The following is a 132510-nucleotide window of genomic DNA, read 5'->3' as shown; positions in this document are numbered from 1 at the left end:
TTAGAATATCTTGCTAAATTCCAGATTTTATGAGCATAATGTTCCACTTCAGTGAGCATGAAAAAAGGGAATGAGCATTGCCTGGTACAAATTATTTAGTGATTTTGTGCTGATTCCAAGCGTTCTTTGCTGCCCCATGTTAGTCATGGTATTCTTGGGTGTTTTTGTGACATTGGCAGTGGCTCACTGATCTGTGAGGGGCAAAACCTCTATTTCCACCCCTTCCATTTGCTGTTACATCTATTCTCTAGGATTTTTCAGCGTTTGCTAACAATGTTCTTGCCACCGCACACCTCGGGTCATCAGGAGCAGCGGGTTTGCCTCATCGGGGCTGAGCCTCCTGCTCATTTAGAGGCCACCGCTCTGGCAGCCGCAGCACCGGTTGGGGACCTCAGGTCCCATTCAGCAGCATCTCCCTGACTCTCTGGAAAGCGCCTCATCTCTCTGGACAGAGCAGAGTCACAGCCTGGAGGCTGAGTGGTTCCGCTTGCTGTCACCTTAGCATCACCACCCTCTCTGAGCAGGAGACCTCTGTCTTCCTGTGGTTCTCCTTGCCTTGAGCGTAACAAAAATAGCCCTTTGTAGTTCTGCGCACTTTCTGCTGGGCTCAGCTCATTCCAGCCTTTGCCTTCCTGACGCTGGCGTCAGAAGCTGGAAGATTCTTCATGTGAGGATCGAGGCCTCTCCAAAGCCAGAGAGAAAGCTGCTACGCTGACAGTGACATTGGTGCATACCTTGGCCTCCACCTTCTATTCGGACCGCGAGCATCAATTTCTTTGACTACTTTGGGTATCAGAGGAGGATCCGTTCCTCTCTTTGTCTTGCCTTTTTTCCTCTCTCTGAGCTGAAACCAGCTTTAGCTGTCAAGGTCGGTGTAATGCACCGTGGAATCGGGTTTTCAAATGGCAGTGCCTCTGAACAAGGGGCAGCGCCCCTCACAGGCTGCTCGCAGCTCCTTGGAAACACCAGGGCCAGGGCCAGGGCCAGGGCCAGGGCCAGGGCCAGGGGAAGCCAGCTGTGTGGGAAACATGGTTTAGCAGAGCCCTGGAGCTTGTGGTGGAGAGCACTCAGAGCCAGACCCCTGCTGGTTCAAAGCCCAGCTTCCCTGCTCATCAGCTTTATGACCTTGGCCAAATTGTTACCTTGGGTGTTTGAATTTTCACTGAGGAGCTCCCACCTCTGAAGGCTGTTGCAGGAGGAATGACTTAATGCTTGTAACAAGTGTTCAGCATAGTATTTAGCACATAGTTAATGCTAAATTAAAGCTCTCTAATCACTACGATTATTATTTGCATACCCAGTCCCTCAAGGCTAAAAGGCCCCAGATAATTGAAACTAAGGGGCAGTCAGCTGGCAAGATCATCAATTCTGATGCCCGGGGAGGGACATGTGAAATCAATACCTGCTTTTCTGTTACGCCAATCAATGTATCATTGTCCAGGACGTGAGAGAGGGACGGAGCTGCAGAACTAGCTGGGCTGTTCTAGGAAGGACGCTTGGTTTTTGGTGGAGCCGCTCCCTGCTCCATCCCCGGCCTGCTGTACACACAGAGCATCATTTCAGCTCACGTGTAGCTATTCCCACTGCCCCCCAGCTCTTCCTCCGACGTGGAGTTACACTGTGGTTCACTTTTGTTTTGCCCTTTCCAAATGCCCCAGGACTGCAGGCAGGTGGGGGTTTTTACTTTGGTTCAAGCCCTGTTAACACTGTGAATCTCCAAGTTCAATCATCTGTGGACAGAAATGTGGTACCAGAGGAAAAAAAGGCAAGAAATACTTTGGTTTCGTTAGAAGTTGGCCTGAAGAGAGGGCCTTGTGTATTGGACAGAACCCATCACCACCTGAAAACAAATTCCACATTCCGCTCACTCCCTGACTGATGAGAGCTGATCATACTGAATACCCCCCCCCGGGGGGACAGCACTCCTCATGCTACAGCTGGCGTCTGTGGACCTCAGGACCTTTGCACGTGTTCCCTCTTTTAAAAGCTCTTCCTGCACGTGTCCCAGCTGGCCCTTTCTCCTCACGCAGGCTCCAGCTTAGCGCAGGACTTCCTGGCGACCTTGCTGAGTTATCCTCTCTCTCCTCTGTCTTCATCCCTCTTTCTCCTAGTGTCTTTGTCAACATCTGGATACTGACCCTGCAGATGGCTGCAGTCAGGGGTAGGCGGGCAGGGACCTCCCGTCCTGTGCACCGCTGTGTCCCGGTGCCTGCAGGCAGTGCCTAGCACACAGCTGGGGCTCAGGAATATTTGGTGAGTGAATGAATTTTAAAATTCAGGGGAAGCTACTCTAGAAGAGAAAAGCTTACATTCCTCGTTTGCCCTGGGTAGCAGATACCTGGGGTTCCTCGGGGCATAGCTCTCAGTCCCTCACAGCTGCAAGGGGCCGTTCTGAGCAAGTCCCGGGGTGAGTCTGGGGGGAGCTGAGGACTAGAGCAGGAGGCACCAGCGCGACGGGCCCACGCTCTGTCCCTGGTGTCGGCCGAGCGTCGTCACCTCCGACGCCGTGCTGTGCGGGCAGAGGCAGCCGGGGCCCGGGGTTCTTGCTTCGCTGGAAGCCTGGTGGGTAAATGCTTCCCCTCCTCTCCGTTGGTGGACAGTCTGTGAGCCCTTCTCTGCTTCCCTTGGGAGGCCCTGGTGGAGTGCCATGGCCCCTGCTGCCTGGCTCACGTCAGAGGCCTCGGTCAGGCCCTGGCGTCCTGGTCTCCGCCCTGGGCCCCGTTCGTGGTGGTCGCTTCATTCATTGTTGCCTGCCCGCCGTCAGCCTGCATGGGCACGTGCTACGCATTGGGAGACCCTTTGGAGCCTCTGTCTTTATTGATGGTTGCCTGCCTCTGTATTTTATCTTTTTCAGGATGACAGGGGTCCCTTTGCCCTTGGGCCTCTGACACCTGCTATCCTCAAGATCTTTGAAAGCCATGTCCCTTTTCTTACGGAGCCGTTGCTGGCCTCCCACACCTGCACTTCTCTCTTGCAGACACAATCCCGGACTTTGTCTTGCAATTGCTTCCCAGGCAATGAGCATTTACAGCCCTGGCCTCAGGTTGCGGGAACTTTCCGAGGTGCTTGCTTTGAAATAGGCTTCCTGAAGGACCTCTGTGGGGAAATTGAGGCCGTTTCTTCACGTGTGAGTTGGAATACATTACAAATAGTGGCTTCGAACATCAAACGGTGGTTTCTATGCAGGGAAAATTGTGTTTTTTCTTTAACCTTCCCCGAATGGTTCTGCAGCTATTTCTGGGGCCCCTGTGATTGGTTTGTGCCTTACACAGAAGCCGTCGCATCATCTGTCAGTTTTCTTTCCGCCGCCTGTGTCAGAGCCACAGAATTGATGGGCGAGAGGGGCAGAGGGAGGAGGTGGCTGTGACATTGCCCGCGAAGGCGACTGAGCGTGTGACTCCTTTAACTTCTTCTGTGCCGTAGTGGGCCCTGTAGGTGAAGCTAGTGGGTCCTGCCTCAGAAAAGTGCTTCAACACGCATAAAATGGGGTGTAGAGGGTGGCACAGGGAGCCAACTGTCCTGAGACGGGCGGTCAGAGCCTGAAGACGCTGGGCCCCGGAGGAGCTGGGCTCCTGCGCCAACGCAGGGAGCAGACCCAGGAGCTGAACTGGTCCCGGCGAGGCTGAGGAACCAGCAGCAAACTTCAGTGTGACGGAGACACCAGTGTTTCCAGTCCTGACCAGGTCACGGGGACTGCGGGGTGCCCTGTGGCTTGTCGCCGACATTTATAATCGAAGGAAATTATGAGTTTCCAATAGAGGGTGCTGAAAAGAAAGACGCCAGTGTTTTCTCGCCCCAGCGGCGGACTCCTGAGCGTGAGTGTCCCGGAGCCCGGGTTCGGAGCCCCTGTTCTCGGGGGGGTGGTGGCTTTCGGCAGGGCCCAGGTGTGCCAGGCGGGACCCTCTGCTCAGCACCCGCCTCAGGAGAGATGCTCGGCCAGTGTTGGCGGAAGGAAGCGCTGCCGGGCCCTGTGCCCGCGCTGTCACATGTCAGATAAATGTTAGCGGCGGGAGGGGCGATGCTGGGACATTTTTCCTCGGGACCCTGTCTCTGCTCTGTTTTGGTTCCTTTTATCTAGTATAAAAATGGCCATTGATTGGGAGAAGCAACGATGTCTGAAATTACTTATTAGATTGAAAATACTTTGGAAAGTGATTTTACGGACTTGGTTGGTCGGGTTCCTGAGTAGGGGCTGTTTGCCGATGACTACTTGGCATGATGTGTGGCATTAATAAGCCCGTTTTCTGTTTTGACATCAGGTATTTGGGTCCAGTATGGTTCTCATACCCATATGCAAAAATATGTGCACAGGAGGTAAAAATATTGGAAGGGTAAGCCCCAAAGTCGAGATTATAACTAGAGTTTGCCCACACAAAGTGAACGAAGCAGGCATTGGTCCGGAAAAGAGGCGGTGGGGGTGCAAGAGAGGGCGGGCGAATGCCTGTTCTGAGCTGCGGAGAGGCCGTTCGGGCAGTGCCAGGAGGCAGGCCTGGAGCCCGGTCCGTGCCCAGCTCTGCCACGTGGGCGAGTCGCATGACTCCCCTGCATCCCAGTTCCCCCTCTGTGAGTGGGGATGACCGTGGCAGCTGCCTCCAAGCCTGCAGGCAGGGTTAAATACGCGAGGCACAGAAAACTCTTGGAACACGCCAGACATGTGCATGGACTCTGGAGGTGGCGGCGAGGTGCCGCTGGAATCATAACGGCTCGTATTAGCACAGGTGCGTTTCCAGGGGCCTTCCTGGTACCTGCCTCGTCTGGATGTCACAGGAGCCCACGTCGCTGTCTTAGAGTCTGTTTTTGTGATGAAGAGCTTGGGTCAGAGAAGGCTGGCAGTTTCCCCACTGGGTCAGGTGAAGTGTGGGGACAGAAGAGGACCACGCTTTGGGACGACCTACCTGCGTTGCAGGCTGTTCCGCTGCATTAGTTCATCAGCAAAGTGAGCTTTTGCTTTTCACTTCAGATGTCACAGAGGGAGAGGGCTGATCTGCAGGCACTGTGCTGTCCAGCGGAGACTCTGGCCCTCATGGAGCTTCAAGTCCATGGGGAAGACCCACACGAGTGTAACAATGCAATTGTGAAAAGTCAAGAGAAAAAGACTAAAATTAAGAGATTTTAGTTAGTAATTAAGAGAGTTTCTTTGAGGAGCTGATGGTTGTCTTGAGATATGAAGATTGCACAGACGTTAATTAGGTGATTAGAAGAATGCATCTGCCTCTGAACAATAGGAGTGGCATGTGCAAAGGCCCTGTGGCAGGGAGGTTATAAAGGACTAGAAGAAAGAGTTGGATAGCACTGGAATTTCTTTGTTTCTGCTCCCTCTGGCCCCAGTTATCACAAGTACTTTGGAATTGACTATACGGTAGGGTCCCCTTATCCCTGCCCATGGTCTGGAAATATTAAATGGAAATTCCAGAAGTAATTCCTAAATTTTAAATTGCATGCTGTTCTGAGTAGTGTGATGAAATCTCGTGCAGTCCTGCTGCGCTCCACCCGGGACGCGAACCATTCCTCTGTCCAGCGTCTCCACGCTCTGTATGTTCCCCGCCAGCATTACTCACTTAGTGGCTGTCTTGGTTCTCAGATGGCTGTTGAGGTGTCACAGGGCTTGTGCTCAAGTCACCTTTATTTTACTTCATAACGGCCTCAAAGTGTAAGAGTGGTGATGCTGACAACTCGGATATGCTGGAGAGCGGTAGTGAAGTGCTTCCTCCAGGGAAAGGCACGCACCTGAAGGAAACGCACGGCATGTGCAGGGCCCAGGACTGTCCACGGTTTGGGCATCCTCTGGGGTCCGGGAACACGTACCCTGCAGTTAAGGGGAACGGCTGTGTTCACTGCTGTTTCCCCTGTAACAGCCTCAGCCCAGTTGTCTTGTTCATGCACGTTTCCTCGCCTGCCTGCCTCCCGCGCTAGGACGCGAGCCCCAGGACACCTGGGACCTCGCCCAGCCTCTGTGCAGCCCAGCACCCCACACGGGGCCGGGTGCAGAAGAGCTGATAAAGGTCACTTGTTGAGGGAGCCATGCGGTGGTGGCCAGTTGAACCCGGAGGCAGACGTGGGAGACGGTGCGCGGCTCTTCTGTGTGACTTCCCGTGTGGCGGAGCCCTTACCGGTGCCTCCCCCTCCCGCCTTCTCCGTGTGTGTGGTGGTTTCCTTCAGTGGCCCTTCCGCCTCCACCAAATCAAACTGGAACAAAACAGAGCCCCTCCCCCACATCAGCTCTTCCCCGTCGACAACAGACCACGAAACAAATGAACAAAAACAAAAGTAAAAAAAATCCCAAAGCTCCTCCACTCCTTTTACTCTTCTGAGTGTTGCCTCTTCTAGGAAGTTTTCCTGGGTTACAGTGGTCCGTGCTGATCTTACTCTCCTTGACATGATTAAAGGTCTTTGTTTTGTTTTTTTGTTTTTTTAAATATATCTTTATTGATTTCAGAGAGAGGAAGGGAGAGGGAGAGGGAGAGAGAGAGATAGAAACATCAATGATGAGAGAGTCATTGATCGGCTGCAGCCCGAAACAAGGGCATGTGCCCTGACCGGGAATCGAACCCCAATCGCCTGGATCCTAGGTCGACGCTCAACCGCTGAGCCACGCCTGGCTGGGCAAGGTCTTTGTTTTTATTATTGCAAAAGACAGTGCCAAATATTATTGACCTACTTTCTTTGTTGCTCCGTGCATGTTTGTCTTCTCCTATTAGATTGTCACTTCTGGACAGACAGAAATTGGTCTTACTGACTTCCCCCGCATGTCTTGGTATAAAGCCAGTACCCGAATGCTTTCAGTATGTACAGGCTGAGTATTTCCAGTATCTTTAAATTGCCTGGGGAGTGTTGATAGATTGTAGCATCGACTTGTGCTACAGAAGTAACAGGGAAAGCCAACAATAGGCAATCCCTTTATGTTCCTGTGTTTATTATGTGTAGTATTCATATAAATAATTACCATTTCATTTAGAAGCAACGCATCTATTTTAACTTTTTAAATCCCGTTTAGTGTGATATTGTTATTTAATTATATAGTATCTTATGTTTATTTAAGGATAGGTTGTATTCTGTTTATAAATATGGCTTTGTTAAAAAATTCAAACGTACTTATAATAAGAACATTATAATCAGTTAACATGTTAGTATTGTCAGAATACTCTTTTTTTGCCACAGGAGGGCACTGTTGTCAAACAAAAGATGATTTTAAGTTGAAAATTTAGTGAAGGTTCAAATTCAGCTTTTAGGAATCATTATCCCATTAATGGATTAAAATGGCCAGTGTTATCTGCAGTGGGCATGGTCTTGTTATTTAATCCGGCTACAGCTGAATTTACTGTGTGTGCGTGTCCGTGAGCTGTCCGTCATTAATAGCTGGGTCACACTGCGCTTTTCCTAAAATGCTCTGTGAGCTCCAGCTGGAAGGTGGGCGTCTAGTTGAACTGTGTTAGTTCACGGGTGAGGAGTTTGGGGGAGCACTGCAGTTAAATGGGAGTGAAACCAGAGGCTACATAACAGAACCTGTGTAACACCAGGATGTGCCGGGCATCATGTCAGAGATTACGGTCAGGAGAAATACGGCATCACTCCTCCCTCCAGGGGTGTGCTTGCGTCCTGGTTATTAGTGACCCCCATCCCCCCCTGTAATGATTAGAGCAGTAGATGTGCTGTTAATCCGTTTTTATGCACAACTTACTTTATTTTTTATGAATATTCTTTTTGTCTTTCAGTTTTATTTTGTATTAGTTTTAGGTGTACAGTTTAGTGGGAAGACAATTATATACTTTGCATAGTGTTCCCCTCGATATTTCCAGTATCCCAAAGCGGACTATACATAGTTATCACAATATTATTGACTATATTTCCTTTGCTGTACTTATACCCCCCTCACTTTTGAATATTCTTTATGTAGAAGTTAGGTCATCACATAAAAATTTTTTAGATAAATTTCAAGTGCTTGGCAACTTGTGGGAAGCCTCCAAAATATTATGTTGGCTATTTGTTATGTTAAATAAAATCCTTGAACACCGTGTTTTGATTATTCGACTAATGAGAAATGAGAGGAAAATTTCCAATTAAAACCTGGTCTAATTAAAAGAAATAAGCCTTCTGTAGTGAGGTTAATTGGGCCTTGAGAGACTTATGGCTAAATTGCCATTACCACCAGACCTGGGCAGTTTCCCTTGGACAGCAGTCTGTGGAGTCGTGCTGGATGTCCCTGAATTTGGTGAGTGCATTTTATTTTATGTGACTTGCTGTTTGCTTTCTCTCTTTTGTTTGTAGGCTCTCAATGAGCCATGAGCCATGATCATTCAGCAGTGGTTGCTCTTGTACTTTCCATGGTCAGTGGAAGGCTAGGGTTTTTCATTAACAAAATGCACCATTTGTCACACTTCCAATAGAAAGGAACGTGTCACTTAGATTACTGTAGTTTTAGGGGTCTCTCAGTTCTTAAAGTGACAGGGTGAACCTTATAGAAACACAGCCCGCCTATTCAATTACTCAGATCATTTCCGACTGGAAGAGCCATTTAAAAGCACTCTACCACTAATTCAGATGGGATAGTATTGGTAACACTTGAAATGCCATTTATAAAACTCCCTTAATATTAATAGACACAGTTATCTTCTTTAATGGCTCATTTATAACATGCATGCAGTAATAAATTCTTCATGGATGCTTTCAAGCAAGCAATAAAAGCCATTTATGATATGGATATACCATATTTTTGGCAGAGAAACTTGCCTGCTTTAAATATGATGGTGACCATGCTTTAAATGACAGAGCAATTCCATGAGTTAGGTGATGATTTTATGACAGATCAGCAAGGCACCAGCCGCATATCAGGGCTTGAGACACATCACGTATGCAGCACACTTTCAGGTATCAAAGGCTCCTTAGTTACGGTCTTATTTCAGGATAAGTTTGCTAAGAGAGGTTGTAGTGGGTTTTGCACACTTTCCTGGAAAAGCTGAAAATTTCCGGAAGACAATTCAATGTGGTCTGTGACTTCAGCAACTGGAAATGGACACATCTTTCCTCATTTCCGTCTGAAGAAATGATGAATTATTTTATGTAGCAACTTCCAGCTCAAGTTCCCATTGACTTTTGGATAACACATCACTTAGTGGGACCATCTCTTCTCCCCTTCGCACTCATAAAACTCTTTTCCACGCCCCGAATGCAGGTTGCTAACTTCTGAAACATTTCTCACTTCTAGCATCATTGTCTTGACTGAGTAGAAATTAGTGTGGAGAAATGATTTACCACAGTGTCTAAACTCTTACGGGCATCAGCGGCCACATCATTAGCTGTCAGAATTATTCCTACTTGCGCCCTGAAGTCACCGGGCATCCCAGTGGGTCCCTCCCCGGGAGGTCAGATGAAGTGATGGTGAGTCTGGAAATAGCTAACTATTGGGATGGGATGTGCCCCCCGGGGGTGATGCAAGCCTGGCCTGGCGCTGCGGGAGGCCAGGCCGCAGGAGCAGCCCGAGGCCTGCGTGCTTTGCCAGGAGGCCCGAGTCTGCCTGGTCGCTCTTACAAAAATGCTCCTGGACGAGTGTCAGGAAATGGGCCCGAGTGGGTGCGCGACCAGAGGCCTCCTCCTGTTTTGTTTCAATGCTGAATTCCTTCATTGAGCCCCGCTGCGTCCTGCTCCGCGGGTGGATTTTCACTGACGTCCCGCAGGACTCGGAAGCGCAGTCGCTCTCAGTCGGTGTGGAACCAGCAGCCTAAGCCCAAGGTCTCTAGAAGTCTTGTTGTTAATCCTTACATGAGGATACCTTTTCCATTGATTTTTTAGAGAGAGTGGAAGGGGGGGAGAGAGAAAGAGAGAGAGAGGGAGGGGAGAGAGGGAGAGAGATCGATTGGCTGCCTCCCGCACTCACCCTCACCGGAGCTGAGGATTAAACCTGCAACCCAGGTACGTGCCCTTGACCAGGAATCGAACCCGCGACCCTTCGGTGCCTGGGTGGATGCTCTACCACGGAGCCGCACCAGGTAGAGCTCTAAAATTCTTGCTTGCTTGGTCTTAGTTTGGAAAATGACGTAAGCCTTTCATGAAGCTGCAGCAAGTCAGAAACACTGTTCCCACCATCTTTCCAGAGACGGCCAAACTCGCTTCGGGGTTAATATAAACACCTCAGGGTCCAAGCCAGGATCTGCCAGCAGATCACTCCAGGTGCCTGTACACATTTGTCCACAGACAGAAGCTTCTCCTACACGATCAGCTCCTTGAATTCCTGAAGAAAGACTTGTTTCCAGTCCGCTTACTAAAGCATGGGAAGGGACTTGGGAAGCAATTTCACAGTTGAGGTAGTAGGTACCCTGGTGCTGGATGGCTTGGGTCTGAGTCCTCCTCAGGCACTTGCTACCTGAGTGACCTTGGGCAGGGGACTGCGCTAGGCCTTACTTTCCTCACCTGTATGTCAGGATATAAATAAATCCTACTTTTAAGTGAGTTAATATTTTAAGTGCTTAACACAGTGCTTGGCCCATAGTAGGCATGATCTACCTGCTTTTTAAATACAAACAAACCTTCTCTGGGGGCTTGGGTGAATGCTCGGAGAATGGAACTAACCAGGGCATTCCAACGACCAGCTCTCCTCGTTGCTGAGGATGGGTAATAAATGGTCATTTTAGAATATCTTAACGAACTGGAGACTTTTCAGCAAATATTTAATGTCTTATTGTGGTGTGATTTCCAACTTAATGAAAAGTTGAAAGAACAGAAAAATAACTCTCATATACCCTTAATCCAGATCCACCAGTTTCTTACATTTTGCTCATTTGTTTTCTCATTCATTCGTTCGTTCGTTCGTTTGTTCGTTCGTTCATTCATTTGTTCATTCATTTGTTCATTCATTCATTCATTCACTTCATTCATTCATTCATTATTCTCTTCCTCCCTTCCCTTCCCCTTTCCTTCTCTCTCTCTCTCTCTCTCTTTCTCAGAATTGTTTGAAAGCAAGTTGGAGACATTCAACCTTTTCTCTTACATATTTCAGGCAGCATCTTTAAATAAAAAGAGACATTTTCTTTCTTAACTACAGAATAATGATAAAAATCAGGAAACTTAATGTTGGCAAAAAACTAACCTACCATCTACATTTAGAAATTGTGAATTATCCCAATAATGCCCTTTACAGCTCTATCTGTGTGATTGTACGTGTTTATGTTTGAGTGAATGTATGTGTATGACTGTGCATGTTTGCATGTGTGCATGTGTGTGGTGTGCACAGTCCATTCCGAGAATAACTCTGTGTGTGTGTATTTATTTTTTGTCCAAGATCCAATGTAGGATCACAGTTGCATTTAGTTGTTATGTGTCTGTCCTTCCTTTGGGACAATTCCTCACGTGTGTGTGTGTGTGTGTGTGTACGTATGCATGTACATATACATGCATGCATTCTTCATGTACACACATATTTATCATGACCTTGACACTTTTTAACAATACGGAGCAATTCCTTTGCAGAATGCTCTCAAATCTGAATTAGTCTGATTTTAACTCATAATTAGATCCAGGTTTAAGGTGGTTGTGTCTTACAGTTTTAAAAGGAACTTGGATATTTCATCATTGGAGGATTTCAGAATGACCAAATGAGGAGAACTTGGTGCTGTACAGACTGACGCGTGGAGTGAGGTGCGTGCAGCAAGCTGACCTGAGGGGGTTCTGAGGGTGCTTATCGGGGTAAACGACTGTATTCCAAACGGGTGGCCCGCTGAGGGCCTCGCCCCGCTGCGAGTGCAGGCAGGCAGATCAAGGCGAAGGGCAGGCAAAGTCTCCGCGTTCGCCCGAGAAGAAGCCCAGGCTGGGCGGGATTTGCCCTCATGTGCGGCGGGAATAGATCACACACCCGGGGACTCGGCCGCTGCCCGGCATCTCAGGGCTGCTTGTGCCAGGAAACGTGAGCGGGCGCCCGCTCTTTTGTTGTAAAAGAGCGAGATCCCCCCACAATACCAGCAGCCGGCCCCCAAATGCTGAGTCCCTTTAGTTCCCCCGAGAAGCGCTGGGCACATTAACTAGTTTCTTCAGCCTGGATGTGGTCAGTGTCTCATCACTGAAAACATTAGATGCTTAAAAACAAATGGCTCCGGAAGCAGCCTGGTGGGAGGCGCGGTGCTGTTGCTGGGAGACAGCAGCGAGAAGCAATGCTTTTGGGTTCACGCACAGTCGGGTGGTTTGGGATGTGCTAGCATTTGGAAGTGACAAGAAAGAGAGAGTCCTTTTCTGTACGTGTCGAGGGTCCACTCTGGGAAAATCTGACTGAATGAGCTACTGCTCAGCCTAGAATTAAACTCCCGGTTTCTCGTCTGGCATATGAACTATTAAATCATTTCTTTCCACCGATGAATCCATTTTTAATAAAGTGAAAAAAGAACCCCAGTGGCTCCTTTTGTGTGAAGAGAACAAGATAAATATTAGCTAGGAAAGGTCAAATTGGTTTCCAATATGTGGGGAGTTCGTTAGGATACGTTTGGATAAACTATACTGCACATTTCTTTCCAATCAGAAGGTCACGCTGTGCCTGTGGGTGGACATCAGGACAAACATACTTAATAAAGTTGCAGGATCGGAGAGATGCACATTTTCCAGTCGCTTCGAATACCTTATTTATACAGTTTTTAAAAGCTGCTTTCCTCTGGTTGAGCTCATCACTCAAGGCCCACTCTCTCCTGTAGCCCCCAAATTACAAGTCTGTTACTGAAAGTGTTCTCTAAGCAAACATGTAATCATTTCCAGGGACATCTAAAGAACAGGAGAATCTCCCTTGTGCTTTGGGAGATTTGTAGTGGGTTCAGCAGGATTCTAAAGTAAGTAGATTTGTTGCAAGAATAATTTTTATATTGCACTTGCAACTTTAATATCTCCTGACACACACTATTATTTGCTTTGGTCTCCGTGGGAGGGGTGTATTTAACTTAGAAATGGTGTAGTACACATTCCATTTTTGTTGTTGAGAAATCTTTGGTTTAGAATCATCTGAGTTCTTTTTGTACGAAGGTTTTTGCCCAGTAGAAAAGTCCTTTTAGGTCTGTGTGCTAAAGGGGCGTGCCGAGTGTCAATTATGGTATTAATAATGTTCTTTGTATTTTTTTATGGTGCTTTCCATTGGAACCACTTTTACCCTCTGCCTCCCATCAACACTTTTCAAGGAGCATCCATCTTCCGGTTTATGTTGCATAAAGCTAGGGCTTCAGATCTTCCTGCTGGCCTTTCCACTGCTCTATGTGCCCGGGCAAGTTGCAGAGCTCTTGGGAATGGACCACCCCTATTCCATTTTCACCCCTTGGTTAAGGAAATGAGGGAGTGGAATTTTGCATCAAGAATGGCATGGGAGCCTATTTCAGATTTTGAATGTCTTTGCTGTTGAGGGAACTTCTACTTTAAAATTGTATTCTGCTAACTGATATGTGGCGAGTTAATTAGTGCAGAATTCTGTATCCACCCCCCTCCCTGCGTATTTTAGGACATTTCACAAATGTATGTGTGTTTGGCTGTCTCCCACTTGCCTGAAACTGCAAGCATCACTGTAAAAACCATTATTTTGTTACTGGAAATTTGTATCATTTAAATGTTAAAATGCTAATGGCTTCCTGCTTTATTTTTTTTAATAGGTCTTCCCAAGCTAAAGTAATTTTTGGAACTGCAGAGATGGTTGGTCCTGGCTACAAATGGGAACTTGCAGTCATTCTGAAATGTATCCTGGAATAGTTGTGTTTCTCTGGAACCAAATCTTATGAAGTCTCCAAGGTAAAGTAATTGTAGCACATATCGAGAGATGGTATCTTTATGAAGCGCTCAGAATGTGGCAAAACGGAGTATCCTAGAGCTGATGATTCTTTATAAAAGCCTTCTTTTACATTTAACTTTTGGGAACTTGAGGAATTATAGTTTTTAAAATTTTAGTTCTCACTAAAATTATTTCAGTTTGTAAAGCAGTGTTTGGCTGTTCAGTAGGGCGAAACGTGAGGTTTTAAGGTAAATCAACTTTGTTTTACATTTGGACAAGAATGTTCAGGGTGGAGGAAACTGAGGCTGAAGTACAGATGTGGCAGGTTGGAAGTCCTTTTTGGGAGTCTGGGTTATTGAATGATATAAAGAATTATTGCTGAGTAGAGGCCCTCGGCCCCAAGCGCTTCTCCAGGGAATCACAGCTTTCCTAAGTCAGTGCTGTTCTGGGCCTGGGACCTGCAGCTACTCCCCGGGAGAGTCTTCCACGCAAGAAGGTGCGTCAGGGACCGTCGCCCGAGACTGGAATGGCTGCCCCGAGCCTTTGGATTTGGAGCTTGTTAGGATCTCGCCGGGGAGAAAGAACTGTTCTGCTGATGTGGGACAGAGGGACCTGAACTCGGGACTGGAACCCACACTGCAGGAGAGTCAGAGGTCGGGCTGCAGACAGTGGGCAGCAGCCGGGAGCTGCTCGGCCTGGGGCTGGGGGAGCAAGGGGGGAAGGGTTTGCCAGCTCCTAGGGGAAGGGACCCTGAGAGCTGGCAGCATGGAGAGGGAACGGCCAGCTCCACAGGTCCTGCCCGAGGCAGAGAAGGTGCAGGTGGGGAGGGGCCCCCGCCTCTCCCTTCCACCCCCAGGGTGCAGCCAGCATCTCCTATGGGTTAAGCCCGGGGGAGCCTGCTGATCCAGGAGCCACGCGGGGGGAGCAGAGAGAATGGACCTGAGGGCAAAACAGGCCCCAGCTGGGATGGGGTTCAGATTTGAACTTCTTTCCACGACGCTGTAATGAGCCTGGCGCGGGCTTTTCATACCTCAGAGGATGGGTCATCTGTTTCTCATTCTGCTCCTCTTTTAAAATTTATTTTTCAAGTACAGTTGACGTACAATGTGTTTCAGGTGCACAGCAGAGTGATTAGACATTTATATACCTTAGGAAGTAGTCACACGTGCTTGGGTCTTCTCTTGAGGATGACCCCTCAGCTGCACAAAGTAAATTAGGTGCTTGCCATATGCCACAGAGCCTTCTACTTGCAGATGGCCAGCAGTGGACATTGGTGCTCAGCAGGGTCCCCTCAGGAATGAAGGGCTTATTCTCTCAACTGCTGGGAACCCTGCAGGAGATGGCCACCTTGCCTAAGATGACCCTTCTCTTTAGAGCAGCACATGTCCAGTCACTGACCAACATGGGATTGTAAAGGCCTGGCCCCTCTGCCCACTGTGGTCCATTGAGAAGCGGCTGCTCAGCTTTGGAGCCCTCCATAGGGTTATCTGAGGCCTTTCCTCCCTCTGTCCTGACTTCTTTCCTCCCTGTGCCTCTCCTGCCACAGCTGATGATCCCAGGAACACCCCTTAATAACCTCCTGCTCACCAATTTCCATCTCAGAGTAGGCTTCCCAGAGAACCCAACCTTTGGGACTCAGCAAATATACTCTTCAAATGTGGTAAAAAACCATCCAGACAAGGTGAGGTGATGCGGGGACTGATAAACAGATAGAAACTGAGTTTCACCCGTATGTCAGGTGGGAGCGATCACCTGAAAGCCCCAATCTGAACTTGGAGATTCTAAACTGGATTGGGGCAGGGGAGCCATCCCGGTAAGCAGGGGAGGGTTCAGCGACACTCAGGGAGGGTGAACGAGTTAAGCCAACAGGAGGCCTGGACATCTGAAAATTGGACTGAGAACAAGAGGTGACCTGCTCCCGGGGTTTTGTCTCTGTGAGCTGAGATGGGGAAGGTGGGACAGTGCTGGGAGAAACTGAGGATCCTGCAGGCCTTCGAGGCAGAGAGCAGGGTTCCCTGTTGGTTTAGGAGGCTCCGGATCGGCAAGGCAGGGCCCTTTTAGCACCTAGTTCTTCAAGGTGATCTTGTTGCATCTGGCTGCTTTAAAGGTAGACTGAGTCTCAAATCAGTGAGCAAATATGACAGCTTTCCAATAAGATCTATTTGACTAAATTATGAGAGGCAGAGCGAGAGAGAGAGAGAGAGAGAGACAGAGACAGACAGAGACAGAGACAGAACTGACGGTGGAGTGGGTTCCTGGAGGAGTGTGTCACTGGCTCGGTCCCGGAGGCTGTTCTCCCTCTGCAAGGAATCAGGGTTATGGTTGAGGTGCTGTGCACTGGCTGAGGTTTGTAGACCTGTCGTTCCTTCCAGGATGCCCTCAGGAACTTTGTCCCCAGTGTTACCTGAACACAAATCCAACCCCATGAGCCAGGTCTTGGTTGAGTTTATACATCTTGTATATGAAGAGTGAGTTTCTTGGGTCCACTAGCGGTGGAGCATGTGATCACAGACACCATGAGCCACGGGCCAGGCAGGACCTAATATTGCTAGAGTTACAAATGCCAAGCTCCCCGAATTTGCTTAAAAAAGTTAATTTAAAAAAAGAGCAGCCCGGCCAGGTGTGGCTCAGCAGTTGAGTGTCGACCCAGGATCCAGGCGATTGGGGTTCGATTCCTGGTCAGGGCACATACCCGGGTTGCAGGCTCGATCCCCAGGCGGGGGCATGCAGGAGGCAGCTGATCAGTGACTCTCATCATTAATGTTTCTATCTATCTCTCTCCCTCTCCTTTCCTCTCTCTGAAATCAGTAAAGATATATTAAAAAAAAAAAAAAAAAAAAAGAGCAAACAAAAAAGTTAATCAAGTTCTAATTTTCCTATAATATAAAAAAGGGCAGAAAATTAGGGGGGGTTGCATTTTTGATATTGTCTTTTTATTTACTTTTTTGAGTTTGTTTTAGAATAGACCATACAACCATGTTTGTGAATGGAATTGTCTTTGAACAACTGTTTTGATGAAGTTAATTAAGCTCACTTGTTTATTTTGCCAGGTTAATTGAGATAGATATATTTGTCACAGGGCATTGTGTATGTGTAAGGTGCACAGTGTGTTGACTTGATACCTATAAACTGCAAAATGATGGCCCCTGTGGCCTTAGCCCCTCCCCCACCTCTCCCATGGACCATTTTATTTTTTTGTGTGTGGTGAGAACACTGAAGATCTACTGTTTTAGCAACACTCATGCACATGACGCAGTGTCATCAGGTATAATTGTCATGCTGGATATGAAATCCCCGAACTTGTTCATTTCATAACTGGGACTTTAATCCCCACATCTCCCCATTTCCCCCACCTCCAGCCCTTGGTAACCACCCCTCTGCTCTCTATTTCTGGGGTTTGTCTTTTTGAGATTCCACATTTGTGTGATGTCTGGGGTATTTCTCGTTGCCTGACGCGTTCACTTAGCATAATGCCAACAAGGTCCTTCCAAATAGTTGCCCACGGCCGGCCTCCTCCCTCCTCGCGTTGAGCAGCACTCGCACATACGTATGTGCCCTGTCGTCTTGTCCGTCCATCCAAGGTGTCTGCGTGAAGTGTATTTACTTTTGCCTGCACTTGCCCATATTCCCACCAAACTTTGAGGTTCGTTTAATAAGCTATGAGGCCGGTCAGTCAAAGAAACCAGGAAAAGCTCTTGGGCTGGGTGTGAAATTTTTGTGGTTTCTTTCAGATGCCGACACCTGCATATTTATTTGAACTGGGCTCTCGGTATGTAGCTTCTAAATTCCGTGATGTAAAATAGTATAAACTGCCATGTTCTATCAGGGCGACTCGAGCTACACCATGGGGACTTCTCACTGAGGCCTGCTGCTAACTTGGAAAACTCTTAATTATAAACGGTGTTTATTGAAAATTGAGTTACTGCTCAGCGCAGATAAGGTTTGATGAACCCTCAGCCCGCCTTCCCTGGACTATTTGCCAAAGAGCCCTGCCTCACCGCCACCGCTCTGTCCTTTCTCCCAGGATGACAGTCCCTGCGAAGGCAGTGTTGCCGCTGCGCTGGCTCTTTCTGGCCACCTTGCTGACGGTCTGCTGTCAGCTGATGTCCGCCTCGAGCCCACCCCCGGGACACGCAGGTAGGCCCCTTTGAGCTCATTATGTGCCGATGAGATCAATTAGTAAAGCCCTTTCAAAGTCCGAGGCACAGTTTAGTCCCAGGTCATGGACAAGAGCCTGAGGTTGTGTAAATAACGAGAGGAAGCAGAAACACGGCGGATCAAGCAGTTTATTTTGTTCATTTTGTTCTTTTGTGTCCAAATATAAGTGAAACCATATGACATTTGTGTTTCTCTGTCTCACTTATTTCACTTAGCGTAATACCCACTAGGTTCATCCACACTGTCGCAAGTTCTTCGGTTATGGCCGAGTGACGTCCCGCGGTGTAGACGCGCCACAGCCTTTTCCCCGCACATCTGCCGCGGGCACTTGGGCGGCTTCCGCTTCTCGGCGGGCGGCCGCACTTCATCGGGTGTGTGTTCCTGCAGCTTGCTTTGGAGGCAGGGCATCTTTATTGATAAACCTAAGTTAATGTTTATAGGGCTATAGCGAAGGGAGCCTTCAGATAATTCACGACCCTTTGAAGATGTGTGGAGGAAAGGTGATGAATGGTTTTTAAAAAAAGGAGAGAAAGAAAGAGGAAAGAAAAAGGAGAGGGCTGCCTCTTTTGCATGGGGCCAAAAATGGGCTGTCTCAAATTTTAGAGACTCATTCAGCTAATCTCTAGGGAGACCCATGTCTATACTTTGCTTATTTCTTAAAAAAGATTAAGCTCATCAATGAAGCATCTGTGTGTGTGTGTGTGTGTGTGTGTGTGTGTAACTGTCTCCACCTCTTCTTGTTACATATATGTTTAAAGTGACAGAGGCTTGGAAATGCCCTTATGAACTGTACTTTACCGAATAATTGGTATTTATCAGCAGGCTCTTTGCCAGTTTACTGTCTCTGCTTTGGTATTTGAGGTGTGACAGTGCCAGGCATGTTTTGACTTCTTAGTGAAAGAGTGAAGCTTGAACCAAAAACCATATATGTGTCAAAACTGTAAAGTATTTCTCCAGAAGGTCTTGTGTATGGAGAAGTTTATTAGATATTCTTACCCTCAAACATACAGCTTTCTACTCAATTATTCTTTTTTTTAAGAAATATGTCTTCATTTTAGAGAGAGGAAGGGAGAGGGAGAGAGAGAGAAACATCAATGAGAGAGTCATTGATCAGCTGCCTCCTGCACACCCCTACTGGGGATCGGGCCCGCAACCCAGGCATGTGCCCTGACCGGGAATAAAACCGCGATCTCCTGGATCCTAGGTCAATGCTCAACTGCTGAGCCACGCCAGCCGAGCTCTATTCAGTTATTCTTATATTTTAAGTTAAGACATAATTTAGGCTAAAGATGATTTTTGAAATCTCTTATGACTCAATTTTTACTCATTAAGCTATAGTTTCAAGAAGACAAAAATAATGATTGAAATGTTAATGAATCAGTGTAAAACATACCATTGGGCTACTGTGAATTTTTGATGAGCTTCTTCAGGGCAGAGTGCTTGAAGTCGTTAGTCTTGTCTGTTTAATACACATCTTTTCCTGGGTGCTGCTTGAGGGTCAGGCTGGTAAACAGGCAAGCGCTTCAGTGGGCAGGTTAGCAGCAGCAGATTCCCAGGAACTAGGCTTGAGACTGTGTTGAGAGTGATTAAAACGTGGCAGAAACAGAGGACACGGTTTCAAGTTTAATCTGTGTGGCAGTCTTATTTCATACCATAACCCTTTGAATTTGAAAAAGGTAGAACTATAGGGGTAAAAAAAAATTAAGATTAGAATTATATACACAAGACATCTGGACAATATCTTCCATATAAGCAAATGGTCAGCAGCAGTGGGGATGTGAGAAGTCCGAGAAAAACCTGGCTAAATCCTGCTAAATAAATGAAATTTTCACCCTAGAATTTCTAGATGATTTTGTTTGGATGGTCATCACATGTCCTCTGGTTCTTCTTTGGCTTTTGGGGGATTCTCCCTGCTTTTGTCTTTGGAATTTAAGTCCCTCTCATTTCCTCATCTTAACAACCATCAGAGCAACCAGGACAGTTCTGCCTGCAGGGGGCTCTGCTCGCTCCCTGTGGCAGATGCAGCCTGGCCCTCCATCACTGAGCCTGGCCTTCTGCTGACAGTGTGCCTGTTGAGACTGAGGGTTCCTGGTCCATTGTGAAGTCCTACTCCCTTACAGGTTTCTTAGGTTGTGTCCCTGATGCCTGGAATACAGTGGGTGCTAAGTGCATATTTATATTAGGCTAATGCTGTCCATTTGTCTCTATGTAATCAATGATGTAGTTTTCTGCTGGTGGTATAAATGCCAAACAATATAGGCAGTGTGAAAGATGTCCTCTTAACTCTTTTGTTGATAATGTGTGTGTGTATGTGTGTAAAGAGATTTATTATAAGGTACTGGCTCACACAACTATGGAGGCTGGGAAGTCTCATGATCTGCAGTCTGCAGGTTGGGGACCCAGGAGAGCCAGTGATGTGGTCCCAGGGCTTGAGAGCTGGGGAGTTGATGGTGTAGATTCCAGTCCGAATCTGAAGGCCTGGGAGTCCGAACATAGAGCTCAGCCATCAGAAAACAGACGTCAGCCTTCTTCTGCCAGGTCCTCAGGGATTGCATGAGGCCCGGCCACACTGGAAAGGCTCATCTACTTTCCCCCGTCCACAATTCAAATGCTCATTTCTTCCAGCACACACACCTGGAGGTTTGTTTAAGCAGCTATCTGGGCATGCTACGGCTCACTCAGGCTGACACATAACATTAACCATCACAACTATCCTAGAAAAAAAGGATGTGTATTCCCACTGTGTGTCTGCACATGATTGTCATGTGCACCCAGTTCTGTACCTTGCTTTCCCCCCATTTAGCAACAGAGTTTGGGGGTCTTTTCTTTTGGTACTTACAGATCTGTGTCACTGTCTGACGCTGCATGGTCTGTTGTGTGGATGTGCTATAAATTACTTGATCTCTCCTAATTTTGGGGGACATTGAGGTTGTTACCAGATTTGTACAGATATTTACGTCCTGACTTCAGGTGAGTTCTCAGTGGTGAAACCCCGAGTGCGGGTGCATGTATATGTGTTAGTGAGAGCTGGTGAACCGCTGTAACGCGCAGACCAAACATGCATAGTGGCTCAAACAAAAGAACTTTGATTTTTTTGCTGGTGAGTGCTGGGTGGGTAAATAGGTCCCCGGGTGGTCCTCCTCTACGGCAGTCCTTTGGGACCCGCGTGGATGGAAACTCTCTCATTTCGTCCCCTGGCTTCCATGGTGGCTCTGAAGTGGTCTCCAGCCCAGCCGGCTGGGAGGGAAATGAGCTGGGCGGGCGCCCCTGGGAGGGGTCAGAGCCACGGCCTGGCCTCACTGGGCGGCTGGGAGGCTTTCGGCCGTGGGCCCAGGCGAGGGGAGAGCGTGAATGCTGGCGAGTATCCCGCCGCCTCTGACATCCTGTATTCACCTGTTACTAGGTAGAAGCATCCTGCAGAGCTTTTGGACTTATTTATACTTCTACCAACGGTAGTACAATAGACCCTCGATTTTGCAGACCTCCATTTAACAGGCTTTGGCTTAACAGACAGAATTTCTGTGGTCTGTATGTCATATGAGAAAATTAATACCCTGTTAATTTAAAAATGCTTTTAACCAAGATTTGCTTATACTTATTTTTTTGTTTTTAATTCACTGTTATTTTTAACAAATTATGTTGGAAAAAACACTGTAGTAATTTCACTGGCATAAATAAATATTAGATAGCTACAAGTATAGTCTACATATTTAAATCCAAGAGTCACCGCTTATAAACAATGTTCGGCGAATCATTAGCACGTGATCACAGCGCTTCTCCGGTGCTAATTGGTTCTGTTGTCACCTGGCGTGACTTTCTGTCTCGGTTCTAACACGTGCCCGCCAAAGTTCCCGTGTGCGCCCGGCCTGTGCATTTGTTCACTCAGGGCGGCTGGTGAATGTGGCATTTGCTAGACCAGTTCAGTATAAATTTAAAATGACAGTAATACATATAGAAAACTTTTCTGTGAAATTAGACTTTTCATTCATACTTCATTTTAATTAACAAACATGTCTACATAAGTAAAATCAGGTTAACTAATTTGTCTGTTGTTTAACATATGCATTTGGTAAACCTACTTTTTTATACGACGGACTTTGGGCTTTAACGGACGTGCCCTCGCCTGTGAGTTCCTTAGATCGAGGCTTCTCTGTGGCGATGCCGCCTGGTCCCATGCCCTCAGCAGCTCCGGGTGCCAGCACATTTAATTTTTTTTGCCAATATAGTAGTGAAAACTGCTGTTGCTATATTTTTTTACTACTAAAGTCTCTCTCAGTGTGCTGGTGAACGACCTGTTTTTCTTTGAGCTATTTAATCCTTTATCCATTTCCCCCTTGGTTCTATGCATTGTTTTCTTACCAACTGGCAAAAGCTCTTTGTAGATGGAGGACAGCAGAGGACGAGGACCGTCCCCTCCCCCCACTCCCACTCCAGGGAGGCTGTGTGCGCCTGCGTGCATGTGTGTGCGTGTGCGCGTGTGCGTGATGCGGAGACAGTTGGGGGCCAGGCGGTTTTTCCTAGTTAGCTCTCAGCTGCTGGGAAGCTCGAGGTCAGAATCCGCTGGGGGCTGTGCATGGAGACGCGGAGAAAGTGGCTTTTTCCTTCACCTTGCCGTCCCTGAGGAAGCGCGGCAGCAGGCGCCGGCTGCAGAGCTCACCTGGCTGCTGTGTGATGTGCAGAGGTCCCCGCGCTGTCCCCAGGGCTGTGGTCGGGCCGGTCAATTAAAGGAACAGTGGCCCCAGCAACCCTAGGTGGCGGCTTGTTGGATGCTTTGAGTGGCTGGGACTAGAAGAATGGCTTGTTGACGGTTGTCCATAAGCGAGATATTTTACAACCCACCCCTAAGACGGAGCAGGGGATGAAGGCGGACCCGCCCTCAGCTTGGGAGGTGGAGTGTTGGGTGTGGGCTGGTTTCATTTTAGTTCAAGCAATAAAAACAAAACGAAAGCCGGCCTAGTTTCACAGGTTGGGTGATGGGAGTCTTTCTTTAAGGTAAATGGCATCGATAAACTTGCCTGGGAGTCCAGAGGTGATATTTGTAAGCAGTGGGAAAACACAATAGACTCTTTGTTGTTTTTAAAATTCTACTTGACCTATGACTGGTTTGGAGACCACATGGACTTCTGGAGCCTGAAGCTACAGGTAAGCTGAAGGGGCCACCTGGCAGGTTAATTTCTTTTAAAGGAGGACAGTTAACTCTTCCCCAACTAGCCCAGTGCCCTTTATTCCCTTTCTCTTTGCCCTGTAACCAGAATACTTCCCCGCAAGAGGGCAGCAAACGGAAGGAAGTGGAAAGATGCTGGCAGTTCCAGAACCTTGAGTCCTCCGGCATTAATCGCTTAGGCTGTCTGGGAAAACTTCACTTGATGTAGACATGATGAGTTTTGGACACAGTGCGCCCCACATCCTTGAGATCTATCCCTGGGAATATTTGTACACTTCAAAATATTTAAATTTCCCCTTTGAAAACAGAATCATGGCTACTTTCCTGATGTGGCTGAGAGAGTTGGGGACTTGGTGCTCTGGTTTACAAGTTCCTGTCAGTAGTTCCATTTCCCAAAGAGCCTTAATATGACCTGGCCTGGGTGCTTCAACTCCACCAAATGCCGTGGTGCCTACCTACTATTTAGTATAATCTATTTTGGTGTAAAATCTCCTATTTAATATATTCTATACAGGTGTCAAGGCCTGTAAAGCTGGAGACACTTGGGAATGAGGCAGTAAATGGAACCAAGCGTTGGACCTATGGAAACAAACATAATTCTGCTTCTGCACATCCTGGCCGTGTGACCTTGTCTAGGCCACTTAACCTTTCTGAACCAGCTCCATCTGTAAAAATGCATCTCTTTATTGCGCTCTGCCTTCTTTCGATAGTGTTTCTGTTTTTATACAGGTTCTGTACTGTTTAAATTTATGGAAATTTAGGTGTTACATTTTTGCTTTTATAAATGATAATGCATAATATGAATGTTGTGGTTGTGTGTTTTGGTGCATGGTGTTATTTTTGACATAGGATGAATTATTTGAAGAGTAGTTTTGCATCCAACTTTGGGCCCATGTTTCTGTCCCTTTAATGGCTGACATTTTGTGGGAATCCTGCAGATCCTTTGATTGGAATGATTATTTTAGCTCTAATTTTCCATAAGAAACCTCTGTTTCTTTCAAAGACAACAATTCGGTGGGGAACATAACTTCTACAGTTTTTTGTGAGGCTTAAATGTGATGTGTTATTTGTGGAAACTTCAAGTAATAAAGCTGGATGCATAAGCTGCTATTTTTACTTTTCCGGCTAAAATGAACTGGACTGTCCCAGACGGTGGGGAAAGTTCTCTGCCTGCACCCACTGAGCTCCGGCGCCGGGGGAAGGCGAGGACAGAAGAGCTGAACTAGAGGCAGGACCTAGTCTATTGCAGGGGTGTCGGGGAGAAATATGTGAGCCACACATGTAATTTTAAGTGTTCTATAACCAATCAGAAAGTAAAAAGAAATGAGTGAAGTTAATTTCACTAATCTATTTTATTTAACCTAACCCCAAATATTTCAACGCGTGGCACCAGGCACATGTGGCTGGAGGCTGCCACACGAGCTAGCAGTTGGGGTTTAGCATTACTTTTTGAAAGATTTGAATTATGAGTTATTTGATTATAGGGCACAATGTTTTATATCCCTTTATTTTATTTCTTTTTATGTTTTAGTTACTTTTTTTTAAAGTTATTGACTACTTCTAAATTTAGGGAAAGCTCCAGATAATGTTGTTTCCTAATGAACTGCTCATGTGCTCATTTTCTGTAAGAACATATTTTTAGAGAGAAATGGCAAAATAACTTGAAATAGTGTGTGAGTGATGGTGTCAGCTTTAAGTCTTAAAGTTACTCCCTGGAAATCTTACTCTGACAATAACAGGCATTTACCCACTGGAGTGACACCTGAGGGTGTAACGATACAGCTTCTCCCATAATTGTCCGGGTCTTCCTCCCTCCTGCCCCTCCCAATGACCGCTGCTCCCTAACTGGGGGTCTATTGCTAACGAGGCAGGCCCACAGGAAGACGAAAGCACCGTGGAAAGGCACGAAGCCGTGTTTCCCAGCGATTGAGGGGGGGCGTCTCCGAAAGGCCGGGCCCAGTGCTGCGGCCTGGACCCCGCAGGGCAGGCGGAGCCTGGCTGTGTATTAGCAGCTGCCCTGCGGATGGTCTGCGCCCGCAGGGAGGCCGGACACCGATTCAGGGGACGGAAGGTCACATCTGACTCCATCCTTGCCAAGCTCCTGTTCGACCCCCAGGTCCGTCTCCATGTCGGTGTCCCTCCTGCTGGCCAGCCGGCTTTCTCCGCCCTTGCTGAGTCTTTGAGGCAGACAGGCCTTCGGAGAGCTCTCTGGACGGTTAGGAATATCCCTTTTCCCTCGAGAAGAAAGTCCCCCTTTCTCCTTTCCAGCCATGAACTCCCACCCCGTAAACAAGGCCTACTGTTTGGGGTTAAAAGGCCACGGTCAATATCGTATCTAAAAGTCAGCGCTATGCAAGGAAACCAGAACCTTCTGTTCCACGCAAGGGAAGTAAAATCATCGGTAAAATGGTTCAGGAGAGGTCGAGATGGGCAGGAAGAACAGGGAGGTTCTGGTTGTCCTAGGCATTACTTGGGTGCTTACGTATTTTGGCCCACATGGTGGCATCACTCAGAAGCCCAGTAAAAGGATTGATGATTGTGTGGAGACTGCTCAATAGTTAGAAACAATCCTGCTCCTAATGCTGTGTGACATCGATGCTTATGTGTTAGGGACTGCCTGAAATCCGGTAAGAACTAGAACCAATTTAAGCTGGGCTGGGAGGGCCCAAGGGTGGTGGCAGCTCCAGCTGGGCTCTTCCCATTTCTTACCTGCTGTGGACAGAGGACTGGGGCCCCGCAGCAGCAGGGGGAACAGCCGAGAACTTGGTTGCAGGGGAAAAATATGAGTATGAAATGAAGTAAGTGAATCGATCCGGCGTTGTTAGGAGCGGCTCATTCCTCTGTAGCCTGTCACGCACTCTGCATAGCTGGGGTATATCAGTAAGCAGGGTGTGGGGGACTTGGACAACCTGAACTTGGTTGTGAACAAAGGAGTGCAAGGTTAAGGGGTGTGTCTTCTCCCCCTAAATCAAACACAGGCTTAGCGTTTGTTATGTGGAAACATTTGCGAGGGATGGTGGGAGTCATTTCCTTCAAGGGGAGCTTTGAAAGCTGGTTGGATTTGAGCCAGAGAAGTCGCTGTTTTCTCGCAGACATCCCGCTGACCAGGGGCGGGCAGTGATTTCTAACTGGGGATGTTGCATGCGTCTGACCTGCTGTGGCCAGTCACGTCCCATGGGGAGCAAGGACCATGTGTAAAGCGAGAGAGCAGCGTTAACAATTTTTCTCCTTAGTATGCTTTCAGAGCACCGTCTAGAAATCTGAAATACCCAGGATCACCACTTCAGCATTTTGGTGGCTAGGTGTCTGCGTGTGTCTGTGAGTCTTTTCCTGAAGGAAAATCAGTTTGGTCTCTCTGGGGGCCCAGGGGAGGGGCATGAAGCTTCCTGCCTCTTCTCCCCTGTGTTGTGCTCATCCTGAGTCTGTTTTCCAGCGAGCCTGGCCTTCGACTCGGTGTATGGCAGGGTAGAACCCGGATTGCTCCCTAAGTTGCCAAAATTTTAATTTGAACCCTATTAATTTTGGAATTTGTGATGATCCTAAAACGATAGGGCTGAGATTTGCTTTGCAAATAAACAATGTACATGTGTTTGCCCAGGACCTGTTTAAGTTACCTTATAAATTGTCCAGTGCTTTGGAAGCATTTATTCGCCATGAGACCAAAATGCTCATTGTTACCTTTGCCCTGTGAAGTCCTGGCTGTGTGAGCTTGTGAATAACAGTTATTTAATCTCTCTGAGCCTCAGCTCAATCTCTTTCCCTGGAAACAGGAGTAATAACATCCCCTATCTGAAATGTTTTTTCTGAGGTTTAAATGAAATAGTTCGTATGAAGCGTTTGCTGTTATGTTTGGGGCTTAATGCATTGATTTTAATTTTTTAAAATGATATAATCGACAAACAGTAAACTGCACATATTTAAAAGTGTAAAATTTGTTCTTTAACATATAGGGACATACATACATGTATATTACATGCCTCCATGAAACCACCTCCATGATCAAAGTAAAGAGCATGCCCACCACTCCCGAGCGTTTCCTGGGCCCCTTTGTGATCAGCCCCTTTTGCCCCACCCTCTCCCGTCCCCTGGCAAGCACAGGGCTTTGTGTCCTTATAAACGAGTTTGCATTTTCTAGATTGCGTTTACGCAGAATCATACAGTATGCATTCATTTGTTTGATTCCTTTCCACGTAACTGTTTTATGATTCATCCATGGTATTGCATGTATCAGTGGTTCTTTGCATTGCTGAGTAATATTCTACCATGAGCCACACTGTTCATTCATTCACCTGGGCACTTGGGGCGCTTCCAGTGTTGTCTGTTACAAACAGAGCAGTTGCTAACATTTTGTGCAGGTGCTTGTGTGGACACATGCTTTCCTCTCAAGTAAATAAAATACCTCGGGGGCGGGATGGCTGGTTCATATGGTGTAAGTGGATATTTGGCTTTATCAGAAACTGGCAAACTGGGTTCCAAAGTGGTTCCACCGCCTCCCACTCCCACCCCACCAGCCATATATGAAGCGTAGTCCTACATATTCTTGCCAGCACTTGGTTTGGTCTGTGTTTTTAATTTTAGCCATTTCAGTAGGTGTGCAGTGGTTTTAATTTGCATTTTCCTAGTGGCTAATGGCTGTGTGCATCCTTTTGTTTGCCTTTCTGTATGTCTGTGGTGAAGTCTATTTAAATTATTTGACCTCTTTTTAAAAGTGGGGTTGTTTTCCTAAAGTTGAGTTTTGAGGGTTCTTTATATATTCTTTTTTTCTTCTTCATATATTCTTGATACAGTTCCTTTATTGGGTAAATGAATTGCAAATATTTTCTCCCACTCTGTTCATTCTCTTAACAGTGTCCTTTGAAGAGAAGTCCTGTGTTTTGGTGAAGTCCAGTAAACCAATTTACTCTTTTATGTGCTGTGCTTTGAGGTCTTAGAACTACCTGCCCCTAACCCAAGGTCATAGAGGTTGTTTTCTATGAAATGCTTTAGTTTTAGGCTTTGCATTTAAGTCTGTGATTCATTTTGAGTTAAGACTTATATATGATGCACTTAATGCATTTTTAGTTGGTAAAAAACATTGTCCGTTATAAATTCTCCTCTTGTTATTTAGGTGAAGTTGCTAAAAGTAGTTGAAAATAAAAAAAAAAATCATAGATTTTCTTTTAAGTAACAGTTATTTTAATAAGCCAGACTGATAGTCCCACACTAATTAGTGTGAATTTGTGAGTTAAAATAAAGGTGTGGGATAATTTAAACAATACAGCTTTCAGATAAAACTCTTTCAGACAGACCACATTTGCACATCTCTGGACAATGAGGTCAGCCTGGAAGCCTAGAAACCTGCTTTTCTTGCGACTTAGACAGTAACTAGTTCTCTAGACCATGACAGATTACTGCGACAAACTGTTTAGTGTCTTGGCCTCAGTTTGCACAGCAGTAAAACATAGAGGTTTAGATGAGTTTTTAAGTTCACAGTGCGTAGATCTGCCAGGAGGGGTGGTAGATTCTTACAGGCCCTTCTATCTGCCTTTGTACCAGTAATTGACCAGATTGTCCCTCATCTGTATTTGTCTCATTTTTCAAGCATGTGTTGATGGCATTTTGATGGAGAAAATATGAATTAACTTTTAAGGGCTTTGATTTCTACTAATGCTGTGTCACTTAAGCATTTTTGTAATCAAAGAGTACAATAGTGCAACCACTATCTGATTGAAAATATACTGTGAACTTTACTGTTACCAGTAAAATGCCTTCTTACTCATGTCAGCTGGGAACCTACAGCTAGATGATTTCCTGCTCAGGTCTGGTCAAGCTTTGAGGTCTGACTGGCTAGTGGGTTTCTGCATTGCTCAGATGGTCCCAGCCCAAGGTAACTGAATAACTGGCCTTTTCCCCCTGGCTCCTACAGTGTCCTTTGCTGTGCTCTGTCTGTGCTGCTGCTGGCTTGGAGGGGCCATGGTGGTAGACCAAGGGATGCATGTCACTATTAGAATACATTTTAGCTTGGGCCCTCCTGAAGGTAGAGTTAGAATCTCTCTCCGTGAATATCCTATAATGTGCGCTAGCTGGGAAACCCTCAGGACCATGTTAATAAACAGGTTAATTAGGGTAAAAAGAAACATCCCTGGAAGGACTGCCATGTGGTCCAGGAGCTGCTATGTGCCTGTTTTCAGTAACAGTTCCATGTCCACATATACACATGCACAATCCATGAGTGATATTTACAGCTTGCTTGGGCTCTTAAGTTAGACTGTTTTAATATAACTCATTTTCTTTGCAATGTTTTTGAGTTTTATTTTGTGCATTTACAATATGTGTTTTGAGAGGAAGTTTGTAGGTTCACTGTGACGTAAAAAGATGAACGTTTGCTGTGAGTGTTAACTACTATGCCTCAGCCCACCTGCCCTTGACAAGTCCCCTAGCTTGGTGAGGGTTGCTGGCAGCCTGGCATCTAGTGGCATCACCAGAGAGCTGCTTCCCCACAGGGAGTGACTGGGCACTCAGTGGGCAGCTGCTCTGCCTTGACCTCAGGTGTCAACAAACTCAAGCTTACCTGTGGCCGGCTGGGAAAGGGAACAGAGGAAAAGCAGGTGAGCAACAGGCTGAGGTGCAATCAGTTACATCATATTGCAGTGTTGGGACACGGAGCTCATGTGTGAGCAATCTGGGGGACATGAGTGACATTTTCGTTGCAGCTTCTCCCAATGAGGTGCCCAGTAAACAATCTCCATCCTCACACTTGTTCTCTCAGTCTGCCCTTCAGCACATGGGGATCACTTGTGCCAGCCACAGATGCCTTGATTGTCTGCTGAATCCCACCCCTTGGGGAGAGAAGAGTAAATGAGGACATGGAAACTTCCAGGCCTGGTGTCTTGGTGGAGGGTAGAGAGCTGGGCCCAGGGGAGGTGGGCTGAGCCCTCCACGGCAGGTCCCAGCCGCAGGTCCTCTCTCCTGTCCCGCGTGGAGCCCGTGTGTCAATCTCTCTGCACTGGGTACACATATCTTTTGTAACCTTTATTGTTGGGTAAGAAAACGATTTGTGTCTGTCTTTCTTCCAAGGCAAGCATTCCTGAAGGTAGGCACAGGTGTCTTATTTTAGTTTTGTAAGGACCCCGGCACAATCTGATTAAAAAAACACAACTAACTGAATGACTGAATATTGATATAATAGAGTATTTTCTCTCCTAATGTAAACTTCCCAGGCTCCTTCGCCTTGGCCTTCCAGGATACATGGGAAAGATGTTCCCGAGTTAGTTCCCGAAAGTGAAGAATGAACTACCAGGGCGCAGCTGCTGTGGGACGTTCCGCAGTGAGCACTCAGCCGGGCCTCTCCCAGGGACGGACACGCGGGGTGCTCCAGCGTCCCCCAAACTCAACCAAACCGCAACAGCGCTTGGTGCGCCCCGTGGCGTGAGGCCTGTGCGGCCTGGCAGGGGTTTCCCTGGGATGCGCGGCGGGAGGCGGGTTGTGTTTGCAACGTCACAGAGCGAACAGGTCCTGGCCACAGCGGCCTTGCTCCCTTCCAGGCCCAGAAGCTGTGTGAAATGCCTTCTTCGAGAGGAGGGAATTCAAAGAAAAGGTTTTGGGAAATCATTTCTGTGCTTTGCTTGATTAGTGCATGTGATCAGCATGTCTGGTGAGGGACCTAAGTGCTAATAAGTGCTGTGGACTTGAGCTGTCTTCCAGAAAGTTCTTTACAACCACAGGATTCAAGCGCTCTATCTACTCTGAGGCACGCATTTTAATTTGTAGTATTCTAGAAAGCCTGGTGCTGGGGTGCCTAACGGGTGGGTATCTGCGCTTGCCGTTGGCATATTTGATTCTCCTTTGCGAGTGAAGAGCGTCCACCGGGCAGGTGCGTGCCCTGCCATGCTGGGTGGGTGCCCCCCGGCGCTGGGCACTGCCCCAGTCCAGGCGGGTCAGAGGTGGTGCACTGGTGGGAAGTTCTCGGCCGAAATTATTTCCATTGTTTCCCAAGTCTCAGTCCATTAACCAACTTGGTCAAGAGGCCAGGAAGAGAAATGGCATTCTTGAAATATTATTAGCATTTTGCAGCGAATGCTAACTACAGTACAGTTACAGCCGAGTAAGCTTTCTCTCTCTATTTCATTATGGATTATGACAGGGATTTTGAGACTGAGTTCTGTTAAAATAATAAATAGAATCAGCAAGGTCATTTTCTTCCTGATCAAAGGGAAACTGCAGGAAGAAGACATGAATTGGGAAAGAGGTTTAGTTCAGTGTCTCAGAGAGTGAGAGATTCAAGTTTTTCAGAATCTGAATCGAACAAATATTAAACAGATATTTGCAATGAAATGTGGATATTACCAATTACTTATTGCCAGGGATTTGATATATTTCCCCCACCAAAAATTTGATTAAGGTATAGTGTAAAGCAGAGGTCTAAAGGAGTGGCCCACAGATAATTTAGGTCCACAGGTGTGTTTTGTTTGGCCCAGATTATGTTTAAAAGTATTTTTTAAAGTTGGTTGCATTGTTTGAAAATCACAGGATTCCACATAAAAATTCAGATTTTGGGCAACAATTTTTTTCTCTCCTTTGTAACAGTTTGCCGTAGCTGAGTGTTGGCTGTCTCCAGCAGATGGGGCATTTTTCATTCTCTATGTCACCTACTTCCCTCATTTATGTCACCCTGGACCCTGCAGTGTAAGCAATTAAGTCTGAGAGACTTGACTCACATGGTCCAGAATGAAGACTAAAAAGAACTAAAAGATTTTATTTTAGATTTCATGCGTCTTGTCATTTTATAGCACGGTGATTCAGTTTTGGGCTCTGGAATAAAAATTTCCTGGGAACGAGTGCTGGTTTCTTTCAGGTTAGCTGTGTGACCTCAAGCAGGTTACTTAACCTCTCTAAACACTAGTTTTATCAGTTAAATAGCAGCTGTGTTTATCTAATAAGGTTATTGCAAGGATTCCATGTGTACCTGTGTGCATGTGTATCCATTACACTCTAACACAAACATACACACACCACTCAGAATAGTGCCTTGTTCACGCTAACCTATCAAATAGTTTAATAACCAATTTGGTTGAAAAAAGAAAATTTAACTGGTAAATAAAGGATAGCTTCTCTCCCCTTTCCCTTTGGCTAAGGAAGGCAAGAAGTAATATTTTTGCTTCACACAGGTGTTCCTTAGAATGGTAGGTATGCTAGGTTGAGAGTATTTTTTTTTTTTTTTACAGAATGCTGTTTTTTATTCACTGATAAACTGAAAGTCCATTTCTAGGTGTTTCTTTCTCTTATGTACTTCATTTAATAGTAAGGAAAGCCTATCAAGAGAGGCTTTATCTAGTCCCCAGACTCAGATCCATCTTCCTCTTGACAAATCTGGAAGTAACGAGGTTCGTGTCTCCTTGTCAGAGGCAACCACATGAAGCCATCACAAAGACTGTTCTTCGTAAGGTATTTCTTGGTGAGATATTTCAGATACCTTTTAGGAAACTGTTTCTCAGAAACAACTGTGATTTCATTCTTGAAAGATTTCATTCCAAAGATTTCCAGTTTTTCCATTGACTTTAACCTTCCCCTGTAAAAACAGTTCAAAATTTCCAGAATAAAAAATTCCATCTCGTACTAGGTGAGCAAGGTCCAAAACAAACTTCCAGGTTGTCCTTTAGGATTCTTGACTTTCAGCCCCAACTCGAACATAGTCCACGCTACCAGAGCTGGGTCGATAGTATTGTTAATTTTATTTTCACATAACTACAACAAGAGATTGTGGAAGCTGATGGACCTCATCCTGTTCTTGATACCCTTCCAAGCAGTGGGACTTGAGGGGATGGCACATGTCTACAGGGTGCCAAGCATTCCCAGGAAGCGCCTTGCACATGTGTGTGTGGTCTCCACCCCCTGCGGAGGCTCTGGAGCTCATGCTGCTCTGACTGGTACAGCCAGTGGGATCTGCAGACGGGGAAGAAAAGCAGGCCACTCTCAAGACAGTGTCTGGGGTAGAGTTTGGTGTTGGTGAGCAGGCGGAGAACCAGAAATCAGGTTTAAATTGCTGGCTGATGGAACGTGATGGAGTTGAAAAGCCTGCTGCAGGCATTACACCCTCTCTCGACTGGAATCAGAGTTAATGCACTGTGTTTCTTCAGCTAATGTGGCTTCCCCACTCCTACCTTAAAAAAAAAAGATGTTGGCTTCCAAAGCTATTTAGTGCTAAAACTAAGTGCTATTTGTTGTTGTTTTTTTGTGTCTGGAGCTTTAGCTCAAGGAAAACTAATGACGTTTAACTATTGTATGTGTGTGTATATATGGCTTATTAGTTAATATCTAACACTCTTTCTTGTTCATCTTCTTGGCAGTTAGTTCCATCCTGGGCGGTACAGGCATTGTTTTCCATCCTTGCCTGGCTGTACTTAGTGAACGTGAGGCCGTGACACTCCTTTAGTAAGAGGGACTTGTTCTTTGGATCTGCTGTATTATTTAGCAGTGGTGCCACTGCTATACCTGTGAGTTTTCAGAAATGGCTGTGTGGCAACATTTGACAGTTTGCACGAATTGGAAGAAATCACTGAATGCCACTGAGAAAGGAAACCTGAGGCACACTAGAACATATAACAGGTGCGTGGAAGCTGATAATGGGAATGCTCAGGAAATTTAAGTTTAACTCAAGAAAAATGTTACTTGTGTGATGATGAGTTTAATTAATCGTAGTACTTATTACACCGTTAGCGGTCACTGGGGTAAATCCGCTGCCTTGTGTGTATCCCATTTGATGTCCTCCTGATCCTGGACACGTGTGTGCTTTCCCCTTGTATCTGCATTGAGGCTCAGACCCAGTCAGTGACTCTCCCCCATCACACAGCCAGCAGGTGGGGGAGCTGGGGCGGGATGGCACCAGGTCCCCTCCAGAGCCTAGTGCTTGCCCTGAACACCACAGTGTTCACCAGTGATATGCTCCATCTCTGTGCTGTGCTTTCACCGTGCCTCCCTGAGAATGACTGAGGTGCAGTTATTATTTACTTCATCCATATGCTGACTTCCCCAGTACTGGTTAGTGCTAGCCATGAAAGTGGAACCATAATATCCTTTTTTTCAGCTCCAGGTTCCTGCCTGAGTGCTGTTCTTATGAGTTAATTTAAAAATGATGTGAAGGTTACTGTGCCATATGGAGTCTACAAAGTCTGTTCCCTCAAGAGGCTGCCTACTGGGCTGAGAGTATGGGTCAAGAGAAGCTTGCACATGACTCTGGAAGAAGGTTCTAAGAGGGAAAAGCCAGACAAGTTAGGCGTGTTTGGGAGCATTTAATCTCTGAAGAGGGTGCTGAGAAAGGCAACCATAGTGGCTGTCTTAGTCCTCTGTGCCATATTTGACATCAACTCTCAGAATGGTCCTCTATTCTGTTTTTAAATTAAATATGGGAAATAATACAGCATTGTTATTTTTTAAAAGATTAAAGAGATAAAGCTGCCTTAGACCTCCCAGTCCTCTTTTCCCCTTGTGCCCATCCCCAGTTTTGTCCTCAGGGGTAATCACTGCTCCCAGCTTACTATACCAGGGAGTTGGGATTGCATTTGTCTGCATGTAGTAATCAACTAAACTTAACCAATGAGTCTAGGGGTGGGTAGTCCAAAGATCTACACTCTATTCTGTCTTTCTTTCTGCCTCACCTTCTTTAGTTTGTGACTTTTGTCCTCATGGTGGCAAAATGGCTGCTTGAGTTCTAGGTATAGCATCTGCATTTTGGACAGAAAAACAGAAAAGGGCCAAGGGAAACAGGTATTTTTGTCAGGAAAACAATAGCTTTTCTGGAAACTATGCCCAGTTAAATCTGCTTACATTCATTGGTCAGAACATGACTTCTTTGGGACAAAATCATGCTTCTGATAGTAAGCAAGATGGGCAAATTGGGTTGGCAATACCAGTGTCCGCTTATCCGCTTGGTATTTTTCGATGACCTTGCATACATGTGTATGTACATATAAAATCAATCTTTTTCTCTCTCCACATAAATGGCACCTACTCTAGATATTGTTTTGCAACTAATTTTTCCCCGTTGTTGTTTAGATATGTTAGCAATTTATTGGACTTCATTATGAAAATCAAATTTTCCCCCATTATGTAAAAGTACAAAAGTAAATCAAGCTGTTCCTATTATATACCACAACTTTGCTGTTTTTAACTGTTTTGCATAGAAATCCATCTAGACTATATTTTACTATTCCCTTTTTTGTAAATTAAGACATAAAGAACATAATAGAACTCTTTGGTGTCAGCTACTTTTAAAACACCTAGTTTTGAGTTTTGTAATAGCACCAAGCATAGTTTTGTTGTGACTTCAATTTTCCCATTTCTTACTTAGCTTTCATGTAGTCATCTGTTATTTATCATGGTTAATGTTCTGGGCCCTAAGAACTCCACTATCCCCTAACTATTATGACTTATTCTTCTGTGGGTTTGACACCAAGGCTGTTAGGATTGTCTGTTAACTAGATTGTCTGTTAACTGTAATTGTCTGTTAAGAGTGAACTGGTGTGTATCTAGATAGTTACAAACAACATCTAGAAATATTGTGTTGCAGAGTTATGATTGATTCTTGGAGAGCTCAGTAGAGTTTTTCTTTCTATTTTTCAAGGATGTGTTCCATAAGCTTGAAGTTGTTCAACTTTCTTTGGCAGTTGGTTAGGAAATGAAACAAACCAAAACACCCATAAAAAACAAAACTAGAGAGAAGGATATATTAGAGGATACTTGGTAACTGTGATTTTTTTTTTTTAACTCTGTCAAATGAGAGGTGATGATCATTCATTCATCAAAGAAACTTTAATCATAGGTATTCCTGACTCCATGTAAACTGTGTGAGGTTCCAAGAATCCTAGGACTTGGTGTCTGCTACAAGGAGCTCAGAGGACTTAAAAGAGCAACTAGTGAGCCTGCAGCATTGTGGACAGTTAATGAAAATGTATATGATTCTATCATCAAACCATAAAAAAAGGACCACCAATCAGAATGAAGAATGCAATACAATATCTGAAATGAAGAATACACTAGAATGAATCAACAGCAGGTTAGATGAAGCAGAGGATCAATCATTAATTTAGAGGACAAGATAACAGTAAACATGCAAGCAGAGCAACAAAAGAAAAGAGAATTTAAAAAAAATGAGGGAGGTCTAAGTTACCTCTGACACAAATTCAAGCATAACAACATTCACATCAGAGGGATACCAGAAGAAGAAGAAAGTGAGAAAGGGATTGAGAACATATTTGAAGGAATAATGGCTGAAAACTTCCCTAACCCAATGAAGGAAAAAGTCACACAAGTTCAAGAAGCACAGAGAGTCCCTATCAAGATGAACCCAAAGAGGCCCACACCAAGACACATCATAATTAAAATGGCAAAGGTTAAAGACAAAGAGAGAATCTTAAAGTAGCATGAGAAAGACAGTTAACTATAAGGGAGCTCCCTTAAGGCTGTCAGTGGATTTCTCAACAGAAACATTTAAGGCCACCAGAAGGGATTGGCATGAAATATTTAAAGTGATGAAAAGCAAGGAGCTACAACCAAGACTACCCAGAAAGGCTATTATTTAAAACTGAAGGTGAAATAAAGAGCTGCTCAGACAAAAAAAAAAAAAAAAAAAAAAATCTAGAGGAGTTTATTACCACCAAACTAGCATTGCAAGAAGTGTTAAAGGACCTTTTTTAAGAAGGAGCAAGAAAAGAAATATATATAGAGGAACATAGGTACTTCTTTATTACTTATTCTTTATACCTATTAGTAATAATTTTAAATGTGAACAGATTAAATGTTCCAATTAAATTAAGAAAACATGACCCGTATATATGCCGTCTACAAGAGACCCACCTCAGAACCAAAGATACACACAGACTGAAAGTGAAGGGATGGAAAAAAATATTCCATGCAAGTGGAAACAACAACAAAAAAGCTGGGGTAATAATACGTATATCAGACAAAATAGATTTTAAAATGAGACAAAGAAGGACATTACATAATACTAAAGGGATCAATCCAACAAGAGGATATAACCCTTGTAAACGTATATGCACCCAACATAGGAGGGCCTAAATATATAAAGAAAATTTTGGTGGACATTAAGGCAGAGATTGACAGAAAACCATAATAGTAGGGGATTTTAACACCTCATTGACATCAATGGATAGATCTTTCAGACAAAATAGTTAACAAGGCAACAGCGACCTTAAACGACACACTGGACCAGATAGATTTAATTGATACTTACAGAACATTTCATTCCAAAGCAGCAGAATATACATTCTTTTCAAATGCACATGGAACATTCTCTAAGATAGACCACATGCTAGGACACAAGATAAGCCTTAATAAATTCAAGAATATTGAAATCATATCAAACATTTTCTCTAATCACATGGTATGAAACTAGAGGTCAATTACAATAAAAAATACTCAAACACTCAAACACATGGAGGCTAAATAACGTGCTATGAAACAATGAATGAATAAATAAAACTGCGATCAAGGAAGAAATCAAAAGTTACCTGGAGACAAACAAAAGTGAACACACAACCCAACTTCCTTCCTGAGAGGGAAGTTCATAGCATTACAGGCCTACCTCAAGAAGCAAGGGAAATCTCAATTTAACCCTACACATAAAAGAACTAGAAAAATAACAAAGTCCAGAGTAAGTAGAAGGAAGGAAATAATACAGATCAGAGTAGAAATGAATTACACAGAGACTAAAAAATGATAAAAAGATCAAAAAAGATCAATGAAACCAAAGCTGGTTCTTTGAAAAGAAAAACAAGATTGACAAACATTTAACCAGACTCATCAAGAAAAAAAGAGGACCCAAATAAATGAAATGAGAGAAAAAAGGAGAGAAGTAACAGTTGACACCAAAGAAATATAAATGATTGTAAGAAAATATTATGGACAATCATATGCTAAGAAATTGGACAACCTGGAGAAATGGGTAAATTTCTAGGAACATACACTCATTCAAAACTGAATCAGGATGAATCAGAGAATCTGAATGGAGACCAATTACATCTAATGAAATTAAAGCAGTAATCAAAAACACCCAGCAAACAAAAGTCCTGAACCAGATGAATTCACAGGCGAATTTTACCAAACATTCAAAGAAAAACTAACATATATCCTTCTCAAAGTATTCCAAAAAATTCTAGAGGGAAAACTTCCAAGCTCATTTTTCAAGGCCAGCCTTATCCTAATTCCAAAACCAGATAAAAACACTAGAAAGAAAGAAAATTATAGGCCAATGTCTGATAAACATAGATGCTAAAATCCTCAACAAAATATTAGCAAAGTGGATCCAGCAATACATTAAAAAGATCATAAACGATGACCAAATGGGATTTATTCCAGGGATGCAAGGTTGGTATAGTATTTGCAAATCAATAAACGTGACACATCACATAAACAAAATGAAAGATAAAAGTCACATGATCATATCAATAGATGCTGGAAAAGCATTTGATAAAATCTAGCACCCATTTATGATAAAATCTCTCACCAAAGTGGGAATAGAGAGAATATATCTCAATGTAATATGGGCCACATATAACAGACCCACAGTCAACATCATTCTCAATGGGCAAAAACAAAGCATTTCTCAAGATTAGGAACATGTGATGTCTACTTTCACCACTCTTATTCAACATAGTACTGGAAGTCCTAGCCACAGCAATCAGACAAGAAGAAGAAATAAAAGGCATCCACATTGGAAAAGCGGAAGCAAAACTTTCATTATTCACACATGACATGTTACTGTATTTAGAAAACCCCAAAGACTACTACAAAACTACTAGAACTGAAAAATGAATTCAGTAAAGTAGCAGGATACAAAATTAATATTCAGAAATCAGCACTTTTATACACCAATAATGAACTATGAGAGAGATTAAGAAAACAATCCCATTTATTATTGCAATAACAACAACAAAATACCTAAGAATAAATTTAACCAAGGAGGTAAAAGACATGTACTCAGAAAATTATAAGACACTGAAGAAAGAAACTGAGGAAGATACAAATAAGTGGAAGCATATACCATGTTTATGGACAGGAAGAATTAATGTCATTAAAATGTCTATACTACCCAAAGCAATCTATAGATTCAATGCAATTCCTATTAAAATACCAATGGTATATCTTATGGATGTAAAACAAATATTCCAAAAATTTATATGGAGCCACCAAAGACCCTAAATAGCCTCAGCCATCTTGAGAAGGAAGAATAAAGTTGGAGGTTTTACACTACCTGATATCAAACTATACTACAAGGCCATCGTAATCAAAACAGCATGGTACTGGGATAAGAACAGGCATAAAGATCAATGGAACTGACTAGAGAGTACAGAAATCAACCCATGCCTTATGGTCAATTAATATTTGACAAAGGAGGAAAGAGCAAACAATAGGGTAAAGACAGTCTCTTTAATAAATGGTGTTGGGAAAATTGGACAGGTACACGCAAAAAAATGAAATTGGACCACCTTCTTTCATCATACACCAAAATGAATGAATTGAAGACTTAAATGTAAATCATGAGACCATAAAAATCCTACAAGGAAACATAGTAAAATCTCAGACATTTCTTGTAGCAATATTTTTGCCAATATATTTCCTAGGGGAAAGGAAAACAAAGGAAAAAATGAACAAATGGGACTACGTCAAACTAAAAAGCTTTTGCACAGCAAAGGAAACGATCAACAAAATGAAAAGGCAACCCACTGAATAGGAGAACATATTTGGCAACAATACATGTGATAAGGGGTTAATATTCAAAATATATAAAGAACTTATATAACTCAACACCAAGAAAACAATCCAATTTAAAAATTGGCAAAGGATCTTAATATACAGTTCTCCAAAGACACATACAGATGGCCAATAGACATATGAAAAGATGCTCAATGTCAGTAATCATCAGAGAGATGCAAGTTAAAGCCACAATGAGGTATCACCTCACACCTGTCAGAATGGCTCCATCAATTAATCAACAAACAAGTGCTGGCGAGGATGTGGGGAAAGGGGAGCCCTGGTGCACTGCTGGTGGGAATGCAGACTGGGGCAGCCACTATGGAAAATAGTATGGAGGTTCCCCAAGAAATTAAAAATGGAGCTGCCTTATGACCCAGCAATATCACTTCTGGGAATATATCTGAACAAACACAAAACACACATTTGAAAGAATATATGCACCTCTATGTTCATTGTAATGTTATTTACAATAGCTAAGATCTGGAAGCAACCCAAGTGCCCGTGAGTAGATGAGAGGGTATAAAAGCTGTGGGACATTCACACCATGGAATACTATCTGGCTGTAAAAATGAAGGATCTTTTACCTTTTGCAACAGCATGGATGGACATGGAGAGTATTATGCTAAGTAAAATAAGCCAGTCAGAGAAAGACAAATATCACATGATCTCATTTCTATGTGGAACCTAATGAACAAAATAATTTAACAAACGAAATGGAAACAGAAACATAGATACATGGAACAGACTGATAATTGTCAGAGGGGAAGGGTGTTGGGCTGGGTGGACAAAAGGTGAAGGGATTAAGCAAAACAAAATATATACCTGTTCGTGTGTGTGTGTGTGTGTGTGTGTGTGTGTGTGAAACATAGACACAGACAACACTGTGGTGATAGCCAGAGGGAAAGGGGGTGGAGGGAGGTGGGAGAGGCAAAAGGGGGATCAATGGGGATGGAAAGAGGCTTTGCTTTGGGCAATGGGCACATGATGCAGCGTGCAGATGATTTTATTGAGTTGTACACTGGAAACCTATATGGCTTTATGAACCAGTGTCACCCCAATAAACTCAAAAATAAAAGAAAATGTATATGACTCTCGTATGTTTCCCCATGGCAGATTGTGCCACTCCCCTGACTTCCACCCTTTAGTGGCTTCCCATGATTTTATGAATAAAGCCCATAGTGACCTTAGGCCCTGTCAGACCTGGGCCCCAGCTGTGCCCGACGTCACTCCTGCCATTGCCTTCTTGCTGACGTTGTCCCAGCCTTGCTGGCCTCCTTGCTGTTTCTCAGAACGTTCTCATCTCGGGCTGTGCGCCCTCTGCCTCGAACCCTCTTATGTCTACTCTCCCATTTCACTGAGGACTTTTCTTAAATGCCATCTCTTCATGTGTCCCCTCTCCCGCCACATCACTCTGTCCTCCTACCTGCTTTATAATTCTTTATGGAACAAAATGATCCTGCATCCTATTATATTTCATTTTTTCTACTGTTTATTGTTTTTCTCTCTCATCAGCAGAGAGAATTTTCAGTTCCACCTCCTGAGGAGTGCCTATCCGCACTAGGTGTTCAGTGACTACTTGCTCACTCAGCGAATGAGTTCTGCGTATGAGTCGCTACGCCCTATTTGCTTCTGTATCCCCTGGGCCCAGGGATGTGTTTAGCAACAGTAGGAACAGGAACAGCAAGTGCTCATCGAGGCTTGCCGTGTTCCAGGCCCTGTGCCAAGTGCTTTGAGAGTACTCATTTATTTAAATCCCTCTGTGGTAGGTCACACTATCCGCTCTGTTTGTACATATGAGAAACTGAGGCACAGTGGTCGAGCAGCTAGCGGAGAGTCATGCAGGCGGCAAGCCGAGGACCCGAATGCCTTCGACTTGGGCACGGTTCCCTTGAAGCAACTCGCTGCGGCGCCTCTGCCCCGAGCAGGAGTCAATACAAATGTACTGCACTGAAACGAGTAATTAAAGGGCCACACCACGGAGACAGATGCTCCAAGACAGGGGAGGACATACGGGGTGCTCATCGTGTCGTACGGATTAGACGTCGGGTAGGTGTTAGCAAAGGGGGTGATCAGCGAAGATAGGGGTCCGGGCCCAACCTCACTGCACTGCACCCCACCGCAGCCTTGCCCCGGGCGGGACGGGGCCTCCCCGGGCTTGCAGACCCGTCCCTTCCAGGAGCAGGGGCGGGAGCGGGCGTGCGGGGAAATAGCCCTGGACGGTAAGCGTGCCTTTCAAGTATCACTTAAAACAGACTCGAAGGTACTAGGAGGAAACAGATGCTGCGGAGTCACACTTCCCTATTAAAAACACGACCGACTCGTATCTATTAACACTTGAAGATTTATTTTTAGAACACTATTGGGCAAAATGCTTTCCCCCCTTAACTCTGTAGCAGAGAATAACAGTAATGAAGGCTCATAGATACATAAATACTGTGGCAATCCAGCTTTATATCTATTCGACATCGTAAATTGAAGTGTAATTTTCTTGTTCAGAGATCCCATTACTTCGTACATTATTGCCACATCCTCGCAGAAGATTCTAGCGAATCACAGCTGACCTGCGTTTCGTGTTTAAGAACTGCCAGTTTTCCTTTGAAGGAAGATGGGTGTATTAAGGAGGAATTATCTCAGATCACTGTTGGGAAACACATAGTGTTTTTAGGTCCAGAAGGATTATCGAGCCCAATCATACGTAAGATGAGGCAGTTTCCCCCTGGGGCTCATAAGAACTGAGGGTCTCGGCCTTTGCTTTCTGTGTAGCAGACGACAGTGGGACATCGAGGGTGGTGGTATAATGTCTGGGAACTTTGTGAATGAATTTCATTGACCAGAGTCAGGATCAGTAAATCTGGAAGGAAAGTGATCATAGGTGTGTGTCGACTTTTATGCTGAAGCTGAAGCCTGGCCAACTTTTAATGGAAGCTTTGGGAGGCCTGGTGAACTGCACCACCCGCTCTAGGTCTGAGCTGGCTGAGAGTCTGTCAGCCGAGGGGAGATGAGCACAGGGCCTCGACACTGTTGCAGCTGATTGGAGAATGCACCTGAGGTCTGCAGCCAAGAAGGGCTGCTAATGCTTCTGTCTGGAATTAGATGGGCTTCTGTACTTGTCATGTGCAGGGTTGGACAACCACAGGCTCTCTGCACAGGAGCAGCCCTCACATGGCTTAGAAATGACCAAGTACAAGTGACTATCAGTCACTCCTTTCAGATGCCTCGTCCCTCCTACCACTGTTTGGCATGAAACAGCCACGCCCCTCAGACCAGCTCTCCTGACCCCCTATTCCTATCTGGCCTTATCCAGTCTTGAGGCTCACGGGTCAGTGCTGGTTTGTTATTTCTTCTCACTCCTCTGGTGCTCGGGCTCCAGCAGGGATTCTACAGGAGAGGTCTGTAGCCACTCGCGTCAGAATCACCAGGAGCTGTTGGCACACATGTGCCTGGGCTCCCACTCAGGTGTTCTGAATCACTCTCTTGATCTGAGCCCAGGAATCTGAATTATTAAGATGGTTCCCTGGTCGTTCTGGGGCATGCTAAAGTTTGCTGACCCTTGTCCTATAGGCATGACCTAATACTATCTCCTGAAGTTGTTTCCCTCCATTTCTGCTGCCACCATCCCATGGTCCAGTCCCATTTATCTCTCCCTCTGGTCCCTTCCCCCTCAAGTTTTGCCTTCCTTTGATCCCTCCTGCCTACCATGGCCATGTGAGTGAGTTTATAATTAGGTAACCTGATTTTTAGCCTACTGTTATGAGTTGCATTTATTTTTGTGTATGTGTGTGTGTGTGTTTAAGTTGGCTTTCTCCTTGGCAAACTGTTCCAATGAATCAAGTTGATTTTTGTTGAGGAGCTAATGGGGTGAACAGGAGACAGTCTGACATGTTCCATCTACTATGAGCTGGGCACATATATGAAAAAGTGGCTGAGAGGCCAGGATCTGGGTCTCCGGAGAGGGAGTGGTATGGCATGGGCTTCATTTCCACCGGAGGTGGTAGTGGAAATGATTGCCAGAGCCAGCCAGTGACACTGGATGTGGAAGAAGTTAACAGGGCATGAGGAGTGTTGAGGAGATAGGGGAGTAATACAATTCCATGTGCCCGTCCATTTTTACCTTTAATCCAGGTTAATGGTGCCATTGCCACCAAGGCCAGTTGACCAACTGGTCCACGGGAAAGCTGAATAGTAGGATGAAGCGGCTGCTGAGAAAGTCGCCTTCTTGATTTAAGATACCCGCTTCCTTGGGGAAAGGCACATAGGTCACAGGAAACCCCAGCCACAAGTTTGCCTAAGGGAATAAAAACATGTGCATGGAGACCATACTTTTTATGTACTGATGCGTGACTGAAAGCACAGGGAGGATGCTTCTGATTCATTTCCTCTCACCTCTTGTCTAGCATTGGAGTTGTGTCAGGGCCTCAGAAAATGCTGCACAGGTTCCTTTGTGTGTGCTCCACGTGAACATGGAGTAGCAGACGCCTGTAGGTGTGAGGGTGGTGTGTGTGGCGGTCAGCTTCTTGTGTTCAGATCTCCGTTCTGTCGTCCTGATTTGCCAAGGTTGCGGGTTTAATCTCCAGTTAGGGCACATATAAGAAGCAACCAATGAATGCATAAATAAGTGGAGCAACAAATCAATCTTTCTCTCAAATCAATAAATCAAAGAATGAAAATAAAAATAAAGAACACCTAACAAATCTTGGTTCTGCCATTTAATAGCTATGGAAACTAAGATTAGTTAGTCAATCTTTCTGTGCCTCCGTTTCCTCAAGTATAAAATGGGGCTAATAATAGCATCCACCTTTTAGTATGGTTGTGTTATTGGTGGGGAGCTCTCCATGTCCCCACAGATTGCCAGTGGATGTGGGCTTCTTATGATGTCATGAGAAAGGACATCATTCCCATGTGAGAATGAGTGGCATTTATTTGTGTGGAATTACACCCCTGAGTTTCCGAGGTCCTTTCCTGCCACCAAGGAGAAAGTCCAGCTGTGTCTTTAACAGGACTAGGATTAAAGCTGTTGCCCAGAGTTTCTGTTCCATATTTTCACAGTCCAGTGCAGCACCAGGCTACCTTAGCTTGTGTTCCCAGCTATAATCCATCAGTCCATTGTGTGTGGGGTCTGCATGGCCATTGCCATGTGACTTCTAGGAACACGGGTAAATGCAAAGATGCAGGAGCAAAACCAGAGGAACAAGAGAGCCAAGAGAGGAATCAGAGCCTGAGAATTCTTTTCTCTGTGGATTGTGTATCCCCAAATTTTTGCAGGCTTGCGGTGGCTCTGCCTCCTAGCCAATTATTTTTGTCTCCAGGTTTGACTGACAGACACCTTCCCTGTTTCAGCCCAAATTCACTGCACACACGCCCGCCTCCCCTTTGTTGGACCCCTTCCCCCAGTGCTCTGCAGGGAATGGATCAGTGGTTCCAGCTGATGTGTAAAGTTGCAGCTTCCTGGTGAAGCTGCCCAGATGGCCATGCTTATAATGTCTGGCCTTCCTTTTGCTCCTTCCCTATTATTAATAACTAGCTAATTATAACAGTATCAGTTGTGGAGATTAAATGCATTATTGCATATAAAGTGACATACTGCTGCAGAAGTGATGGCTATTAGCAGTAGTAGTATTAATCTTTTTTAGAGAAATTCCTGGCATTAATTCTTGACACAAAGTAGGGACTTAAAAATGTTTGATGAATGACTTCTGCCTGTGCTTCAAAGCAGGAGCTGCATACAAAGGTGATAAATGCTTCCGAAACATGCTGTACACCTGGGAAATGAATGTGCATTTTATGACGAAGTGATTTCATTCCTCACTGTGCTCAAATCTGCTAATTTGGAACTGGCGGCCCTTGAGAAGCTCAGTTCCTCTAGTCTATCAATTGGAGGCGACAGTGCAGGGTGAGAGCCACTCTTGTGATTTAGCTTCAGGCTGCTGGTCCTGTGCTATCCGGGAAGAAAGGCAAGGACAGCCCCAGACAACAGTGGAATCACGTAGACTTCATGCAGATTAAAAGTTTTGTGGTTTGTGTGTATGTGTGTTTGACTTTTTAAGATCACTTTCTATTTAGACTTGTGAAGAAAGGATGGTGTTAGGTTTTTGCCTAGGTGGGGAATGTGAGACAGGGCAAGTCCAGGGTTAGAAAGAAGCTCCACTTAGTTCAGTGTTTTGGGAACAATAGTGACTGGAGCAAGAGTGGCATTTGTTGGTCATTCCAGCCACGGCCAGGACAGTAAGCCCTGGATGGTGTGTGGCAGGCATGGTGGCACCTGGGGCAAATCAGGAAAGGCTCCTCCAGCAGGCAGTGTTTGCTCTGACCCACCTGTGGCGCTCTGGTGTCTCCATGCGGCAGGAGCCAGGGCTCCATTTGCCCCTCTCCATGGCCAGGTTAGGTCTGAGTGAATGCCATCAGCCAGCTGCTCGGCTTCTGTCTTTGGGTTTTGAAGAAAAGAGAATTTAAGAGTTTTAGTTTATTTTTTAAAGCCATGTTTCTTGTCTCTCTTGAATGTTTTTTGGAGAGACTACTGACCTAGCCTTACAAATAGTTTTTCTAAAACCAGTAAGTGACAAAACCTTGATTTCTGGCCAGGGAGGGTTCCTGCTGCAGCTCGCATTGGCAGTGGGGCCTCCTGCCTCAAAGGAAACATAGCACATGGGAACAAAGCATCTCTTTGGAGAAAAGACAGTATCATATTAGGGATTCTACCCGAAACCATGGGAGGTGATGTTAAATCTGTGGTCATTGCTTCATCCTCATGGTGGGCCCACCAGGGTCTCTGCCATTTCCTCTCCGCCCAGCGCCTCAGTGCTGCGGTGATGTCTGACCTCTGCAACTTCTAGCCAGCTTCTGGGCCTCTCCCTTTACAGTTCTCTTTCTACGGGAACTCCAAAACCTGGCACCTCCTTCACAACACAGTTCTTAGTGAGGATCAACTGACCTCAAAGTTTAATTGCTAAGGGATTAGGGTGAGGTTGGAAAGCAGAGCCACAGGCCATAGGTCAGCAAAGGAGGGTTTGGAATGACTTTTTTTTTTTTTTAATATATCTTTATTGATTTCAGAGAGAGGAAAGGAGAGGGAGAGAGAGAGAGAGAGAAACATCAATGATGAGAGAGTCATTGATTGAGCCCACAACTGGGGCATGTGTCTTGACCGGGAATCGAACCCTGATCGCCTGGATCTCAGGTTGACGCTCAACCGCTGAGCCACGCCCAGCCGGGCTGGAATGACTTTTTTAAGAGATGGGATCATTTCTCCAAATGGAAAGGTTGTGAATCGCATGTGAATATTGAGTTTGTGTTGATGCTGACTTAAGAGCCATGCAAAGCATTTGCATTTACATCACGCTCTTAAGCCTTCACTCCTACCTGACTAATATTTGTGCCGAAGCCCAATTTATTACGGATTACTTTGGGTTATTTTTGGACATTGCCTCCAGTGCACTTAAATGGTGTTAATGTTATTGCCCGTGAGGATGACTGAACTTAGCAAGCCTTGCCATGTCTCAGAGACGAGGGGGGTATTTCTCCACCTCATTCAGGTCTCCGCTTAAATGTCCCTTTTCTCAGCCACTGCTGTTCAAGGTCCTCGTCTGCTGTTCCTCTTTGTCCCCTTACTATTTTTCTTTGTGGAACTTCATTGCTGTACACATCTTACTGTACGGGGGGGGGGGGGGGGCAAGAGGAGGCTTACAGCTGTCCGTGTGGTAATGATACAGTAATTAATAAAAACACAAGAATAAACTGTGTTTTGTGTACTCACAGCTGTAAGCCTACCTTTGCCCCACCCTGTGTGTGTTCATTCGCTGTATGTGTCCCTCTGCCAGAGTGTAATCCCCACGTGGGCAGGGACTTCCCTTGTTTTGTTCATGCTGTAGCCCCGTCAAAGATCCGGCCACAGCTTGTCTTGTCTTTGTGTTGCCTGAGAACCAAGAAGGTTTCTACATTTTTGAAGGATTAAAAGGGGAGTTAAAAACTGAAGGGCTAACATGCAACAGAGACCATGCTTGGCCCACAGAGCGCCGAGCATTCCCCCGGCGCAGGCGCCACCTGCACGGCGAGGGGGCCGCTGACTGGGCCGCTCACCTCGGGCCTGAGCTGCCTAGAACCCTGACCCGCAGACAGCTGGTGGTCGGTCAGGCTTAAGGCCCGGACACATAAAAATGCATTCCGGTCACTGGAAACAGTAATTGTGGTAAATCCATTTTTTATAGGTTAGAGTTTTAGCATTTAACCCCTTTATAGCCACAGGACCACTGTGAATCTCTATGATGAACGGCTGCTGACGAATCTCTGGGTATTATAAGCACCCAAAAGAAAAACATTGATAGTGACAGACACAAATGACGTTTCTTGATTTTTGCCCCAACTCTAGAGGGTATAAAAGTGCACTCTTTTAGTGTTTCCAAAGTGATGTCCCAGAGTCCCCTGTGACTGCATGTCCTCAGGGCGTGCCTGTTTAACAAGTGGATTCTTTGACCCCCCCCCACTGAATCGGAATCACCGAAGGGCGGCCGCAGAAGTGTCTGTTTTCATAAGCCCCGTATATGACCCAGGCGTCCACTAAGGTAGGAAGCAGTTGTCCTGAGTGCAGCTGTTGGCTGGCACGGCGGGAGCAGAAGGTTGGAACTTGCCACCTTTCGGGACACTCCGTGGCAGCGGTTCCCGGCCTCCGGATCACAGGCATCACACCCGGGCCTCTCGTTGAAGTGCAGATTGTGGTTCGGATTCTACAATCTGGAGGGGCCTCAGATTCTGCGTTTCCAACAGGCTGCTGGGGAATGCTAATGGTACTTGTTCTTGGACCTCATTTAGCATAAGAGAATTAGAGCAGGAGTTGGCAAATTTTTTCTTTAAAGCATCAGAGAGTAAAAATATTATATAGGTCATCTAGCCTCTGTTGCAACTAAGGTTTTCTGTTGTAGCACAAAAGCAGCTGTAGATTATACACGAATGAATGGGTGTGGCTGTGTCCCAATAAAACTTTATTTACAAAAACGGGGACAGTCAAATTTGGCCCAAGGGCTGTAATTTGCCAACCCTGGGTTAGAGAGTCATACCGATTATTATTGCTGTTCTTCAGAATTGTTTAGCACCTCACGGCAGGCAATTTGCCAGGTGCTTTCTTTTATTCATTTGCGTCCTGGTATAATACACAAAACTAAAGATCTGGGAGGTTAGCTAAGGCTTTCTCAAGGATGCACAGCTACCAGGTCACAGAGCCAAGACCTGAACCCTGACCTCTGGACTTCAATGTGAGAGCTTTCTCTGCCTTACAAAGTGGGTTCCGTAGTAGCAATCAGTTTTGCTTTGGAAATAGCTTTTCTATTGAAGGACTACTCAGATGAAACCTCAGGAGAGCAGGAGTTTTTATGTTTTGTTCTTCCTGTGTCCCCACTGCCTACAACAGTGCCTGGAATATAGTAGGCACTCAGTAAACGTTTATTGACTGAGTGACTATCTCATGATTTCCAAATTCTAATATTAGTATTTCATAGGAAGAGATTTCAGAGGTAAATAATGCAACAATGATACAGTTAGTGAACCTCAGTATAACTCCTAGAACCCAGAGTTTTCTACACGCTGGCTCCTCCATACTCAGTAGTTCACTTAAGTTTGGTAAGTCCCATTTGCAGGGACCTAAACTGTTATCTTGTGACTTCTAACAGATATTAACCCCTCTTAATTTTGAGCTTCACCCCCTCCTTGGCATTGGTGATAAAGCTGTGTTTTGGCAAACTGCCTGGTGAATGGAGGGATCAAGGATTATTCCTGGGGTAAGAGAGTCCAGACATACCCGTCTTGTGATTGGGGAGTTTCTCCAAAACAAATCAATGGGCGACTCTCACGCCACCACTCAGGAGAATGAAGGGGCCTGACAGCAGGGTGATTCACCCTTTCCTTCCTTCCTTCTCTGTACTTTCTCATTTTGGAGCACTAATGAGATTTAAAAGTGAAGTCCACAGACTTGCAGGAATGGGTTTCTTGGTAACAACACTGCATTTTAGAAAACATACTCTAACTTGCATGTGGTTGTTCTGACACAAACTGAAAGGCAATTTGGAAGGTGGTTTTTAAAATTTATCTTCATTGCTGAGAGTATTACAAATGTCACCTTTTTTCCCCTTTGACCTTCCCCCCTACCCCAGGCCTACCGAACTATTGTCTGTGTCCATACATATACGAATATAAGTTCTTCGCTTAATCTCCCCCACCCCCACCCGTTCCCACTGAGATCCCTCAGTCTGTTCCATGCTTCCATGTCTCTGGACCTGTTTTGTTTGTCAGTTTATTTTGTTCATTAGATTCCACCTGTGAGTGAATCATGTGATACTTGTCTTTCTCTGCCTGGCTTATTTCACTTATCATAATACTCTCTAGTTCCCTTCTTGCTGTCCCAAAGGGTAAGAGATCCTTCCTTTTTATAGCTGCGTAGTATTCCATGGTGTAAATGCCCCACAGCCTTTTATCCACTCATCTACTGATGGGCACTTGGGCTGTTTCCAGATCTTAGCTATTGTAAATAGAGCTGCTATGAACATAGGGGTGCATAAATTCTTTCAGATTAGTGTTTCAGGATTCTTAGGATATATTCCTAGAAATAAATTGGGCTGACCTTTGTCACTAAGCAGTATAGACAGCTGAATTTCGACCAGAGTCCATAAGACATAGCTTATCTGATAGTGTATCAAGTGGCTTATTTGGTGTTAGGCTTAAATCTGACATGTTGCTTTGCACATAGTAGGTATGCAAATGTTTGTTAAATTGGTTTGACTCAATAACATTTTACATCCTATTTACCCCTTTTGGATTACATTTTTTTAAGTCAATATTTGTTTTCACTGGATAATTTTGAAACACAGCTAAGGCAGCCACAAGTAAACAAGTAGCTTTTAAAGCCATCCTCACCTGCCATGTAAATAGAGTGAACATAATACATTTTTATTTTAACAGGAGGCTCAGTAAGATTGCAAAGTTAATACTAGTAGAGCTTCCTACAGGTGGTTTCCATTGCAGATCTACTAGAAGAGCACTTGCAAATATCTTCCTAAGTGATGGAGGTGACAGCCGTATCTTTAGAGAGAAGACAGAGAGCTGTTAGGTCTTTACCATGGCTTAAACATGTCAACAGTTTTTCATTTTTCTTTTGGATAAAAGATAACATTTGGGTTAAACACCTGAATGAAGCGTAGTTACTGGGCGTGTGCCAAGGCGTGGCACCTGAAGCCCTCACATGCTTGATAATGCCTGTCGCCCAGGACTTCTTTCCCTGGAAAAGAAATCAGATGGGTTGTCTTCATGGCCCATAAATCTCCAACTGTCATAGCTTATAGTGGCTTCGATGCTGTTTGTATTATTTTTCATAGCTCTGAGTTTGCACCTGAATTAACAGCATGGTATTTGGCAGTGGTTCAAAAGGTATTGATTTTTGGCACATTTTCACCATCAGTGAATGTAGGAATGACATTATTACCGAACTTAAAAAAGATTTTAATTTGTAAGTATTGACTGTTAAAACAAGAGCCCAACAGTGACGAGAACAGGCTGCGGGATCGGCTTCCACAGCGCCAACAGTCGCTGCGCGGTGCAGCAGGCGGCGGAGCACCGGCTGCGGTCCCACCGCTCGCTCACTTTGAGGTGAAATCCTTGTTTGTTTAATTATAGAGGGTTTACCTTGTCCCTAATTTTGTACATGAAGTGGGACTTCAGTAATATTCATATCATTATTTCAAATTTCTATATTTCAAAACTGCAAAAAAACAACCAAATGATAGTGGCAACAAGTTATATTTCTAGACAAACACTTCTAAGCTGCGCACCGTTACAGTGAACGTCAAAGTCATGTTCACGTTGTTTGCTGCGCTGGCGTTTCACTGCGGTGGTAAACTAAATTCAGAGCTCAGTTCCAGCGACATCACCGGCCTGCTTCATGCTCATCAAAAGTACTGTCTGTTCAGGGTTTTAATTTGTTCTTTAAAATGTTCAAATCCACTGCGACTGTCCAGTTAGAGCAAAATACTCTCACTGGCTTGTCACTGTGCTCTCGTGAGGTGAGAGTATTCCTAGGAAGTGGTCGTAACTGTGCAGGTTGCTTCAGTTGTGGGTTTGAATAGTATTTGGAAATATTTGCGCCTCCCTGGCTGCCTCCCTGACATCCGTTTGGTCACACAGCTTGCCTTGGCCGGTGCTATCTGAGCGGAATTGACATGGCCCCCTCCTGGGCAGCAGTTTAAGGGTTAGGTGGGGTTACTGTGCTCTCTGCTCCTTCTGTCATGATGAGGATCAGTGCTCCAGAGAAAGGCTGCCCTGTGTGTGTCCTGGAGCGAAACGGACCTGGAGCCCGAAGCACTGTGATCTCCGCTGGGCACGGCCTAGTGAGATGCGCAGCCTTGCTGCGAGCCGCTCATCCAGGGCTGTTCGTTATCTGTGGTCTGAGGTACCCAGTTCTGATGCTGTGCCCCACTTAATTGCCCCCTCTAGGTGTTTAGAGAAAGAAATGCTCACTTGGGCTTGTGCATATGGGATTTGAATTGACCCATATAGGAAAATGTAGAGTTTGGAATAGAGATGAGAATGGGCTTTGTCACAGGGAGATCAGAGAGGTCAGAGGTGTGAGGATGGGATTTGGGACTGTTCATGACCTATTTAGGGAAAGAAGTAGATTTGGGATGGCTCATTCAGAGGGCTTGAGTTTCTAATAAATATTTTTCTAATAAATATTTGACAGCACTTCTTCCTAATAAATATTTGACAGCACTTCCTATACTGTTCTAAGTAAAAATTCGCAGATAATCTACTGATATGCATAATTTAGAAAACCTCCAGCCCAGCTGGGTGTGGTTCAGCGTTTGAGCATCGACCTAGGATCCAGGAGATCACGGTTCAATTCCTGGTCAGGGCACATGCCTGGGTTGCGGGCTTGACCCCAGTCAGGGGTGTGCAGGAGGCAGCCGATCAATGACTCTCTCATCATGGATGTTTCTCTCTCTCTCTCTCTCTCTCTCTCTCTCTCTCTGTCTCTCTCTCCCTCTCTCCCTCTTCCTTTCTCTGAAATCAATAAAGATATATTTAAAAAAAAAATCCTTAACCTCCCCCCCCCCCAAACCTCCACTGTGATGCCTTACTCTATTATAAAGCAGAAATGGAAAGGAACTAAGAATATGATCTGTGGTTCAGTGTGGAAACATTCAGGCATGACAACGCTAGACACACAATGACTTTACCCGATCACTTGCATGTTGATGCAGGAGAGAGTGAGGCTCAGGCCTGCAGCCCAGATTACCTCCCACCCCACCCAAGTTCCGTCCCTGGGACACACACGGCAGAAGAGTTACCCAGTAACCCCCCGAGCCACCATGGTGGACCATGGCCTTCGTCACACCCTTGGAATGCAGGAAGGTCACATTAATTGTGACTAACTCAGCTTTGCCCAGGACAGGATTATGGATCAGGAATGTCACTCTCTCACCGTTTCACCCATCAAGTCAACTTCTCCTGTTTGGAAGAGGGACTCGGAGAAGGCAGTTGCTTCAAACCAATTCTGTGGAAACATGGAGAAGAATGTTGTCCCCCCTCAGTCACTCGTCTCTGTACTTGTAGTTATCTAGCACAGGACAGTAGGCGTTAACCAGTAGATGGATGGATCTCACATGTTTATTTATTGAGGCCTGTTAAGTATAAAATATTATGACAGCCTGCAGTAGATATAAAATAAGCTACCTTTGTAATTCAGCAATGAGAGGAATTTTCAATAAAGATAATTTTTATGTTACTAAAGATCTTTTTTATGTTATCTTTTTAAATGTACCTATTTCAGGTGCTAAATAGGTACCAGGGGACAAGGGAAAAAAGTCACATTACTTAGAGAATAGTGGAAAGTTATAGTTAAGCTAAGGCAAACCATCCCATTACGGTTCTCCCCTGCATTGCTCAGCTCTTCGTCTTAACAGAGAGCTTGGTTTTTGACGGCAAGTTTCCAAAGAAGAAAGAACTTGAAATTCTATTCCAAGTTCTATATTGTCAATGTGGTAATTTGGTTGAAAGAAATGCTAACTTCCTTGCCACGTGCTGTATGCCTTCCTACTGTGCGGGACAGCGGGGTGTCGTCCCACTACGCTCAGGGCTCCTGCTGTATGAAGAAGGGTCCTCGTTCTGCACGTGTCAGAGGGTCCCCCACTGGTCTGCGTTGTTCGGCACAGTTGTGCTTGGGCTGCTCTTCCATGCAGAGCACTTCCAGAGCGTACATATCATGGTAACTCCAGCCATCTGCTGCTTCACCGCTATCAGGACGAAGGACAATTTTCTATTTAAACAAAGCTCATCACACCAAAGAACTGTCACAGCATTTATCTTCCAGTGCACTAGGTTTTGTTCTAAACTCACATTGCGTTATTACTTGCTTTTTGAAAAAATACTCTTATACACACACACACAAGACAAAAAATCAACCATGCTGCCTTTTATTTCTGGGCCAATGTGCAGAGCTCTAAACATGACAAAGGTTCATTTTGACCTTCGGATTGAGCATCTAAGTTAGGGTACTTGAAGCAGAAGGCTCCATCTTTTTTTCAGTTCATGTGTGAGGCCAACAGATTGGTATGAATCAAAATGGAACACTTAGAAGCAGATAGCATTTATAAAATGTAAGTTAGAGAAGGCAAAACTGCACATAAAAGTGAGCTAAGTTGTGATACCAATTAGAATAGTTTCACTATAGTTTAATATTACTATTACCATTTTGTACCCGAGTGAAAATGTAATGTAATCTCCATCCTGTTATTTTGAAAAACTTTGTGAACATAGGCGTGTGCCAATATTCCTTAATTGCATTGACCTGCAAAATGCGCCGAAGATCCCAGTGGCTGGTTTGCATCCTGTATCTGTATACACGGTAGATTTCAGGGCCCTGGCAAAGCAGCTGCGCCGTGTTGGGTGCTTCGTCGCTGTGCGAAATCAGAGTGCACTCCCACCAAGCCAGGTGGCGGAGCTGCTGCTCCCGGGCTCCCGCCGGCACAGCGTTACCCTGCACAACCGCGCAGAATAATTCAAGAGAAAACGACGCCATCGCGTCGGTGAGCACGAGACGCGTGAGGCCTCTGCCCGCTCAACACGGAGGTTTCACAGCGGACTTTTTAAAAGTGGAAAATGACAATAAAAAGTATAGGAAGCACATCACCCAGGAGCATAGTCACCTATTGTCATTATTCAGTGTGAGGTATGGGCTGTGTGTTCGTGCTCCTGGCGGCGCGGGAGGCTCCTTTCCACCAGCCTCGCCCAGCCCGGAGGGTGCGGCCTGCGCGGGCCCGGGGCGCTCTGCATTGTGACCTCACGGCGCCGCTGTGGGGAATCTTTTATAAAGAATTTGAATGACTAGGGGATTAGTTCAACCTTCAGTGGGGGTTCTTCCTTTTGGAGAGGAGGCTTTCTTAATTACGTAAGTCAGAGGCCTGCAAAGTATGGCCCTTGGGCTAACTCTGGCCCACAGCATCTTTCTGTAGGGCCCATGAGCTAAGAATATCTTTACGCTTTTAAAACTTCACATTTTAGCCCTGGCCGGGTACTTCAGCTGGTTGGAGTGTCATCCCGGTGCCCTGGGGTTGTGGGTTCATCCCGTCAGGCCATGTACAGGGGCCTATCAGTGAACTCGCAGGCAGGTGAAACAGCAGACCGATGTTTTCTCTCTCTTTCCTTTCTCTCTCCCTTTCTCTCTCTGAAATCAATCAATAAATTTTTTTAAAAAAATTAAATGTTCACATTTAAAATGATTATTTAAGCATTGATATAACAGCCTTGATTCTGTTGCTTGGCCCTCAAAGCCTAACATAATTACTGTTTGGTGTTTTAAGAAAAAGTTTGCCACTCTCTGATCTAGATTATGGTGGTAAGACTTGCCTAACTGAATTGCCCTGGTAGGTATCTGGATGCCAAAAGTGCCTGCTGAGCTGCATTTGTGTTGTGGTCAACAGGTGTTTGTGAGCAGAGCCCGCCACAGGTTGTACTGTGAGTGGAGAAGCTTCAAGAACTAAGAAGCTTCTTAATACAGCTTCACACATACGCCCCTGAAAACATGTCTGAGTGGTTCCCCAGCTGGACCTGTATGTTCCCCCTCGCCCCCCAAAGGCTGCAGCAAAATGCACAGGGATTCCTTCAGAGCTACCAGGTGATGGTCAATTAGGCAAACACAGAATACAACAGGGATACATCAGCAAAATAGTCACTGTTCCTAATGTTTTGGCCAGCAGAGAGATGGGTTTGAGTTTCACTTGGAAATCTACATGCCAATGACCCTACAGCAGGTCCTTGAATAATGTCATTTCATTCAAAATCATTTTATATGGCTGTGAGGGCGATCTGGCCTCGACATCTGTCACCCCACTGATCTCCAGGGTTGATCTGGCTGATGTGACTGGCTAGGTGGGTGTTCCCTTCTTCCCTCACCCATCCAAGTGGGTCCCTCCTGAAGCTGCAGGCTCACCTTCCCCCCACAGGAGGGGACTATTCTTCAGCCGAGGGTACACCAGTAGCTGTGCCTCCAAACAAGCTCTCAGAATTGTTTTATAATGTTGATGAGATTCATTAGGAACTTAAACTCTTTTTTATATCAATTAGCCTATGGTAAAATTGCTTTCATTACGTGTCATTTCTCTCTCTCTTTTTTTTTTTTTTTAAATATATCTTTATTGATTTCAGAGAGAGGAAAGGAGAGGAAGAGAGAGAGATAGAAACATCAACGATGAGAAAGTCATTGATCGGCTGCAGCCTGCAACCCGGGCATGTGCCCTGACCGGGAATCGAACCCTGATCGCCTGGATCCTAGGTGGACGCTCAACTGCTGAGCCACGCCCGGCCAGGCTTGTGTCATTTCTCTTAAAGTTGCAGAATCTATCAACAGCTTAGGTGTGGACTTACTGTACATGAAAGCACTATGTATTAAATCTCCTAGCTCCATAAAAATAGAACTACAATCTCTGGCCTGGTGAGTGACCTTGCCTGGCTGTGAAACTCTGGGGTCTCAAATTAAGGGAATGGCCATGCAGGTTAATGGGGGCTCCCTCAGAGCAGCCTGCTGTGGCCATTGGACACCTGAAAGCCCAGTGAGCTGTGCACCGTGGAAGGGTGGCATCTGCTCTGGGTCCTCACGCTCCCCACACCTCCCATCATTTGGATCTCACAGCTTTGCTTCCTCCTTAGATGTATTTCCAATTCCACGTCTCGTTAATGATGATCTCAGCTCATTCCTTCACGTGCTTCAGTTCTCATTAAATCTGTGGAATATGCACCTGGCAGAAGAACTTGCTTTTCTTGCTCCCTTTACATTCTGACAAACTTTCAAATGTGCCTTCATAAGATTCTTCGAAAGCAGGCTTCCCACGCTGGGGCCAGCCCGGAGAGGGGAGAAGCAAGTGTGGGCAAACCTGCCGGAGGGCTGATGGTAAGCGGGAGGCAAAGGGCCCACGCTGAGGCTGGGCAGGGTGCCCGGCCCTGTGTGGCTCAGCTGCTTCATACAGCGGGAGGATCACTCCACGTTTCCATCTGTTTTGAAAAGTTTGATTCTGTACGTGACACTAGGATAGTATCTATAAGAAAATTGGCTTTATGCCACAAACTTAATTGTTTAAAACAACACAACTTGACCAGTCTGCAGATCTCGAGAAGTTCTGAAATGGGCTCTGCAGAGCTGGTTCCCTCTGGTGCTTTAGGGGTAGGCTCGTGTCCTGACTCTCCAGCACTAGAGGCTGTCCGCGTCCTCGGCATGCGGCCCCTCAGCGCCCTGCCTCGTCTCCCGACTTCCTTTGTCACATTGCCGCTTTCTAACTCGGGGCATACTGCCTCCCTCGTGATGACACTGAACCCACCACAATAATCCAGAGTAATTGCTTCATTTCCAGACCCTCAGCTTCATCGCACCTGCAGAGTCCCCTTGCCAGGGAAGGTGACGTGTAGGTTCTGAGAGTTTGGACATGGGCATTTGGGAAAGGGGCGGGGGAGGAGATGGCTTTACTCTGTCTGCATGGTTCCCTAACTTGCTTCTGTTCAAAAACCCTTGTATGGTTCCCTGTCGCCTAGGCAGTATTATCAAGATTTGTCTTTCTTTAAAATAAAACAAACAAGAACCACAGTAAAACAGGCTACAGTTCCCGTTTTACCCTGATTACTAGAAGCTCGGTAACATATGTAAATTCAATAACAGTAACCATGTTAAATGTGCTTAGTTTTTCTTCTCAAGTTTTTATTTATTTATTATTTTTAAAAATTTATCTTTGTTGTTGAAAGTATTACAAATGTCCCTGTTTTTCCCCATTGATCCCCTCCCCCTTACCCCTCCCCCAGGCCTTCACCACACTATTGTTAAGTGTCCTTGGGTTATGCATATATGCACATACGTTCTTAGGTTAATCTCTCCACCCACCCACCTACCCCCACCTACCCTCTGAAATTTGTCAGTCTGTTCCATGCTTCTATGTCTCTGGATCTATTTTGTTTGTCAGTTTATTTTGTTCATTAGATTCCACATATGAGTAAGATCATGTGATGCTTGTCTTTCTCTGACTGGCTTATTTCGCTTAGCATAATACCCTCTAGTTCCCACCAAGCTGTCTCAGAGGGTAAGGGGTCCTTCTTTTTTACAGCTGCATAGGATTCCATGGTGTGAATGTCCGAGAAGATACTTGATATGATTTCAGTCTTCCTGAACTTGTAGAGACTTGTTTTGTATCCTAACATGTGGTCTATCTTTGAGAACGTCCCATGTGCACTTGAGAATGTATATTCTGCAGCTTTGGGGTGAAGTGTTTTGTAAATGACAAATCCATCTGATTTAGTGTGTCATTTAGACTCACTGTTTCCTTGTTGATTTTTTTGTTTGGAAGATCTATCCAGTAAAGTCAGTGGCTGTTAAAGTCCCCTACTGTGACTTTATTCCTGTTGATCTCTCCTTTAAAGTCCTCCAGAAGTTCCTCCCTCCCTCCCTCCCTCCCTCCCTCCCTCCCTCCCTCCCTCCCTCCCTCCCTCCCTCCCTCCCTCTCTCTCTCTCTCTCTGTCTCTCTTTCTGTCTCTCTCTCTCCAGCCTGTGTGAGTCTTTTGTTCTGAGGTGGGTCTATTATAGACAGCATATATTTGGGTCTTGTTTTCTTATCCATTCAGCTACCCTATGTCCTTTGATTAGAGCATCTAATCCATTTATATTTAAAGTTATTATTGATAGGTACTTATCTATTGCCATTTTACTTCTTTATGCCTATGTTTCTTGTTCTCTCTCTTTCAATTTATTACAGCAGTCCCTTTAACATTTCCTGCAGAGCTGGCTTGGTGGTGATAAATTCCTTTAGCCTTTTTCTGTCTGGGAATCTCTTTATTTCACCATCTATTTTGAATGATAGCCTTGCTGGATAGAGTAATCTTGGTTTCAGGTCCTTGTTTTGCATTATCTTAAATACTTCATGCCATTCCCTTCTGGCCTGTAGAGTTTCTGATGAGAAGTCAGATGACAGGCTCATGGGAGCTCCTTTGTAGGTAACAGATTGCTTTTCTCTTGCCGCCTTTAAGAGTCTCTCTTTTTCTTGAACTTTTGGTATTTTAATTATGATGTGTCTGGGTGTGGGCCTCTTTGGATTCTTCTTGCTTGGGACTCACTGTGCCTCCTGAACTTGTGTGACTTTTTCCTTGACCAGATTAGGGAAGTTTTCTGCCATTATTTCTCCAAACAGGTTCTCTAACCCTTGCTTACATTCTACATCTTCTGGCACTCCTATGATGTGAATATTGTTATGTTTCATGTTGTCCCACAGCTCCCTTAAACTGTTCTGTTTTTCAATTGTTTTTTTCTTTTTGGTTCTCTGACTTATTTTTTTCTACCCTGTCTTCTAATTAGCAAATTATTTTATTTTTTCAAAAATTTTTATTTTTTAATTACAGTTGACATACAATATTATATTAGTTTCAGGGATGCACCATAATGATAGTTGACATTTGTATAACTTATGAAGTGATCACCTCGAAAGTCTAGTACTCATTTGGCACCATACATAGTTATTACAATATTATTGACTATATTCCCTATTCTGTACTTTACATGCCTGTCACTATTATTATAACTGGCAGTTGGCACATCTTAATCCCTTCCCTTTTTTATCCATCCCCCCAACACACATCCCATCTGGTAATCTGCAAAATGTTCTCTGTATCTGTGAATTTGTTTCTGTTTTGTTTGTGTATTTTTTTCTTTTTGAGATTCCACATATAAATCATAGTATTTATACAAATCATGGTATTTGTATTTCTCTGTTTGATTTATTTCACTTAGCATAATATCCTTTAGGTCCATCTACGTTGTTGAAAATGCAACATTTTATTCTTTTTTATGGTTGAGTATTATTCCGTTGTTTATATGTACCACATCATCTTTATTCATTTATCTACCGATAGACACTTAGGTTGCTTCCATATCTCGGCTGTTGTAAATAATGCTGCAATGAAGATAGGGATGTATATGTCTTTTTGAATCAGTGTTTTGGGTTTCATCAGATAAATACCCAGAAGTTGCATTGCTGGGTCCTTCTTTGTTGCTTGCCTATAGCCTTTGTTTTAAAGTCTATTCTGTATGTTATAAGTATTGCTACCCCATATTTTTTTAAATTTCCATTTGCAGGAAATACTTTTTTTGATCCATTTACTTTCAGTCTGTGTCGTTCTATCTCAAACAGGTGTGTTGTAGGCAGATATGTATGGGTCTTGTTTTCTTATGCATTGAGCTACCCTGTCTTTTGATTGGAGCATGTAATTCATTTAGATTTAAAGTAATTATTCACAGTTATGTAGTTATTGCCATTTTATTATTCATATATTTTTTCTAAGTCTAGTACCCACCTGGCACCATATGTAGTTATTACAATATTATTGGCTGTTTTTCCTATGCTGTACTTTACATCCCCTTGACTGTTTTATAACTACCAATTTGTACTTAATGCCTTCACCTTTTTCATCCAGTTCCCCAACCCCCCTTCCCTCTGGCAACCATCAGTTTGTTCTCTGTATCTATGAGCTTGTTTCTGTTTTTATTATTTGTTTCTTTTGTTTTTCAGATTCCACATATAATTGGAATCATAGGTGTTTGTCTTCCTCTGTCTGGCTTATTTCTCTTAGCATAATACCGTCTAGGTCCATCCATATTGTTGAAAATGGCATTTATGGCTGTGTAGTATTCCCTTGTATATATGTAACCACATCTTCTTTATCCAATCATCCATCAAAGGATACTTAGGTTGTTTCCATGTCTTGGCTATCATGTAAATTGCTGCAATGAACGAAGGGGTACATATATCTTTACAAATAAATATTTTCGAGTTTTTAGGGCAGAGATTTAGGAGAAGGATTGCTGGGTCATATGGTAACTCTAGTCTTAAGTTTTTGAGGAACTTCCATACTGTTTTCCATAGTGGCCATACCAATTTACATTCCCACCAGCAGTGTAGGAGGGTTCTTTTTCCTCCACACCCTAACACTTGTTATTTCTTGACTTACTGGTAATAGCCATTCTGTCAGGTATGAGGGAATATTTCATTGTGGTTTTGACTTATATTTCTCTTATAGCTAGTGAAGTTAAACATCTTTTCATATATCTGTTGGCCATTTGTATGTATTCTTGGGAGAAATGTCTGTTCAGGTCCTCTGCCCATTTTTTAATTGGATTGTTTGCTTTTTTGCTGTTGAGTTGTATGTGTTCTTTATATATTTTGGATATTAACCCCTTATCAGAGGTGTTGTTTACAAATATCTTCTCTTATTTGGTTGGTTGCTTTCTTGTTTTGTTGACAGTTTCTTTTGCTGTACAGAAGCTTTTTAGTTTGATATAGTCCCATTAATTTATTTTTGCTTTTATTTCCTTTGCCTTTGGAGTCAAATTCATAAATCCTCTTTAAGACCAAGGTCCATAAGTTCAGGACCTATGTCTTCTTTTATGTGATTTCTTGTTTCAGGTCTTATATTTAGGTCTCTGATCCATTTTGAGTTAATTTTTGTGTATGGTGACAAATAGTAGTGTAGTTTCATCCTTTTGCATGTGGCTTTCCAATTCCCAAGGACTATTTATTGAGGAGGCTTTCTTTTCTTCATTGCATGTTTTTGGCTTCTTTGTCAAAAATTATTTGCCCATATACATGTGAGTTTATTTTCGGGCTTTCATTTCTGTTCCATTGGTCTGTGTGTAGGTTTTTTTTTGTTTTTTGTCTCCCCCCCCCCAAATCATACTATTTTGATTATTGTAACTTTGTAGTAAAACTTTAAGTCAGGTACTATGATACTTCTGGCTTTGTTCTTTTTTTTCAGGATTGCTTTGGCTACTTGGGGTTTTTTGTGGTTCCATCCATACAAAGTTGATTTTTTTTTCTATATCTTTAAAAAATGTAATTGGGATTTTGATGGGGAATGCATTCAGTCTGTGTATTGCTTTGGGTAATATGGCCATTTTAACTATGTTGATTGTTCCAGTTCATGAACATCGAACATCTTTCCATTTCTTTGTGTCTTTTTCAATTTCTTTTAATAATATCTTACAGTTTTTAATGTATCAGTCCTTTACATTCTAGGAAGTTTATTCCTAGGTATTCTATTCTTTTTGTAGCTATTGCAAAAGGATTCTTTTTCCTGAAATTTTATTGTTAGTATGTAGGAATGCAATAGATTTTTGTACATTGATTTTTTTATCTTGCAACTTTACTGTATTTGTTTATTGTTTCTAAGTTTTTTGGTGGAGGGTTTTCTATATAAAGAATCATGTCTGCAAAAGGTGACAATTTCAATTCTTCATTCCCAATTCGGATGCCTTTTATTTATATCTCTTCCCAACTGTTTTGGTTAGAACTTTCAGTACTAGGCTGAATAACGGTGGTGAATGGGCATCCTTGTCTTGTTCCTGATCTTAGAGGAAAAGCTTTCAGTTTTTCTCTATTAAGTGTGATATTAGCTGAGAGTTTGTCATATATGGCCTCTACTATGTTGAGGTACTTTCCTTCTATTCCCATTTTATTAAGTGTTTTAATGATAAATGGATGTTGTAGCTTGTCAAATGCTTTTTCTGCATCTATTGATAAGGTCACGTGATTTTTATCTTTGTTTTGCTAATGTGGTGGATCACATTGATCGATTGGTGTATATGGGACTATCCTGTGCCCCTGGAATGAACCCCACTTGATTGTGATGCATTATCTTTTTAATGCTATTGTGGTATTGGATTTGCTAGTATTTTGTTGAGGATTTTTGCATCTCTATTCATCTGAGATATTGGTCTGTAGTTTTATTTCTTTTGTTTTATCCTTGCCAGGTTTTGGTATCAGGGTAATGTTGGCCTCATAAAATTCATTAGAAAGTATTGCCTCTTCTTCATTTTTTTGGAAGAGTTTGAGAAGGACAGGTATTAAATATTTTTTGAATGGTAGAATTTATTAGTGAACCCATCTGGTCCTGGACTTTTATTTTTTGGGAGATTTTTGATGGTTGTTTCAATTTCCTCACTGTTGATTGGTGTGTTTAGATTTCCAATTTTCATGAATCAATCTAGGAAAGTTATATATTTCTAGGAATGTATCCATTTCTTCTAGGTTATAGTATTTGGTAACCAATAGTCTTTCATAGTATTCTTACAGAATCCTTTGTTTTTAGCTGTTGTCTGTGGTAACTTCTCTTTCATTTCTGATTTTGTTTTAGTATTTTCTCTTTTTTCTTTATTGAGTCTATCCAGGGGGTTGTCAATTTTATTAATCTTTTCACAGAACCAGATTTTAGTTGCATTAATTTTTTCTATTGTCTTTTTGTTCTTTATTTCATTTATAATTGTACTCTAATTTTATTATTTTCTTCATTCTGTTGACTTTGGCCTGCATTTGGCTGTCTTTTTCTAGTTCTTTAAGATGTAATGTTAGGTTGTTTATTTGGGATTTTTCTTATTTCTTGAGATAGGCCTATAATGATATAAACTTCTTTTTACCACTTTTGCTATATCCCAAAAGTTTTGACATGTTGTGCTGTTATCTCCTTTGTCTTTCTGTATCTTTGATCTTTTTTTATTTATTCTTTGACCCAGTCATTTTTTTAGCAGCATGTTATTTAATCTCCACCTATTTGTGTTTTTTACTGCTTTCTTTTTGCAGTTGATTTCCAGTTTCAAAGCATTGTGATTGGAGAACATGCTTGGTGTGATTTCAATCTTTTTAAATTTTTTGAGGCTAGTTTTGTGCCCCAACCGTAGGGTCTGTCCTTGAGAATGTTCCACATGCACTATAGAAGAGCGTATAACCTGATGCTCTGGGATGGAAGGCCCCACAAATGTCCCTATGTTCATTTGGTTTAATGTGTCATTTAAGGCTGATAATTCCTGATTGACTTTTATGGGGTTACATTGTGCTGTGTGAGCTGTGCAGTGCATATCACCCAGCCGCTGCCTGGCTGGCTGTCAGTTGCTGGCACTGACTGCAGCAATGCTGAAGCTGCTCCCAGTGGGATCAGCACATAGTGTGGAGTTTGAAAGCAATATGCAGGAAGGAGGGAGCCATGGAAAGCGGGAGGAGTTTGGAGGTGGGTGAGCAGATGCGTGGTCAGTCGGAAGACGAGAAAGTCCTCTGAAGGCCGGGCTGTCCCTGTTATTTTTATTTAATTTAGAATGAGAGTGTTTAAAAGTCACTTGTCTATTTAACATCAGTAAAATACAGCAATATTTTATACCACCTTGTTTTCAAAATGATGAGAAGAAATGAAAACAGCCAGGTTAGAACCCCTGCCCATCTTGTTCATGATGGTTCTCCAGGAAGGGGGAGGGAGTGGTAAAAGCGACGGAAATTAGTTGGTGCCGTCTTTCCTTAGCTTGTGGGCGTGGACAGTGACTCCTCATGACATGAATTCCAAATTTTCATCAATGCCAAAATAAATCATCACATGCCTACCAAAGCCTTTTATTCCAAAGAGAAGAGTTTGAAAAAATAAGGGATTTCACAGGTCAGCATCCTAGCATCTCCCTGGGGAATAAAAGGTGTTTATGTCCCATTGATTCTGGCAGCCACCCAATTTATTTATTTATTTATTTATTTATTTATTTATTTATTTATCAAAAATATATCTTTATTGATTTCAGAGAGGAAAGGAGAGGGAGAGAGAGAGATAGAAACATCAATGATGAGAGAGTCATTGATTGAGCCCACAATGTGGGCGTGTGCCCTGACCGGGAATCGAACCCCGATCACCTGGATCCCTGGTCGACGCTCAACTGCTGAGCAATGTCCGGCCGGGCAGCCACCCAATTTTTTTAAAAATAAATTTTTTTTTAATCCTCACCTGAGGATATGTAATTATTGATTTTCAGAGACAGAGGAAGGGATAGAGAAAGAAAGAGAACCATCAGTCAGTTGGCCTCCTGTACACGCAGCACAGGTATGTGTCCTGACTGGAATCGAACCCGCAGCCTTTTGGTTTACATGACGATGCTCCAACCAAGCCCCCTGCCAGGGCAGCAGTTGTCCATTTTTAAATGAGTGGTCAGGGATGGTGTGAGTGGAGCAGCTTTACAATGCCAGGGTCTGACACTTTTTTTTTGACACCATGAAATGCTGTAAGGCTACAGCTTGAGTAATTTGCTAGATTGGCAGGTAAAGAGATGGCATTTTATGAATTTCACTTTATCTGATTTGGAATCCCTTCTTCTGTGACTACATTGATTCATTGTTACAGAATGAATTAAACTTGCATGAGCGATGCAGTTTTTATTTTTGTGTTCAGGCCAGCATATCGGATCTCATTTGCTTTTCACGAAGCAAATTTGCTTTTATTATTTTTATTGACAATTTTAGAAATCCATAACTCAGGCACAGCAATAAAAACGGCAGCTCCCTTTTTACAGAACTGGCTCCAAGTCTCACTTACACCTTTTTCTAAAGACCGTACTTGTTCTCTGTGAAGCTTGCTGCCCCAGCAGAGCGCGTTGGCTCTTGCTAAATGTTTTTAATGTTTCCTTGCTCATATATAAGCTCAAAATTAAAATGCCACTTTTGCCATTTAGCTTTATGACTAATCATTGCATAAGTGGCAATTGGATTTCCGAATAGGGCTGCCTAACTATGAACCGCCAAATAGGATTGTTTATCTGAAAACCCAACCCTTGAACAAACTACAAGCAAGCAATGAAAACCGAGGGCATTTTTCAATACAGCAGCGATCATCTGAGGGCCGTCATCGCCCCATGTTCTCTTAGTTATGCAGCCTGCTTGGTTGAATTTAAAACCAAGAGTCCATTCTCCTTGTCTAGTTAGTAAATGTTGGGGTCGTGCCATCTTTTTCTGAATCGAGTCAGATGATCTCATCGAAGAGCTAGCTCCTAGAGTGGGATTTGGATAAGTTGGTTTCTACTTTAGTGAAATAGAGAGTGATTAACTGTCTGTATTTGCCAGCCAAAGTTGAGGTGCTGCCCGAAGTCAAGAATAATAAAAGCAAAAATATGGGGAAAATGTAATCCCACTCTTAAGAGACAATACAACCCCTTGATCTCACAGCAGGTAGCGCAGCTGCCCAGGGATAATGGTGAGACTGGGGAGGCTTTTTACCTGTGTGTGGATGGCCATCGACTTAATAGAAATATGAAAGCATCTAACTCATTTTATTCAGTATTTGAGATCCTGCTTGAATTTAAGATGAAAGGTCTGAGTTTCATTAGGATAGAAGCAAAGTTGTCTCTATCTTCAGAGCCCATTTTGTTTGTGATACATGGCATTCTTTTAATCTATTTAATTTGCAAACATCTTAGATGAAAATTCTTGCCGCACACAGAAAAATAATTACAAAATGACATGGGCAACTTTAGAACAATTTAGGAACCTAGAAGTTATTCATCAGCCAAAATAGGTCAAGAGAGCATAAATCAGTCTGATTTTTTTTCTGAAACTTTGAAAGCTTAGAGGGGATTATCTTTGGGGTATGAATGTATCATATTTTTAATTTGAAATAGAGAATTTGAAATAAAGTTACGCTAGTGTTAGAAAAAGTCCTTCATTTTACTGTCTGTTGTGCAGGTTTGGAAACTTTGCTGCATGCTATGATTACCAGGGGCTTCTAAAACTCCTGATGTCCAGGCCACATCCCAGACCATGAAATCGGGACATAGGCCGCCAATCTTGAGACTTTAATTCTGTCTTTTCCAAAAATGTTTCCTCGATTCATTGATGAAGAAAATGATTGCCAATGACTGAGTCCATATGTGTAATGATAGCTCATGTACGCAACTAAAAGTTATACATAAGATTAATAATTGATAACTACTGATTATGATGAATTATGGATTTTTTGTTCATTAATTATGATGAATTGCGGATTATTTGTCCATTAACCCCTTATCCTTGATAAGTACTATTTAATAATGTGGTATCAGCCCAGCATTTCATTTTATGAGTAAAATGAACTTGCAAGATAGATATTGATGGCATGTTTCTAAGAAAAATTAAGATTGTTTAATAAATTCAGAAAATCCAGACGAGTGAAATCCACTGATAGGCCACTAATGCTGAAAGTACTATGGCTTTTCTCCCAGTTGTAGGGTTTTGTTAGAATCTGAATCTCTGCTTTGGGGTACAGGGGTATAATTGACAGGAGGGATTGTAAGCTGATGGCTTGTGGGTCGTGTTTGGCCCAAATATGTGCTGTGCTCAGCCTGTGCAGTGTCTTAGTATATGGGACTATCACATCAAAAATCTTAATTCTGTTTTCTAAAAAGATTGGCATCTCTATAGCTGAGAAGCTATTGCTCTGCAAAGAGAGACGGGACTCTTATTTTTTTCTGGGCCCGATTGGGTCTTATGGTCACTTGTCTCATTTACTTTATAGTCTTTGAAGCTTGAGATCCCTATTTCACACAAGGGAGTGAGGCAGAATATGGTTTATTATTTGGGTGCGTGGTCCTTTTGATGGAAATAAAGCCTTATCTTTTCTCCCCACCCTGGCCCTTAAATGACGGTGCGTTCCAAAGAGAAGCATGGTCCTTCACTGTATTAGTTTCTTAGGGCTGCCATAACAGAGTACCACAAACTAGGTGGCTTAAAACTGCAGAAATTCATTCTCTCCCAGGTCTGGAGGCAAGATGTCCAAAATTAAGGTGTTGACAGGGTCATGCTCCCCCTTGAAGGCTTTAGGGGAGGATCCTTCCTTGCACCATCCAGCTTTTGATTTTCCCAGGTGTTCCTTGGCTTGCTTGTCCAGAATTACAGTTCCTGCCTCCATTGTCACACTGTGTCTCTGTATTCACATGGCATTCCTCTTCTTATTTATAAGGCCACCAGTGATATTAGATTAGACTTTATTTTAACTTGATTATATCTATAGAGATCTATTTCCAAACAAGGTCACAATCATAGGCACTCTGGTTTAGGATTTCAACATATCTTTTTGGGGGGCACAATTCAACTCCTAACACTTGCATTGAACATAGTGCAAGACCAGTGTGACCACTGGCTCCTGGGCTATGTGTATGTAGTCAGGTGGTTAGGGTGGAGCCCTTTTGTGGATCATGTGGCCCCAAGTTAATCCATATTAAGAAGATGACTCCAGCCAAGTGATCTGTGATAGTTCTTTACCACGCCTCTTCCTCTTTCAGTCACATGTCTCTATGAGTTTCCATCCATACACATCTGCCTTTTCCTCCCACTAAGCCACGACACACATTGGAGGTTGTCATAAATACTCAAAAAGGAAATCATTATGTTGGTTGGAAGTGGGCAGAGATGCCAGAAAACCAAAATTACCAGAGCAGGGTTCACTTCCTGCCTTCCTTAGTGCTGAAGTGAGAGAGATCCTTTCAGTTTTTCACTGCTTCTGGGTAATGCTTTTCCCACTTTGCCGTAAGTTTGCAGATCCAATGGTTGCAGTTATTTTGCTTTATTACTGTGGCATTGTAACAGATGCTTCCCTAGTTGTGATGCTCTGCATTTGTGTCTGATTTGAGGTCATTTACACAATTAATTCAAGGATATTCCCACCTCCATATGAATGTGATACCGATCTTCCACTTGAATATTGTGAGTCGTTTGAGTATACTCAGCCTGATTCTTTTCCTCAACACACAAAGAGTTCTTATTTTGTTAAATTATGAGCATTCTCATTTTATACAATCTGATCATCTCTGTCTTTTAATTGGTATGTTTAGATAATTTACATTTAATGTAATTATTGATATATTTAGAATTTAGGCCTACCATTGTGTTTTATTCTTTGTCACTTCTGCTTTTTGTTCCTTTGTTCTCCTTTTTTGCCTTCTTTTGGGTTATTTGGATACATTTTAATATTCTATTTGCTTCAACAGTCATACATATTTTTTTAAAATACAGGGAGATAAATAGACTATATTCCCAGTTACTCACCCCTTATGTTGTTCTTCATTGATAAGGTTCCAAATTTCCCACTAATATAATTCCCCTTCTTCTGAAGAGTACCCTTCAGCAATTCTTGTAGAAAAGTCTGCTGCAGATAAATCGTCCTCTCATTTTAGAGGTGTGAGGTCACCATAGTTTCGTTGATGTGTGGGTATGTGTTGAGTGTGCTTTTCTTTTGCTTCCTGATCAAAAGCAAAGTTAATTTTCCCAGTGGGTATTTCTTTGGTGCCTACTATGTGCCTGGCACTGATATGCATCACACAATTGACAAGAAAGCAGTGAACAAAACAGAAAAAAATTTTGCCCTTGAGGCTAACATCGTGTGTGTTGGGAGAGAGCCCATAAATAGACAAGTCGCACCTAGTGTGACAGGTGTCATGAGTTCTCAGGAGGAAAATAAAGCAGGGGTCAGAGTCGGTCTTTCCAGCGGGTGCTCAAGGGTGACTTCTCTGAGAAGGGTGTGTTGGGTTAGAGACTAAAGTCAGGCGAGGGAGCCCGCCCTGAGGATGCCTGGGGAAGAATGTTCCAGGGGAGGGAACAGCAAGGGCAGATGTCCTGAGGCAGAAGGTGGCTGGCATGTTGAGGAGTAGCAAGGAGAGGCCAGTGTGGCCAGGGCGCTGGGAGAAGGGTGGTAGAGAATGAAGTAATGCGGCGGACAGGGGACGCCAGGGCCACAGACAAGCTGCTGGGGAGAGCACCGCGTGTGCACTACAGCATGGCATTTGTCGGGAAAGCTGTACTTTAATAATTTTCATTCTTCTGGGGCTATAACAGGGGCCAACACACCTCAGAGACCTAGGACCTGTCTCTAATCAAATATGTAAATGTCCGCTAGCAGTGCAATCTTCCAATTTCACCAGACACGTTTGAGATAGACCATTGAATTACATCTTTTGACTTTTGAATATTGAGAACTAAAACATTAATTTTTAAAGGCACCTTGGTTCAAGTATAGCACCCCGTGGGCCAGAATGAGGCAACAAGTTGGCCGAGAAGCTTGATCACACAACAGGCGGCTCCGCTCCCTCGCTTTAAGGAAAATAGTGCATTCGACCTTTGAACACCCAGGCTGGGAGCTGACCACCAAGCGCTGGAAAACTCGACGATAACTGCAGCCTGCCTTTCACACCGGGATCCCAGCCAGGGACTGAAAGGAGTGGCTTGTGTGCAGGTCACTGTAAGTCTGCTTCCTGCTCCCCTGCCTCCTCCATTCGGCGATGTCGCCCGGACTGTGGCCGCAGTGAACCGCCTGGGGAAATATATCCTGCTTGCGGTGTAGATTAGACGGGACCCGGTGGGTGAGTCATGGGCTGCAGGTCCTCAGGTGCTCCCCGCGTGCGGCCTGGGCGGCCGCCTGACTCCTGCTGGGAGGTTGGTCTGCCTCGCGCAGCTCTCCCCAGGGCCTGCTGGTAGGATTGCGATTGCCTCCTCCCCTCACTGCCCCCTCTCCTCCTGCCCCCTCTCCTCACTGCCCCCTCTCCTCCTGCCCCCTCCCCTCCTGCCCCCTCTCCTCACCTCCTCTCCTCCTGCCCCCTCTCCTCCTGCCCCCTCTCCTCCTGCCCCCTCTCCTCCCGCCTCCTCTCCTCCCGCCTCCTCTCCTCCTGCCCCCTCTCCTCACCTCCTCTCCTCCTGCCCCCTCTCCTCCTGCCCCCTCTCCTCCTGCCTCCTCTCCTCCTGCCCCCTCCTCCCGCCTCGTCTCCTCCCGCCTCCTCTCCTCCTGCCTCCTCTCCTCACCTCCTCTCCTCCTGCCTCCTCTCCTCCTGCCTCCTCTCCTCCCGCCCCCTCTCCTCCCGCCCCCTCTCTTCCTGCCTCCTCTCCTCCTGCCCCCTCTCCTCCTGCCTCCTCTCCCTTTTAGGTGAAACCCTCAGTAGAGACGTGACGGGAGGGCACTGGCTTCTCCTCAGCCTAATGGATAAACAGCTGGGAGTTAATGAGCTTTTAATAGTGAGTGTAGGGGGTTAGTTGGTTGCAATTTTAGTCTCCGCTGAATACTCTGAGGTCTCATTGTTTTTCTGTTTCCCCTCAACATTAGCTTTATTGATACCTGCAAGCACCTGTTTAAAATTCACCAGCATGGAGGGAACATATTTCTCTTTGGATCACCTTGGCCTCAGCTGACTCTCCTGTAATTGTGAGGTGTCCGTGGATCTTCATCTGAGGTGGTTATCCTCATTTTTAAGAACCTCAAAACATGTTATATTAGATTAAACTTTTATTTAGCATAGAAATGTTTTTTAAAAAGCATTTGCATGAGCTTTTGTGTATTTTTCTAGACCCATTTTATTTTTTCTGCTTTGATCTTAAGGGAAAATAAGACACAAGCCTTCCTCCACTAATGCATTTTATAGCAACGTTCTTAGCCTTTATCTCTCATTTATCTCTTCCCCCTAAATTAAATTTTCCTCAGACATGTTTGTTGTAAATTCTGGGTCATAAAATGATTTCTTGTAGCTAAAGAAATCACGATTAGCAACAATACCTAACTTTTATGCAGTTTATTATCACTCTATAAAGCTTACAAATCACTGTCCTGCCTCTGTTTTCTTCTTAGTCTTCGCAATTACCTTTGGAGATGGGCTGGGCAAGTAGCATTACCATTTACAAAGTGGAAGACCAAGGTGCAGCGTATTATTAGTCAGGGGAAAGTGGTTATAAAAGTGATTACATATTCACGGTAACATCGGAAACAGTACAAAGGATATTCAAACGCTCCCCCACCTCGAGGTTAACCGTAGTTAACCATTTTCTTGCATTTCTTCCAGCAGTTTTCCATGAACACTCAAACTTATCTGTGCTATTTTTAAACACAAGAGAAGAATGCTGTTCATACTGTCCTGTAACTTGCTTTATTTATTTAATCATGCTGATGAAATTGGAACATATGTGATGCCAGGCCCTGCAGACCTCCCTCCTACATCATGGGGACCTTGCATAGCTCACTTAACCAGTCCTCTGTTGGTGGACAGTTAGGTTGTTTTCAGTTTTTTGGTCTGTGGGAGAGTACTGGTCTGAGCAGCCTTGTACATGACCTTTGTGTATGTAACGCAAATATGCCAGTTCTTAGACAAATATGCAAATTACTAGAAGTAGAATTGCTGAGTCATCAGGTATGCACATTTAAAATTTTGATGCATATTTCTAAAAATGTCCTAATATTAATTACAATATATACAGTATAACAATTTCCTGAAAGATTATGCCAAATACTTTAAATCATAAAGCTTTTTTATTGCCCATCTGAGTTGTTTTAATTTGCATTTCTTTAATTATTAGTGAGGTTGAACATTGTTTCATATGTTTATAAGCAATCTGTATTTCATTTCCAGTTCTCTGTTCATTCATAATTCTTTGGATTTTCAATGATCTTTACTTATTGATTTTAAGAACTTACTACATATTGAAGAACGTACCTTCATTTGTCTTGTTGCAAATATTTCCTCCAATTTATCATTTGTGTTCTGACCTTTTTCATTAAAATTTTTTTTTAATTGCAAGAGTAAACTTGGGAAAATCTGAAAAGCAGAAGAAATTTAAAATCTCTGTAATTCTGTCTGTATCCAGTGACAACCACTTTTGTTATTTTGGTATATGTTCTTGGTGGTTTTCTCCTGAGTGTGTGTTTGTGTGTGTTCAGTTTTTTTCAAAGTTTATTTTATATTGCGATTTCTGGAGTCACCTGGAGTGGCAAAAAACTAGGTGGGAAGCTTGGAAACAGATTCATCCACTTGTTTAGATCACCTCCCTCTTCCCATTTTCTTTTTTTGTTATTTATTTTATTGTTGAGAGTGTTACAGATGTCCCCCCTTTTTTTCCCTTTACTCCCCTCCTCTCATCTCCTCCCTCCCCAGGTCTTCACCTGTCTATTGTCTGAGTCCATGGGCTGTGCATATGTGCTTATAAGTTCCTCGGTCAATCTCTTCCCGCCCTCTTCTCACCTTCCCTCTCAGGTCTGTCTGTCTGTCTGTTCCATGCTTCCATGTCTGTGGTCCTATTTTGTTCATCCGTTTATTTTGGTCTTTAGATTCCACATATGAGTGAGGTCACGTGATGTTTGTCTTTCTTGGACGGAGAATATTATGCTAAGCGAAATAAGCCAGTCCACCTTCTTTAAAAAGGCAAATCCCCAAGGGCTTGCGAGGACCCTTTCCTCATTCCTCTAAGTTTACTCTGGGAAAGTGGGAAAGGGGCCTCTCCTTGTTTGGATTTTGGTCACAACTTCGAAGCTCCCAAGCTGGATGGAGCTCCTCTGTCTGTTTGTCTATCTGATTCTGACACTGTCTGCCTTTGTTTTGGTTTGTTATTGGGGGTGTAATTACTGAGTTTTTGGATCAATTCCAGAGCACCTCTCAGCTTGCATTAAAAAAAAAAAAAATCTTTGTTGATTTCAGAGAGAGGAAAGGAGAGGGAAGGAGGGAGATAGAAACGTCAATGATGAGAGTCATTGATCGGCTGCCTCCTGCACGCCCCCACTGGGGACCGAGCCCGCAACCCGGGCATGTGCCCTGACCGGGAATCGAACCCTGATCGCCTGGATCCTAGGTTGAGGCTCAACCCCTGAGCCACGCCCAGCCGGGCAGCTTGCATTTTTTAAAGTCAGGTTTATTAAGACATAATTTATAAAACACAATCACCTCCTTCAAGTGTACAGTTTGATGTTTTTTGATAAATGTATACAGTAAGTGGAATCATCGTATTTAAGATACAGACAATTTTCATCTCCCTCAAAAGTTCCCTTGGGCACATTTTCAGTCTACCCTCTCCCTCAACACCCAGCCTTTTGCCATCGCCGACCTGATTTCTGTCCTTATAATTTCGCTGCTTCTGGATTGACATATAAGTGGAGTTATTCAGCATGTAGACTCCTGCCTCTGGTTTCCTTTAGTTGGCATAATGCATTTAGATTCACCCATACTGGTGTGTGTGTGAGTAGTTCATTTTTATCGCTGAGTAGTATTCCATTGTTTGAATATACCACATTTGTTTATGTATCACCAGGCGATGGGCATGTGGGATGTCTCCAGCTTTTTGCTAGTAGGGGAAAAAGCTGCTGTAATCATTCACATACAAGTCTTTGTGTGAAAACATGCTTTAACTTCTCTTGGGTTGCTGGGCTGTATGGTAAGTGTATGGTTAACTTTGTACTAAACTGCAAGCTTGCTTTCCAAAGTGGCTATTTTGGATCCCACCAACAATGTATGAGAATTCCAGTTGGTCCACGTTTTCACTGCAGTTGGTTTTGTCATTTCTATGGTTAGCTGTTCTAGTAGGTACCTAGTAACCTCTTACCAAACTTTTAGAATTAGGTCACTAAAATGTTAGTATATCTCAATGTAAAATTTGAAAGTATATGTTATTAATTGAAGCCATCTTTTATATTACAGTTTAACTGGGAGCTATTTTGTGTGTATTTGTGTGTGTGTGTGTTTGTGTAATGTATTCCCTAGACCAATGTTCATTTAATAAGCGATCCTCTCAGAGCCTTTATTCCATGGTGCTTATCTCAAGATATCTACTTTTTGGTGTACTTTTCAAGAAAAATGTAAAGATAGGATACTTTTGATTGAGAGAGATGTGGAGAGAAGTCCTTAGAACAGGTGTTGTTTTGAGTAGTGAGGGAAGAAAAATTTTAAGACTCATTAGAACTCCTGAGCACGGGAAGTTTTTAGATATCTCAAAAGCTAAGGTAAGAGAGTGGGGTGTGTTGGGTTAGAACATATTTTTTTGTTTTGACAATTAGTTGTTGCGAATTTTTGTTTGTAGTGTCTGTTAGAACGGAACAGTGCAGTTAGTTCCCCAGGGACCGAGTGCTCAGCAGAGGGACAGTTTTCCCTGAGTGAGGCTGGGAGCACAGGAGGCAGGACCTCACGGGAAAAGGGAAAGAGCCGGGATAGATTAGACTGGATTGCGCCGCATGGCTGCTCAGGGAAAAAATCCTAATTCAGTAAAATGCATCATACTTTATGCTGTAACTGCCTTTTGCCCATGATTGTAAATGTCTCCAGAAGCCTCAGGGGCTTCCCTTCCCCAAGGGCTTCCCTTTAGCCCTTTGTGCCTTCAGTCACTCTTTCCTGAACAGCCTCTCCAGTTGGTTTCCTCTTCAGTTATTGACCCAAATCTGCCAAATTCTCAATGAATGGCTTCAATGGTATTCAAGCAGATCTCTAATGTCCCTTTTATTGTTTTGAAATTCTTTACCCTTTGCGGATGTTTTGGACCGTCACTGACAGCAGGGTAGCAGAATTGATGGACAGCCCCTGGTGCTGAGTGGGAACTAGTTTCGTGTGGCTGGGTGTGTTTTTTTATTGTGATGATTTTAATGAATGTCCACATAGCAAGAAACACAGCTCCCATGTAGACCATTCTCCACAAGGGCGATATACAGAAAACCGGAGGACTGTGAACGAGCTGTCTGCGCTCCTGTCCCATGCCACCCCTTGTCCCCCCCCGCCTCCTCAGGCAGCGCTGTGGCTGTCCCCTCCGTTCGGGTCCCTCCATCAGCGTACACCTGCTGCAGTTCCTCCCACTGCAAAAACGTGTGCCGATACCCGTGTGCCCTATCAGGGACGTGCTCATTTCTGCCCTCCCCTACAACGCGGCTTCTCACTACAATTGTCCCCAGTTGCCCCCTTTTTGCCCTCTCGGCCCATTGCCGTCATGACTCACTTCCATTTTTCTACTGATGCTTTCCTTGTTAGGGCCACCCGTGGCCTTAATATCGCGACACCCAGTGCTCCTCCTCTTACCTGAATTCGCGCAGCACTTGCCAGGACTCCTTGTCCGTCCCGGGGCCTTGCCCGGGGTTCCCGGGACACAGCCGCTCCCCCGCTGCCCGCGTTACTCTGCTCCCTCTTTGGGCTGCTGACTGCTCCCTGTCCCCCGAGCTCTTAACTTTGAAGCGATGCTTTTCTTCGTCCTCTGGCAACAGTTATTCCCTTGGGGATCTCATCCAGTCTCATGCTTTAAACACCATCCCCATGTCCCGGTGGTGAGCCAATGTCCGTCTTAAAAATCGACTTCTCTCCCCAACTCCAGACTCTGGTGTCTAGCGGCCTCTGCTTCCCTCAGGCAGCCACCTACTCAGCGTCCGAGACTTAACCAAGCTCCTGGTCCCCTCATGGGTTTAGGGGCCGGGCCCACCCTTCCCCTTGTTCAGGACAGCAACTGGGAGTCAGTGTTGACCCCTCTCTTCCTCTCGAGCCCGATGGTAAACCCATCAACAAACCCTGTCCCCACCTCTCCTCAGCCCCCTCAGAAGTCCACCTCCGGCCATTTCCCTGCTGTGACTTCAGCCCAGGGCATTCTGACCCCGCTGTGCTTATTGTGACCCGAGCTGTGTCCCTGCCCCCATCCTTGCTCTTCTTTAGTCTATTCTGATCACAGTAGACCCTTTAAAAGTGTCAGATCGTGTCATTGTAAGTTCAAAATGTCCAGGGGCTTCCAGTCCCATGGTGCCGCGAGCCCAGCCCCCAGTGGCCGCAGCCTGCGGAACGGGCCGCCTGCCCTCGGCCGCCTCTCCGCTGCTTCTCCCACTAAGCCCCCGCAGGGCCCGGCTGCAAGGGCCTCTTTCCCTCCGACGTCTGCACGTCCTGCCCTTGAACTTCTGCCTTAGTGTCCTCAGTGGCGCTGCTCAGGCCTCTCTATCGAGTTGGGTCTCTCCTGCGGCGTTGGTTTCTTTTCTGAAATGGGCGAGGTCCTTGGAGAGGACTTTCCTTTCGCTCAGCCCTGCGCTTCCATGCGAAAGGCACAGCACATGCTCAGCAAACCTGACCGAGTGAAGCTTGAACCAAAGGAACAAGCCATTTCCTCAACACCTGGGGTGCCCCGACCAGCTTACTATGCTCACCGAGCACTTTAGTTGAAGCTTCATAACCAGCACGGGAGGTGGGCCCTCGACCACGTACACAGGAGGAAAGCGGGCCCGAGGGGCTCGGTGACAGTACTGGCCCGGAGCTGGCGCCAGCCCCGTCGCTCCCGGCCCGCGCTCCCAGGCAGGCGGGGCGAGCATCTCCCCAGAGGTCCTCGGAGGCCTCCGTCTGGGACCTCTGCTTGTCGAGACCACAGGCTTCTGCTGGACACAGAACAGAGGAAGGAGAGGGCTGCACACAAGGTTTCGGGGGATGCGAGCAGAGGGCGGGGCTGTGGCGAGTCCCCACCTTTGGAAAACACGCCCTGTCTTCCCAGCATTTCCCTTACAACTCCCTCTCCCTGCCCCAGGGTGGCTTTGAGTCACAAAGGGAGATGTCACAATATAGAAGCTAAGGCTGGTAGCCGTGGGACATTCAGCCGGATGAACTTGGGAACTTACTTGTGGAGACAAATATTTGAGCCCCTACTATGTGCCAGGCCTGCTGGGGTTCAGGAGAGAGCAGGAAAGAAGAGAGATGCCTCTGGTCTCAACAAGCAGATTCCAAATGGAAATCCCTGAGGGTTTTCCCGAGGAGGGGTTGGACTCTCCCCTCTGGTCCTCCCCCCCATTCTCTCTCTACCTACTCATATCCTCTGGGCGCTTTCTCTGGAGAACCCCGACTAATACAGTGTTATCAAACGAGCTGCCCAGTGATTTCTGCGGGAGCCTGGTCTGGACCCTCGTCTCCTGCCACCGCGCCCTGGGCATTTGCCTGCGGCCCGTCTCCTGGGCCAGGAGTTGCGGGTACACGGAGCAGGCACACCCGCACTCCGAGGCCGCCGTCCAGGGTCAACGGCACACACCCGCGAAGCGCTGTGGCCGCGAGCCCACGCCCGCGGTCAGGCAGGAAAGCGGTCTTCAGCGGGAAGCTGAGCCCGGCTAGTGACTTGCTGAGGCCCATGGCACTCGGCTTTACTTGGGGTGCCGTTGGCTACTTCACGCCCCTGTCCCTCCCTCTGTGAGGACACAGACACTGTCTGGGTTCAAAGCTCACCTCTTCCCGCTTTCTAGGTGTGCAGCCTTGGGTAAGTTAATTTTTGTACATTTTGTAAAATAAAAATAGTACCTACATTGTAGCACTTTAGTAAGATGACACAGGATAATGTTTGTAAAGACTTTAGAACAGCGCCTGCAACCTACTGTATTATAAACCTGATGCTGTCAGTGTGAGACGTACTGCTATTTTGTGTATTTCTAACAAAGAAAAGCAACACCAGTTATTGTTATTGTGGTGAGATGCTACCAGTTGTGACACCCCCTGACATGTTAGAAAATGAACAAATATGTACCTTAAAGTCAGTAAAATATGGTCATCAGTGCTGTGTGAATGAATAAAGGCCTGGCTGGTGAGCTGATCATTCAGACAAGTTTGAATAAGAAAAAACGCCTTCAGTTGTATTCGTCGATGGTTTTCTAAGTAGCAACAAAATTCTAAGCAAACTATATTATTAATAAATGTCCCAATGCTTCTTGAGTATTCTAAGAAGTTACTAAAGCATATTTCTTTTATTTTTTTAATCAAGTTTAAAGCTACTTTCAGTATAGACTCCCTGGGGTCATTTAAAACCTAATTAAGGCATGATGGACTGAATGTGTCCCCACCCCACCCCAAATCCGTATGTTGAAGCCCTAACCCCCAATGTGACTGTATTTGGAGACAGGGTCTTCGAGGAGGTGATGAAGGTTGAATGAGGTCATAAAGGCGGGGCCTAGTCTGATAGGGCTGGTGTCCTTATAAAACAGGGAAGAGACACAAGAGCACGTTATTGCCATGTGAAGACACAGCTGCCAGGTGGCGGTGGGGAGCCAGAAGAGAGCTCTCACCAGGAACTGGGCTGGCCCGTGTCTTGATCCCAGACTTCCAGCCACCAGAACTATGAGAAATTACTGTTGTTTAAGGCACCCAGTGTGTGTTTTGTTAGTGCAGTCGGAGCAACCGAGACGGTGGCCAACAGGGAGGGCAGTCGGTGAGAGAGGACGTGGGATGGATCCACTCGGCCCCACGTGGCCGGTCAGCTGTCAGGGAATGTTACCCGAGGTGCTTATTTGCGATTAGAGGCCAGACGAGGGCCTGCCCGCCAACTCCTCCCAGTCCTCGCCTTTCTGCTTAGTCAGCTAAAGCCCTGTGTTGCTCCTGACATTGGAATTACTATTAAATTTTTTTTACGATTGTATACAACTACCTATGGGAAATCAACACTCTTGTTATGAACATTTAATTAAGTTTATAGTTTTAATTCCTTCACATTTATGCTTCCTTCTGTAGTAGATTGGAAACTACAGATTGGTTGATTCTCTGGGTACTGGCTCTTCTTTTATATGTTTTACAAATGGAAGTTACCTTCGTATTTGTTTTCACCCATAATTGAATTTTGCTTGCACCAACTTTTAAGATAGTAGGACAGGGGAGGGCCAGAAAAATTCGGAATAATATAAAGGTTATTTTGTGGAAGTGTTGGTGGTAGGAATGGCACTGTGTGTTAGTCCAGTGGTCTTAGACCAGACCTGTGTTCAGCAACCTTGGTACGTGGGTTCCGGCTAGGAAAGAATTCAGAGCCAAGACTCCAACTATAAGAGAACATTTATTTGATAAATACAGAGGTAGGAGAAGTAATTCCTAGAAGAAATGGGCTTAGGAAACAAGTTATAGAGGTAAAGGAAAGGCCCTTGGAGCTTGGGACTGAGGAAGCTGATGGTAACCTGCCTGGTGGGTGGGGGGAGGAAGGGGAAGGGGAAGGGGAAGGCTCAGGCATGCTCCCTGGAAGGAGAGCGCTGGGTCCCCCGTCCTAATGCTTTTAAGGGAGGAGATTTTAGGGGAGGCCCCAGGGAAAAGTCTCATTATAATAGTCAGCAGCTTTCCAGTGTGTCCCTTCAGGCTGTGGTCCCCACTGATTGGTCTGCTCGGGGCAGGGGGTCATCATCCAATGCAGCTGGTCCTGAGGTCAGCCGTGGCTGGTTTTGCTGCTTTTCTGGGCCTGGAGCTGAAACACAACTGAGGCCTAAATGTCATCTCTAGGCAGAAAAGGTCACGGGGTCCAAACCACATGACTATTGATATGCTAGGGGAGGAAAGGCCACCCTACATTGTCCATTGCTATGCAGGGCTTTCCACCCTGATGACCTTCTGTACCTGGCCCATCTTCCTTGCCGTGCTCCTGTCTGTCTAACTGCCTATCACAGAAGGCTTATCTTTATGGATTAAAAAAACAGAATTATAGACTATTTTTAAACTGGTTATTTGAAGCACATGCACCAAACAGCAGGAACCAAGGACAGCACTTGCCAGTGGGAATCCTGCTGAAACCTCTTAATGGTGATGAGATTGCTTGTAATTCACAGAAAAATTTATATGTAAATGATATATCTGGAAATCATGAGGGGGCTCCAAAAGGTGGTCTTTTATTAATAATTTCTAAACATTGCCTCTTCTTCAATCTTGTTCACATTGTTTTATTATCAGAGCAAAGGTAAGTCACTCATCCGGGTGCAGCCAGAGAGGGTGTGTTAGTTATTTGTTGTCATGCAACAAATTAGCTGAAATCTTAGAAGCTTAAAACAATTGACTAGTTATTTCACAGGGACCCCGAGCACCAGGAATCTGGGAGCGGCTCAGCTGGGTGGTCCTGCCTCAGTTGTGGGATTATAGTTGAGCCATCCTCGGTGTTGCAGTCTGTGAAGACTGGGGGTTGAGGTCGGCTGCAGCGGGCACCTGCACATTCACTCGGGACTGGCTGGTGGCCGCGGACTTCAGTTCTCGGCCCCAGGGGCCTCTTCATAGAGCCACACTCAACATGGTTTCCCCGGGGTGAGTGAGGAGCAGGCAAGCGAATGTACCATCTCTATAACCTGAGCATGGAAGTGACAAGCCACCGCTGGGTGGGCTGCACTGTGGCGTACAGATCAGCGCTGGCCCAGTGTGGGCTGGAGTCTGCTTCCACGCTCGCCTCCAGGACCTTTGGCTGAAGGCGTCTGTTTCTTGCCACACAGGACTTTCTATAGGGCTGCTCATGCCACGGTTTCCCCGGAGCAAGTGATCCAAGGTGCACAGAGAGGGTGGCCACCCAGTCTTGGGAGTGACATCATCACTCCTATTGCCTGCTCTTGATCATAAAGACCAACCACTACCATGGGGGAAGGGCCTGCACAAAGCTGTGGATAGTAGGAGGCAGGGACATAGGGACTGAGATGGTGATTTTCACAGCTGACATTGTCTTGAGCAGTCTGACAGACTCACACAATGGCTTTATGCTCTCAGGGTCACCAGGAGGAACATCCACTTATCATTAAGATAAGCTCTCTCTTGGTTCTGCAGTCTCCTGATAATTTTCCAATAAATTCTCTTTGGCTTAATTTAGCTCAGATGAGTTTCTGTTGTTATAACAAAACACTCCTCACTAATAAAATGCATTGTGATATAAATTAAACAAACCGCTCTCCCTGTGTTATGGGATTGTGGAGGTCAGCTTTCTCGTTGTTGGCGATGGGAGCTACAAATAGAGAACGGTGGAGGAGTAGTGAGAGCTGCGGGGTAGCTTCGAACTGGAGGTATCAGTGTGAACTCGCGCTGTACACACACAGGTCTCCACCTGCCCTTCAACCTCAAATCACTCCCTCGCAGCAATGAGTAAAACTGTGTGCCAAGGTCTTGGTTTCTAAATCTAATGCCCCACAAGAAATAATCATGGCTCCTTGGAGAAAATGATGAGTGCCGCGAGAAGTTTAAATCTGCTTGGCACATCTTTTGAGCCAGAAAGTTAGTAAGGTCTCAGAGTATTAATAACAATGTTTCAGAATGGCATGCTGCCACTTTGAGGGCTTTTCTATCTAGATCTGAGATAATTTGAACATCAATATAAAATCAGCTTTGCAACCATCATATTGATAATTGATTCAGGTGGAAATCATTAATGGATGCTAAAAATAATGGATAAAAGTTGAATGAAAAATGGAATATTTATAAAGTCTCATATCTCCCCCTAAAATGCTTTTTAATTATAAAGGGAAAAACAGTACCTTTGCAAATGGGGAAACTGGCAGACACCAGTTTAACCATGTGCTTAAAGGAAATAGGACCAATAATGGGCAATGGGCCTCATTGCCTCCTGATATGATGCACTGAGAATTGAGGTGTCACCTGAATCTAAATGAGGAAATACCAGCAAAACCAAATTGCAGGACAGTCTACAAAATAACTGGCATGTAATCTTTTAAAATGTCAAGGTTAAGAAAGAGAAAAGCTGAGGAAGTTTCTGCTTAAAGAAGGCTAAAGGACCCTGTATGATGTCTGCAACTTACTCTCAAATGGATCAGATAAATATATGAAAGAGAGTGAATGATAAAGCAGATGAGACCACAAGTTTACATGGAGTGGACCTGGGTAAAAGGCCTTGTATTAGTTTGCTGTTGCTGCTGTGACAAATTCCTACACATTTAGAGGCCTGTCTCTGTAGGTCAGAAGTCTGGCACAGGGTCTCACCACTGTGCTAAAATCAAAGTACCAGCAGGACTACGTTCCTTTATGGAGGCCCTGAGGAAGAATTCTCCAAATGTGCTCAGGTTGGTCGCAAAATTCAGTACTTGCGGTTGTAGAACTGAGGTCTCCATTTCCTTGACTTTTGGCCCCTCCATGCCAGCAACGGGCCTCTGGGCCTTCCTGATTTAAATCTCCGACTTCCCTCTACGTCAGTGCTCTGCCTCTAAGGGCTCACGAGATCACAGTAGCCCCACCTGGATAATCCAGGATAACTTCCCACTTTTTTTCTTTCTAAATTTTTTTCCCAGCTCCAAAATGTGTCTTTACTTTAAAAAAAAAAAATTATTTACTTTTAAAAAACAAAATGTACTATCATAGCCATTTTTTAGTGTACAGTTCAGTGGTGTTAAGTATATTCACATTTATGTGAAACAGATTTCCAGAACCTTTTAATATTGCTAGGCACCATTCCACTTATTTTCTATCAGTTTGACTACTTTGCATACCTCAAATAAGTGGAATATATGCAGTATTTGTGTGTGTGTGTGTATGTGTATGTGTGTGAGGAGTCTGGCTTATTTCACTTAGCATAATGTTCTCAAGGTTCATCCATGTTGTATAGTACTTGACAGTATTTGCTTAATCTTTAAGGCTGAATAACATTGGTTGTATATATAGATCACATTTTGCTTACCCAGGTTGCTTTTGTGAATACTGCTGCTATAAACATGGGTATACAAATACCTCTATAAGACCCTGATTTCAATTCTTAGATATATATTCTTAGATTTCAATTATAGATATATCTATATGTCTCCAAAAGTAGGATTGCTGGATCACATGGTAGCTCTATTTTTAATTTTTTGAGGAAACTCCATATTGTTTTCTATACTGGTTGTGTTACCAGAGAGCCATCTGAGTTGGAGGGGGCTCGGGCCTCCCCTCCTTGGCTCTTGTTACCCTCGAGAGAAATAATTCAGACTAGTGACAGAAAGCAGTGTTGAAGCAAAGCAAGTGAATTTATTAAGAATAAACTTGGCATAAAGCACAAGCAGCCAACTCAGCTAGTCTGAGTGCCCCACCTAGTGGGGGTTCAAGGGTTTTATACTTTTCCCCCTCTTTAGGTTTCAAGGTTCCCCTGTGGGATAGACTAGATTTCAAGGCCCCCCTTTTACACTGTTGTGGCTTTCCCCAGAATTTGTGAGAACATCTGGTGACTTTATCTTGGCAAGTCCCAAGACTGCTAACTTTTTTGTTTAGTGGGTGAGATAAACTCCCCTCCCCCCCTTCCCCTTCTCCTGCCCTAGCAGCTATCTTTCCTGGTTAACATTCTCCCAAGTGATACTATCCAATACTTTTGGGATTTTTGTTATTTGTTCCCCAGACTTCATCTGTCATTGGGGTTAACTGGCACAAATGCATTAATTGGGTCTCTTCTCTATTTCCCAGGCCAGGGTGATTTGAGTTATGTATTCTCTGGTTAGGGAGGAGGGTATAAACCATTTGTTCTCAAGTGTCCTTGGTTGGGGAAGATAAGGTCTTGCAATTCACAAGCTGGCTGCAAGCTGCCCAAACTGTTTGGCCTTGTTTAATTTTCTTGTCTCAGTTTCCCCATTCTACTTGCCCAGGATTTTCCTAGCTTCTTACTATCCTGCCACAGTTGCACCATTTTACAATCTCACCAACACTGCTCAGGGTTCCAATCACTCTACATCTTCATCAACACTTGATATTTTCTGATTTTTTAATAGTAGCCATCATAACAGGTGTGAGTTGTATCTTACTGTGGTTGTGACTTGGGTTTCCCTAATGATTAGTGATGCTGAGCATTGCTAATGCTTGTTGGCTATTTGTTTATCATCTTTGGAGAAGTGTCTGTTCAAGTCCTTTACCTATTTTTTTTAAAAATTATTTTTCAGCTACAGTTGGCATACAAAATTATATATATTATATTAGTTTCTGGTGTACAACATGGTGATTAGACATTTATAACCTTATAAAGTGATTACCCCAAAAGTTCAATACCTATCTGACAAGATGTATAGTTATTGTACTGTTGCTGACTGTATTCTCCACACTGTGCTTTACATCCCCACGACTGTTTATAAATGACAATTGGACTTCTTTTTTTTTGTTAATTGTCACTTGAGGATATTTCTTCCATTGATTTCTGGAGAGAATGGAAGAGAGGGAGGAGGAGAAGAGAGAGAGAGACATCTATGTTACAGACACATTGATTGATTGCCTCCCACATGTACCGCGACAGGGGCAGGGGACTGGAACTACAACCTAGGTACACGCTCTTCACCGGGAATCAAACCCTAGACCCTTCAGTATGTGGGCCGACACTCTAACCACTGAACCACACCAGCCAGGGCTGGCAATTGTACTTCTTAATCCCTTCCCCTTTTTCACCCAGCCCCCAAACCCTCTCCTATCTGGGAACTACCAATTTGTTCTCTGCATCTGAGTTTCTGTTTTCTTTGTTTATTTTGTTTTTTTAGATTCCACATATAAATGAAATCATATGTTATTTGTCTTTCTCTGTCTGATTGATTTCTGTTTATTAAAATCAATTAGTAATCTTAATTATATCTGTGAAATCTGTACCATGTGAATAATGTAGCATAACCGTGGGTTGAGTATTTTGGGGGTCAAGTTTTTTGCACTCTTCTTGACAGCTTTACAAAATCTTCAAACTTAGTTTTGTTGTTTTTATATGAAAAGCAAAACATAGTCACTGTAAAAAAAATCAAACAACCCTAAAAAGTACACAGTGGAAGAAGAAGAAATGATCAAATGGTCACTGGAGTTTTATCTTCCTCACTGTTATTCTTTCCTTAAAAAGTTTTTAAAATTAAAACATACTCAATATGTTAGTTTCAGCTATACAACATGTTTGCTCAGCATTTATATGCCTAATAAAGTGAGCACCACAATAAGTCTAGTAACCATCTTATGTCCTACACGGTTGCTTTTGCCGTGTGTTCCCCATGTTGCATATTCCATCCCTGTGACTTACTGATTTTATACCTTTTATTCTCCTTCAGGTTTCTCAGTCTTCTCTCCGCCCCCTCCCCTCTGGCAACCATTGATTTGTTCTCTGTGTCTATGTGCCTCTTTTTGTTTTGTTTGTTTATTTTGCTTTTTAGATTCCACATATTAAAGAAATCATATAGTATTTGTCTTTCTCTGACTTAATTCACTTAGCGTAATTCTCTAGTCATGTCACAAATGTAAGATTTCATTCTTTTTTATGGCTGAGTAATATTCCATTGTGTGTGTGTGTCTTTGTGTATCACATCTTCTTTATCCACTCATCTATCAATGAATGGATGCTTAGGTTGCTTCCATATCTAAGCTATTTCAAGTAATGCGGCAATGAACATAGTAGTGCGTATATATTTTTTTGAGTTAGTATTTTTTGGTTTTTTTTTGGACAGATACCCAGAAGTGGAATTGCTGGGTCATATGGTAGTTCTAGTTTTAATTTTTAAAGGAAACTCCATACTGTTTTCCATAGTGACTGCACCAATCTGCATTCCCACCAACAATGCATGAGGGTTCCCTTTTCTCCACATTCTAGTGAACACTTATTGTTTTTTTTGATAATAGCCAACCTGACAGGTGAGAGGTGATACCTTCTTGTGATTTGATTTCCATTTCTCTGATGGTTAGGGATGTTGAGCATCTTTTCATGTGTCTGTTGGCCAACTATATGTCTTCTTTGGGAAACTGTCTATTCAGGCCCTCTGTCTATTTTTAAATCAGGTTTTTTTTTTTTTTTTTGTTTGTTTTTTTTTATGTTGAGTTGTATGAGTTCATTATATATTTTGGATATTAAACCCTTGTTGTATGTGTCAGTTGCAAATGTCTTCTTCCATTCAGTGGGTTGCCTTTTCATTTTGTTGATGGTTTACTTCCCTGTGCAAAATCTTTTTAGTTTAATGTAATCTCATTTACTTTATTTTGGTTTTGTTGCCCTTGCTTGGGGAGACATATCTAAAAAATTATTGGTAAGACTGATGTCAAAGAGTTTACTACTTAATTTTTCTTCTAGGAGTTTTATGGTGTCTGGTCTTACAGTTAAGTCTTTAATTCCTTTTGAGTTTGTTTTTGTATGTAGTGTAAGAAAGTGGTCCAGTTTCAAATTTTTACATGTAGCTGTCCAGTTTTCTCCACACCATTTATAGAATAGACTGTCTTTTCCCCATTGTATCTTCTTGCGTCCTTTGTCATAGATTAGTTGACCATGTGAGAGTTGGTTTATTTCTGAGCTATTTATTCTGTTCCATTGTTTTATATGCTACTTTTGTGCCAGTATCATACTATTTTGGTTACTATAGCTTTGTAGTATAGTTTGAAATCATTGAGTATGACACCTCCAAGTTCTTCTTTTTCCAGATTGCGTTAACTATTTGAGATCATTTGTGCTCCATATAAATTTTAGGGTTATTTGTTCTAGTCCTGTGAAAAATGCCACTGGTATTTTGATAGGGATTGCATTAACCCTGTGGATTGCTTTGGGTGGTACGGACACTTAACAGTACTGATTCTTTCAATGAGCATGGCATATTCTTTCATTTATTTGTGTGTCCTCAGTTTTTTCAATACCTTTTAGTTTTCAGTGTATAGATCTTTCACCTCCTTGGTTAAATTTATTCCTATGTATTTCATTATTTTCAATGCAATTGTAAATGGGATTTTTTTCTTGACTGCTCTTTCTAATGGTTTGTTATTAATGTATGAAAACACAACTCACTTATTAATTTTGTATTTTGAAACTTTACTGAATTCATTTTTTCGTTCTAATAGTTTTTGGTGGAGTTTTTAGGGTTTTCTATGTATAGTATCATGTCACCTGCAAATAGTGACAGTATAATTGTGGTAATCTCATGATTCCTTGTATTTCTGTGGTGTTAGTTGAAACTTTCCCATTTTCATTTCCTGTTTTATTTATTTGAGCCCTTTTTCTCTTTTTCATTATGATTCTGGCTAAAGGTTTATCAATTTTGTTTATCTTTTCAAAAACCCCAGTTCTATTTTCATTGAACTTTTCTATTTTTTTTTAAAGTCTCTATTACGTTTATTTCTGCTCTGGTCTTTATTATATCCCTCTTTCTAATAACTTTTGGCCTTTTTTTCTTTATTTTTTAGTTCCTTTAGGTGTAAGGTTAGATTTGTTATTTGAGACTTTTCTTATTTCTTGAGGTCAGCCTGTATTGCTCTGAACTTCAATCTTAGAACTGCTTTTCCTGTGTCCCATAGATTTTAAAATGTTGTGTTTCCATTTTCACTTGTCTCAAGGTATTTTTTATTTTTCTTTGATTTCTTTGTTGACCCATTAATTGTTAAGTAGCATGTTGTTTAGCCTCCACGTGTTTGTGCTTTTCCCAGTTTCCTTCTTGTAATTGGTTTCTAGTTTCATATGACTGTGGTCTAAGAAGACACTTCTTTTATTTTATTCTTAAATTAATTGAGAATTGTCTTGTGGCATAATGTGCGCTTCATATTATTTTATTCTTAAATTAATTGAGAATTGTCTTGTGGCATAATGTGGTTTATCCTAGAGAATGTTCCATGTGCTTCCTGGACTTGGATGCCTGTTCCCTTTGTCAGGTTAGGGAAGTTTTTGTCCTTTATTTGTTTGAATAGGTTTTGTGCCCTTTTCTCTCCTCCTGGGACGCTGTAATGCAAATCAGGATGCCTGATTTTGTCCCACAGGTCCCTTAAATTCTCCTCATTTAAAAAATTTATTAATTTATTTGTTTTCCAATTAGGTGATTTCCACTACTTTGTCTTCCATGTTGCTGACCCGTTATCCTGCCTCATACCTGCTGTTGATATTCTTTAGTATATTTTTCCTTTAATTTATTGTATTCCTCAGTTCTGATTTTTAAAAAACTTATTTTTTGTCTCTTTGTTGAAGTTCTCATTGTGTTTTTCCATTCATCTCCTGAGTCTGAGGAGCACCCTTATGACCATTGCTTGGAAGCAGGTTGCTCATCTCCATTTCCTTTAGTTCTTTCCTTGGAGTTCTGTCTTGTTTTCTAATTTGGAAGATATTTTTGTGTCTCCTCCTTTTGCCTAAGACTGTCTGTTTCTGTGTGTTAGGTGGATCTCGCAGTACTGGAAGAGTGGTCCTATGTAGAAGGTATCTTGTGGGGCCCAGTAGTACAGTCCCCCTGGTCACCAGGGCCAGGTTTTCCAGGGGCGTCCCCTGTGTGGGCTCTGTGTGGACTTGTGTTGTGGTTGAACTACAACTGTTGAGGACTCTCTGTTGGGTGGGGCTGGCCCCCAGCTCGTTTGTCTGTGAGGCCGGGCCTGCTGGGGGTGCGCTGGGGGGTTGGGCTGGCCTCTGGCCTGGCTGGCTGTAAAGCCGACTGCCACGGCCGCTGGTCTGCTGGTGTGTAGGGCAGGCCTCCTGGATGTTGTGAGGCCTGGTCTCTACTGCTGTGGGTACATAAGTGTGCAGGGTCTGGCCCCACAGCCCCACTTTAGGGATGCTTTTGGCCACCCACCAGTGCTGGGGGGCAGTGTACTGTTTTAAAAGTCTGCCAGGGCCATCCTCTAGCTGCTGGTGGGCAGGACCCCACTTTGGAGGCCCACTGGGCTGGCCCCGGGTTCTGGGGCAGGAGCAGAGCACCGCTCTGGCTGGGTGGGTCCTCAGGGGAATGCAGGGTGGGTGGAGTGGGGAGCAGCTTAATGAAGAGTGTCAGGTCTGGCGCCACCAGCTTGGGCAGGCTGAGAGGAGAGCAAACGAGGAAAGCAAGGCACTGGCTATCCCCTCCATTCCCAGAGGCCCCCCCCCCCCCCCCCCCCGGCAGGCACCCGAAAGTTAGCTGATACCTCTCTTTCACATATGACCCAGGTGCCCCTCACAGTGCTGTCCCTGTGCTTTGGTTCCGAGCGAGTGAATTTGTGCACAGGCCCTGGAAGGGGGGACACTCTCTTTTCCAGAGCCCCTCAGTTTCTGGGACAGAAGCCTGGCTGGTTCTCACAACCAGATGTTAGGGGCTCCTCTTCCTGGAGCAGGTCCCCAGGCTGGGGAGCCCCAGGTGGGCCAGACGCCTCACCCCTCAAGGGGGCCTCCGGGGTTGTGATATCCCTCCATTGGGGAATGCCTCTCCAGTGCCCCTTACCCATCAAGATGTGGCTTTTTCTTTATGTTCTCAGTTGTAGAGAGTCTGTTCCGCAGGTCTAGAGGTGGTTCTCAGGGATGGGTGCTTTGTATTTAGTTGTAGTTTTTGTGTGTGGGTGGGCGGAGGTGAGCCCAGGATCTTCCAGCCTCCCTTCTCTGACACCTTTATATACGTTTGAAATTATGTCAAAATAAAAAGTTTCAAAGATTAAGCAGCACAGAAGTTGGAAAATGTAGCCATGGCATCATTTATGTCCTTGGTGGTCATTTCCTCATAACAGCACTGGGTCTGTTTCTCTCCCCCATCGCCTGCCAGGTCAGCACCACGTCAAGCAGGGGACCTGTGAGGTGGTTGCTGTGCACAGGTGCTGTAACAAAAACCACATAGAAGAGCGATCGCGAACAGTCAAGTGCTCTTGCTTCCCGGGGCAGGTTGCTGGCACCACTCGGACTCAGCCTTCTTGTGTTGAAGGTAAGACCTTTCTGGTCAGTTTCTCTAATGTCGCACGAGGGCTCACAGCTGCCAGGAATCTCCCAACTTTACTGTCTTTGCAATGCAAAGAAAACTAGGCTTATTTTAGATCACTGTCATTCCAAAAGTGAACATAAATATAACTCCACGAATTTCATAATGAGTAAGGTAAGTTACTACTGATGCATGGGGAGTCCTTTACTGGGCAGTCAGGAAGATGTGCTTTGATTTCTTCTGGGCCAGCTGTCCCTCTAGAGCTCACCCATCAAAGCATTTGCTTCCTTAGATGTGCTCTTCTTCCTGCTCTCAAACTCTGGACTCAGTCTGGTTTCTCATATTTAATGTTGTAGACAAATATTTCCTTAATTTCTGGTTTATTATTATTTTAACAAACATCAAAAAACATCTTTTTGGTGCAACTTCTCAGACAATAGTTTGGGATCATGTATTATTCATGTGTTGTTTCTAATTTTTCTAGCAGAGTACTATGCCAATGCTTAAAAAAAGAGCGAATGTTGAAGGTTGTATGTGGAGTCCCTGCCTTTTACTAGCAGACACCTTGTTAGAAGCAAATATTAGTCCCCAGGAGAACAGATATGTGAGGTTAAGCCTTGTAGCAGTTTCTCTACAGTGGCATGAGATCTCCCTGAAAACAAACTCTTCCAGTCTTATCTGTTGCATGTCTGAAAGTTGACAGTTAAAGCACACAAACACACACACACACAAACACATGCACTCACACACACACACACTCACACAAACACACACACATGCACTCACACACGCACTCACACACACATACATACACATGCACTCACACGCACTCACACATGCACACACACACACACATGCACTCACACACACACTCACATACATACACATGCACTCACACGCACTCACACATGCACACACACACTCTCACACACACACACACACGCACTCACACACTCTCACCCACACCCACACTCACACACTCTCTCACACATACACACACACACTCATATACACTCAGACTCACAGACACATATACTCACACACTCATTCACACACACACTCACACACACACACTCTCACATTCACACACACACATCCTTAACTGCAGGTCCTATTGCACAATAGAATATAATAGCTGACTCCGCACCTCACCTCTCTCCCCCTGCACAGCTTTATGGGCTGTGTGATCGCAATGGGGTTGTATCAGCAGAGCCTCAGTCGCTCTATGCTGGAGAGTGAATGTGGGAAACCTCCCATCTGCATTTCCTTTTTGGAAACCCTGGGGGCCAGATGTGTTGCTGAATTCAGACTTTGTCAGATTTTATGAAGGTAACAGTGCATGTACCACCTGTTACCTAACAAACCCTCTGTCCTCTCCAGTTGCACCCCATAATCACAGATATTAATATTTCTACAGTGAGGTGGATGAATATTCATGCAGATGGGGGTAGGCAGGATGGAACCTCATGTTAATTCAAGGCAGGTTTTGCTGACGTCCTACAGAACTCCTTTGAATTTTCAGAGCTCTTTGGATTTGGGGATTATAGGTAAAGGATTGTGTACCAGTAAAAAAAAAGATCTTTAACATTAAAAAATGCATTTTAAACAAATTTGCTAAGTTCCTGTACCACCAAATGGGACAGTGTATTATATATTTTCTCCATCAGTTGAAGCCAAGTCACAGCCATCTGTCTCTTTGCTCTCTCTCCAGTTGTCCACTTTACCCACTGTTATCCCCCGGTCGAGGGGCCAGCACTGCATCTTGCTGAGCTTGCTGCTCCCAGATTTCCCTTTCCCACTCTCTAGCAAGAAAGATGCTTCTATAGAAACAGAACTGATCATGTCACTGTCATCTTGAAACCACAGTTTGGCGACTTCCAACTGTTTGAGAAATAAAATCTAAAGTCTTCATGGTTTGTGAGGCCCTGCATAATGACTGTTTCGAGTCTACCCCTTCCCTGCTGGAGCCCACGCCATTCCCTTCATCTCAGCACATCAATGGCCCAATCATTGCCCTCTTCCCCACAACATATACTTTGTCTACTTAATTCCTGCTTTCCTTTCAGATCTCCTGTATGTTCTGTATCTCCCTCTGCTTCTAGAGTATGACATGCATCCCATTTGTTGTAAAGCTTGTTGAATGTGTGCCTTCCCGTTAGTCTGTCGTTGCTGGGGGACAGGAACTGGGTCACTTGTTTCGTCTCCCCTCATTGCTGGTGCTCGCATGAGATTTAACCCAGCTGAGAACTGATTCATCTTTCCCAGTCACAGATTATTTTCTGAAGGTAACAACCGTGTTTGCTTGCCTCTGTAGATTTTTACACTTCTACAGGAACTAATGAATCATGACATAAACTATATTTAGACTCTCTGCTTAGCCTGGACTCTTTGGATATCAAGTCTTATATATCTAAACCATGTTTTATAATAGTCAAAGTGCTTTTTAAAAAAATCCTCGCTCAAGGATGTTGACTTTAGAGAGAGAGGAAGGGGAGAGGGTGTGAAAAAGAGACATCTGTGTGAGGGAAACATCGATCTGTTTCCTCCTGTACACGCCCTGACTGGGGATCGAACCTGCAGCCTGGGCATGTGCCCTGACCGGGAATCAGACCCACCGCCTTTTGGTGTCCGGGCCGGTGCTCCAGCCAGCGGAGCCGCCTGGCAGGGGTACTCGGAGTACTTGCACTGGTCCCTGGACGGTATGAGTAGGACGCAATTACTATTAGCATCTTTCTCTTAGTGAAGGAAACCTTAATACCTCCCCTAAATGAGCTTGCTTTGTATTTGGGCAAAATCCCTTTTGGCCGTCACCCTAGGGGTTGCTACATTTATCTGTTTGGTCAATATATTTTTCTGTATATTTGTGTTTAAGATAGATTTGTAGAAAATGTGGTGGCTTTTGATATGAATGTGTGTTGTACACAAATGGGTACTTCTTAACCCATTGGGTACTTCTTAACCCAACCCGCTTGCCTTTCTTCTACGGGAGGGACATTTTGGTTGTGTCTGTGGCAAAACAACAGATTCACAGGCCAACTAAATGATTCCCTAGTGTCATACGATCGGTAGGTGATGGGGACCGTTTATTTGGTGTCTGGCCGAGTCTATGCAGTAGAGCTTCTGTATCTCTCCATTCATGGGTCATAATGCGGACGTGCCCAGTAGGCTTGGCAGTGACTAACCGCGTGTGGTTGTTGATTATTTGAAGTGTGACTGGTTCGAACTGAGCATTTGAGATGTGACCAGTACAAAATTTAAATGGGAACTTGTGATGAGATGTGCTCTTATTGGACAGTAGGGGGTACGTTTTATATAAATATATAACTTTAGAGCAACATTTGTGGCCAGAGAATACCCAAAGTCTGAAAGATGGGATCATGATTTTGTCTTTGTGTTTGTGTCCCCTGCACCTACCATTGCTTGGCAAACAGTTGTGTCCAATACATGTTTATTGGATCAGAGTCACTGGGGAGGTACAAGAAGTTGTGGTTCAGGCTTTAGTTAGGATATATATCTGTTTTCACAACTCCTGATCTTCAAGTCCTTATCTGAATACGTTTCCGTTAGGGCTTTTTAGCTTTACCTGCTTAATCTTTATCCCATAATAATTATGCAGTATCATGCTGCTAATTGGCTTGTGGAAAGACCTAGTCTCTGCTGATATGTTCCTCTTATCTTATTTGTCAATAAGAATAGAGAGGATCTGGAATATAAAATTCATTTCAATTTACATTTAAATTAAAACAAAGGTGAAAACGCATCGGAGCCGGTGCTAATTAATGTTGGCATGGAAATGGGAGCATCCTCATGCATTTTCATTAATCCACACCACAGATACTTATCTGGTGTTTTCACTGCTTTTCCACAAAAGTTATAGCCTTTATTAGTTAAACAGGGAGAAAAATTAGCTGTTTCCCCCATGGAGCTTTTTTGTTAAAATTAACTTATGAATCTCCCCGAATTATTGAGATGTGTCTTTAATACACATTTGGGATTTGGGAGAAGGGCTGGGGAGTTATTTGATTGAGGCTGTGCTTGCTTGGGTCCTAAAACAGGCCACTGTTCAGCTGGCCAGCGTTTTCCTTCTGAATCTTCTGGCATAGACAAGGCTGTTAGGTGGTGGGAACTGCTTTCTACACATTTGCCAAAATACAGCTCCGTGGAGGTAATGCTAAGATGAGATATGTGATAAAATGAGATAAATGAGTAGTACAATGAAGCTTAACTTATTCTGTCAAAGGGAATGCTGTCTAAACAGCGAGTTTAAAATGGATTAATAAGACACAGGCTTAGGAATGGGAGGCAGTTACTTTTTAAAGTTTTTTCTTTTAATGATACCTCAATTTCTTTGTTCAGATGTTGGAACACACTTAGTCAGGGATGAGAGCTACTGTTTGTACTGGAGACAACGTCCATGGCTCCAACATGTGATGAGATCCAGGGTCTGTCTCACAGAGGTGATTTCTCAAGGTTTTCTTGCTGAGTGTGGTGTCCGTGCTGCTGACCCATGAAGCCGTTGTCTGGGTTTTCTCTGGTCATCAGGTGAATGACAGCAGGTGCACTTTGCAAAAGCACTTTGTGAGCTGGAAGAATGTGTCCTGCATATGTGGGTTCATTCATCAATTTATAGTTTTATACCTTTGTGCCTGATGTGTCCGGGACGCTGGGGGAAGGATGGTAATTAGACTTGGGTCCTGCTTTCAAGGAACCTGCACTTTACTTGGAAAGATGGACAATTAAGTTCTAGTAAGTGAAGGGCTCTGGGCAGGGCAGAGAAGGGGCCAGGGGCGGCGCCCATGGGAAGCAGCAGTGCTGCTTTACCAGGTAGGAGGAACTGAATGGGGCAGCCTTGGGATCTGGAAGTAGCTCAGTCTGGCTTGGAAATGGCAGAAGACCAGGCTGGAGGTGTAAACAGAGCAGTGGGTATTTGAGGCCTTGGATAAAATCACAGTTTAGGGCTTAATTCCTGCCTCTGGGAATCTGATCTAGATGAGATGGAGCAGGGTGTGCCATAAGAAGGGGACTGAGCGCTGTGAACAGAGTTCATAAGAGAGCCCAGGATTTCTGGGAAGGAGAAACGTGTCCCAAGTTTGACAGGCCGTCTTGCCAGCCTGACAGGCCCAAGTGACTGCCCACGGTGTGTGTGTGTGGGGGGGCACAGAGGAAGACAGTGGGCTGGCAGGGGCATGGTGTCTACCATGGATCAGGAGTATTTTCATGGGCCAGAGTTTAATGAGGTCTGATGAACTAGCTCAGCCTCTTGTTTTGGGCTGAGTATATCTACTTAATCATAAATGATGTTTCTCAACCAGGGCTGATATCTGACAGTGTCTAGAGATACTTTGAGTTGTTACCGTGGGGTAGAGGGTGCTACTGCCATCTACTGGCTGGAGGCCAGGCTGCTAAACATCTAACAAGGCGCAGGATGGACTCGCACAATAAGGACTTATTGGCCCTTTGCCTCGGCTCAGGCCCTGCTCAGTGTGTGCTCAGAACTTCAACACCAGGCTGTTCAATCACCTTCTTCAGCCCCAGGTCAGACTCTTGGTTGGTTGTCACCTAACTGTGAGGTCCTTCGTCAACCTTTAACTCATAAAAGAATTTGCAACTTTTATTGTGGCTACTGTGGTGGCTCATATTATGCCTGTCTCTTCTGAAAGACATTTGCTATCAAGTCCTTCACAGTGAAGCTCTGCCTTGGATAAAGTACTTCTAGGGGCACCTCACCCATGTCCTTCTATAAGACTTGAAAGAATTTCTAAGAAGTATTTTGAATCCAGGGCAGCTTGCTTTTTTTAAGGAGGCTCATGTGAATCTGTCTTTGGAAAGTCACGTAATATTTTCCAATTAAGTGAAAGAAAACTGGTGAATAATTTCGCAAGAGCTTGATGGTATATATTTCCTTTTATTTATTTAAATAAATTCAATGTACATCTTTAAATGGAATAGTAGGCAAACAATATTCTTCTCTGTAGTTAAGAACTGGCCTATTTCTTCTGCGATGAAGGCCCAAATTCATCATTTTTTTCCCCCATAAGCTCCTTTTCTAGGGTTTGGCATCAGAAATATCCTGGCCCCTGTGAGCCCGTGGGGAAGCACCGATATTCTCTGCTGTGTGGTTGAGATAATGGGATTCCCTCCCGATTTCTCACCTCACTCCCACCTCTCGGACTCCTTTCTGCCCCCCCGCTTTGATCCCCGGCTGTAACCCTTCTCAGACTCACACCTCCACTGGCCCCTTTCAGCCTCCTTTCCGCCCACTCCCCTGTCCGACCCCCTGCCAGGCGGGCTCTTCTCGGTGCACAGGTGTCCCTGGCTTGCTGTACTGCCTTGCTCCCAGACTTTCCATGGCTCCCTCCTGCTTAGAGAGTCAAGTCTAATCTGAAGCTGGCCTTAAGAGCCCCTGGAGATGGCTTTCTAGACCGTTCTCCTCAGCCGAGTGCCCGGTGCGTCCTTGCTGACCACTCTCTTGGGCCTCATGGTCTGCTGGCTTCCAGTGGGCCACTCGCTGTCCCACTGCTCCTCCTGCCCCCAGGAGGACAGGTCACTGACCATCTGTCTGTCAGGGCTCCTCTGACTCTCTCACGTGGCTCTGATTCCTCTAAAGGGCATATAGTCCCCCCCCCCCCCGCCAAGCGAAAGCAAGTGTCTAGGGAACAGTTTTAAAGATAAAAAAAGTATTTTACATTCAGCTTTAACTCTGTGTAAATATAACTAAGCTCTGTCAACATTTGTAAAACTTCTCCAGTCCTGCGGATGGTGTTTTAAGTTGAGGGCCAAGGACTCTCTCTTACTTGTCTTTACAGCCGCTTGGGACCCACCCGGGCTTTCAGAAAAGAGTGACGGGGCGGTCAGCGCTGCAGACACGCTCAGGCCCTAGGAGGCTCACTCGCCTAAAGTGCCGCAAAATGCGCCAGGGCACAGCCCTGGTGGAGAGAGGGCAATGCAACCCAGGAGCTCCTCTCCCATTTCCTCACTTTACGGAGACCTCTGCTCTTTACTTCTGGAAGCTTCTGCTTCCACTTCCTGCTTCTGAACGTCGTAGGGACGATCGAAAGAGGAGTGGTAGGAAAAGTGCTTTGAAAATGACAAAACTCCATCTAGTTTGAAGATGAGATTATTGTGATCTTTGGGGCTGAAAAGAATAAACATTCTCAGGCTTCGCCCCATGGTGTCCATCACTCATGTCCAGTGGCCGTGTCTTTGACGCAGTAAATACCCCATTATTTAGCGACATTCCTTTCTCAGTGCTGGCGCTTCTGATTCAGATAGCAGGTGGTTACCCTAGACCACGAGACTGCCTTCCTCAGGCTATCGGTTTCGAGGGGATGAATGGGACAGGATCTCAGGATTTGGCCAGAATCGGGACTGGTGGCCACTTTTCTGCATCAGGGCAGACGTGTCTGGCCACATCGGTGACAGTGAAGCTGTCCTGTGCCCTCATCAAGCCACAGACATTTGCCTGGTGGGGAGGAGTCTGCATGCACTGGCTGTGTGTCCTGCTTTTGTCTCTGATTCTATGCAAGGACTGTTTCTTCTAGTGACCCCTGGTGTGAGGGAGCAGCCATATCCAGGGGTGGGCAAAAGTAGGCATACAGTTGTTCATATGGAAAATTACAATAATTAATAAATAATAACACAGGAATCAACTCTGTTTCACATACTCACAACTGGAGACCGACTTTTGCCCACCTGTGTTTCAAGGTTGGAGCACAAGCTGCAGGGTCAGATTGCCTCCATTCCATGCGGCTTGACTTTTTTCAAACTATGTGACTTTGGACAAGTCACTTAATGCCTCCGGGCCTTGGTGTTCTCTTCTTTGTAGAATGCGAGAAAATAATTTTTAACCTCAGAGTTGCAGCGACATTGAAATTAGAAAATGCAAGGAAGCCAATTAGCAGCATGCCCAGACCTGAAGAAAAAGTACCTGTTACGACTTATAAAGATTTGCTTGAACTTGAATTTCCGACTTCTCGGGCAGTAGTAGTTTGAGTGAAACCCAACAGTGGATGTTTTCTACCAGCGTTGCTGTTTCAACAAGAAAAACAGGGCTAAGACCCTCCCCATTTCTCCCCCACCCTCCAGCCCCCCGGCCCCAGCGTGCTGCCTTGTACCAGCCTATTGGCTGGACTCACTGTAAAAACCAGTCACAATCCTTTTTGTCGTTTGAATCTGTGGGAATGACTAGCCAAGTTCATGGTGCTCTCCTCACTGCTGTTCTGCCTCCAAACCCAGAGAACTGGGGTGCTGGTTTCTGCTTCATGGGCTTAAGACACAGGTCGTTTTCTCGGGCGGCGCTGCAGGCCTGGTGAGGAGGCGCGTCCAGGCGAGCTGGCTGGTCTGGGCCACGGGCCCGGGAGGGAGGTCGGGTCCTGCGGTGCTCAGCGCTGCTGCAGAGGGTGCGGAGATGCACCACGTGTGCCGTAGGCGCTGACGCTGTTAGTCTTTGCTATTGACCACAAACAGCATTAAACATAAACACCACGACTTGGCACTATCGACATATCACCTCCAGCCAAAGGTGAGGGCCACAGCAATAGCTAACATTTTGAGAACGTAAGTGACTGTCCCACGGTCCGCCAAGACTGTGGCGAGGTTCTGTTTTTGCCCCCATTTTACAGATGAAGAAACTGAGGTGGAGAGGAGTAAAATAATGAGCCCAGGGTCATCTGCAAAAAGTAGCCCGGCCGAGTTCAAGCCAGGTCAGGCCCCCCTGAAGCTCGAGGTCTCCCTAGCCGCACTGTAGTCGGTGAGGCCAGCGTCGGCATCTGTGTTAGCTCTATGTTGTCCACATCCGGAGGAAGAAACGGTGTCACCAGCATTATTTGGCCTTTGTTTTCCAGCTTCCATCGTGATTCAGAAATGGTGGTGTCACATGGATCCCTGCTTGGAAGGAGAGGACTGTAAGGTGCTGCCCGATAACTCAGGCTGGTCCTGTAGCAGTGGCAGCAAAGTCAAAACCACAAAGGCAAGTAGAGACAAAGCGACCGCAGCCCCGCTGACCGTGGTCCCCTCGTTTGGCCCGGCCGCCAAGAACACTGTGCTACTTTAGATGGGCAGACTTGCGCGGGCACTGCCACCCGGCCTGTCACTTTGGTCTTTCTGAAACGTCCCTTCCCAGCACCACTCTCTGTGTCGGGTTATACTGAACAGTGACTAGGACGAGTACCCTGATGTAAAGCTTTATGCCCAGGGCAGTGGGAGTTCAGGGGGTCGGTGGTGGAGGAAGGAGGTTATTTCTGCAGGCCCCTCCTCTAGGCCAGCCCCGGTTCACTCCCACGCTGGGTAACCCTGGTGCTTGCTAAGCAAACCCCGCCTTAAAGCAGCTCCACTGTCCTTTCCCGTTGGCCCTTCCAGCCATTTTCCTTCACCGCTTCCTAAATAAAAGTTTTGGAGTTACCAACGACCTAGGGTCTTACATCCGTCAATGATAGAATTTTCTTTCATTGTATTTCTTGTACACTAAGAAATAACACTTCTGAAGATTACACTTGTATTGATTTTTACATATGAATATGAAACAAGACCACGGGCACAAGACAACTATGTTCCAGAAGAGGATGTTTCCAAGTAGCCTCTTGCTGCAGCATCCTGTCTATTTATATGCAGCTGGAGAGGGCATTTGCAGGAAGCAAGCCTTTAGGGGCACTTTGGCTCTGTGTGCTGGGGATATGAGTTTGCTCTAGCTAAATCCTCAGAGGAAGTGACATTTCATTTGGCACTTTGGAAAGTTGTAGAACCATAATACAGTTCCCTAAGCTCTCATGATACTTAGCTGCTTTTTTTTAGTGATATGCCACCTGAGAATAATCTCCAAGTCATAAAACTTTGTTTCCTTTATTAATCCAAGTCCCTGCATAAAACATTTTATGTCTTTTATGGATCTTATGCAGATACAGTAAATTCATCTGTGGAGCCGTGCCTGGCTTCTGTGCAGAGCGTGGTGCCCGCAGAAGCTATCTTTTTTCTTAAAATCAATGCTGACCTTACCCCGCAGGCGAGACAGCAATACTGTGAAGGGAGGGCACTGGCCTCCCTGGAGGAGGGGTATTAACTATGTAAGAAGATAGTTTCCATTCTCCTTGGACAGTTCATGCACGGCAGCATCCAAACATGGAAGGGCTAAAAAGTAAGATCGTCTGCAGTAAGCCATCAGTCAGAATTCGATTTTCCATTGAAATGCAGATGTGAAAAGAGTGAGCAGGTAACCTGAGAGATGAACAGCCTTAGGTGGAGATCTGAGAATGTGAGGGGACGGTTCCCTAACCAGCCGCCTGGTCTTCCCTGAGTGTAAAAGGTGGGCATTGGGTTTATCCTGCCTGTGTAGTTCTCCAGGTCCCCGGAGAGGGGGCAGCGTGTCTTCTTGTGGGAAGATATGACTCTGGCTCTGTGACCCACCTCCCCTTTCCACCCCTAATCCTGTCCTGCTGCAGTCTCAGGGCCGTGTTCGGGCTCCGCCCAGGTGCACGATGTCCTCGCAGCTCCAAAGCCAGCCATGTGCCAGGGCTTTTTGTTGTTTGAAAATAGAAGTAAATCATATTTAATTTTAAGAACTTTCAGATTTTTAAATTTTGTGATGTTTATAACATTTACTAAGGGTAAAGAGCTATGTCTTTAGAGCAGTAGTTCTAATCCAGGGACAGTTTTGCCTTCAAGGGGATATTTGACAACGTCTGAGGACTTTTTGAGTTGTCACATGTTGGGAAGGGGGATGATATGTGCCTCTTGCTGCTGAACACCCCAAATAATGCCCAGATGAGCCCCCATACAGAGTCATCTGGTCCCGATGTCAGGAGTGCGGAGAGTGAAAAGTTCTGCTCTAGAGAAGAGGGCATTTTCCAGGAGCTCTTTGCAAGTGTCCTGCCTGATTCTCTTACTGCAGTTCGATCTTCAGGGTTTCTACCAAGTGTCTGCATGTTTCCAGCATTTCACCTTGGACGGCTAGAGGTAGGAGTTAGGAGTTTAAACAACAGGGGATTTCTCTAGCGCCTCTGTCCACCTCAGGTTCTAAGGGCCAGGTCCTTCTGGTATTGTCCTCAGTGGCCCTCTGATGGGTGGGTCCCTCTCTCTCTGTGTCCCGGGCGGCCACCTGGGGCCATCCTCGCTTCTTTTTCTACAATGTTATAATGACTTGCTGGTTTCAGTGGCTACAGAAGAATCAGCATGGGAACTTGTTAAAGGTGCTCTGCTTTGAGTCCCACGTCAGGATGTTCTGGCATCTCCAGCCCGAGACGGGCTAGGAGACTGCACTGTAGAAAGCTGACGCGATTCCGGTGAACAGGCCGAGGCTGTGTGCAAGAAGCTGGCTTCCCTGAGCTCCCGCTGCTCACCGCTCTCACCTTCATTTGCCTTATATCTGCCTCTGTGCCGCCCGCGTCACCCCCTGCCCAAGTTCTTCTCTGGTGAGAGCCCACTAATGGACCCCATTGGAAACAGGCAGAAAATACATAGTATAAGCATTTGGGGATGGACCTTCACTTCCGCTCGCCCACTAGGCCAAGCGTCTCCACGCCCCATCGCTCCTGTGTCATCTCCTCTCTCTCCTAAAATTCTGCTTGTCTTTGCGTCCAGCTGAGATGTCTTCTTTCCCTCATTCCTACAGCCAGAGTGCGAAATACTCAGGGTAAAGGAGAGAGGAGCTGGTATTGGCGTGTTAGCAACCTTCCTTATGCAACCAGGGAGATCAAAGTTCTACAGGCACATGAATTGTACAGTATCGACTCCAACTTTCAGCGTAGACAGGCTCCAAAATGAGCTGGGCACGGAGAATGAGCTTCCTTAAATGAGGTGCTTCTGCCGGGCCGGTGTGCTCAGTGGTTAGAGCGCTGGCTCGCATTCCGCAGGGTCCGGGGTTCGGTTCCTGGCCAAGGGCACTTACCTGAGTTTCCGGGTGTCCTCCTCACCCTCAGTCGGGGCACATGGGGGAGGCAGCGGGTGGATGTGCGTCTCTCCTCGATGTATTCCCTCCCTCCCCCTCCACTCTCTGAAAAGGCAATGGGAGAAATATCCTCGGGCGAGGGTTAACAACAGCAAAATGCTTCTGGGAATTGCATCCTGGATATAGGTCAGCACTTGCTGTGAGCTCTGTTGGGCTGTATGCAGATGCACAGTGGGTCCAGAAAGAGTCACCATTTCCCGAGTGTTCCCCCACGCCAGGCACTGGGCCACGCGGCTCAGTTCACTGTTTCATCCCCTCTTCACTGCGTCGGAGCGGAGCAGGTGCTGGTGACACTTAGCTGACGAAGAAACAGAACAGTCCTCCCCATCTCAGGAAACGGCCAACGCAGGGCTTTTAAGCCAAGACTCATTCCTCTTTCTGTGACACCCTCCATCCTGTTTGTCCAAAGCGCTTCTGTCACTTCAGGCAAAGCGGTTCCTCTAAGTGCCTCTGCCGTGTCCCTGTGCCAGCGTCATACCTCAGTGGGAGCCAGGCCACATGCCGTGCGCTGGCCTGGGCCCCTGCATTCCCCTCTCCGCCCGGCGGGCTCCTCCGGCGGCGCCGGGCTCCCGTCCCTGCTTCCCCGACAGTCCCCGTGAAGCAGAAGCCTGTCCCCTCCTGCTCGGCCTGCCTGTCTCCGTGACACCGGTGGCTTCGCTCCAGGGCGCGGCGCCTCTGCCCTGCCGTTTCCTTGCCCGTCGCCTCTGGCGTGGGAGTGGGCAGGCGATGGCTGGCCAGCCCAGTGCAGCCCGTGGCCCCTTTGGGTGGCCTGTGAGCTAAACATGGGCTGCGCATTTTTAAATGGTTGAGAATTAGGAGGAAACTAGTATTTCACAGCGCATGCCAATCATATGAAATTCAGGTTTCAGTGTCCAGAAATAAAACGTTACCGGACACGCCGAGCCCATCCTAGCGTTGCACTGTCTCTGCTGCGGGGCGTGAAGGCGGAGCTGAGTGCTCGTGGCAGTGACCACAAAGCTGCACAGGTGCGCCCGCGTGGGAGAGCGCGCCCGCCTGCTCTGGGCTCCGCGGGCACAGGCGGGGCCTCTGCCTGGTCCGCTGCAGTCCCGGCACGAACGGGCCAGGCTGCTGCAGAGGCATAAAGAAGGCCGCTGCGCCAGCGAATCGGGAACCTGCGGTTTGCCTAAGTGCTTTGCTGGATCTAAAGACCAGGCGTGATGACCCTGCTATCAAATAATATAATTTACTTTGAAAATTCATATTTCCATGGTGTAGACATGTTAAAGTCTTAAGCTTCGGTTTTTTTCTTCTAGCTGGTGTATTGATTATCTAATGTGTAAAATTTCTTTCATAAAGAAATCAAACTATAGAAACTGCTGGTCTGTTTTCTTAGATTTTAAGTGATGAGCCTAGAGTGTTGAAAGTGGAAAAAGCAACAAACTTTTAAATCGATATGTTTCCAGTAAATACAGCAGTTTATAAAATAACGTTTTTTTAAATGCAAGTTAACTACATTAAAAAAGTAACAAAGGCAACATTTTGGTCTTTACATGTGCTGATTTAATTGGCATTCATTGGATAAAATTCTAGCTGTGTTAACAAAGCATGTCAGCATGTGCGGGTTATCCCGATGGGCCCTGAACGTATGCAATCTGATGGGATTTTTATAATTCCACAAGATACAAAGCGAGGACACGCCATACCGCTCTGTGGAAGCCTTGTGCATGTTTTCTTTGCAACCTAAAAGCAAGAAGTGTAAAGAAGACTCTGAAGAGCTCAGTTGGTGAGATTGGTTATGGATAAAGGTGCAGCCTGCTAAAGTGCACACAATGGCACAGACGGACGTGGAGGGCTGGTGCCAGGAAGGATTATGTCTGGTGGGCACAGGGTATGGAATGCTCACTATTTAATTTGTTTTAGGTCACCCGGTAGCAAAGGGAGGTGTGCTTCAGCCTCGGAGGAGCGGTAGGACGGCAGAGCTTGTTTGGATCACCGATCTGGCCACGCTGTGGGACACTGTCGTGGATTTCAGCAGCAGCAGCTGTGCACATGTGTGCTGCGAGGAGCGCATTCCGTTGACCGCCCGCCCTCTCTGCTTCGTGATTTTGCTGCGTTGGATTAGCACCACGGGCTGCTGCGCGGCGGGCCTCCTGCCCGGAGCTCCAGGACACACACAGGAGGCCCAGGAGGAGCACACGCAGCCTTCAGAGGGGTCCGCACTAAGGAGCACTGGGCCTCCAGGGCCTCTGCCTCTGCAGAGGCCTCACGCCCTCCTCCTTCCTCTCGAGCTTTCCCTTTAGCCCTGCAGTCAAGCAGCTTGAGAGCGATCTAAGGAGCAAACCATGTTTGGGGATGTAGGTTAATGAACTGTGATTAACTGGTGATGAAGATTCATTTTATAAACCTTGAAGAATAGTAGGACTCTCTGGGGTGATTGTGTGTACATCTTAATTGTGCTTTTGATGATTGAAATGTTTTGTATTTTAAGTTATATTAGCAGAAATAAAATGTGAGTATTTTCATTTCAGCTCACCATCTTACTGAGTGCTAAGAAGCATATCAAGTCTGGTGTCTTATAACCAAAGCTCTATCATGACATAGTCACGAAAAAAAGAAAACCTGTTTGGCTTTGTATGGCTAATGTGTAGTCATAGAGGCAAATAATTTAAAATGGGAAGTAGTCTCTGTTTAGATCAAGGGTGATTTCTTAGATCCCATTTATGTCAATTATATTAAAATATTTTGTTAACTCCTAGACAGGAGTCTTGAAATGCTGGATTTTTAGACTTTAAATGATTTACTCTTAACTTAGCTCTCTTCCTACTTGTTAGTCATTTTACTTCTTTAATTGTAAGTACAACCTGATTAATCTATTTCTGGTTTAATCGTTTTACAGCAGATGTGTCCCACATGTTCCCAGAAGCTGTCAATCTGAGCAGATCGCAGATGAAAGCATAACCCAGATTTTAAATGTGTGATGTGATGAAAACACGCACCACTATGATAACGTGGGATAGATTTTATATATTAAGAAATTCCAAAAACATACTTTCTGCACTATTAATGATCCTTGTTCTCTCACAGTTATGGGGAAAATATTACTATAATGTTTGCAGTAGTAACAATTACGTATATTTAATTATATTCTTACAAAAGGAATGGAAATAGATGATACCCATATGTTCACTAAGTTTTGTTTGAATTTGACTGAATGGATGCTTATTAGAATTGTCACTCTCATATTACTCAGTAAAAAATTCATTTTGCTGATGGCTTATGGCCTATAAGTTTTTGTGATTATTTTATTGCTGTGTGTTAACATCATAGGCTTGCAAGTTTTAAATGCAAAAGTAAAAAATAACTTTAAAAATAATGTTTAATGTTGGGAATGTGAACTGTATGGAAAACTTCAGACCTGACTATAGATTGCTACTTTATTTCTTCTCCCAAACCTATGGAGCAATAAGAAAATGAAATATATGGAGAGCTAGTTAAGTTTAGGCACATTTATCATGTCTGTGCATTCTTTGCTGCTTTAGTGTAAGACCTTCCACTGCAAGAAGAGAGTTAAAAAAATACCTGCATTTTATAGTACGTGAAACAACGTCTTAGTCTTTGCCCACAGATCTGGTCTTGTACCCCAAATAAAATCAAGTAGATATGACACTGCTTCACCCTGAGGTACATTTATCGGGTGGAAACTGCTTCCAGGGATAAATGGTCCAGTTGGGGAAATGGTGGGTGTCAAGGCTTCCATTCCATCCATTATTGCTCCAGAGTCTACTTTCGCCTCTCATGAGTTAGCCCTGAAATGGGGCTTTCAGGAGAAGCATTTTAATGTTATCATCTCTAACCCTTTTCTCCAGGGGAGTAGATAGGACTCTCTTCTGTGTTTTCCAGAATTTAAAGCAAAGATACCAAGGAAGTTGTGAGACCATCAGTCCTGTTGGCATCAGGCCCTCTAATGATGGGCCCCGTGGTCTCAACACCTGAAACGCTTCATTCTTTCCCCTTCAGGCATGGAGCTGCCCAGCAAAGAAGGCCGTTGAGTCAGCAGGGTCTCAGCGAAGGGACCGCGGCCTCCTGGATTTCCCAGCTGCCCCGCAGCCCAGGTTTGCTGCTCTGACCCATAGACGCCTGTACGGTGCCTGTCCTTGGGTAGTGGAACTCTGTTCACACGTCAAATTCAACAAACACTTCATGAACCTTCTGTCCACCCTGATACACACCAGTCCATTTTTCTCAAGCTGGCTCATGAACATTCCCATTTTATACAAGAGAATTTAGGGCCCAATAAAATTAAGCTTGCCCATACTCACACAGATAGTTACTATTGGAAATTATACAATGAGGAACCATGAAAAAAGACAGAAACTGTAGGTTTCTTTTCCTTGGCATATTTCTTTTTTTTTTTTTTAAATATGTCCTTATTGATTTCAGAGAGAGGAAAGGAGATGGGGGAGAGAGAGAGAGAAACATCAATGATGAGGAAGTCATTGATGGAGCCCACAACCCGGGCATGTGCCCTGACCAGGAATCGAACCGTGATTGCCTGGATCCTAGGTCAACGCACAACCGCTGAGCCACGTCCGGCCGGGCCCTTTGCATATTTCTTAAATAACATGCACTGTCCTGTGTTCTAGGTGTCAGGAAAATGAGTATCTCAGAGCCTGGCCAGTATCTATCCTGCTTCTTCAGGTCAGATCTGTGTGTGTTCAGCACCTGCACTCTTTGCCAGTACACATGAAAAATGTCATGCTGACCATATTTTAAAATTGGGTAAATATGCACTGTTGAATTTCGATATGAATTTAAAAGAGTAACTGTGTTCTGTTTCATTCATTAAAGGAGAGTATTGGCCTGGGGCAAAACGAAAACAAATTTGAACTGCTTAGTAGTTGGACTTAGACTAGAAGCAGCTCTCAGGCTGGACGCACCACTGTGCCGGTTAGCAGAACCCGGCCCTCCTCTGGGTCCCCTGCTCAGAGTTGCACAAGGGCCGGCACAGCCCAGCGCGCCACGGGGGCTTCCAAGGTCTCTCGAGGAAACGCTGCAGCAACCCTGGGCCCCTGGCCTCCCAGCCGCCACCCTCAGAGGGAGAGGAGACGGCAGCCCCTCCGCTGGGCGTGAGCGCCCCAGCCCAACACGATGACTGCTTGGCCAGCTCCCTGCATTTGAACTTTAGCCCTCACTGTGGAATTTTTGGAGGGAAGGTGTTGGTGCTCAAGGTTGAGAATTGACTCCTGAAAGTGTCCATGGGAACAACCTGTTCCACAGATAAATTCTCCAGCATTGGGAAAAGCTTCTGCACAGAATTCTTTGTGATGGGCTGTTAGGACCCTTGGGCCGAGGATAATGCCGACTTTAGCACTTTGGGTCTCTCTGAAACAGACAAATCGTCGTCAAGAGCTGCTCCTAACGCACGTGAACGCTGCTCGCCAGGGGCTGCCGACCACAGCCCGCAGGGCAGAACCCCCTGCCTGTTTCTGCAAACAGACTTACAGGGACACAGCCAGGCCTTTGTTCACGGGTCTCTTTGTTCACGATGACTGCTTCAGCAGGACAGCAGCCTGCGGGGTCACTGCGCAGAGCCACACGGCCCACAAGGCCTAGAGACTCCGATATTTTACAGAGAAGTTTGCCGACTCCTGTCCTGCACCATGGAGGGCGTGGTGCTGCTTGTGCGTTCATGGGAACACAGGACAGTGACAGGGTTTGATGTGGGAGGCAAACTCCGCCTCACAGCTTTATAAAATGGGCATAGTCATATATATATACCCTGCAGGAGTTCTTAAAAGAATTCTATATCAGCCCAGCCGGGCATGGCTCAGCAGTTGAGCATCGACCTGGGATCCAGGCGATCGGGGTTCGATTTCTGGTCAGGGCACATGCCCGGGTTGCCGGCTCAATCAATGACTCTCTCATCATTGATGTTTCTGTCTCTCTCCCTCTCCCTCTCCCTTCCTCTCTCTGAAATCAATAAAGATATATTTAAAAAAATAAATTCTATATCAAAAAACTCTTAGCATCGTGACCAGCAATTAATAAGCTCTTGATAAAGTTGTGCGCCTTTTATGAGAATTTGTAGTCTGAGTAGTCACGTCCCCCAGAAAGAGAAACTGCTTTAAGTGGACACAACTGACAGAAAGTTGGGGCCACATAGGACTAGATCTTAAAGTGTTTTCTCCTTGCTTCTAAGTCAGTAAGAACCCTGAGAAGGCAAAGCCAGGGCAAACTCAGAAAACACCTCCAGGAGCACAGGCTCCCCTTGACCTTGGCTGTCAGTGTGGCAGATGTCGAAAGGCTGTGCTCACTCTGTGGACGGGAGTGTCCTGGGCCTGCCGTGCCTGCCCGGTGGCAGTGGACTCGCACTGGAAGGAAAGACACAGCCCAAGGTCTCCTGACTTGCATCTGACCTGAGGTGAGAGATGCAGTGCCTACCCCCCAACATTCTTCTTTCAAGTTTGTCCTGTAAAATAAGCCCCAGCCAGCAGTCACATGCAAGGAAACGATCATTTCAAGTTACAAAGTAGTGCTGTAGACGGAACCTTTGAACAAAAGAGCCCCTTGAATAAGCGATGAGCGGTTACTGAGGCAGGGTGGGCAGCTGCGCGGTACTGACTGTGGGCGCGGCCAGCTCCTGCGTCGGCTGTCCCTCCTGCCGGTGCCGTGGCTGTCCACAGCCTGCCTGTGCGTCGGGACTGTGCAGTGTCGCCCTCGTGCTCTTCATCTGGGCGTTGCCCTCTGTGGACAGGGTCCCCCACTCATCTTTTCATTATCAGCTTTGATTCTCTTAATGAGTTATCAGAACAGTTCAGGACACTGGATTATTAATTGAATAACTATAATTAACGATCAGGGGACAGGAGCAAGCGAGTGAACTTGGGTCCCCTGCTTCCGAACCTGAAGTCCTGTCCTCAGTAGTTCAGTTTGGGCCTCCCAGCTTCCCTGCCCTCTTGTCGAATTCCACCCTCAGCTGTGCTTTCTTACATGTATTAAGCTCAGCGTTCCGTGTGTTATAGACCATTCAGGGACATCCTAGGAAATAAAACCGTGCCCTTGCTATCTTAGCATTGCAGTAACTGAGGAGAAAACATAAAAAATAATCCGTAGTTTCTCTTTCGGATGTTCTCACTCAAATCAGTAGAGTGGGCCGCTGAGGCCAGCGCCGTGCGCGTGGGCTGAAACGAACCGGGACAGTGCCCGGGCATATTGAAATATTTGAGTGCTATACACCGGGCATATTGAAATATTTGAGTGCTATACACCGGGCAGAGGCTGAGACAGACCCTTGATGCCACAGTAAAGCCGCTGCAGTGGAACCACGAAGTCTCCGCTTGAGGGAAAGTTAGGACAACTCTCACAATGTCACAGTGGCATTTGATGCTGCCGTTTGCTGCGTGAGTCACTGACAGCCCAAGGGCGGGGACGGGAGGGGTCTTTAAAAGACGCCGTGTCCGATGTACTCAAGGGAAAGGACTGTGCCTGCAGAAAATCAGTGCGGACGACGCTGATTTGGTGATGTCCACACTGGGCTGTGGTCAGAGGGAAGTGGAGGGGATCCCGGCGCGGGGGCTCTGCCTTCCCTTCTGCTGAGACAGGGCTGCTGCAGAAGGTCCCCCCATCGCTGCTCTTCATCTTCCTTTCCCACCTGACCCCTCACATGCCAAAAGGGGCCCACAGTGCGGAGGGGTCTGTTCTGGCTCAGAGTAGGGCATGGAAGGCTGGTCTACTCAACAGAAAACAATATTTATAAAAATTAATAGATTTGACTATATGAAAAGGAAAACCCGTACATAGCAAAATTGCACAAACCACACTAAAGGTTCAACTGGAAACCATATTTAGAGCTTCTATGGCGGACAAAACATTGATGACCATCTAAACCAGGGGTGGGGATTGTCTAGCCCGCCATACAGAGCCTACAAAACGATTTGGCCTGGCCCTGCCAAGGTAACCACAGGCAGGACTTGAAATTCAGCAAATCTAGGAGCTTCCCTCATAGCTAATTTTTAAGTTGATAATTTTGTATGGCCCGCAAATGATGTCATAAATATCCAAATGGCCCTTGGCGGAAAAAACGTTTCCCCACCCTTGATAAAGCTTTACAAACTAGTTAGCAGAAGATGAACACCTCAGTAGGAAAGTGAACAGAAGGTCTAATGATCCACAAGAGAATAAATACAGAAAGGCCAGTGCTGCCGTCCGATGGATGGTTGGGTCTGGAAAGTCTTTCAGGTATCAGTTTGGCCCGTAGGGAAATGAAGGAAGGCACTGAACAGCCGGGCAGGGTGCGGTGTTACACTGCACATTGCACATCAAGAGCCCTAGGACTGCAGTGTTTCTTCACTCTATTTCTACTTATAAGAATTTAGGAATTAAGAGGCCAAGTGGCATAAGCAAGTATATAAATCACAAAATTGTTCATAAGAGCAAAAAATTAGAAATCCTAGATAACCATCTAGAGGGGCTGTGCCTCGGTTCCGGGCAAGGCTGCTGCCAATCACAACAAACCTCTGGGCACAGCATGTAAGCCACACAGCAGAGGCCTCCGCGGTGGGGAAAGGCAGACCAGCTGGGACCTTAAGACTTAAAGGAGCAGCATGAGGTCCTGGTTTTTGTGTTTTTTTTGATGTGTGTGTGTCCTGTGTACCTGGTTGGGTGCTTAAGAACCCTGCAACCCAGAAATGCCAAAGTGTGCAAATAAAAATAGGCCCCCTAAAAACCTGCTTTCTTTTGCACAAAGTACTGAGGAAGGGCAGCCCACGAGTGCATCACCCTTTAGCCACGGCTGCCTGTTCTCGAGGAACATGGTCCTCAGCCACCCCTGAGGCCATGGGCCTGGCGGCCGGGGAGCCGGTGCGTGGAGCCCTGTTCTGCCCCTCACACGGTGCTGGGCCGACCACCACAGGCCCTGTGGGTGAACCTGGGCTTCCCCTCCCCTCTTGCATTAGCTTGGAGGCGCGTTCCTCCCGTGTGGCTTCTGGGCGGAGCCCTGGTTTCCCCCAACGGTAACGAGGCACCACCCCTTCCCCACAGAGCCTGTGGGCAGAACTCTGAATTCCATGTTTCTACCCAAAATAATGAGGTGACATTCCCTCCCCTGTGGGCAGAATTCTGATTTCTACCGCCACTCCACCACAGCAGCAGTGAGAGGGCACCCCTGCCCGCTGGAGCCTGTGGCAGGATTTTGATTCCATCACCCCTGCAGGAACACGGTGACACCCCCAGGTGTGTTGGTGCATAAAACCCCATCTTCTGTTCCTATCCTGCAGTAATGAGGCATGTTTTCCCCCCTCACCCACCCCAGCCATCGTGAGGGGCTGACTGCTGTCATCTAGGTAATGCACAGCTGGGGTCAAGAGGAGAGCACTGCAAGGCTTTACAAACTGATATTTGAACCATGACTTACAAGAGTGAGCCAGGTTGACTGGCAGCTAAAATAGAAAGATTTAAGCAGGACCCAGAGTATGATAAAATAATATTCATTGTGGCCAGGATGTACTCCAGAATCGCTCACCATATCAAGAAAAAGGAAAACCTTAACTCAAGTCAGAAAAGAGCTTTAACAGTTGCCCACACTGAGATGACATAGATGTTGCAGTTTTCAGACAAGGATTTCAAGCAGCTGTCATAAAAATGCTCCGACAGACAATTACAAATACTCTTGAAACAAATTTAAAGATAGACTATCTCAACAATGGACTAGAAGCTGTAAGAAAAAAATCAAATTTAAATGTTAGAACTGAAACATACAATAAGTGAAATTTTAAAAAGCCTCACTGGATGGGTTTCACCACAGAATGGAAATGAGATAGGAAAGAATCACTGAACTTGAAATAGATCAATAGAAACCATCCCATCTGAAGGACAAAGAGGAAATGGATTGAAATAAAATAAACGTAGCCTCAGGGGCTTGTGATACAGTAACACAAGATCTGATATTCATGTCTTCAGTCTGACAAAGAGAAGAAAGAATATGGAGCTCAAAAAAATACCTGAAAAAATGCCTGAACATTTCTCAAATTAGGCAAAAGACAAACTTTTGTGTCACATAAATTTAAGGATACTCGTGTGAACATAAACTTTCATTTCTCTGGAATAAATATTCAGGAATACGAGTACTGAGTTGTGTAGTAAGTGTGTGTTTCACTTTATAAGGAAAGCTGCCTGACTTTTTCAGGGTGCAGTGTCAGCCTACATGCCCACCGGCAACGTGTGAGAGAGCCAGTTACGCAGCATCCTCACCAGCACTGTACAGCTGCTTCTTGGTATTTGTGGTAGTTAGGATCTACAAAGTTGCCAAAACACTGAATTTATGAATGCTGCGCCTATAGGAAATACAGGGCTACGTTCCTATGAGCCTCTGGTCACAAAATTTTCGTCAACTGATCAATACTGTATTCCTTTGTTTTACCTATGTATCTGTTTAAAGACATCTTGTTTCACATATTAATATTAACATTGAACTCAAGGCCAACAGCACTGTAACTCATGCTTGAACAAAACTTATTTAACACACACTTGGGGATTGTCTTAAACAGTGAAATCACACAAATAAAGTACAAAAATGCAAGAAAACATGGTGTTAAATAGACCACATAAGGAACACCTGTTTACATTATGGGACCTGAACAAGAAGGCAGACTGTCACCTTGTTTAACCTCAGCTGGGAACGTTCACATTAGGTGACTCAAATTTTTCGTGGCTCTGTGCAGGCCCACGTCCAAATGACTGTAAAATGACTGTGAATATTGACCTTGTGTTACAAATAAATGTTAGCAAGTAGACAAATTCACAAATATGAAGCCCATGAATAATGGGGACTGATTACACCACCATCAATATTCTGGTTTTAACAATGTATTGCAATGAAGTAAGATATTACTATTGGAAAATCTGAGCAAAAGTTACATATAAACTCTACTATTACTGTAACTTCTGTGAGTCAAACTATTTCAAAATACAAAATTCTTTGTAAAAGGGGGTGGATAAGATGTTATGGTATCTCCAGGCATTATTATTACAGAGACACTAAAATGGTATTGGTTTATATTGAAACTATCTAGTATAATCCCACTTTAATAAAATACACTTATAGATGTCATATATGAAATGTTAAGGGGAGGACAATGTGTGATTTTAGTTCCTTCTTCACACTGTCCTTCCAAGTTCCCCAACATATAGAATCTCTCACTGGGCTCCCTTCAAACATTCCCTTGACTTACCTAAACTAAACTGAGTCATCATTTCAGGGCAGGGAGGACAGTCCAGATAGCTAGAAATGACAGCCTGTTTGGCGGTCAAAGCTCTTTGAGATGATTAATCTCTTACCTTGGTTTCTCAAATGTAAGGCCTGCCCACCCAGAGATGTCCTCATCAGAATGTTTGGAAAGAGACTTGGGCTGCCATCACAACCGACCTAGTGCTTTCCGAGTGATCCCCATAGTCTATGTTTTGATGCAAGCCTGAGACCTCTATAGCTCTGCTGTGTAGAAATTGCTGGAGAGATAAAGGGAACTGAAGTGACTGAGCACCCACTGTATGTAAGGGACACCAGAGTAGTTTGCCAGTATTTTCCAGATGAAAACCCTGGGTCTTAGGGAAACTGAAAAACCATCCCTAACACTCACAACAGTTAAGTGTCGGAGTGGAGATGCACACCTCATCATATCTCCCTGGTCTTTTTCAGATGTTTGCAATTTGAGAGTAAATGCTAGTAAATATTAGTGTAGGAGGCACAAGTCATTCTCAAGACCTTAGAGTTTGAGCACCCCCCCCCCACCCTGAGAAAGCATTGTAAAGGCAAAGCCATCCCAGGGTGGTTATGTTAGAAGTGAAAAGGAGAGAGATTTGGAACCTAATGCTATAATTAATTTTATAATTACATAAGACTGTCCAGAACTGGGAATTTGAGTTCTTAGAAAGTAAATAAATTTAAATGAGAGTTGCTTAACTGAAAACTTGATAAGCTACTAATTGATTTTAGTAAAAAAGACATTATGTGAAGTACAGTCAGCAAGACTGATAAAATGAAGAAGTACGTGTCTTGGAGTTTAATGGCACTTTATCCCAATTACCAAGACTCTGCCTCTAGCAGAAAATAGGAGCCAACAGGATGCTATTAGATGGAAGGAGGTGTTTTTCATGGCTAAAAGGAGAAATGGGCAGGGCCTGGGGAAAATTTCTCCTGGTCTTGCACCTACGCAAGTGATGACTGATCGCCTTCTGGCCCGACTGCCAAGTGCAGGGCTTCCTCAGCCAGCTCGAAGTTTCTCTGGGGTAAAGACAGGCGCTCCTTAAAGCTGGGCCACTGTTCTGCACAGTGCTTCAGAGAGGGAAAGGACCAGACCAAGGTCTGCAAGAGAAAGAGGCATATCTTCCCTTCGTCTCTGATGGAGCCTGCAAGCCAGCTTTCTTTTCAATGAACATTTTCATTCCACTTTCTCTCAGTCTTTCTCTAACAAAGGAGAATTTCCTTTAACTTTCTATCTGAAAAGTTCTCCTCTTCAAAAGATAGGAAGTAGCCCGGCTAGTGTGGCTCAGTGGTTGAGCGTCAACCAATGAACTAGGTCAGGGTGCGATTCCCGGTCAGGGCACATGCTCAGGCTGCGGGCTCCATCCCCAGTCGGGGGCGTGCAGGAGACAGCCGGTCAAGGACTCTCTCTCTCATCACTGATGTTTCTCTCTCTCTCTCTCTCTCTCTCCCCCCCTTCCTCTCTCTAAAATCAATAAAGATATATTTTAAAAAAAGACCGGAAGTATTGGGTTATCCTGAGCAATATCAGGTTGGTTCTAATGACTGCACTTGGAATGGAAGTATCAGAAGGAAAGGATAAGACCAAGCTCTGTTTTATGTCCTTCCGTGGAGGGGCCCTAGTGGGTGTGGATTTACTGAATCTAAGTCAAGCCTTTACTGGTAAAAGTACCTGATGATAAAATTGGACATTTGATCACATGCAATGTTTGAGCCCTGTTTCAGTTTTTCAATGAATATGTAAAAGCAATAGTAACTCTTCAGTTCACAGTTAAAAACCAGAAAGCGTCAAGAAGCAAAAACATTCCCTTCGCCTTCGTTTCCCCCGCCTGGGGGTGCCTGTGGCGCGGCGCAGACCAGTGGCTGGGGAAGCCTTTCGCCCAGACGGGCCCACCAGCATCGATCCAGCCGCTCAGAATACTTCTGCACTCGTCTGACTGGAGGCTGAAGCACATCGGCTTCCATTTTTCTGCCGTTGTATTTGAAATTTACTCGTCCAGACAGTCCCAAGATACTAAAGGCGACGTTAGAATCTAGGGTGTTTGAGGGGCGGCAGATCATTCCCACAAGACTTCACTTTAAACGATAGTCTGAGTTGTTAGGAAAATAGTATATTGAAAATCTGGCCCCACCAGGGCGAAAGCTTTGCCTTGGATTTGCTTTCTAAACCTTTTATTTAGAAATAATTACAGGACTTGCAAATAGAAGACAGAGAGATGTGTCCCTTTCACCCAGATCAGCCCCCAGTTCTGTTTTACATAATTGTAGCAGAACATCGCAACCAAGAACTTGACACTGGCTCAGGGTTCGTGTGTATAGTTTTAGGTATAAACGATTCCATTACCACAAAGGTCTCCCTTTGACACCACTACCCTGGACACCCATCATCCTTAACCCTTGACAACCACTATGTATTTTCCACCTCTATAAAAATTCAGCACGATGCCCTTGAGATCCATCCAAGTTCCTGTGTCAATAGTTTTCCCTTTATTGCTGACTGGCTGGTGCGGATGGACGACTTTCTTAGCCATTCACCTATTCAGGCGTGTATTGATTGTTTCCAGGTTTCAGCTACAAATACAGTTGCTATGAACAATCACATGTACATTCGTGTGTGGACATGAGGTTTTCATTTCTCTGGGGCAAATGCCCTGGAGTACAATCGTTGGGACATGTGGCAAATGTATGTGTACTGTTTTTAGAAACTGACAAATTAATTTTTTGAAAGTGGCTGTACCGCTTGAGATCTAGTCTCCACATCCTCATCGGTACGTTACCAGTGTTTGTAATGCTGAGTTTTGAGAGTTCTTTATTCTAAATATGAATTCTTTGTCAGATATATGGTTTACAAATATTGTCTCCCAGACTGTAGCTAATCTTTTCTTAACTGGACTTTTCACATTTTGATGAGGTCCAACTTATCAGTTTTTTCTTGAATAGATCATGCTTTTTGTGTCACGTCTGACAACTTTTCATTAAACCATTTCATTTGTCCCATGTTGTCTTCTATAAATTTTATAGTTTTGCACTTTCCATGTAAATTGAAGATCCATTCTGAGTTATTTTTTTCTACAATGTGTGAGGTTTAAGTCAAGGTTCATTTTTTTTGCCTGTGATGCCATGTGTTGAAAAGACTACCTTTTCTCCATTGAACTGCTTTTGCACAATTGTCAAAAATCAGTTGGCCATGCATGTGGGAGTCTATTCCTGGATTCTCTGTTCTATTCCATTTATCTATGTGTCTATCCCTCCACCAAACATACAGTCATGATAGTATATAATAATTCTTAAAATTGATAGCATGATTCCTTCTACTTTATTCTTATTTTTCAGAATTATTTTTAGCTATTCTAGGTCCATTGCCTTTTGGTATAAATTTTAGAGTATTCTTGCCTATCTACAAAAATATGATTGTGTTAAGCCTATATATTAATTTTAGAAAAGTTGACTTTTACTAATTGGTGTCTTGCAGTTGATGAACATGGAGTATCTCTCCACTTACTCAGGTCTTCTTAGACTTCCTTTGTCAACATAGTATAATTTCCATCATTCATACCTCACACAGAAGGTTTGGTAGATTCACACCTCAGCATTTCATGCTTTTGGAATAATTGTAAATGGTATTGTATTTCAAATTTCATTTTCCATGTGTCCATTGCTGGTACAGAAGTACAATTGTGCATGTTGTATGTTGATTGAGTATCCTGAGACCTCACTGAACTCACTTAGAAGTTCTATGTTCTAGGAGGGTTTTTTTGTGCATTCTTTGGGATTTTCTATGTAGAACCTCATGCCATCTGTAAAAAGAAGCAATTTTATTTCTTCCTTTCTGACACTTGTGTCTTTTCTTTTCTTTCCTTGTTGTGCTGGTTAAAATTTTCAGTACCATGCTGATTGGCATGGCAAGGGCAACATCCTTGCTTGGTTCTGATGTTAGGGGACAAGTATTTGGTTTTTCACTGTGTAGTATGATGATATTTGCAAGTTTTTTGTACGTGCTCTTTATCAAATTGAGAGAGTTTACCTCTACACCCTTTTTTCCGAGTTTTTTTCTTTTTAAATCACAAATGGGTATTAAATGCTGTCAAATGCTTTTTCCTGCAATGATTGATATGATCTTGTCATGTTTCTTCTTTAACTTGTAATGGGGTGAATATACTGATTGATATTGGGATAATATAACAACCTTGCATTCCTGGAATAAACCTCACTTGATCATGGTATTTCTTGTTCACATATTACTGAATTTTGTTTGTAAATATTTTTAAAGGACTTTTGTGTTTATAGTTATGCAGGATGTTGATGTGTGGGTTCCATTTCTTGCATTGCCTTTGTCTGGCCTGGTACTAGAATAATACTAGCTTTATAAAATAAATAGGGAAGTGCTCCCTCACCTTCTGTCTTCTGGGAGAGATTATTTAGAGTTGGTGTTAATTCTTCTTTAAGTGTTTGGTAGACTCCTCTAGCGAAAACACACGGGCCTTGAGATTTCATTGTGCACACACATTGGTAGTGCCAGGCATTGGTTTCTCCAGCATGCGGTCTGAGATGTAGGTGAGGCAGAAAGAGAAAGAAGGACTCACAACCATGTTCCCTGGGTCCCAAGCTCTCTAGCTAGTCTACTTTCTTCTTTCTACCATAACTTTTGTCGTGTTTGTGCAGAGATTTTATTTGTACTTGTTGGGAAAAATAAGGAAATGCATGTATATTCCATCATACCAGAAGTGGAAGTCTCCCAAGGGAATTTAACCTGGTGAGTAGCCAAGAAGAAATATATTTAGGGGAAAGGGGACAAGATAGCAAATTTTATTTTTCTTTATTTTTAAATCATTTTTTATTTTTCAATTACAGTTGACATACAGTTCTATATTAGTTTCAGGTGTCCATCCCAGTGATTAGACAACATAACATACTAGTGATCATCCTGATAAATCTCACACCCATCTCACACCATACATAGTTATTAGAGTATTATTGTCTATATTCTCTGTGCTGCACCTGACATCCCCATGACTACTCTGTAACAACCAATTTGTACTTCTTAATCTCTTCACATTTTTCAGCCATCTCCCCAACCACCCCCCATTTGGCAACTGGCAAAATGTTCTCTATATCTATGAGTTTGTTTCTGTTCTGCTTTTTCATTAATTTTGTGTGTTTTTTAGATTCAATTATTGATAGATATTTATTATTGGCATTTTATTGTTCATATTTTTTAATCTTTTTTTCTTCGTAAAGAAGATCCTTTAACATTTCTTGTAATTCTGGCTTGGTGATAACGAATTCTTTTAGCTTTTTCTTGTCTGAAAAGCTCTTTATAAGCCTTTTGATTCTAAATGAAAGCTTTGCTGGGTAGAGTAATCTTGGTTGTAGTTCCATGTTTTTCATCACTTTGAATATTTCTTGCCAATCCCTTCTGGCCTACAAGGTTTCTGTTGAGAAGTCAGCTGACAGTGTTATGGGAGCTCCCTTGTAGTTAACTAACTGCTTTTCTCTTGCTGCTTTTAAGATTCTTTCTTTGTCTTTAAACTTTGGCAGTTTAATTATGATGTGTCTTGCTGTGGGCCTCTTTGGGTTCATCCTGTTTGAGACTCTCTGTGCTTCCTGGACTTGTAAGTTTATTTTCTTCACCCGGTGAGGGAAGTTTTCTGTTATTCTTTTTTCAAGTCAGTTTTCGATTCCTTGCTCTCTGTCTTCTCCTTCCGGCACCGTCACCATGATGTGAACGTTGGCATGCTTGAAGTTGTCCCAGAGGTTCCCTACACTGCCCTCATTTTTTTGGATTCTTTTTTCTTTTTCCTGTTCTGATTGGGTATTTTTTGCTTCCTTACATTACAAATTACTGGTTTGATTTTTGGCTTCATCTACTCTACTGTTGATTCCTTGTAAATTATTCCTTGTAATCATTTCTGTTAGTGTTGCCTTCATTTTTGACTGGTTCTTTTTTATAGTTTCTATGTCCCTTTCCATGCTGTTGAAGTTCTCACTGAGTTTCTTGAGCTTCCTTGTAACAATTCTTTTGAACTCTGTATCTGGTAGTTTGTTTGCCTTCTTTTCATTTAGTTCCTTTTCTTGCTCTTTCACTTGGGACCTGTTTCTTTGTCTCTGCATTTTGGCTGCTTACTTATGTTTGTTTCTATGTATTAGGTAAAGGTGCTATGTCTCCCCGACTTGGCAGAGTGGCCTTGTGTCATAGGTGTCCTGTGGGCCCCAGTCGTGCAGCCTCCCCAGTTACCTGAGCTGGGCACTCCGGGTGTAACTCCCCTGTGTGGGCTGTGTGCACTGTCCCATTTTAGTTGAGCCTTGATTGCTGTTCACATCACTTGGAGGAATTGTCCTCTGGGCTCATCGTCTGTGAGGACCAGCTGCAACTACAGTGGAAGAGCCACTGTGCAGCAGTCAACCCTATAGAGCAGGATTTGCTTTAGTGCAGCTTTGGTGCTCACCAAGTCTGCCGGTTGAGTGTGTCACTCATGGAGGTGGGTAGAGTTATAATCTGGCATGGTCTGAAGATGTCTACCAGGTGCACTGTCTCTGGGGCCTCCAAGGAGGTGCAAGGTCATTCACCTCCTGTGCTCTGCCTGGGGCCACCTGGCATGAGCTACAGAGCAATCTGAAGATGGCTGCTACTTGTGCTGAATTTTGAGGTACCCAGAAGAAGTCAAGCTGTGAACCATGGCTGGCTGCCAACAGTGCTTTGCCTGGGGCCACTTAGCAAGAACTATGGGATACATGGAGGCCAGATACTGCTTATTTGAAAGATTTTAGGAAAGTCTAAAGCATGGGGCAAGAGAAGCCATTTGTATGGAAAAGCCTCTGGAAACAGCTTGGGTGGGCATGCAAGTTGGGTGGGGGAGGGTCTCAGGGAAACAGTGTGAGCCAGGTTAATGGCGTTTCAGATACGGCACCTGCCTGCCCACTCAGGAGGTGGGGTGGGGTGGGGGTGGGCCTCAGAAAAGGAACAATGGCCTCTGCCAGTACTTTTGTATGGGAGAAAGCTATTCCCTACCCCAGTTCTCACTCTGATGTCAGAGAATTCAGTTCCTCCCCCTATTCCCTGAATCTTTTTTTCGAACCCTCATCCAAGGATATGTTTAGAGAAAGGAAGGGAGGGAGAGAAATATCAACATGAGAGAGAAATATTAATTGGTTGCCTCCTGTGTGCACCCCAATCTGGGATTGAACCTGCAACCTAGATGTGTGTCCTGACCAGGAATCAAACCTGCAATCTTTTTGGTATATGGTACGGCGCTCCAATCAAATGAGTCACCTGGCCAGGGCATGTTCCTGATTCTTTTCAAGCTTCTCCCCAGCACTGGAGCTCAGAGACAGTGAGTCAGAGTCACTCTGTGTGTGGCCCCTTTAAGAGGAACACCTAGGACTCCAGAGCCCTTTGTTTCACTCAGCCACAATCTCTGCTGGTTTTTATAGTCAGAAGTTATGGGGACTTCTCTTCCTGGCTCTGAAACACTGGGCTGGGGGACTGGTGTGATGCTGAGACCCCTCACTCCTCACGGGGTACCTCTCCAGCTAAGATATCCCTCTCTCCTGATTTTAAACTACCACATGTGGTTGTGGGACCAGCCTGTTCCAAGTCTCTGCCCCTCCTACCAGTCTTGATGTGGCTTCTTCTTTAAATTCCTAGTAGTAAGACTTCCATTCAGCTAGATTTCAGGCAGCTACGAATGATGGTTGTTCTGTGGTTTAGTCGTAATTTTGATGTGGTTGTGGGGGGATTTGAGTACCACATTTACTTAGGCCAGAATATTGATCAGAAGTCCAAGATAGCAAATTTTAGAAAACTGTTCTGTCTTAGACGTAAACAGATAATGAGGCTTTGGGAACAGTAATGAACAGCTTACTTTACCTCTTCGTTTTGTTTTATTTTTCTACTGAGATGTCATTGACACCATTAAATTCACCCTTTAAAGTGTGGGGCTTTAATATATTCAAAAAGATCTATAAGCACCACTATCTAATTCCAGAACATTTTTTGTCTGGATGAAACCCCTACCCATTCATAGTCACTCCAAATTTCTTTCTCCTACCTCCTCACAATCTATCTGCTATTTCTATTGACTTACCTATTCAGGACATTTCATATAAAAGGAATCATACAGTTGTGCCTGGGTTCATTCCTTTGTGCCTGGGTTCTTTCACTTAGCGTAATTTTCAGGTTCATCCATTTGTAGCATATAACAATACTTCATTCTTTTTATGACTGATTAATACTCTATTGTGTGGATAAAACAGATTCTGCTTATTCATTTATCAGTTGGTAGACGTTTGGATTGCTTCTACTTTTTAACTATTATGAATAATGCTGCTATGAACATTTGTGTGCAAATTATTGTATGGACATGTGTTTTAGATTCTCGTGAGTATAGAACTAGTAGTGGAAATGCTGGGCCATAGAGTTACTGTACTGTTAACGTTTTGACAAGTTGCCAGAGTTTTCCAAAGTGGTTGCCTCATTTTACATTCCAGCAATCTCACCACATTTGCATTTTCCTTTTTCTTTATTATAGTCATTCTAATGAGTACAAAGTGGTATTATCTATAGGTTTTATTTTCATTTCCATAATGACTAATGACATGATTATCTTTTCATGTGCTTATTGACCTTTTGTATATTTTCTTTGGAGACATGCCTGTTCAAACACGCTGCCCATTTTAAATTGGGTTGCTTTTTTTATTATTGAGATGTAAGAGTTTTTTACATATTCTGGATATTAGATCCTTATCAGATATATGATTTATATTTTCCCTCATTTTGTGGGCTGCCTTTGCACACTCTTGATCATGTCCTTTAATGCAAAACATTTTTAATTTTGATGAGGTTCAACTTATTTTTGTTGTTGTTGCTTGTGTTTTAGATGTCATAGGTTACCAAAATGTACACCTATGCTTTCTTTTAAATGCTGTATAATTTGTACCCTTACATTTTAACTTTGGATCCATTTTGAACTAATTTTTATGCACGAAGTAAGGTCAGCATGTTAGTTTTCTATGGCTTCCATAACAACATCCCATACTTGGTGGCTTAAACCAGCAGAGCTTGATTCTCCCATAGTTCTTGAGGTCAGATATCAGCATTTAATTTTATGGGGCCCGAATCAAGGTGTGAGCAGGGCTGTGCTCCCTCTGGAGGTGCAAAGGGAGAATCCATTTATTTCCTCTTCCAGCTGCTGGAATGCTGCTGGCATTCATTGGCTTGTGATTGCATCACTCCAAACTCTACCTTAGGGGACACATGCCTTATACTCTTCTGACCGTGTCAAGTCTCCTTCTGCCTTGCCCTTATAAAGACACCTGTGATTGCCTTTGGGGCCCACCCTGATAATTCCAAATAATCTCCACATTTCAAAATCCTTAATCACACCTGCAAAGAGCCTTTTTCCACATAAACTAACATTTACAGGTTCTAGAGAGCAGGACCAGATATCTTTGGGGACGTTATTGAGGCTACCACAGTAGGGGTACAATTTCACTGTTTTTGCATGAGAATATCTAGTCATCTCAGCACTATTTTGCGAAAAGGCTATTATTTCCCTCATTGAAACATGGATATGATTCCCATTTTCATTACCAAGCATGCCTGCATTACTGGAAACTTGAATATTGACATTTGACAAAAAATAAATCCAAGACAATACAATTTTCTCATCCCAAATCAAAACATCCTTATGAGTGGAGTAAATCCCTGCAAATCAGTTACAAAAGAGCACCTAAGATGCATCATATTTAGCCAAGGAGTCATGGAACTATGTGTCAGAAAACAGTGGGCAAGTATTGAGCTTTCAAGACTCCAAGAATACTCCTGAGGTATCAGAGTGCAGGGCAGCAGAACCGCGCACATTCCCACGCACACGTGTGAGAGGAGCATGGAGTGCTAAGTGGTTCCCTGCTGCTCCGTGGTACCAAGCAGGGTCCCTGTGAAGTAAACAAATCCCAGGTGTACGTGACGTAGTGACAGGTCGCGCAGGGAGGTTCTCTCACTAAGACACGTTGTTGCAAGTTATCTGGTGCCAGGTCCTGGGTAAAAGGTTTCGCGTATGTCTGTTAGCGCACTTATTCCTCAGAAGTGATGCCAGGTAGTGACTGAAGTTATCCCCGTTTTAAAGATGAAGAAACAAGGCTTTGAGCAGTTAATGAACTCGAACACATTGAACTGCTCTCTCTGATTCCAAAACTTGTCTTTAAATACCCTCTGCAGCCTCCGCAGCCAAGGCCACTGTTTTGTGGGCCTGGAAGTTAGACCTTGTGTCAAGGGAGAGTGACGTCATTCTCGCTCACAGCCAGTCTCCTGTGAATCAGCCTCAGTCAGGCTCTCAGAAGGGAATGGACGATCAAATTAAGTCGCCAAATATAATAGACTATGGCTTTTTTGACCCACATTGATGAACTGTTTGTTGGGAGGAGCAGTAGCTGCCTGCTTCTTGCCCCCTTTCCCCTTTGAGCCGAGGCTGTAATTGCTGTGGGCGGTTCCGGGAGGCTAAGTGCCATATGAGCTTGGAAGACCAAAGAAGCTGTGCTAGGCTGAATTCTAAAGTATCCCCCAACTGCACAGATTCCTGCCCCCCATGGGGCACACACCCTGTATAACCCCATCCCCGGGTATGGACAGAGTGTTCTTGTTTGCTGAGCAGAGCATATGCAAAGAACCTGGATGATGCTTGGTGCCCAGGAGGCCGCCTTTGCTGTTCGAGTGCTGACTTAAGGCCACAGCCAAAGAGCCACTTGGAAGGATACTGCATAATGAAGTCAGAGGGAAGAGGCAGCTACCTCCCTGCAAGCTGGCATCAGGGCACCGTTGCAGAAGAGCCAGTGCTTGCCCCAGACTCAGCCTTGCCACCCGCCAATAAGAAAAGTACAGCAAGAGCAGCTCTGGCCTCTACTTCCCCCGGGTGTGTGGTGAGAGGTAGTCCCTCTCCTTGGAGTCAGAGGCTGTCTTCTAGGAAAGTCACTTCTGAAGCTTGAGAATGACAGGACTGCTTGCTCTTGAGCTGGGGACAGGTTGGAGACAAAATATTCTCTCTTAACGTCGAAGAGATTCAGAACTGGACACTAATGGGGCAAAGAGGAAAAAAGATCAGAATGACATTCAAAAACAATGCAATCAGGATTGAATCTCAGTACAAATCCCAAAGTGATCATTGGATTACCTAGAAAAACCCACAGAACTGGGCTGGGAGACTCAAGGAGATGTTACTTAGCTGGGAATGAGTGGGGGAGGTTTTCCATATGCTCCTTGAAAGAGTACTATTAGGAAAAGATTTCCCCCTAAAAGTCAGCCCCACAGCTTGACTCTTTAAGCAGCGATTGCACCGCGATGGTGCCTGGGCCACTGCAGGCCCCGGGGACCCTCCCAGGTGCTCCAGCTGGGGAGGTGTTTAAAGCTGGCTCTTGAAATGCTCTTCACTTCCATCCTCTAAGCTCAGAGTTGATGAAACATAAAGTTATCATTAAAAAGGAGTGTGGGGATGAAATTTGATATTCTTAGAGTATTTCTAGTTTTATAATTAATTCATGGATGAGAGACCATTATTCAGTAGCATCCAGAAATGTGGGAATTACTTGTTTCAGACAAGCACCTCTGGTTCTGTTACAGTTTTTGATTAAAATGAAAACTTACCAAGTATTTTTCCTCAGAATATGGTGGCTTCATGGGCAATTGAGATCAGCTAGCTCCGTTGTTGGGTTTCTAATTTCAGCGCTTATAATAATATTTTTGGAGTCCAATGTGACATAATGCTAGAACTCTTGGAGCTAGCAAAGATGATAAAGTGTTTTAGCCACAGCAGGTGCTCTGCAAAATCCTTTATTAAAAAGAGCTGCCACGCACAGGCTCGGGGTGTGATGGATTGCACAGAAATTAAGAGTGACTTTCTATAAATTTACAACATTAAATTTTTTCCTCTAATTAAAGCAGTGGGAATGGCCTCCAAACAAAAGCTGACTGGTGCTGGACAAGAACGATTGTATTCCCCAGGACTCCAGAGGACGGATTCTTGACCCAGCATGCTCACGATGAGAGTTCTTGAATTAAACTATGAGCTGACAGCAAACAGTAGCTGACAGTATTTAATTAAAAGCCTCCCTTTTCTGTTATACTTTGACTTCTATTTCCAGCTTGATATGTGGACACTGCCAATTTTTTTAATGTGTGTAATTAGGCTTCATACTGTAGCTGTCCTGTTGTCACAGTGAAAGTTAGGGTGCAACTGGGACGCTTGTGCGAGCTCCACAAGCCACGCCTGATCCCCCAGGGCTGCTGGGGAAGGTGTCCAGCGACTCCACAGTGGACCCTTGAGCAATGTGGGTGGGTGGTGGGGGGGGCTTAGGAGCGACACCCCCTGCACGGTTACATACAACTTTCGGCTCCCCCAAAACTCAACGCTAAGAGCCTACTGTTGACTGGAAGCCTTACCAACAGCATAAACCCTCGATTAACAGTGGATTAGTATGTTATGCATATTGTATGCTGTGGCCTTGCAATATATAAGCTAGAGAAAAGAAAACTTTACTAAGGAAGTCATAAGGACGGTGAAATACACTCACAGGACTGCACGTACTTACTGGGAAAAGCTGCGTGCCAGCGACCTGGGCGTTCAGACCTGAGGCTCAGGGTCAGCTCCCCTCCAGGGGAAGGAGGTTCGTGCGCCCCCCGTAGGAGGTACTCAACGAGTCGCAACCATGAGAGAAAACAGACGCATATTTTGCAAACCCCTGGAAGATAAAGGACGGGCACCATGCCAAGTGGGTCCCGTCTGGAACAGACTTTTTCAGAAACGGCAAAGCAACCAAACAAACGACTGCCCCGAGCCAGCTCCCTTCTCCCGGTGTCTGTTCCTGTCCTAGTTGTCAGTCGAGTCTTTCCCACACTGGCCCCTCCGGGGCACCCAGCGGATTTCTAGCTTTCCTTCCCTCCCGCACCCCCAGCCGGGCATGGACAGGAAAACACACTCACGCAGAGTTCGTGCTCCCCCTTCCCCGCCCGCACAGCGGACCTGACCTCCTCACTGTTCCTTGAATGCACCTGTATTTCCCACCCCGATAAGTCACTGTCTTCATTACTTTTCCCTGTCAGGGTGATCTGCGTTATCAGTAACAGCGTGGACCCAGAGCCAGGAATCGCCGTGCTCCCAGCTAGGGATCTTGGGCAAGTTTCAGAACTAAATCTCTTTTGCAAAAGGGGGCTGCCAATAGGATCTCTTCTCAGCGTAGTTCTGAAGATGAAATGAACCTACACGTGTATGTCTAGCATACGGGATGCTCTCACTAAACATTATGAACATTGACCATCATGATAATCACCAATGCATGGAGACATGAAATCACTCAAGCTAATAAGAAATTACATTTTCAAAAGCAAAACTCTCTCAGGAAGACAAGGAGAGGCCTCTTTATTCAGAGTACACATCTCTTTTCAGTAGCCTTAGTGTCAGGGATGGGTGCTGTCAGGGAGGGAGGTGAGACAAATCCGAGGGAAGGTGGGAGATGAAACCCTGGGGAGATGGGATGGAGGGAGTCCCAAGAGGCCGGGAAGGAGAAGAAGGGCACGTAATCCTAAAGCTACATTCGGACGTTTCCCTCAGCTCAGCAGCTTCTCTGACTGCCCCACTTATTTTAATGAGGCCCCAGAATCCTGCTCACATCCTTTTGAAATCTCCAAATGCTTTCCTATCACCATGTCACTGGTGTCACTGTTGGACCTAAAATATCTTTCTCAATATCCAAATCCCATCTTCCAATTAGTCTGTTCTCGCCAAGTCGCTGTGACTTCTTAGAGCCCACAGTCCAAGGATGAAACGACAGTTCAGCTCGGACACAGACGCCACAGAGCGGCCGGGCTCCGCATCTACGTGGAAAAGGCTCCCGAGTCCGAGCCGGGGGCCAGCAGCGGAGCAACACGGCCGCCTCCGCCTGCTGGACGCGCAGCAGGGGCAGTGGGGCGGGCGCCAGGCTCTGCTGTCCCTCCGTGACCTTCACCGCCCCTGGCACCACCTTAGCCAGTGAGTTCTATCCGTCCTGAGTTCACTCTTGTGTAAAAGCATTTCAACTCTCGCTCAAATTTCTTGAGGAATTCAGAGAACACGATTTCTCTCTCTCTCTTTTAACCGTTCCACATGAAAGCTTTGCTGCTGCAAATATTTGGTGATTACTTGTTGAGTGATTGACGTTCAGGAGCAGAAATTAAGGTGTGTGAGTGAGTGTAGGCAGCCACAGGACATCGCTCTGTTCCCTCTAGAAATGTTTTCCTCTCTAAACACCCAGACTGCAAACCTCTCCAGCTCCCTTGGTGCTTTTCAGAGGAAGATGCTCCATAAGCCCCACGTGGGGAAGGGAAGACATGTCTGCAACCGTCTGCAGAATTAGTCTCAGGAACACAGAGTTACTGTGTCAGTATTAATTTTCTCTGTCCTGAAAGCCACTGGGAATGGAGGCCAGGAAAAAGCAGGCCTCTCGAAAGGGATGCACATCCACTCATCTGTACAAGAACCACTCAGCAAAGGCTGCTGAAACCCAGAGTCCGCAGAGCTTAGGCTTGGCAGGAGCAGAGCCAACTGGGAAGCAAGGGGCTGCTCACAGTGGTGCCATTTAACTTAGCTGTTCCCCGGGCTTCTCTCCTCGGGTTCACTAAGATGCCACAACGAGCTCACTGCAGGGGCCAGCTGTCAGCAAGTCAGAACAACTGCGGCAGCTTTCAGGCTGCCTGGATGTCGGTGAGAGAGACAGGCTGTATGTCGGGGTTCACAAAGTAAGTGCGTGTGTGAGTGTGTGTGTGAGTGTGTGTGTGTGACAGCGTGTGTGAGTATGAGTGAGTGAATGTGTGTGAGTGTGTGTTTGTATGTGTGACAGTGTGTGTGTGTGTGTGTGACAGTGTGTGTGAGTGTATGTGTGTGAGTATGAGTGAGTGAATGTGTGTGACATTGTGTGAGAGTGTGTGTGTGTTTGTGTGACAGTGTGTGTGTGTGACAGTGTATGTGTGTGTGAGTGTATGTGTGTGAGTATGAGTGAGTGAATGTGTGTGACATTGTGTGAGAGTGTGTGTGTGTTTGTGTGACAGTGTGTGTGTGTGTGACAGTGTATGTGTGTGTGAGTGTATATGTGTATGAGTGAGTGAATGTGTGTGACATTGTGTGAGAGTGTGTGTGTGTTTGTGTGTGTGACAGTGTGTGTGTGAGTGTGTGTGTGACAGTGTGTGTGTGTGTGTGAGTGTATGTGTGTGTGTGAGTGTGTGTGTGTGAGTGTATGTGTGTGACATCGTGTGAGAGTGTGTGTGTGTGACAGTGTGTGTGACAGTGTGTGTGAGTGTGTGTATGCCTGTGTTTGTGCTGAGTGTGTGCCTGCACCGGGAAGGTGCAGATGGGATCCACTCAGTCCCCTCAACTTCTCAGGATCAAGCCAGAGAGGATGCATTCATCAGACAAGGACTGTGCTAGCTGGAGAAACGTGGACATCCACACCTAAAGGGCAGGACGCATTTGCATTGTTCAGGCTCCATCAGGGCTTCTCATCCTTGGCACCATCAACGGTTTGGGCCAGACAATTCTGTGTTAGCGAGGGGCGGTCCCGTGTATTGAAGAATGTTGAGCGGCATCCTGGCCTCTCTGCCCACTAGGTGCAGGTTGTACCCACCCCTTAGTTGCGATAAACAAAAGAGTCTCCAGATATTACTAACCACCCCCAGGGGAGAAGTCATCCCCTGTTGGGAACTGCTGGACCTGACTTTTCTCTTTTATCTGGAGGTGAGACATCAAATCAACACGGGACTGCTTGGTGACGTGGTTTGACAAATCATATACATGTATCTTGCATTTTATCACTTAGTATTGCCTTAAAAAAATTTGTATCCATCCCAAGCAACAATTGTACTGAATAGTGTATTAAATACTTGCAGATAACATAGGATTTTAATTTTGAAACACATCAGCTTACATCAAGCAGAGCATTTTCATGCAGATAGAAATATATATTCAAACACAGAAGTTATAACTGGAAATCATGGCAAGGCTGGCAGTATAAATTGGAAATGAGTCTACAAAATAAATGGGAACACAAAAACATTACAAATTAAGTATATCCTGACCTGCCAGTGTGGCTCAGTGGTTGGGTGCCAGCCCACGCAGCAGGTCACCGGCTTGATTCCCGGTCAGGCACATGCCCGGGTTGCGGGCTTGATCTCCGGTGAGGGGCGTGCAGGGCAGCCGACCGATGCTCTCTCATCGTGGATGTTTCCATCTCTCTCTCCCTTCCCCTTCCTCTCTCTAAAAAATCAATAAAAATATGTATTAAAAAATAAGTATGCCCCTTACTGCATCCTTTTTTTATTATTATAAATTGGAAAGAAAAAAGAAATATACAATACATTCCACCTGTCAAGATACGCTAACAGATAAATTTATGAGCAGGTGTAGCTAACTGCTATTGCCATTAATCTGGATTTGTAAACATCTTGACTTTCCAATGAAAAGGTGAAGAAAAAAAATGAAGTCCTTAACATCATTAATTGAATGACAAGGCGTATTAAAGATGCAGTTTGACAAGCCTTCGATACAAATCTTTATACCTTTCGGACGAGGCATTTCTGCACTTTGTTTGGGAGCCGGCTGCTACTCAGTAACTCGGAGGCAGACACAGAGTGAGGAGGACGCGCCTGCGCACACGGCCTTTAGGAAGCTTTCCGGCCGCCGGCGTATTGTTTCCTGCACAGAGACAACCCTTTAGCCAACTGTTCTTGCCAAGTAAATTGACTTAATTTGGCCGCCCCAAGGCATGAATAAAGGCTGCTTTAAGTATAGTTCTTATCACTAGAAAAAGAGAGTTAGAAACACAGGAAGTCACCTCAACATTTGTACTTAGATTGGACAATCTAACTGAGTAAGTGGTAATTTTATCAAATCCAATCATTACATTTCCCTTTCCCACTCCAGAGCAAGGACACGTTCTCTCCAGCTTGAAAGCCTTCCCAAGCTCCCAGGGCTCTCCTGTGCCCATGGCTGAGGTCTTCAGCTCTCTTTCGTTGTGAGGGAAGGCTTTCTACTTCAGTTGATAAAACTGTGACTGTTTTATTAATGCATTTTGTTATTTTGCTTGATAATCAGGCACCTGCCATAGAATAAAAACTCCTGCCCTAAGCCGGCCCGCTGCTCACTCTGTCATGAGCCCCGTGTGCTGAAGTGGCTCCGCGCCTCCCTTCCGAGCATCAGATGAAGGTGCTGAGGGAGCTTCCTTCTGTCCAAAAGCAGCCAGCTAGTCCCCATCAGCTGCTAGCAAGCTCGGGATAGTGTAAGGTACTTTATTCTGATGACTGATGTTAATGTCTTCCTTTAATCTTGTTTTCCAAATGATCTTAACTATATCGCCTTCTATCAGAGATATTCCAGAATTCTAACTGCTCAATATTTTTGCCAACATTTGATATATATGAAAATTTCTTTATATGAAATTCTTGAGAAGGTAAATTTAATGGTAAATGTTTGCTTGAGGTGGTAGAGGTTGACTGCAAAGGGACACAAAGGGAAATTTTGAGATAAAAGAAATAGTTTTTATCTTGTTTGTGGTGGTGGTTACATGGGTTATGCAATTGTCAAATCTGATCAAAGTGTACACCTAAAATACATGTATTGTATGTAAATGTACTTCAAAACAGTTATTTAAAAAACAACTCAATGAATTTTTTTTTTTTACTCAGGTACTGTATTCGAGAGTAAAGAATTGTTGTAATAGACAATTTTGAGTCATTTTTTTTGTCATAAATGAATGTACTCCTTTCCTAAGCTGACAAATTCCTTCACCTGATAAAACAGAGCTTCTTTCCTGGTAGAGAAGATTCTCACTTGCAGTAAGGGGCCGGGTATGACCTAGGCCTGGCCTAGCATATGAATCCTCTAACCTCACCCCTCCCACTTTGAATCAGAAACTAGTCATGTGACGAAGCCAATGCAGTGCAGAAGTAACCCATAGGAAGGCAAGTAAAGGGAAACAGAAATGAAAGAAGAGACAAATATAAAAGAAATAACAGAATGTCAGACATAAGTGCTAGCATATCATTAATTGCCTTAAATGTCAAAATATACCACTCAAAAGACAGAATGACAGAGTGCATTTTAAAAATACACAATTCTCTCTAACTGGTTTTGCTCAGTGGTTAGAGTGTGGCCTGTGAACTAAAGGGTCTTGTGTTTGTTTCTGGTCAAGGGCATGTACCTTGGTTGCAGGTTCGATATTGAGCTATAAATCTAACAAAACATATAAAGGATTTGTATGCTGAAAATTATAAAATGTTAATAAAAGGAATTTAAAATGACCTAAATTAATGGAAAGATATACCATGTTAATGGATTGGGGAATTCAACTTAGTAATGACATCATTTCTCTCCAAATTGATTTATACTTTTAGTGCAATTTCAATCAAAATTGTAGCAAGGCTTTTTGTAGATACAGGCAACACTATTCTAAAATTTTTATAAAAAGGTAAAGAAACTGGAATAAACAATTCTAACAAAAGAGACATAAGTCAGAGGAGTTAGTGTTATATTAAGGCATGTTATATGGTGACAGTAATCAAAGCAGCATGGTTTCACAGTGAGGTAGACACATAGATCACCAGAACAGAAAAGAGAACCCCAAATAATCACACACAAGTACAGCAAACTGGGCTTTGACATAGGTGCAAAGGCAACTAATGGAGGAAGGTCAACTTTTTAACAAACATTGCTGGAGCAACTGGACATCTGTAGGCAAAAAATAAACCTGGATTTAAATCTCATATCTTATATAAAAATTAACTCAAGATGGATCACAGACTTAAATGTAAAATGTATAACCACAAAACTTTTAGGTAAAAACAGAGGGGAAAAAACCTTTGGTATATAGAACTATGCAAAGAGTTTAGTATGCTCCATAAATGGAAAATTATATAATTGAACATACTTTATCAAAATTAAAAACTTTTTCCCTGGTGAGTGTGGCTCAGTTGGTTGGATGTTGTCCTGTGCCCCGGAAGGTTGCTGGTTTGATTCCCTGCCAGGGCACATGCCCCGAGGTTGTGGGCTTGCTCCCCCGTAGGGAGAGTGCAGGAGGCAGCCCATCCATGTTTTGCTCTCACATTGATGTTCCTCTCTCTCTCCCTCTACCTTTCTCTCTCTCTAAAAGTCAATAAAAATATTTTTTTAAAAATTAAAAAC

The 132510-nt window shown here is 44.5% G+C and overlaps 1 protein-coding gene and 1 pseudogene across 1 annotated transcript; one reads left to right on the top strand and one right to left on the bottom strand.

Moving 5' to 3' along the window:
• The first annotated feature begins 11576 nt into the window (after positions 1-11576).
• On the top strand, positions 11577-107673 carry TAFA4 (TAFA chemokine like family member 4). The gene is made up of 7 exons (XM_016204192.2): positions 11577-11628; positions 13605-13740; positions 17745-17857; positions 90012-90167; positions 99005-99201; positions 106078-106218; positions 107452-107673. The coding sequence occupies exons 2-7, from the start codon at positions 13727-13729 to the stop codon at positions 107671-107673; spliced, it is 843 nt and encodes a 280-aa protein (XP_016059678.2). The 5' UTR covers positions 11577-11628; positions 13605-13726.
• Positions 32352-32850, bottom strand: LOC148091473 (ribosomal protein eL22-like pseudogene; annotated as a pseudogene).
• Positions 107674-132510: the final 24837 nt, after the last annotated feature.

This window comes from Miniopterus natalensis, chromosome 15 (assembly GCF_054644295.1).
Source record: "Miniopterus natalensis isolate mMinNat1 chromosome 15, mMinNat1.hap1, whole genome shotgun sequence".
Classification (NCBI taxonomy): Eukaryota; Metazoa; Chordata; class Mammalia; order Chiroptera; family Miniopteridae; genus Miniopterus; species Miniopterus natalensis.
The sequence above is the reverse complement of the archived record's forward strand: the minus strand, read 5'-3'. Positions and strand labels throughout refer to the sequence as shown.

Bases quoted from the DNA above. Each gene is read 5' to 3' on its own strand.
- TAFA4 (XM_016204192.2), top strand. The intron at 17,858-90,011 runs GTAGGCCCCTTT...ATCGCCTGCCAG, and splicing joins CCCACCCCCGGGACACGCAG to GTCAGCACCACGTCAAGCAG. The intron at 99,202-106,077 runs GTGCTACTTTAG...TTTCCCCTTCAG, and splicing joins GCCCGGCCGCCAAGAACACT to GCATGGAGCTGCCCAGCAAA.